The 142928-nt window shown below is 34.5% G+C and overlaps 16 protein-coding genes across 26 annotated transcripts; 9 read left to right on the top strand and 7 right to left on the bottom strand.

Moving 5' to 3' along the window:
- The first annotated feature begins 5550 nt into the window (after positions 1 to 5550).
- On the top strand, positions 5551 to 25444 carry LOC116767521 (calcium-transporting ATPase sarcoplasmic/endoplasmic reticulum type). Of its 4 annotated transcripts, XM_061527355.1 has the most exons (13): positions 5551 to 5711; positions 11485 to 11629; positions 17909 to 17926; positions 18512 to 18594; positions 18669 to 18773; positions 18875 to 20460; positions 20546 to 20735; positions 21055 to 21202; positions 21472 to 21730; positions 21987 to 22131; positions 22305 to 22514; positions 22633 to 22750; positions 24835 to 25444. In XM_061527355.1, the coding sequence occupies exons 2-13, from the start codon at positions 11512 to 11514 to the stop codon at positions 24861 to 24863; spliced, it is 3009 nt and encodes a 1002-aa protein (XP_061383339.1). In that variant the 5' UTR covers positions 5551 to 5711; positions 11485 to 11511; the 3' UTR covers positions 24864 to 25444. The 4 variants fall into 4 exon arrangements, with proteins under 4 accessions (XP_061383339.1, XP_032513760.1, XP_032513759.1 ...); XM_032657869.2 differs by lacking the exon at positions 24835 to 25444 and having other exon boundaries at positions 22633 to 24237; XM_032657868.2 differs by lacking the exons at positions 5551 to 5711; positions 24835 to 25444 and adding an exon at positions 10307 to 10464 and having other exon boundaries at positions 22633 to 24237.
- Positions 25445 to 25602: 158 nt separating this feature from the next.
- LOC116767238 (uncharacterized) lies at positions 25603 to 26581 on the top strand. 2 transcript variants are annotated; one of them, XM_032657482.2, is made up of 3 exons: positions 25603 to 25870; positions 25981 to 26134; positions 26244 to 26333. In XM_032657482.2, the coding sequence occupies exons 1-3, from the start codon at positions 25857 to 25859 to the stop codon at positions 26322 to 26324; spliced, it is 249 nt and encodes an 82-aa protein (XP_032513373.1). In that variant the 5' UTR covers positions 25603 to 25856; the 3' UTR covers positions 26325 to 26333. The 2 variants fall into 2 exon arrangements, with proteins under 2 accessions (XP_032513373.1, XP_032513372.1); XM_032657481.2 differs by having other exon boundaries at positions 25612 to 25870; positions 25981 to 26581.
- Positions 26582 to 27173: 592 nt separating this feature from the next.
- LOC116767236 (neuferricin) lies at positions 27174 to 28388 on the bottom strand. Its single transcript, XM_032657480.2, has 4 exons — positions 27979 to 28388; positions 27764 to 27907; positions 27477 to 27663; positions 27174 to 27357 (listed from the first exon to the last, which is right to left on the bottom strand). The coding sequence occupies exons 1-4, from the start codon at positions 28271 to 28273 to the stop codon at positions 27189 to 27191; spliced, it is 795 nt and encodes a 264-aa protein (XP_032513371.2). The 5' UTR covers positions 28274 to 28388; the 3' UTR covers positions 27174 to 27188.
- Positions 28389 to 28475: 87 nt separating this feature from the next.
- LOC116767235 (3-oxoacyl-[acyl-carrier-protein] synthase, mitochondrial) lies at positions 28476 to 29985 on the top strand. The gene has a single exon (XM_032657479.2). The coding sequence runs from the start codon at positions 28590 to 28592 to the stop codon at positions 29874 to 29876; it is 1287 nt and encodes a 428-aa protein (XP_032513370.2). The 5' UTR covers positions 28476 to 28589; the 3' UTR covers positions 29877 to 29985.
- LOC116767234 (gametogenetin-binding protein 2-like) lies at positions 29950 to 34300 on the bottom strand. The gene is made up of 8 exons (XM_032657478.2): positions 34107 to 34300; positions 33661 to 33851; positions 33430 to 33573; positions 33089 to 33356; positions 32495 to 32719; positions 31976 to 32257; positions 31411 to 31833; positions 29950 to 30822 (listed from the first exon to the last, which is right to left on the bottom strand). Exons 1-8 carry the CDS (start codon positions 34194 to 34196, stop codon positions 30628 to 30630), a joined length of 1818 nt encoding a protein of 605 aa, XP_032513369.1. The 5' UTR covers positions 34197 to 34300; the 3' UTR covers positions 29950 to 30627.
- A 476-nt stretch (positions 34301 to 34776) lies between these two features.
- On the top strand, positions 34777 to 35810 carry LOC116767720 (ribosome maturation protein SBDS). Its single transcript, XM_032658175.2, has 2 exons — positions 34777 to 34997; positions 35089 to 35810. The coding sequence occupies exons 1-2, from the start codon at positions 34867 to 34869 to the stop codon at positions 35711 to 35713; spliced, it is 756 nt and encodes a 251-aa protein (XP_032514066.2). The 5' UTR covers positions 34777 to 34866; the 3' UTR covers positions 35714 to 35810.
- A 798-nt stretch (positions 35811 to 36608) lies between these two features.
- Positions 36609 to 48356, top strand: LOC116767231 (protein tramtrack, beta isoform-like). 3 transcript variants are annotated; one of them, XM_032657475.2, is made up of 8 exons: positions 36610 to 37011; positions 38881 to 39066; positions 39163 to 39667; positions 39746 to 39802; positions 43063 to 43184; positions 43638 to 43960; positions 45006 to 45155; positions 45739 to 48356. In XM_032657475.2, exons 1-8 carry the CDS (start codon positions 36811 to 36813, stop codon positions 45800 to 45802), a joined length of 1608 nt encoding a protein of 535 aa, XP_032513366.2. In that variant the 5' UTR covers positions 36610 to 36810; the 3' UTR covers positions 45803 to 48356. The 3 variants fall into 3 exon arrangements, with proteins under 3 accessions (XP_061383190.1, XP_032513366.2, XP_032513365.2); XM_032657474.2 differs by having other exon boundaries at positions 44988 to 45155; XM_061527206.1 differs by lacking the exons at positions 43063 to 43184; positions 43638 to 43960; positions 45006 to 45155; positions 45739 to 48356 and adding an exon at positions 40422 to 42907 and having other exon boundaries at positions 36609 to 37011.
- A 3567-nt stretch (positions 48357 to 51923) lies between these two features.
- On the top strand, positions 51924 to 53029 carry LOC116767243 (rRNA N6-adenosine-methyltransferase METTL5). The gene is made up of 4 exons (XM_032657490.2): positions 51924 to 52204; positions 52280 to 52494; positions 52568 to 52708; positions 52779 to 53029. Exons 1-4 carry the CDS (start codon positions 52070 to 52072, stop codon positions 52930 to 52932), a joined length of 645 nt encoding a protein of 214 aa, XP_032513381.2. The 5' UTR covers positions 51924 to 52069; the 3' UTR covers positions 52933 to 53029.
- Positions 53027 to 56081, bottom strand: LOC116767241 (putative aldehyde dehydrogenase family 7 member A1 homolog). Its single transcript, XM_032657488.2, has 8 exons — positions 55863 to 56081; positions 55542 to 55758; positions 55191 to 55408; positions 54583 to 54798; positions 54223 to 54402; positions 53902 to 54084; positions 53580 to 53786; positions 53027 to 53326 (listed from the first exon to the last, which is right to left on the bottom strand). Exons 1-8 carry the CDS (start codon positions 56028 to 56030, stop codon positions 53108 to 53110), a joined length of 1608 nt encoding a protein of 535 aa, XP_032513379.2. The 5' UTR covers positions 56031 to 56081; the 3' UTR covers positions 53027 to 53107.
- Positions 56082 to 56473: 392 nt separating this feature from the next.
- On the bottom strand, positions 56474 to 57743 carry LOC116767244 (UPF0545 protein C22orf39 homolog). The gene is made up of 3 exons (XM_032657491.2): positions 57406 to 57743; positions 56950 to 57114; positions 56474 to 56818 (listed from the first exon to the last, which is right to left on the bottom strand). The coding sequence occupies exons 1-3, from the start codon at positions 57493 to 57495 to the stop codon at positions 56600 to 56602; spliced, it is 474 nt and encodes a 157-aa protein (XP_032513382.1). The 5' UTR covers positions 57496 to 57743; the 3' UTR covers positions 56474 to 56599.
- A 309-nt stretch (positions 57744 to 58052) lies between these two features.
- On the top strand, positions 58053 to 60018 carry LOC116767242 (peroxisomal targeting signal 1 receptor). Its single transcript, XM_032657489.2, has one exon. The coding sequence runs from the start codon at positions 58240 to 58242 to the stop codon at positions 59833 to 59835; it is 1596 nt and encodes a 531-aa protein (XP_032513380.2). The 5' UTR covers positions 58053 to 58239; the 3' UTR covers positions 59836 to 60018.
- Positions 60014 to 62247, bottom strand: LOC116767240 (probable tRNA (uracil-O(2)-)-methyltransferase). Of its 2 annotated transcripts, none has more exons than XM_061527255.1 (4): positions 62160 to 62247; positions 61293 to 61480; positions 60979 to 61206; positions 60014 to 60909 (listed from the first exon to the last, which is right to left on the bottom strand). In XM_061527255.1, exons 1-4 carry the CDS (start codon positions 62167 to 62169, stop codon positions 60058 to 60060), a joined length of 1278 nt encoding a protein of 425 aa, XP_061383239.1. In that variant the 5' UTR covers positions 62170 to 62247; the 3' UTR covers positions 60014 to 60057. The 2 variants fall into 2 exon arrangements, with proteins under 2 accessions (XP_061383239.1, XP_032513378.2); XM_032657487.2 differs by lacking the exon at positions 62160 to 62247 and adding an exon at positions 61569 to 62142.
- A 667-nt stretch (positions 62248 to 62914) lies between these two features.
- LOC116767246 (inositol hexakisphosphate and diphosphoinositol-pentakisphosphate kinase) lies at positions 62915 to 81100 on the top strand. 3 transcript variants are annotated; one of them, XM_061527253.1, is made up of 28 exons: positions 62915 to 63054; positions 64626 to 64808; positions 65096 to 65236; positions 65671 to 65761; positions 66426 to 66580; positions 67199 to 67286; positions 67367 to 67571; positions 67763 to 68044; positions 68935 to 69123; positions 69525 to 69622; positions 70028 to 70165; positions 70425 to 70656; positions 71263 to 71471; positions 72120 to 72346; positions 72556 to 72692; positions 73093 to 73240; positions 73417 to 73544; positions 73683 to 73797; positions 74383 to 74463; positions 74670 to 74755; positions 75004 to 75115; positions 75201 to 75285; positions 76367 to 76675; positions 77123 to 77290; positions 77481 to 77598; positions 78044 to 78129; positions 79111 to 79217; positions 80230 to 81100. In XM_061527253.1, the coding sequence occupies exons 1-28, from the start codon at positions 62950 to 62952 to the stop codon at positions 80794 to 80796; spliced, it is 4590 nt and encodes a 1529-aa protein (XP_061383237.1). In that variant the 5' UTR covers positions 62915 to 62949; the 3' UTR covers positions 80797 to 81100. The 3 variants fall into 3 exon arrangements, with proteins under 3 accessions (XP_061383237.1, XP_061383238.1, XP_061383236.1); XM_061527254.1 differs by lacking the exon at positions 62915 to 63054 and adding an exon at positions 63422 to 63620 and having other exon boundaries at positions 64626 to 64796; XM_061527252.1 differs by lacking the exon at positions 62915 to 63054 and adding an exon at positions 63422 to 63620.
- A 398-nt stretch (positions 81101 to 81498) lies between these two features.
- LOC116767719 (ADP-ribosylation factor-like protein 6-interacting protein 1) lies at positions 81499 to 82721 on the bottom strand. Its single transcript, XM_032658174.2, has 3 exons — positions 82562 to 82721; positions 82085 to 82456; positions 81499 to 82007 (listed from the first exon to the last, which is right to left on the bottom strand). The coding sequence occupies exons 1-3, from the start codon at positions 82577 to 82579 to the stop codon at positions 81816 to 81818; spliced, it is 582 nt and encodes a 193-aa protein (XP_032514065.1). The 5' UTR covers positions 82580 to 82721; the 3' UTR covers positions 81499 to 81815.
- Positions 82722 to 83419: 698 nt separating this feature from the next.
- Positions 83420 to 85064, bottom strand: LOC116767423 (fatty acid-binding protein-like). 2 transcript variants are annotated; one of them, XM_061527230.1, is made up of 5 exons: positions 84941 to 85064; positions 84225 to 84367; positions 83956 to 84125; positions 83639 to 83749; positions 83420 to 83547 (listed from the first exon to the last, which is right to left on the bottom strand). In XM_061527230.1, the coding sequence occupies exons 2-5, from the start codon at positions 84292 to 84294 to the stop codon at positions 83485 to 83487; spliced, it is 414 nt and encodes a 137-aa protein (XP_061383214.1). In that variant the 5' UTR covers positions 84295 to 84367; positions 84941 to 85064; the 3' UTR covers positions 83420 to 83484. The 2 variants fall into 2 exon arrangements, with proteins under 2 accessions (XP_061383214.1, XP_032513627.1); XM_032657736.2 differs by having other exon boundaries at positions 84886 to 84955.
- A 293-nt stretch (positions 85065 to 85357) lies between these two features.
- On the top strand, positions 85358 to 142670 carry LOC116767261 (titin-like). The gene is given in 16 exon segments (XM_032657518.2): positions 85358 to 85761; positions 92547 to 92656; positions 94574 to 94791; positions 95334 to 95522; positions 95963 to 96106; positions 96675 to 96768; positions 102245 to 102409; positions 132958 to 133093; positions 134261 to 134463; positions 136338 to 136507; positions 136878 to 137102; positions 137199 to 137366; positions 138320 to 139922; positions 139925 to 141779; positions 141853 to 141964; positions 142049 to 142670. Coding segments are annotated over 16 exon segments (5715 nt in total). The 5' UTR covers positions 85358 to 85591; the 3' UTR covers positions 142202 to 142670.
- The last annotated feature ends 258 nt before the right edge of the window (positions 142671 to 142928 follow it).

Below are 142928 nucleotides of genomic sequence, written 5' to 3'. Positions count from 1 at the left end.
TCGACCGGCTAAGTACCACCCGTTCTCAGAAGATCGGCGTGAAGTAGCCGTTACTGGCTGCGTTACGTCCGATGAGTGAGAGAGCCGGATTACCTTTCCGTTTTCCCACCCTTTCGCGCTTTTTCCCTTTTTCTACCCTTTCTGCATCTGCAATCTGTATCTGCAACATCATTATGTTGCGGTTGTCCGAGAGCGGTAGTGACTATCTTCCATCAGGTAAGCCGTCTGCTCTTTGTCCACCTTTGAAATATAAAAAAATAATAATTCAACTTAATTATTGATTTCGTTCTAATAATGTTTATGTACAGTTTTCCGAACTAATATAATAAAGAATTTTTTTAAGGTCTCAAAACATAACATTTTTTTGTTTAACTTTCGTCATTTTCTTTCAGGAAGGATCATAACAGCCAAAGATTGGAGATGTCAACCAGTTTCCTACTACAGGTACTGAAAGGCACGGCACAAGTTTCAATACATATACATCTGCTTGTCTACATAAATAGCGTTTCTAACAGTTACCAGCAAAATCTACTCAATTTCGGTCGAAAAATATCTTGTTACCTCAGGATGAAACCTGAAAGAAGCTTCGAGGAAACCCCAAAGAGGTTATAATACTATGGCAAAATAGTCACATGTATTTAGACTGCGGCAGGACGATAATAAAACTAATGTATGTAAGTATTAGTACCAACAAAAACTCGATAGAACCAAGACTTATACCACAATCATATTTTTTTCCACACAAATAGCACTGATAATCCAATACCTTGTCTGTGATAACATCGATCTCTAAAATATACACATCTGTGACAGGATTAGGATAATTTTAGAGATTTTCCAACAATACATAGTAAAATATCACATTAAAAAAAACTATTAGTAAACACTTCTATGGCTTAATCAGTAATATTTATCAGTAATATTATGCCTTTCTAAATATGATAAAAGCCAAATGTGAAATTCAAAACAACTAGGTAGTTCTTTATAAAATTAAATAAATTTCGACATGTTATTAGTCGAAGAAGATTTCAATATAATCCTAAAAAAAATGAAAAATTCATATGATAGCAATGCACCTACAACTCAAGCAGCTTAGAATAATAATCTGGAGGGAAAAACAGTTTTTAAATACCTTATACCCCACTTTCTCAATCAAATCCCAAAGGAAGCTATGAAAATATATAATTTATGCCAAAAAATATAATATAAATAACCTTTTTTCTGAAAATTTATATGAATATTTATAAAACTACCCACTTTTCCTTACTTTTTATTCTATAATAATTCATTATTATATATAACATGTACTTTGTTAAGATTGTATATCCACCTACTATTATGAATAAATTTAAAATTCTCACTGAATATTACGTCACCATAAGTGGGCAGACCGTGGGTCACGCAAAAATTCAAAAAAACCTTCTTACATACAATCTCATTGTTACGAGGCGCAGCTAGCTGGCTTTATATAAAAATAGAAATTTTACAGTCGAGAAAACTATGCACTTCGGATTTAGTAACTGATGTTTCATCCATACTCTTTTTTTACAGAAATATACTCTTATTCCTGAAATTCGTTTAATTATAATATTGGAGACTACGTTAGAAGTAAAATAAAAAGGGATATCCATTAATTTAAAAAACTGACGGAATTATATATGACATTTTAAATAATTATACTTTCGGCGGTGTTTGAATTTAGGTTTCAAGATATTATTCCCACATAATAGTTTAATGCGCTATCGTAATATGTATGCTGATGAAGTGAAGGTTTGTTTCATCTTTGTTTATGCACATACGTTTTTATTCCACTCCAAACGATTTGGACACAATGAAAGCTTATTTGAAAGTCGTTCGTCAAGTTATTTGACATGTTTGTAGAATACATATGCAGTCGTCTTAAAACTAAGAAAGTTATTGATATAATTTTCCATTAAAAAATATGTTAGGTTACTTTGTTAACACAAAAATAAAATAACCATAAGAAAATGAAACATTTAAAACTACTCAATTATCGAAACTTCTCGTCATGACGAAGTACTGCTGAAAAAGTGGTCCAATATTACCAGAGCTACATCAACTTCTCGAGAGAGATAAAAACTTTTCAAGTCAACTTCTGCTTTGCGGATATACCTACGGATATACCTCAGTAACCAGCATTTTTGTTTGTTATATGTACATCTTGGCCAGGATATGTGCCGTCCTCAAATTCGGAGGCTACGGGCCTTATCATGAATGATTGGCCTAATTGTATCCACACTTATAGCATTACATCGTTATTCTTCTTTTTGCTAGTTTATTTCCCGACTCATTGCCTTTAAAGTTTCCCTTCAACCGCAGAACGTCAGAGACTAAAATTATTTATCACTTACCTTTCTATCAATGATAACTTTGATCTTTACAGCAGTTTCTGTTTGATCAATTTCAAAGGCAACCCAACAGCAATGTGTTCCTGACTTGATCTTAAAAAATTGTATTAGAATCCGTTATAACAAATTTCTTAAGTCTCTTCCATCGTCGGTTTAGGGTAAAATTCTTTCTCACAATAGTACCCGAATAATCAGATTTGATTTTACTTAGAAAAAGAAAAAACTTTCAGTTTTTTTTTCTATTCATTTATTTGAACAGAAAAAAAAATTAAACTAAATGGATATCAAAATGAATCAACCTATCACTTTAAGAGATAGCTTTCAAGTACCAATCAGTCTGAGAAAGTGAAATTTATACGGTAAAAATAAGAACACCAATTTCTAACAATAATTTTTATTACCTCTTTATAACTAAAACAGTATATAATACATATTCTTATACGCATATATATATATAAGACTTGGAGGTGGGTAGTTGGAGACTGGCTGCGTGGGCTTGGGTGGGAGAGGTAAGGGGTTAACCCTCTCGCGATTAAGCAAGCCCGCCAGGCGGGGGGACGCTCCTTGTCACGTGGAGTGAACCCTCGGGGGGAGGTGGCCATTCGCGGCCTGCCGCCGGATCGTCGCGGATGCATGCCTTGAGCGATTCCCGCGTCGTTCCACCAGGCGGTGAGGAGAGTGACCGCGGGTGTTTTAGTGGGTAGCATGGGCAGTTCTGTCCCGTGAATCCCACATAAGATCCTCCGTCTCCCCTAGACGTAGGGGTAGGTATAAAACCTTCCACCGCGTTAACAAAAAAAAAGGTTAATACATTTTAAGAAGGTAGGTTACTGCAATACATTTTTATATACGATGTTTTTTGTTTTTCCTTCCTTAGCCAGAAAAGTAATTTTTTCCACGGCAATGCGTTGTTTTCCCGCGGTCAAAAGTAACTCATGTTCTTTCTTAAGTTTCAAACTATCTCCTTACCAAATTTCATTTAAATGTGTTCAGTAATTTAGGCGTAAAACAATCTGCCCACCTGAATTTTCCTATGGGAATGCGTCATATTCCCGGGGTAAAAAGTAGCCTATGTCCTTTCTCGAGTATCAAAATATCTCCATACCAAATTTCGTGCAAATTGTTTCAGTAGTTTAGGCATGATTGAGTAACAGACAGACAGACAGATACACAGAGTTACTTTCGCATTTATAATTTGAGTATGGATAAAAGTAAAAGTAGCCTATGTTCTTTCGTTCCTCATTAAGTGTCTAAATACAAAGTTTCACTGTTATATTTCCAAAAATGACGATTTACCATACGAACATTCATCACCTGTTTTTACCACAATTTTCTCCCCCAATTTTCGCTACAAAAAGTAGCCTATGTTCTTTAATTCCTAATAAAGTGTCTAAATACAAAGTTTCACTGTTATATCATCAAAAATGACGAATTTCTATATGAACATTCATCCTCTCTTTTTACCTATTTTCCCCTATTTTTTGCAATAAAAAGTAGCCTATATTGTTCCTCAGGGTCTATTCTATCTCTGTACCAAATTTCATTAAAATCGGTTTACTGGTTTAGGCGTGAAAGCGTAACAGACAGACAGAGTTACTTTCGTATTTATAATATTAGTATGGATAACTTAATAATTATTGCAAGAGATTTCATTCCTTAATTAGGTGGTAGAGCCTAGCTGAAGTCATGTAACTACAGATCGAGCATGGGCTGGCTCGACCGGGGAAGTACCACCCTCTCACAGAAGATCGGCGTGAAATAGCCTTTAATGGCTGCGTTTCGTCCCATGAGAGAGAGAGCCGGTTTCCCTCTTTCTATTCCCTCCTTTTGCTGTCATTTCCCTTTTCCCACCCCTCCCTATTCCTAAAAAATCAAGGTTGGCAAAAGCATCCGCAACATCTCTGTCCATAGATGTCCATAGGCAACGGTGGCCACCACCCTCCTAATAGGCCGTCTGCTCGTTTGCCACCTTTCACATAAAACATTAAAAAAAATAACATTCACAACTAGACCAAAAGAGTTTCTTGTTTGCTCGGATGTAGGATTAATATTGTATCAATGTCGGCAAAAAGTATCTGAAAGTCTTCGTGGAACTTTACCAAAATGATACTGCATGCTTTTTGTAGAGTAGCATTATAATGCTTCTTTACGGATTGAAGCTCGACAACAATACTTCTTTGTCTTTCCTATAATGAAGATTCAAAAGTCATAGGTACACACACAGAGAGACAGTAAGATATACCTTTAAAAAAACGATGAAGTTAGATCTCATTTAGTTTCTAGATGACAAACAGACGTCTTCCGAATCTGTATATTAGCTCGTAGCTGGAGATAATTTTGGATATACCCACAAAATACCTGCTGTTTAATTACCTGCTACATAATATTGAACAATAAATACAAATAACTATCAATATTGGAATTAGGTTATTATGACTAGATTTTTTCTGCACTTTATTTGGTTAGAGAATATAACAATGCCAATACTAAAATAAAAATATTATATCTGATACAAAATTACAAATAAGACAACATTATGCCATAAAAGTGATAACCTCCGTTATTCTGATGCCTAAATGATTTCAAAAAGGTATAAATTAACATCTCTGTTATAAATTTTATTATTATACCCTTAATAGTTTATATTGGTTTTGGAATTTTTGTTCAGTGATGTAGGTATTTAAACCTGCTACGGCGTAGGTGAATTTTCGTAGCATTTTTTGCCGCATAAAACATTGTGTACAAAAAACGTTGTACACAGCGACTTGTCAAATTAAAATTAAGTTAAGATTTTTAATGGATTATAATGTATTAACAAAAATTTGTATTTAAGTTTCCAAATGAAAGTCATTCAGACAATCCGAAACGTCTATTGTTATTATCACAGAAATACAGTAAATCATTTTTATGATTTACCTAATTTAAATATATCATCAGAATAGGCAATACAAAATTAATTATATTAGCCTTCAGAAGCTTCTGGTATTATAAAAACTGAAAGCTGTCAGAGCTTACTTTTCTTCAGTCACCAATTTATAGATTACCTTAAGAGATAGCAGTGTTCGACGTCCATACAATGACAATGTACTTTTTTCAGGGTTGCAATGAGTTGCAATTTGAGTCTTATGACACATATATATAAGATAACAATGATTGTGTAAGAGTTAGTTTAAAGCTGGCAGTTCGCCCGTTACTCGGACGGAGCTTATAAAAGACAGCGGTGTTTAGATCCTACGCTCGGCGCGCCACAAACACGACGCACTCCTCATGGGGCGCGCTAACCTCATCCGATAGTACAACAAATATTATCATAACTATTGGGACCAAGTGATTAGTGATACGGTAAGTTTGAAGACGTGATTGTGTCAAAGGACTGTGATCTGTGTACGTGTGATTTCAGTGACATATTGGATTTAGTCCACACGGATGTTCTTAAAAGTGATATATTCGATCATCTAGAGATGCCTGTGTGAATAATCACCTTGAGTCGGTGTTACGAGAAGTGAAGTGTCCGAATTCGAATTTATTAGATATTTTGTGAAAAATATTAAAGAGATAATTTGGAAGACAAAGGTCGTTAAATGTCGTGAAGATAGTATCGTTTCCTTTGAATTAATGTCAAATATTTATTTGCTATCCGTTTAAATCATATTTTCATATAATAAACGGAATATGCTAGTATTTTTATCATAAAACAAATTGTACGACTTCTCGAAACACTGGCTATAATATTTGATTCGGGATAAAGGAGATTCGGCTTCACCTTACAAGACATATAAAACATAGCGTTACCCTCACACTAGCGAGGATCTTATTCCATTTTTTTAAACGGTTACTTAAGGCCACAAACATATATGAACTATTTAATATATAACCTTCAATATGTCTTAAAATAAATTGCCACTCTCTAAATCTCTAAATGACACGGCCAAGACAACATCCGTCGTCACCTCCTACCGTCACATATCTAGCAGGTTGACGCATTTTTGGCAGGTATTTCGGGAGAATTCTAAAATGCTTCATCAAAACATATAATTTCCTGTATATATATGAAACCTTCATCGTCCTATTTGTGTATATATACTTCAATCAAAATGTTATTCTAATTAACGGAATTATTTTTTTATTTATTTTAACAAACTACCTTCACACCCATGTCGACTTAACCTTTTTCTGTTTCCAAAAAAAAAAATTCTAAAACCAAATAATAACTACCATTTTTCTAGATTCAGTTTACAAATTATATCTAAAAAATTTAATCTGTGATGTATAAAACGATTAAAATATATCCGATTATATGTTCATGGAAAAATAATAAGAATAACAAAAGAGAATAGGGCAGGCAATCTAAAAGATGCTCAAAGACTCAAATTATTACCTAACCTTATCTAGCTTGGATAAAATATTTCAAAGCATATGACTTATCATTGTATAATAAGAAAGTCGATCTAGAAATCTCGTTTTATTTAATATTTTTAACTTATCGTATGTTCAATAAATTTTACTTCTTTTTATAGACACTGTGACTGAAATCGTCATTAAACCAGATTTTAACGTGGCAATTACTAACAATCGATTTTTGTTTAATGATATTCGCACATTTAATACATCTGTAAGTAAGACTTGATTGTTCTGAAAGTTTTCATATATTAAACTAAGTTATTTTTAAAGCATGATTTTATGGTATTGTATAATCAATTTGCTTCACAGTTTATAATTTAAATGAATACAAAGTTATTTTAATAAAGTGACCGCGTTTAAGAAACCGTCGAAATAAAAACGGAAGAGCTTTTAAACATTATTCCAACTGATTGACGTCTGATCCTATAATATTTACAATGCCGTTGAGGATGGACAGACCGTTGTTTATACAGATCTGTTGTGTTAAAAATAACATATATATACCTAATCATCAAATGCATGAATACATAGCCCTTGTTCATAGATAGAGTAATATTTCGAGACGCGTTCAACATGTCTTATAAATCCTTTGGGCCAAAGACAGCTCGGACCTGCCAAAGCAGATGGTTACGACATACTCAAGTGCTATAATTCTATTTCGATTATTACCTTCGCCTGTTTATTTCTAGATGACGAATAGCCTTACGTGTATTTTCATAGATACGATTACTTGAGTATGTGCATGCGTGTGCGTACGTCCCGTTAAATTATCTCGGAATTTTAAAAGCTTGTATTGCAAATAGATTTTTTATAACTCAATACTTATCTGAGCTAGAACAGTATCTCATCGTGTTTTATATTGAAAACATTTATTCTCTGTAGAAAATCAATGACGTACGAAATGAGTTATCGTATCCAATCTCTCTTAAGATTTCTGCTAGCGATATTAAGTGTAAAAAAATCTTTAATAATGCACAATGATTAATGTTTAATTTTCCCTCCTACGTTTTGTGTTATTCGAAATTATAAAAAAAATATATCTATTTTCTTCGGTAATAAATTAAAAAAAAAAATTTACTCTGCTTATTTTTTTATGTAAATAGTTGAATAAAATATTAATAACTATTTCTTTAAACATCATCCCTATTCAAAGCTTTTATATATATATATATATATTTTCAAAGTGAAAGAGCTCACAGAAATACATTACTGTTCCCCAGAGCGTTTGCATTTTATTTAATACTTTATTCCAGACACCGAAATAGATGTTAACATTGGCATTCAGCTGTTTCCCACTGATTCTCTATTTTCACTATCTAAATATAAAGCAGGTTATTTGAACAAGGCTGACATTTTTTTCCGTGATATTTCAAAGAACTATCGCAACATTTAAATTATACAATCCGATTGATGACCTATTTCAAAGTGAAGACGTTCCTTCTTTGAATTCGGTTTGATATATACTTAAGACAATACCGACGTCTTCTAATATTGATTTTATACTTAAATAGGTTCCACCTGAAATATTCGAACACATTTTACGTAACCGTTGACGTCATTGCCTGCGTAAATTGAAGATAGAAAAGTAGTTTTCTTTATTATAAATAATAAATAGATCAATTGAAAACAAACCGGAAAATAAAATCGTAACCGATTTTATAGCTGACGCTTCATAGATGACACCGATTAAAGATTATGATATAACTTACAACGTTGATGATAAGCAATAAATAAGTGTTCAAAGATTTTTAATATTAAAGAAGGTTTTAGTTTAACATGTTCGTTGAACTAAATTTTTCTCTTCAGTGACTCATTTACTTTTTTATACATGATAGAACAGTGTACTATACCAAGTGTATGGTAATAAAGTCAGCACATATTTTATTTTATTTTTCATTTCCTTAACAAATTTTTCTTGTTTTTAGTGATTTAATTGTATTAGAAAACTAAGTAAATGTTTTTATTGTGCCCATTTTACATCGGTTTTAGATTGATATTTCTTCTCCTGTAAGCATTTAAAAAACCAAAAACTTCAGTCAAATAAAATGTAGCTTTTTTTATGTTTCGCCCGGATCCACAATATAGTGCCAATGAAATAAAATATAATATCATTGTTATACATTACAAGTAAACTGTTTAAAAATAAAATATATGGTTATTTAAAAAAAATATTATAATATTATATACTGTTCATATACTCGTACATATGGGTATGTTTCGAGCATGTTTATATGTTTTTATTAAGGGGAAGTCCTCTTTTAAAATCACAACCAGATTTTGGTTTCTATACTTAACAAACGAGAAAACTGAACACAAAATTATAAGATCGTAAAAGATGCAAGGCCACGGACCTCATCATGACTATAATTTAAAAAAAATTAATCAAACACACGATTATAATTCATACATAATAACAAAAAAAATCAAATTGATACCTTAAAAAAACGTAAATAATCTGCCTTAAAATATTACAAAAGTCATGATCCTTTTTCGAATATTGGATTAAGTAAGGTTTTTAATAAATCCAATTTAACGACTGATTACAGGAAAATTTATATAAATAACTTGTAAATACAGATAATTAATTAATTCATAAATCATATGACATCTGTGACTGCTTGTAACTATCAATCGCGGCTTACATGTCATGATGTGAATTATTTAGTGATGGATCATTGTCAAAGATTAGTACAACTTGCCAGCAACATCCAATGTCGGATGGTAGGCGATGTTCCAATTAAATATGTGTGTCGTAGTGCAATCATGTACATAGCAATTAATAAATAAAGAGAGTTATATTAGGAAGGACAGCTGATTGCATAATTATATTTTATTATATAGACTTTCTTTAATGTCTACAATTATCAATAATAATGGTGGTCTGATCAATTTACTACCCTAAGTGCTACGTAATAAAAAAAAAACAAATAAAATTGGTTGATTGTTTGAATTTTAATAAATAAGAATAAGTATACTAATAAAATCTTTTTTCATGTTCAAAATATCCAGTTCACAACACAGAAATCTTGCCGATTATGTATTTATATATATATATATATATATAAATATATATATACTTAGGATAAATTATATACAGAAGATTTGTTTACAAGACATTTTATTTTAAAACTTTCGATTAAAACGTTTAATAATGACGTCCCCAACACTTATGAGTTTAGAGTTTTCTTTAAATAGGAATGTTAGAGGTAGAGGTAGGGGTCACGCTTGCCCTGATCATGACCTGACCTAGTCGATTACAGCGGATGGCAAAATTCCTCTTAAAAAGCAATAAAAAAACGTTTTCTCAAAGGAGCCAGTACGAAAGCTTTATTTTAAAATAATTTGTACGTCTTTGAACTTTGTAGTTTTCAATGTTAAGATAAAAAAACCGCACGTTTGTAATGTACCGGGAGCTCGAGCTGGGCAGCGGCCGCTATAAAAAGATCAACATGGGACGGCCACCGAAGGCAGCCGCGCGACATGCAACCCTGGAAAACGACTCGACCGTGCCACCGGGTACTGTTGCCAAAATAATTAAAGAAATCTACGCCGATGTCCCTCCACCGCGCCCGCACCGCTCTAAAATCGTCGCTCTTTGCCCGGGAGTTGTAACTCGGGGCGCGGCGGGAAAACATCTCCCGCGTCACTTTTATTTCTTCTTTCCTTCCCGACGCTGTCGATTAATAATATTTCAGTAAGTTCCTAATATCTCTATAAAACCAAATTTATAGTGAGTGAATTGGTAAAACTGTGCTTTTTAAGTGTCCATCAAGCTCGTAAGAAGAATGTGAAAAATAATATTGTGATGCAGTGTTACATAATACTTGGAAAATTATGTAGCTATTTCTTAAATTTAAAAATACCGCACTTTCTAGGCGCCTTCGGCTTAAAAATAGGATTCCGTCACGTGGTACATTTTCGACCTATAGAAAAACACCACATTTATTTTTGATAATAATTTATTTTATTCGTTTTTATTCACCAATAACTTCGCAAATTTGATTTTGTCGTACCTGAAATCATTTTAAAATCTTTAAATATTTTTTCAACTTAGTTAAACAGAGAATCAATAAAATGAGATGCTCATTTGATACCATGAATTTCTGCTACGAATCACAGATGGCAGTAGCATCGTCGTCCAATCCCGTCAGTCTGGGAAAAAATGACGTCTATATTGGATACGTGTTGGTGTAGTTTATGATATTTACGAGAAAAAGTATTAGCCGATTAATAAATTAGTTTTATCTCTTAAAAAGTAGGGTTTATTATCTTTAAAATAAGTGAAATATTCAGTAATACTTTATCTGCTCATGTAATACAAAAGTTCTCGGTGAGTGCAGTGGTCATTTTAAAGGCGCTTTATTACAGGAACTAGGAAATAGCTTATTAAGATGCTTCCTTAAATTGTGACCTATTTTTTTCCTTTTTATTTAGGTTAGACGAAAGTAAGACGAGCAATAACTGAATTCGTACATTTTCCGTGTATATTGAAGACAATACTAAAAAATCTATTGCGAGGTACGAATGTAACCTCTAATATTTAAAAGAAATAACAGCAATAGTGTAAATGAAATAATAATTTCAGACGCTTTAATTTATTTTATTTTTCATCGTTTTTATTAAATAAATGACGTATTGGACGCTACCTTTTATTCGTGGTATTGATGATGACTTGTCATTTCCTAACCTATATATATTCTTTCTTGTCTTCTAGAACTGACGGCAACGTAGAAATTCCACCATGGAGGACGCTCACACGAAATCCGTGGACGAAGTCTTAGGATATTTTGGTACAGATCCAGACAAAGGTCTAACTCCAGATCAGATTAAAAGAAACCAGGAGAAATATGGACCAAATGGTAAGTTAAATTATATTCTCATAGTTTTATAACCAGTCAGAGCAGAGCAAACCTTTGCAATTAATGCAAACAAGGATCATTCAGTTAACTTTTCGATATTAGGATTGCTGATAGTCATTATAAGTATCATATATATTTCAATGTTTAAAAAAATTCTATATAATTCACATGAATAATCACTTTTTGTTTTAACTTTAATACATTATTTATTATGTAATTCATATATGTAAAATTATGTTACAGTGCAATGTTAATTATTGTTGTTTATATATGCAAGAGCTCTTCAACTTTAAAAATCTTATCATTATTATCAGTTTTATTAAATGAAAATTATCATGAATCATCTTTAACAAAGTGTATTGATTTCGCAAAACCTTTGTTTTAATTCTAATATGTCAGTATTGTTATATCATTTTCTCTTCAGAAAAATTTTAATTGCCTACAGCGGAAAATTATTATTATATATAGCATATACTATATAAAATCTCAGCTATATAAGAAAAATAACATTATAAAAATCACACAAACATGGCTATAGAGGGTTTCTTCTCGGTGAAATTTGAAAAAAAATTGCAATAGGGTTACTCACAAAAAATCATGTCATTATTTGTTCAACATGATATTATTATCTACCATTACTGGTGATTAAAATTCAGCCATTATTTGTGATAGTTTCAATTTGTCCCTTACAAAGTTGGCGACTGAGTTATAAGCATAAAAAAAGGAAAAGAGCATTCTTTCATGCGGAAAGTGCTTATGTTTTTTGACATCTTCTTGAGCCAAAACGAGCCAGTCAAATTTTAAGTCGCTAGACTTTTTGTCGTCCTTAAATAATAGATGTAATAAATATCTGTGAGTAATAAAAAAAAAAATACTTTCTAATATATTTTATACTAAAAAGTTTTTACTGTATATTATTTATAATTTATTTTGTGTCTGTTAGTTATAAACGATGGTTTATTTTGGTCTTTTAGCTACACATATTTTTTTGATCTTCTGCGAAGTGAAAGTTGCCGAAATCAATTTTTTAAATATTTGTAGGTTACCATTTTTGTTTTACATTTTGCATTTGAAGTAGGTAAATAGGATTTTTGCAAGTCACCGGTCACTATTAAATGAGTAAGGTTTCACATATTATTATTTAACAAATTTCTAATCATATAATTAGCATATAGCTTCTTAAAGACACTAAAACTATTATATTGTTTTCTACCGCCAATAGGAAAAAAAAATCCTATTGTGTTAGTTTTCTATTGTTTTTTTTTTGAAAGCATTATAAACGAACTCATCACCGATCAGCAAATAATATGTCCGAGTGTTCAATATATTGACCTATATACCTACATTTTAAAAGTGTTTAGATTTGATTATTAATATATTTCATGGTAAAATGACATATATTTAAACTATGACATAGTAATTATATGATAGAAATATGAAATAATTTTTTATACTTTATTGTATATAATGCCGGTATTTAATTCATTTCCATCGTTTTGCTAATTGGGCATATTCAACTATGTAAGTAAATAGCATATGAAGTGATTTGAAACTATCGTGGTTTTAAGAGCAAAAATATATATACAATGATATTTTTTTTGTTTATTTCGATATCTAAAAATATATATTGTTTAGGATTTTCGCTTTAGTTTATGTGTAGAATGTATTAAAAATTAACGAGAAACAATTTACTTATATATATATATAATATATATTGATTCAGTCTGTTTATACTCGATTAAGGGGTGATCCACGCGTGTATTTGCTTTCTATTTATGGTAGGATATTGTTAGGCTCAGCCTGCCATTGGTGCGTACACCTGAACATAACTCGGCCATGTCGCAACCCTATAATAAAACTTTATTCAACTAGAAAATTCTTTATACATTTAAATATTTAACAAAAAATAATTATAAGATAAATTCTGAAAATAATTAAGTTATATTAATTATAATTAATCATTGCTTACAGTCTAGACAAAGAAAACGGCTGAAAAATTATCATCTTGTTATCAATGGGATTGATAAACGTAAACAATTTAGCATTGTATATTTACATAGACTAACAAAGGAGGTCGCTCACCTTGTACTTAGTTATTTATTAATTTAAAGTGCCTAATCTAATGAGCTCTTACAATGGAAAATTTAAATATGGCCCGGAACGTAATGAAAACAAAGATATAGTCCATGGTAATTTAATCTGTGCGTTTATTAACGTATTAAAAGAATACTAAAAACCTTACTAATGTTTTTATTAAATTCAAATAACAAGTAAAATCGTTAAACATTACATGTCATAATAATAAAAAAATGTAGGTAACATATAAATTGAGATTTTTTTCTCTCACGATAGTTCAGATTCAGAAGGTCTTAAGTGAAAAATCTTAACAAGTTTATATTTTCTATCATAAAGGTATATAATGTTATTATTTTATAGCGTTGTAGTGAAATAGCATTCCCACATTTTTATCACAGCCGGCATGCTGATGTATGAGTATTGTTTAATATACGATAAGCTCGCCTCCAAGTGGATAATGGCGATAGCACGCTCTGTTTCAATATATTTGCATTAAACTTATAACGTTACGTACTTAACTGTACTTCCTGCTTTATTTCTTTTGCGTATTTTGCACGTTCTGACACGAGCCTTGTCGTTCTTCGATCGCTTAACATAAATAAACATGCGACTGATGTAAGCTCTACTATAATTTTTTTGAATGATTACTAGTTGCTCATAATTCTTGTCATACTTTTTTTATTTAATAGCGTATTTCCTTAACGACTCACGTTTGTATCTCATATAAGTATTATTATTTAACGTAATCATTAATAGGGAGATCTGTTTAAACGACTACTACATGTTCATTACAAACATTTGCTTTATACATACGGTATTATTGCAGGTTTCAATGCGTGATAAAGCTGGTTACAGTAATTTCTTTTAAAATGTCACATTAGTAATATCTGAGTGTTTATATTGATTGCCGTTAACATACAGGCAAAGCACCAAAAAAAAAACAACATAGCCTAAATTAAACATTTCTAATAATAGTACGCCGAAAGGTAGACAGGCGATTGTTTATTTTTCCGACCTCAAAGCATCGAACTATTTTGCCGGAGCAAATTATCACGTCCGAACTCAACGTCACTCTAACCGGTCACAATGAGAAAAACTTCCTTCAGAAATAGATTGTAAGGCAAATAAGACGTGGTAATGTTGACTGGTCAAAATTGTTTGCTAATAAGGCGGTATTATTAGAATTGTGTAGTATATTTTTTTCATTCCGTTAAGAATTTATAGGGGCTATAGTTATAGCAAACTACGAGATACGAGTTTACTGAATTATAATAATCAATAGAAAATAATTATTTTTGCTTCTTTTTTATTTAATGTTTGTTTTTTAACTGTTAGTAGGTAATTGTTCACTTTTTATTTGGTGTACGTACATTATGACGTGATAGTAATTTTACATTTAAAGCCATAGTTTCAGCAATTCACTGTCACACTAACACTCGATTACATTAAAAAAAAAACAGCCGAGAGAATGGAACGATTTGAAATATTGAAAAATCGATTTTCCAAAAATTAAATATGAATATTTTATAAGGCATATATATTCACTCAGTATATTGAAAACATAATCTTCTTTTTGTTGGCATTAAACCATCGGATAGAAATATGCACGGATTTTTGTTTTCAAAACATATTTTTCATCATGAATCGATATTTTACGAATAACGTCACCGTATCGTATAAATCAACTCGTTTTGTATGTCAATGCTTACAATTATATTTTTTTTAACTTCCATAATTAACAATTTTAATAAAAAAAAATATATATTTATATTATTATCTGTTCCTATTTAATTACACAACAAAGTTACGTACTTTGTATATATTCAACGATTGATACATAATATAATATACAATTATATTTTCTGTATAAAATTAATCACAACATCCATTTTTAATCTTTAATATTGTTATTACGGGCCATGTGTTCCCTTACATCTCCCTAAGTGCTTCATAATGATTTTGTTCCGAAAATTCTTTTATATATAAATCTTGTACGTCTTGGCCGTATCATTTTAACAATATATCAAAATTATTTCAAATCATATTTTTTCATATTAAAAAATAGTTTATTATCTTTAAGTTCAGTATTAAAAGCAAATAAATATATACTGATATATGTGATAAAAGTATTCTAGCCTATACTAGTTTTAAATTTAAATATGATTAAATATAAATCAGTTTAAAAAATTATTCATTACATATATTTGTCTCTATAGGTCACAACGTAACTCAGACGTGTTTTTTTCCTTTGATCATTAAAACGTATTGTGACGCACTTCAAACTCGGAGGTTACAGAGGATACGTTAGACGTTCGTACTTGAATATTAATGATTTGTTACGACTTACGAGATGTAAACTTCGTTACCAGCACGCGTTATAACTCAATCGGGAACCGTGCTATGAGATTTGTTTTAATATATCTTTATAGTGCATATAGTCTATAACTGTCGGGATCTGCGCCCGGGTATTCTGGAGCGAGTCGGTGAGCACCGAGTGGCTAGTGACTGTAATATTATTACATACAACCACAGTAGGTTTATTTTGGACAGTGTTACGTTGGTGTCTCGAGCCCGTTGGCGGACGAGCTTCCAAACATATCGCTTCATCGTGTTTGTTCTGTAAATACGGAACCAGAATTTCAACTATATTATGCTATAAATAATGTTGACAACTTGGCAGCGTTAATATAACGGATAGTAACGCATCAAAAAACAAAAATGCTAAATTTAAAATTTTTGTTCATACCTAAATAAATTGCCATTATTAATTATTGTAGGGGAAGAATTTAAACCGATGACAGACAAGTGTTGCGTGGGTAAAAATTATTACATTAATTTAATGTTTTCGTATTTCATTTTGCTTACATTCAAAACCACAATAAAAAAATTAAAATATCACTTTTACTTAGTTAAAGTGCCATTTAACGTCAGCTGAATTGGCAATACTGATATGAAATTATTTGAATAACATCTTGAGCAAATCCGTTTTTATATTCATAAATAAATCGTAGTAATTTTAAAACTAACCACGTATATTTAAAAAAAGAATGTTATTTTTTAAATTTGTTATTTGATAACATTTAATCTGAAACAACTTGTAGACATTAGAATTTCACTTGCGTAACAAACGACAATTAAATTCAAGGATCAAGAAATATCTGACTGTGTTTAAACTTAAGAGAACCATCACTAAACAAAGCACGTTCGTACCCAGCTCAACGTAAGCAGCCTGTACCAGTGACCAGGCATTATAACCTAACCATTCGTTACTTACACTCCCGTCTCACTGACAAGACGTTAAAGAAACATTGACTAATTGCTTACGTTACCCTAGATGAAACCGTACGCAAATAGTACCCAAAACGATTGATTTATCCCACGTTGCCACGATACGAAATCTAACAAAGACAACAACGACGTAGTAAGCAGCTAATCTATTTGCAAACTTTATTACACATTTTTAATCAAATATGCTGTTTCATGTAAAGCATTTAATAGTTACAAGCTATTAATAAATTTATAATTATAAGAATGTTGAATAAACTTATACCCCTAAAGTTAGTTTGAATCACTCATTCGTATAGCAGGGGTCACTGAACAGGTCTAACACGTCACGGTAAGACGTGGCCCAATGTGACGGTACACGGCTAACGGATGAGATTCTTTGACAAAATATTATGCAAATATAAAACCATCATAATGATGGAATTTTATACTCAGTTTTCGTTACTTTTTGCTACTAATGTTCAATGTATTAAGACTCGATAGTCAGATTTGATTAAAGACAACACTTTAATAGCCTAAATCAAGTTCAGTAAACCGTTTACCGTACCATATAACAATAAATTACAACTTAATTCTCATATCAATCGAATCTTGTATAAACCGATCGATAAATATATATTAATATTGATAGTAAAATTATTTTATTCGCAATATGAATGAATGATTACACAAACATTAAAATTTTAATGGACACGATAGGCATATATATGTGATGATGCACAGCGGACGAGAGATGTACGTTTCGAGAACAGCCAGCAGCGCATATTTAGTCAATGTACGTGTGTTTATGTTAGATCGTTAGAGCCATGATAGATCACATGCCCGCTCTGACTGGTTTATAGTGTGTTAAATTTAATCCTTTGATGTTTTATTAAAAGAGAAAGAAAAATTCTGATTACGGTTTTCTCTTGTTTTCAGAATTGCCCGCAGAGGAAGGTAAGCAACGTGCCACCAGCGGTTTTGATATATAAATATTACTCAATCAATTATTTAATTAAAATAGACGAGCTATTAAATTGTAAATCACAGTTATCTCTATTTATGTGTGATTAAGGCACATTAGAACGCGTTAACTTAAGATATGATGACGTAAGTCTTTATACAAATAAGAAGTATGTCAAGGTCATTATAACGTTTCGTTTTTGAATCATATGTATGTTGTTTATAAAAAATAATATATGTTCAACAGTTATCCGTAAGGAGAATTAATTGACATAGAGAAATTTGTAAAGTCAATCGATGGTACATAGAAATGTACTGTCATATATAAGCTATAGATTTGGAATAAAAAAATTCTTATGAAGAAATCTTATACATTGTCTGCCTTTAAAATAATTTGGATTTAGTACTGAGATGTATTTTAGTTAATGTATACTAAACATCTCAATAATGCCGTTCTCGATTTTATTCTGTTTTTGATCAATATCTTGCGCGTTGGTAGCCCACTCAAACGTCTTTTGTTACGTCCAGATTTTGAGTATAGAATGTACGAAACTTAAAAAAAAACCGTTTCATTCACAGGAAAAAGTATATGGCAATTAGTTCTCGAACAGTTTGATGACCTTTTAGTGAAGATTTTGCTGTTAGCCGCTATTATTTCGTTCGTAAGTGTAATTGAATTAAAAAAATCCACTTAAACGCACTTACATTTCAAATACATGTTTCGTTTCGTTTTCAGGTGTTAGCTTTATTTGAAGAACACGAAGACGCATTCTCAGCATTCGTAGAACCTTTTGTTATTTTATTAATTCTTATCGCTAACGCCGTGGTAGGAGTATGGCAGGTGAATATTGTTTATAATACATTAGAGATTAAAATCATCACACCACTGACAATTGAAATAAACTTGACTATGTTCGGTAATTATTATTTTTTTTTTTTTAGGAAAGGAACGCAGAATCCGCCATCGAAGCTTTAAAAGAATACGAACCGGAAATGGGAAAAGTTGTAAGAGGCGACAAATCCGGTGTCCAGAAGATCCGTGCTAAGGAGATCGTCCCCGGTGACATCGTCGAGGTGTCAGTCGGTGACAAAATCCCAGCTGACATCCGTCTGATCAAGATTTACTCTACAACTATCCGTATCGATCAGTCCATCCTCACCGGTGAGTCGGTGTCTGTGATCAAACACACCGACGCCATCCCCGACCCCCGCGCTGTCAATCAGGACAAGAAAAACATTCTCTTCTCCGGTACCAATGTCGCCGCTGGTAAAGCCCGTGGAATCGTCATCGGAACTGGTCTCAACACTGCCATCGGTAAGATTCGTACTGAAATGTCCGAGACTGAGGAGATCAAGACCCCTCTGCAACAAAAACTCGATGAATTCGGTGAGCAGCTCTCGAAGGTTATCTCCGTCATCTGTGTCGCCGTCTGGGCTATCAACATCGGCCACTTCAACGACCCCGCCCACGGCGGAAGCTGGATCAAGGGTGCCGTATACTATTTCAAGATCGCTGTGGCTTTGGCTGTAGCTGCCATCCCTGAAGGTTTGCCTGCTGTCATCACCACCTGTCTGGCCCTCGGTACTAGGAGAATGGCTAAGAAGAACGCTATCGTTAGGTCTCTGCCATCAGTTGAGACCCTCGGTTGTACCTCAGTTATTTGCTCAGACAAGACCGGAACTCTCACCACCAACCAAATGTCCGTCTCTCGCATGTTCATCTTCGAAAAGGTCGAAGGTGGCGACAGCAGCTTCTTGGAATTCGAAATCACTGGCTCTACATACGAACCCATCGGCGACGTGTACTTGAAGGGACAGAAAGTAAAGGCCTCCGAATTCGATGCTCTCCATGAACTGGGTACTATTTGCGTTATGTGCAATGACTCCGCTATCGATTTCAACGAATTCAAACAGGCTTTCGAAAAGGTCGGTGAAGCTACTGAGACAGCTCTTATCGTGCTCGCTGAAAAAATGAATCCTTTCAATGTCCCTAAAACTGGTCTCGATCGCCGCTCATCCGCCATCGTTGTCCGCCAAGAAGTTGAAACCAAATGGAAGAAAGAGTTCACTCTCGAGTTCTCCCGTGACAGAAAATCTATGTCGACTTACTGCACACCTCTCAAACCCTCTCGTCTTGGAAACGGACCTAAACTTTTCGTTAAGGGCGCCCCAGAAGGAGTCTTGGAGCGTTGTACCCACGCTCGTGTTGGAACCGCCAAAGTCCCTCTTAGCTCCACCCTCAAGAACCGCATTCTCGAACTCACCCGTTCATACGGTACCGGCCGTGACACCCTGCGTTGCTTAGCTTTGGCAACCGCCGACAACCCCATGAAACCAGATGAGATGGACCTCGGAGACTCCACCAAATTCTACACCTACGAAGTTAACCTAACCTTTGTCGGAGTCGTGGGCATGTTGGACCCTCCACGTAAAGAAGTATTCGATTCTATCGTCCGCTGCCGCGCCGCCGGAATCCGCGTCATTGTCATCACCGGTGACAACAAGGCCACAGCTGAAGCTATCTGCAGGTATGATCCACATTCCTTACTGGTCTTAGTCCATGTTCGTCGGAAAATAATTTAATTATTGTAATTTTGTATTTTTTTTATTCAGACGTATTGGTGTATTCAAAGAAGATGAGGACACCACTGGCAAGTCTTACTCTGGACGTGAATTCGACGATCTTCCCGTTGCTGAACAACGCCAGGCCTGCGCTAGAGCACGTCTGTTCTCAAGAGTGGAACCCGCTCACAAGTCCAAGATCGTTGAATACCTGCAGAGCATGAACGAAATCTCCGCTATGGTGAGTTCGTTCACATTGATCATTTATATATATCCTGGAACAATATCATCGCAAATACTGTAGGGTAGCTATATTATTTGATGTTTACGAGTGCAGTATTGGCAATGCTTATGTTACGTTATGGAATGTTTACGTTTGGTGTTTATTCAACACATTACATAGGAATATGATGTCCGAATTGAAAGATACCAAAACAACATTTTCAACAAGTATTGTTATGATATAATTTTTTTTTTATATAAAAAAAAAAATAAGCAGGACTTATTGTATTTGAGGAACGCTATGTGTTATAATGTTCATTAATATTCTGTTCCTTCAGACTGGTGATGGTGTCAATGACGCCCCTGCTCTCAAAAAGGCCGAGATCGGTATTGCCATGGGTTCAGGTACCGCCGTAGCCAAGTCTGCCGCTGAGATGGTCCTCGCCGACGACAACTTCTCATCCATCGTCGCTGCCGTTGAAGAAGGTGACATATAAAACCTCATCAATATACGCAAATCATTAAAAAACCAAAATATATATTATCTGTAACCTTAAATTGGTACTACTATTAAAACGAATATTCAATTTATATAAAGCTTATAATAGCTTTCAAAGGAATTTATTTACATATGTGTAAATAAACAAAACCCCGCTTATTCCCTTATATTAGATTTAAGGTGTAGAGCATTCCAAAGTAATACAAGTGCATTTAAACACACATAACATCACTTCACTAACAACGCTTACCACCAGGTCGCGCTATCTACAACAACATGAAACAGTTCATCCGCTACCTGATCTCGTCCAACATCGGTGAAGTGGTGTCTATCTTCCTGACGGCCGCTCTGGGTCTCCCCGAAGCTCTGATCCCCGTCCAACTGTTGTGGGTGAACCTGGTCACTGACGGTCTACCCGCCACCGCCCTCGGCTTCAATCCACCCGATCTTGACATTATGGACAAACCACCGCGCAAGGCTGACGAGGGTCTCATCTCTGGATGGCTGTTCTTCAGGTCAGTTTGAAGAACACATTCTGCTATCTCAAGATTTTTATAAACGGAGCAACTTTTAATATGTGTAGGTGAAAGACAAGACTTACATGATGGATTCTTACAACGGCTATTTTAATATCAAAACGATGTCAATCTAAAACTTAAATTAATCAAATTCATTGACAGGTGCTCCTGTTGGATTCGAATCTACAACTTCCGTATCGCATTCCAGTGACTTTGCCATTTAAACCATCGTGTATATTAATTTCAAATACAGATACATGGCTATCGGTGGCTACGTCGGTATGGCGACCGTCGGAGCTGCTTCCTGGTGGTTCATGTACTCGCCCTTCGGACCTCAGATGACCTACTGGCAACTCACACACCACTTGCAATGCATCAACAGCCCCGAAGACTTCAAGGTGAGTTGTACCATATTTTTTATACAATGTCTTTATATTAGTCTATTAGTACGACTATATATTTATAAATGTATTTAGATCAGCTTTATTTATAGTTTGGGTATAAATTTAGACCTAACTCTATAATGTTCCACTTTTAAGTATTTAATATAAATAGAAAATGTCTTTTCCAGGGTATCGACTGCAAGATCTTCACAGACCCCCACCCCATGACCATGGCTCTCTCAGTATTGGTAACCATAGAAATGTTGAACGCCATGAACTCGTTGTCTGAAAACCAGTCGCTTGTCACCATGCCCCCATGGTCCAACATGTGGCTAGTCGGCTCTATGGCGCTGTCTTTCACACTCCACTTCGTCATTCTGTATGTGGAGGTCCTGTCGGTGAGTCATAACACGGAATTAAGGATATATCACTCTACTATTCGCCAGTCATTTCTATCATTGATACTGTAAGCGAGTGGAACTTGTTCACATATATTTTATTGCCATCTGCGTGTAGGCCGTGTTCCAAGTGACGCCTCTGTCCGTGGACGAGTGGATGACGGTGATGAAGTTCTCAGTGCCGGTGGTGTTGCTGGACGAGGTCCTCAAGTTCGTCGCCCGCAAGATCTCCGACGGTGAGACCCGCTCTGTGCTTGACTGGATGCGAGGCATGCAGTGGATTGTGCTCGCGTGGGCGGTTTTCTTTGCCCTCATCGTGTACGGACCGCTTTAAGGCCGGCCCGCGTCGCCGCCCGGTTTGATTCACCCTAATACCCATCGACCCCTCGGACTGTGGAAACGTATGGACGATGAGCTCGCCTCACCACAGTGCGCTAACCGTCTGGAATGCTAATCTGCCACGCGTGTGAAGTGACCCTCGGACTGAATCGTCTTGAGTCCTGTAGTGTTATGTTCTAGAATATTCGATTTGCATTTCGCATGTGCGAGACAATAATTTCATTTCACAGTCGCCCCGAACCCACAACTATGATTTCCATTTAGTATTCATAGAATTGTTTATAAGGAGTCGAGTGGCTGTGACTACCTTCATCCAAAAATTTCTTTACACAAAATTTTTAATGGTTATTTACAGGAATTTAGTAATTTGTAAGTTAGTATATTTGGATTCTATAGTAATTTTTCTGTATATTTAATAAGTTTTTCTAAGAGATCCGTTTATTGGTAATTATTACATCAGGCTCGCACACAGCTCAGTACCTTGTCCTTGTGGACTGCAGACATGTAATTAAATCTTACATTACCTAGTAATGTGCACTGTTAGCTTAGAGTAATTTATTGTAAGTATATAATTAGGGACTCCATTGTCTTGAGTGACTATTCTTATTAAAAAAGAACATTTTGTCTGTCCTCTCTCGCGGATGCTTAATAATCAACTCCAATGCATTTCCCATCTACAAGAATAATTTTTTCCCAGTTAGCATTATGCTACTGCCCCGTATATATCTAGATATATATACATCTGCTAACAATATTAACAAACTTATGAATGTGTCTTCTTGAGCATAATTAATAACCTCTCATTTTGTTTTTTTTTTTTTGTTTTTGTATTTTTTTTTTTATCAAATGCCACAAATTATATTTATGTCCAGCTCATACAAAATAACTTAAAGTATTTCAGAGTTACAATAAAATATGTTACATAAAATATTGATTTTTGTCTTTGGTCATATAACTTTATAATACAGTTGTAATTTATATCTTCTAATACTATTTTATGCCAACTATATTAATGAGACATAGTAATGCTATAAGTAATATATATCAGAACCTTAGTTTATAATTAATAAAACTCGTAGTCTGGACATTTATAATTGTTATAGTATTGTTAATGAGATCTAGCATGTGTGCAGTTGCATGATTTATTTTTTAATACAGTTTTTGTGTGTTCCGAGTGAACTTTATATAATAGTTATATTGTATCAATAAACGTCAAATATTTAAGGGTGGAGCCAAATGTTACGAACTACATACACACTGCACAGTTGAGGGCATGCTCAAAAATTTGTTGTGAATCCTGAAACTCCTCTTACTCTTATATATAAATACCTATGTACTAAAATGTTGGAGTTATCTAAAATATACACACTTTACATAATTAGAACTGTTGGAATTATTGTTCCTCACTGAACGACCGACTCATCCTCTTCATACCCTGTCTACTGCCCTTACCTATTAATATGAATTCCGAAATGGTAGAACCTTCACTTCAGTTCACCCAACTCCAGGCAGCAAGGACTCTGTTAAACAACTGTGTTGATGCACTAATTTGTTTTTGTTTTCCGACTAACATACTAAAGTTTTGCAAGCTTCAACATCAAATTGCTATTATTGGCTATTTAAAAAAATACGAACAATACAGAAAAGAAGTAAATAAAAAAAAATAACATTCAGTCTCCGAGGCTCAAGAGGTCTTCTATTTTTTTATTGCAAAACTTTCTCCCTATCCTGCAAGGCGGGACGAGCCGCAGTCGCATGCACTAACGCACTGTTGTCTGCCCCCAGCCACCACCCCGATGATGAAGGTGTAAGCGCCAGGAGACGCCGCAGCGCCACGCACGCACATATTCCATGAACACTCATTGTTTGTTGTGATCCCGCAGTGAAACTACATATTTAGTAACCACGACACGCTCCTCCGTAAGTTCGGACGGCGGCACTCCCTCGAACTCATCAAACTAACGCAATCGTTGTTTTACAGTGAACGAGGTGGTCGTTGACAAGTGGTAAACGCCACTAGTCATAGTTCCTCGTCCGCTTCTCTCTGCTACTACTGTTTCTCATCTATCTATTTGCCGTCGCGGAGTGTCGTGTGCCGTGTGCCGCTGTAGGCTATCCAGTATAGTAGGGCTCGGGACGGAGGCGATCCGGCGACGTGGCGACCACGCGACGACGACGGAGCGGGGCCGCCCCCACCACCTGCTCACCTGCGCTTCTCCAGAGAGGACATGTTCATAATGTGTATATACTATACAGTATAATTAGGAGGTTTAATCGATTTGTTTAATTACGTTTTTTTAATTAAAGACTACATGGTGCCCGTCGACAAAAAGCAGTGCGATAAACTGTGTACTTAAGTTGACAGCATGCTATTATTTATTGTTATAATTTTATTCTCTTTATCTAGTTTGCTTATCTAGAACCGAATCTATGTTTCTATTAGTGCTGACGCCTCGACGAGCAATATGGTGTCTATAAGGGAAGGATATATACAATATTATCCAGTTTGGGACCTAATCGTGTCCAATTTTTAAACATACCTGTACATTTTAATGTATTATTGTTTTGTACAATAAATCGTTATAAAACAACTAATGTTTTATTTACAAATATAATATTAACGACAAAAATCCGCAAGTCTCGTACCATATCTTTTTCATTAAAATTATCATGAAAATACATAAATAAAAAAACTAACATTTATTACAACAGGAGTTAGTTTATGAAATTTGTCTTTTTTTTTAAAAACCTTATAGACTTTATAATAATTAAAACTGCAAAAAAATCACTACATGCGCGTCATCTGTCGTAGCCTACATGAATAAATGTGACTAGTATTTTGCCATGTTCCAACATGTTAACAGATAATCTGTCAAAGTCACTCTGAATTCTGAAACTTATGAATGAATATAAACAAGTGTACAACGGTTGAACAGTCCGAAAACTGTATTTTTTTTTTATTACGTACATGAAGAAGAAGCTGAGTATTTTATTAATTTGAGCATGGACACGGCGAGGTCAGTATTATATTGTTATTTGTTAAATTATTATTTCAAAAAGAAACATTTTAAAGAAGAACAAGGTTTTTCTCAGATCACATTACAATTTAAACTTACTCCTATTACAGATCAGATTCTGAGTTACCAAATAAAATGGCACTTTTGGATATAATGGAAGTGGGAGAGAGTAGCGTTGAAAGTGTAGTGTCAAACCCACCTTCTCGTGTTTTAAGAAAACGAAAATGTTTGGCTCCCGAGCCGAGCAAATCTTCTAATCGCAGAGTTAGTATGAAACCACGTAAACATATTAGCATAACTGAAAATGCAAACCCAAAACAAATAGAAGCATTATACCTTAATAAAAAAATTAAAACTTTGACTCAAACTTTAGAGACTATATATGAAGAGCCTAAATCAAATAGTTCTGAATGTGATAACTTCATTGGAGGAAGAAAAGTTAAGAGACTATTGACCTTCCAAATAGGTAGTCAGTATACAAAAGAAAAAATTAAGAAACGCAGGGCCAAGATCAAGAAACTTTTAGGTAACAAATCTTTTGTTAATAGGAAAAAAATTCCAATGAATGTATTTCTGAAAACGATTGAATGTCTGGAACTTGATGAAGCTGTTCACTCTGATAATAAAACCGTAGATAGTGCAACTGTATGATGATTCAGAATTTACCTATGGTATTATTATAGACATGCATTAAATCAATTTATAATCACTTATTTGACTTTTAATAAACAACTCTTAATATGTGCTTTCTTGGAATGATGTTTCATTAACCATTGTTCATTTAAGAAAAGATGTCAAAAGATTATAAGCTCCTAAATAATGGGTGAGGCACAAATAAATTTCAAAGAATGAGTGAAAATCAAATTATTTTATTTTATTGATTTCTTAAATGTCTAATAAAAAATGGTCTAAACATAACCAATACTAAAATACTGGTATGATACTTATAAATAAAAAAAATTCAGATAACATCTTTTAAAAAATTACAAATAATAATTATTAAACAAAATATTGTCACAACACTAGATCCATTTTAAAGTAAATGAAGAATAATAAATAATTTAAGTTTGTAAAATTAACATTATAATAAATTAATATCATCTTTGTCCTTCAACTTTGTGTACTTGCTTAAAATTTAAAAAAAAAAATTGCTCACAACCTCAGTTAACATGTACCATAGGCTGGTTTGTGTCAACAAATCTTATAAAAAATAAATAGACAAATTATAAAATACTACAAATACATTTTGAATAATGATACCAACTATGAGGAATACGAGGAATGTTAAGTAATATCACAAAAATATGAAAGAATCAATTCATTTATCTGGTACAATACATTCCGTGGAAGTTGAGGGGCATCCTTCATACTCTTTGATAAGGCTTGAGTTGATGTTGTCACGAGATACACAGACACATTGTGGCCTTTCAACTCCGGGAGTGTAAAGTTGTCGTGGAACACCAACCCAGTTTCTGACTATGCCGCCACTGGAATAAGTTTTTATCATAATAACAAAGATTTACGATTAAAATATGGTTATTTTTAAAGATTATTAAATTAATAATTACAGTAATAAATAAATATATTAATTATATCGTCTTTATACCTTGACTTGGAGCACCACACCTTAGACCCTTCACCTTCTTTCCATGATATATTACATGGTGGGAATATTCTCTCTTGTTTTTTAGCTTCTTCCTTTTCTTCCCTACACTGTTTCACAACTTTTTTCAACCCTGTCATGTACATTGTTTCTGCCCCATTTTCATCATAATATCGTCCTGATAAATATCCTGTATAAAAATAAATTAAAAAAATAAATAAATTCAAATTTCTCTTACCAATTAAAATCCAAATAACATATTTTTGTCACATTCTTTATCTTTTAACTACCTATGAATTCATATTTCTCTCTGAATGTGCGACGCCAATGTAAGATATTGAATATATCATCACAATTGAGATCTAGAACATAATCCTTGTTACTGCTTTCGTCATTGAAATCTCCAGTTACAAGAGCTCTAGAGCCATCCTTTCCTATTAGAAGTATAACATTAATATGGTGTAGTAGTAAAATAAATTCCAATCTAAACATACACTGTAATTACCAGCAAAATAGTGATATGAAGCTCCTTTTTTATAATGTTTTCTGCCTTTTGTTACATCAAAAACACTACCAATAACTGATAAATATATTCTTTCCTGTTGAATACCATTATATTGTGCTAATTCTTGATCTGTAAAAATGTATACCTTTTTAGGAACTTCAGGAGTATCGTTAATTTTTGGAGATTCATATTCTGATGGGAATTTGTTCAAAATTATAGCTGCAATCACCACTGCTATAGTAATTATTACAATAAGAAACTTAAAATATAATCGTAAGTTTGCTAGAAGAAACATATTGTATAAGCAACGTTTTAACAAAATGTTTTTATTTAGTGAGCACAAACAGTCTTTAATAAAATTTATAAGTGTTTAAATATTTATTTTGACAGCCTATATGCCAGAGCCATACATTTCCAATTGTCAAAAATATTTGTGAAACTCAACTCAGATGTTATGTCAACTGTCATTATCATATGTAGCAGATGACAGTTGTTAAACTTATTAAAGTTTACTATCAAATATCAATGGTCTCATACATTTTGCGTATGAAAACAGTACATGGCAAGAGGTTAAAATCGGCTATCATTTTTATATTTTATATTTATACAAAATGAAATCTATTCGCTTTATTCGTAAATATTCACAAAATCCTTCCAGAAGGGTTGTAGTCACCGGTTTGGGAATAGTTTCGCCTCTTGGAACAAATACCTTAAAGTCATGGCAAAACCTTTTAAAAGGACAAAGTGGAATAGTCTCTCTTAAGGATGAGGAATATTTAAAATTACCTAGTCAAATAGCTGGTAAAATACCAGATGAAGACAATCCTGCTTTATCGAAAATGATGTCAAAATCTAATTTAAAATTAATGGCCCCTGCTACTTGCTTAGCTCTTTTTGCCACTGAAGAAGCTTTAAATGATGCAAAGTGGGTGCCACAACTAGAATCAGATATGGAATCAACAGGAGTCACTTTAGGAATGGGTATGATAGATCTTAAGGATGTTTGTGATACAAATAATGCTCTACAATCAGGCTACAATAAAGTAAGTCCATTTTTCGTACCAAGAATACTACCAAACATGGCAGCAGGACATATAAGTATAAAATATGGATTCAGGGGGCCAAATCATGCTGTTTCAACAGCATGTGCAACTGGAGCACATTCTATTGGTGATGCTTTTAGATTTATCAGAAATGGAGATGCCGATGTCATGGTAAGTGGTGGAGCAGAGGCCTGTATAAGTCCATTAGCCATAGCAGGGTTCTGTCGGTTAAGAGCTTTAAGCACCTCATTCAATGACAAACCTACCATGGCTTCTAGGCCCTTTGATAAAAATAGAGATGGATTTGTTATGGGCGAGGGAGCTGCTGTTTTAGTTTTAGAAGAATACAAGCATGCATTGCAAAGAAATGCTAAGATTTATGCTGAAATTTTAGGATATGGTTTGTCGGGTGATGCGGCCCATATAACTACACCTCGGGTAGATGGCAGTGGTGCCATACTCTCCATGAACAGAGCCCTACAGGATAGTAATATAAATTACAAAGAAATTTCATATATAAATGCACATGCAACATCAACGCCAGTCGGTGATGGTATAGAATCCACTGCTATTAGAACCTTGTTCAAAGAAAAAGCTAAAGACATACTGATCTCTTCAACAAAAGGAGCCCATGGACATTTACTTGGGGCTGCGGGAAATCTTGAGACAGCTTTCACCGTTCTAGCAATCTCCGAGGGAGTTGTGCCTCCTACATTAAACTTAGACAATCCTCTTGATGATCTGAATTATGTAGCCAAAGTCCCACAAAAATGGACTAAAGATAGAAGAATAGCATTAAAAAACTCTTTTGGATTCGGCGGCACGAATGCAACACTCTGTATTTCCAGTGTTTAACAAAATAATTCATATTGCAAAGATCTAAGTGTCACTGTTAAGTAACTATAAGTTAAAAAAGAAACAAAGTCCATTAGTTTTGATAATATATTTAAAACTGAGTTACAAATGTTTTTCGATTTCATAACAATGGCAAATCAGCCAAGGTAACTCCCAACAATATGCTGATAATCACAGCTGTAAAGAGCAGGAATATTACATTCTGGTACCACATATATTAAGTCACATAAAGCAAGAAAAAAAAAATTACTTCATCAAAAATGCTACTATATTTCATTACAAAGCTTTCAACATTTTTATAATATATAATCGTTAAATGCTGGTTTCTCTCCAGTCCTATATAATATCCTATAGTCGCGATCATTCAAACCTGCACTGTTTTTTTTCTACGATTTATAATATGTATGTGACTATTACTATAAAATACTACTGATACAGTCTATAAGCACCTTTTTTCAAATACTTTCCAACATGTCAATATTTTAATTAAGAATTTACCAGGAACTATATCTGGAATAAAAATTCTATTTTTAAGCTGATGTATACAACCAATATGAAATTTCATGAACGGCTTTTCGTATAAAAGCTTCCTTCGTTTTTCAACATGCATCTATGAATAAAATATCGGGAAAATAATATAATATTTTGGATTATATAATAATATAAATAAATATATTTTTTTTGGGATTGTTGGACTCCGGCTACAGTTTGAGGTTTACGAGTGCAGTTTGAATGTTACAGTTCATCGACACTAGACTTGGTTTTTTCTCTGTAAGGCCATGGGATGTGAGTGGGGTGTGTTCACACAAAGCTGTGCAAACTTTTGTCGTAAATTCTGTCTCAGTTCTTGGCGTTTCTCAGTGATGTTCCTTCGTGATTTGAATTCCAGAACTTCTTCTATGGGTATGTAACAAGTATCTTGTTCTTCGTCTGAGGAACACGTATCCTGTAAGTGAAGAAATTTAATAATTATTCTGACTGCGACAACATATATACATGATGTCCACATACAATGTATATTTGTGAAGTCCCATATGGTGCATCCCATCATTCATAATTTTTGGGTTGTAAATCAACAAGGAACTTTTAAGTGTGGCCTGTTTTATTTTAAAATATTTTGACCTTAAGTTTAACTTTAAATCCTTTAAGCAACCAAGTCTTAAGATACATAAGTTAGTCGTAACTAGCTCACCCTTAATGCTGTCTTGATAAACTTTAATTTTAACTGTCTTGATTAAATAAAAGTGATATTATGAAATGAGATTTAAGTTGCCCAGTAAATTGTGGTTAGGTAGTATACTATTTCAATAATTTTTTTTAATGTGGCAAGAAATAATTGTAGGTCATAGTCCACTCAATATTATTTCAACAATTTTCCTTTTTGTATCCGCATATAATAACCTTTTAAAGGAAAAGTAGCAAAAAATCTTCCATGTATTAATAATTAAACAAATAATACATTTCAGTTGTTTAAAACCCTCAGATTTTTTGGAAATAGCTCCATATAATTAATATTTTAAAAAATGTTACCTACCAGCATTTCCTGCAAGGAAAGTGTGAAACCGGAACAAGATATTTTTTCATGTTTTGGTAAATCTAGACAGTCCCCTCTCTCGTGATTGCAGAATCCTTCAGAACAAGCCACTTCAGAGCCTTCCGGTGAACTCATAAGTGACGAAGAACCAGACATTGTTTCACAACAACCAACGTTATTACCCGACGAATATCCACAGTCATGACTAAAGTTTGCCAAAAGATTATTTTTAATAAACTTTGCGTTTGATTTCTTGGGTAAACAATAGTCGTCCTGACATGACTGGCAGCTATCCACATTCGACTGCATCACGTCACAACACTGGTTACAATCCGGCGACATGAGATCCATTGGAGTGTCTCTTTCTTCTAGTAAGCATTCTTCACATTCACACTTTTCTTCCGGTTCCTCAGAATCTCCTTCCTGAAATATAAATCAAATATAATATTTTCCACACTAGATATATAATTATTATATGTAATACAAAATTGTGTATTGTATATCTTCTATAGAATTTTAATATCAGAAAGGTACTATATAATCTGCGATAATAAACTCATCATACCTTGGACTTGCTCTCAACTGCTTGCCGTTCCTTCTTCTTACGCCGTTTAAGTTTTTTCTGTTCCTTTCTCTGTTGCCTTGTTAGTTCTTCTTGTGTTATTTCATCATATAATAATTGAAGTTTGGACACTCCGCTTTTAAGCTCAACAGCCGTCTCAAATTTTCGATAGAGTGCCTCGATACCAACTGCAACGAGAGCCTGGCATGTGCCTTCCTCTTCACGCAACCTTAAAGATATGCGTTGGAGTCGCTCGTATATACATATTCCCAGACAAATTAACACCTGAAATATATACATTTAATATGTTTAATGATATGTGTAATGATTGCATTCTCTAAATTGGACCCATTTCAAATGAAAGATTGTTCCCAAGAATGATTAATTCTGTCGGTCCGTTCCTTATAAAACAATACATATTTTTTTATCCATCATGCAAACATATGCTTTTATTTATAAAAATGAATTTTATATTTGCATATTTTTTCTTCACACAAATATATACATATTAATAATACTAGCCTCTTCCTGTGCTATTTCTAATGTCTTGGCATGCCGTTCACGGTGGTTACCAAGCAGTTCAGGTTCTGCCCTGGCTATAAGGTGTGCTATATAATCTGTCTTTGCTTCCAAATGAAGGTGTTTGTCTAACAAACAACGTTTTATACCCCCATATAAGGCACCAACATATCCCTTTTCCTTTTGAGGTTCTTTTTCTTCAACAAGTAACTGATAAGCTCGCAAAACCTGAAATAGTTTTGATATAAGAAATAAATTTATTGATTATTTTTAAAATTGTTGATCACTTAAAAGTAGATAATGTCAAAATTGTTATCAGTTTGATAAATTACATATAATTTACAGCAGGCTTTTGCCAATTTAGGCTAACTTAGACACCAAACTTAAATATCTTAGATTAAGAAATCAATCCATCAGTTTGATTTATAAAGAAAAAGATTTTTTAAATCTTATACAACTACCATGATATACATATACGCACTGAAGAAAAATTTTTTGGATAAAATTTGTTTTATAAACCAATAAACCTCTCACACAACATTTTCTTTCAATAAAGCTGAAAGTGCTTTACTTGTAGAACATAGAAATAAACAATACCTTAGTCTTACAATCTGCACAAAATCTATGCTTCCTCAAATAATTGTGAAGAGTATCGTGTAGAGTGTTAAAATGGACAAGGGTGACATGTTCCCTGGCGGAAGCTCTCATTGCGTCCCAAGCAGCTCTCCAAGCCGCCCGGCCGCCCCAACCACAACCAACTGTTGCACCCCAACCTCGTGCGCTACCCGCTTCTAAAGAATGAAGCGTACACCTTTGTGATTTCTTCCACCTAGGTTGGCTGAGTAATAAGCATTCTAATCCCGTACTGAAATCCAAAACATACAGTTAGACTAAAAAATATTAAAAAAAAAAATAATGTGTGACAAATCTTGTACTACCTGTGACCATTTAATAAAGTAGCCAATGACTGTGGATGTGTGATTTTATCCTCTTTAATGGACATTATTTCATCAGGTGTAATAATTAATGGGTCTAAGGTTGGATGTCCTGATTTACAAAGCTGATAAAAAAGTCTTTCAACACTGAAAACAATATTTATCAATAAATGTATTATATACTTTGACAAGAAATCTTTTAAACTAAAATTTTTTGAGTGCCCTTTCGTTTACCTTCTCCGACAGCCAACACAAGGAATGCTTTGGTTTAAAACGTTAAATATATCAGAGGCGTCGACCCTAAGCGCTGCTTTTAATTCGTCTGTCGTAAGAATTCTATACTTGCGCATAAATTCTTCATACTCGCGACCTTTAACTTGCGGATTGTCACAAATTAGGCCCATAGTATTTAAATCCATAATCATCTAGAAAATAAAGCGTGCATAGTCAAGTCAACAAAGAAATGATTAAGAAAATAAGGTCAATTTGAAGACGTCACATCCAGTGGAAGATATCAGTTTAATAAAAAATAAAAACATGAAAGTAAATAATACTTAGGTGATGATATTATCATAACAATGTGGAAAATATAAACTACTGCAGCAAGATATTAAAGACTAATTTACATTAATAATCAAACTACGCTTGAGGTAAAGTCAGAGTTAAGAGACGCAACTTACAGTTAAATTTTCGTAAATAACTAAAGGCAATTGTCGCCGCTTTATAAGGGGATCTTTATCGCAATTGTAAATATCGACTAACTTAGCCATTTTTAATAAATCACATAAAAATTGCCGACAAAATATGCAAATATAACAAAATGAGGGCTGATGACGGCCAACTTTTATGAAATACACGTCGAGTTGAGAATAGAATAGATTAAAAACGAATGGTTATGAAAGTGTCAAAGTGTTACAAAAATCTTGGACTCGACGGATTTTTGAAAAACATAACAAAGAAAATAATTGTAATAAATTTATATTTCTTTAGTATGATAAATTCACGTGTTAATACTTGTAAAAACTGGAAAAATCCTCTTGAATTATTGATAATATACACATATAATATAATTAACTATTTCCATGATCTGCTTCAAAATTAATTTTTTTTTACTTATAAGTAGACTTTATTTATAATACTTATTATTAAAAAGATAATATACCACTGAACAAAGGATAAACTAATAATAAGAACAAAGTAAAAATTATGAATTCTATAATTAATTGAGGCAAACTTTTCAAATTGTTTTATATACTATTATTCATATCAAATAATACATAAAAATAGGTGGTAAAACATAACTCTCGCTCTGCTTAGAATGAAACAAAAAATGTCTATGGTTTGAACAAATAATAATAAACTTGACACCATAAATAACTCATCTAATTAGCCATTGTTTTTCCAATCGTTTGTTTTTGTTGAACATTATAAAAAACAACTATGTCAAAAATATTTACACCCACAAATCAAATTAGATTAACGAATGTGGCCATAGTTAGGTTAAAGAAAGGTGGTAAAAGATTCGAAATAGCATGTTACCGGAATAAAGTTGTATCATGGAGGAATAAGCTGTAAGTGAAATTAATATATGGACAAAATGTTTATAATTAGATGCTCTAATAAATATACTGAATAATTAATATATAAAATATGATATTACAGGGAGAAAGATATCGATGAAGTTCTTCAAACACATACTGTATTCGTAAATGTATCGAAAGGACAGGTTGCTAAAAAAGAGGATTTAATTAAAATCTTCGGCAAAGACGATCAAACTGAAATATGCAAAGAAATATTAGAAAAGGGAGAACTTCAAGTTTCAGACAAGGAACGACAATCCCAAATTGATTCTCTGTTCAAAGATATAGCAACGACTGTAGCTGACAAATGCATTAACCCAGAAACAAAAAGACCTTATCCAGTTTCTATAATTGAAAAAGCTATGAAAGATATACATTTTTCAGTAAACGTAAACAAAAATGCCAAGCAACAATCGCTTGATGTGATACAATTAATAAAGAAAGAAATACCGCTTGAGCGAGCACAAATGAGAGTCAGAATTCAATTACAAGGGAAAGATGCTCGTAAAATAAGAGACAAAGTTGTTAAATTGGTTACTAATGTAGAGGATGAGTCTTGGGATTCCGGCACTGCCAACTTAATATGTCTTATAGACCCTGGGAGCTTCAGGAATTTAGATGAAATGATAAGAACAGATACAAAAGGGAACGGGCAGTTCGAGTTATTGAATCTAAAAGAAATGATTGAAGGAGAGCAAGCTTTGTAATAGAACTCATATTTAAAATTTACACATAAATAACATTGTATCATCTATTTATTAAGTTTTGTAATTGCTGTTAAAATATAAATTAATGCACTTATAATTTGCGTCTTTATTATAAATTTACTAACATAAAGGGTAAAAAAAATTACAATGAATTGCATCTAAGGCCATATCCCAATAGAATTACTAATTGTGTAAACATATGCAACAGCAACCATTTCAAAATTGTTCTATAAATAAAATAAAAATTCATAAATCAGTTTGCTTAATTTTAAAAGAGTTATTATTAACTATACAGTTTACATTAATAATTTAAGACTTATTAAATTATTTTGTAAATGTTTTTACGGCTCTGGATACGAGTCCTTTTGAGTATTATTAAATTATATTCCTTTGGGTTGCCATTACATTGACATTAATTTAACCTATAAAATCAATGTTATATGCATGAGTTGTTTTCTCTAGAAATACGAATTTATGTATTTAGAAAATAGTCTGTTCAAATTTTTTTAAGAATTTTCCATAATATAATCCTTTCTAAACATCTAAATGGATTAGTGTAATACTATGTCTATTATCTATCTATTGCATAATAAAAATTGATGGTATATTTTCATAAATTATGAAAAAACGGACAGTAAAGCCACCTTTTAAGACATATTTTTTGTGTTGAAGAATAAATAAATTAATAATATATTTATTCATTAATATTTACAGTATTTAGATGTGAACGGGTATTAAAATAAAATATTAACCTAACTCCATTGCTCCTTTTTAAAAAACTTAATATTATTTTATTTGTTATTTTACATTTAATTATTCCTTTTAAACAAAAAATAATGTTAGAATATTAAAACCGCAGTAAAAATATAACGTAAACAGGAACGTTAAAGTGAATGTACCCATCAGCAAATGAATGACAAATTAAAAAGTTTTATTTTTCTTATATTGGTAGGAGATTTTATTGATTGTTTTCTTTCAAGATTTTCGGCCAGACGGCGACTGAAATTGCAAGTTACTGTGATATATTTATTTTCAATAATTAACTATTCTTGTCAAGCAATTAAATGAGCAGGGATATCGAGTTATGTATATAAGTAATGGAAGGTACAGAACTGGGTGGCGACCAGCAATTCTGTTTGAGATGGAACAATTTTCAAGCAAATATAACTTCTCAATTCGAGGCACTGCGCGATGATGAGGACTTCGTTGATGTCACCCTGGCATGCGAGGGACACAGGCTCGAAGCCCACAAAGTGGTTCTATCGGCCTGTAGTCCTTATTTCAAGGAATTATTTAAAGTAAGTCTATCTTTCGCTCCCCACACTTTGATGTGTCACCATTACAATGACTCTAGTGAAAGTTGTTATGTATAAAACACTTGATCTACTTATAAATGCCATGTCTCGCGATCCAGTTAAATATTCGTGATTTCATTATTTGTGCCTACTTTAGAATTCTATTTCACAATTTCTAATTAATTCAACACTATTCAATATATCATTGAATTTAAGGAATTATCATTGAACAATCATATTAACATGTATAAATAATATACCTTCATGAGGTTGAAATAAAATTTTGCCTTTCCTTTGGTGATAGTGACCTATTTTAATTAATAATGTAACATTAATATATATTGAACAAGAAGCTTGAAAGTAAATTATGAATCTTTACTAATATTTGTCATAAAGTTGCATTAATAAAGAGCTGGTAGTAATTTATACAAAAAATAATGGTATCTTTAAAAGGAATTACTAGTTCGTGCCTTCTGTTATTCAAATTGTTTTAATTATGTTATATTTAGAATAAAAATCTTTTAACACAGTACTACATGTGTATACAATATTTTATCATCTTATCATTTTAATAAAATAAAGTGTGTTCAAACATTCATAATTCATACTATAGTGGTTTTATATAGGTCAATTAACCACCAGTTGGTGTGATGCAGCGAATGCTAAGGTCTTTGCCCTTAACTGCCAGTTTACGGTGAACCTGGCTTGTTAAGACAAAATATGTTGTGGGTGTTATTAATTTAGTATACACATTATAATGATTCAACATGATGTACAGGCTGTGCTCAATATTGTTTGCTTTGTGACATAAAATCTCATAGTAATTAATAACATTGTGGTATTAGACAATTTTAATAATATTTTTATAATTTTTTTATTTATAAAATAAAAATTTTAGAATTCAAAATCATTATACAAAATCTTTTAGTTATATATTACGACATTGAGTTAAAATCATAGAAATATATAAAACGGTACTGAGTAAATAAAAATTCAAACAATTACAACTTATGATAACATTTCCACTTTAGATGAGATTAAGGTAACGTTTGTAAAAAAAAAAAAATGGTGATGTGTCAATGACCTATAGCGGAATAGATAAGTTTGTTAATATAGACCCATAGGGAGAAAAAATATATAATTATAAGATTTAGGATAACATCTCGTTAAAATAATCTGTGGACTAGAATATGAGATAAAATAAATTTACTTCAATTATAGAACTAGAATCAAAAAGGATTAGGTTTGAAAAAGTTTTTTTTTTCATGTCTATAACTAAAGAGTTTATTATAAAGAAAAAAAAAAATTGTATGAAGTGATTCAAATTATGACAGCATATTATTTTCCAATTTAGCTTCAGTTAAACCACAAGCTTATGTAGGTATTCATTATAGATTATGGTATTATAGCAATTTGTGTTGGTTATATAAAATATTCTTGGATATTATGATTCAAACATACATTTTTAATGCAACCATGTATTTATTTTGAGTTTGAGATCTCTTGGCTCTTCATAATGATTACATTTTTGGTCTGTAACTGCATGCCTGTGAAATATTTACAGTATTTAAATACGAACCAATGGAAACGGAATGTAAATCGAACAAAATAAATATGGTATCTTATTTGTACAATGCAATTATGCTATGTCATCAAAAAATTAAGCACAGTCAATAATGTAGCGAGAGATCTATAGAAGACATCGAGAACTCATTAACAGAAGGCTATTAACCTAATTATAGAAGCGGCCATTGAGTATTTATTTTATAATTGAACACTCTCAATATAAAGAATTGTGAAATCGTATAAAAATTTTTTATTACTATATATTTTTTAATGATCACATTTTAAGCGATGCGTGCAATTTTCCAGAACAATCCATGCCCTCATCCGATAATATTCATGCGTGACTGTGAGGTGTCGCACGTGCGGGCGCTCTTACAGTTTATGTACGTGGGCCAGGTGAACATCGCGCAGGCACAGCTCAGCGCCTTCCTCAGAACAGCTGACGCGCTGCAGATCCGCGGCCTCACTGACTGCTCGCAACACAATGACAAAGTAATGGAACACCATTCCTAACTGCCATGCCATTTCTTTGCCATGTTATTGGATGTGTTTTCCTAATGTCGTGTTTTGTTTTTTTTTTTTTGGCAGAAAGTTAATAGAAAGTCGCCACCCTCGCAACTACGTAATTTGCTCAGCGCCAAGCCGTCACATTCTACCTCCTCCTCCAAAGCCGCAAGCCAAAACGTGGAATCGACGTGTGCCGATGACCTCGAGAAGGGTGCGAATCGCCGCTCCGAGATAAATTCTCCCGATGCTGCCAGAAATAATCTCAACGAAGAAGCTTCCTTTCAAACTTCTAGTCAAACGAGGCCTAATAATGACGATTTAAACCAAACTTCAAATTACCCCACATTGAGGGTGAAAACTGATCTCGAAGCAACTGAAATTAATAATGAAGAAAACGATATTCCAATGGACCCCGGGGACTCTGAAGAAGCGGACAAGTGTCAAGATTTCACAGCCACGGACCTTCTCGAACCTAAGATGGAAGTCATGGAGCAAGAGGTCAGCGACGAGGAGCGTTCCAACTTCCAATCATACTTCAATGAAAACAATGCTCTAGCCAATCCGAACCCTTTCGCCACATTACAAGGTAAACGACAGCTCTTAAAAAGACTATCGCGTCGGAACCTTCGTGGGTCACAAGTAAATCTATGTTGTTCTGTGTCAGGTAATATCGATCTCATGGCCGGAATGAATTCGGAGCTCCGGGACGAAAACGCGGAAGGTAAATATGCTTCGTGTTCTCACCCTCACCTCATTGACACGCACAAGTCGAGTCGGACAGCCGCGCCCCCGGCGAACCTCTGTCGAGCATTAGTTATACGTGACTTGATATGAATCGGCTAGCAGAGAGCGCGCGGTCTCGGGAGTCAGGAGTTAGAGTCAGGCGCGCGGGTGTCGGCCGACCGTCCCCGCCCCTCGCCCCGCCCCCCGCACCAGGACCCCCCGGAGCCCTCAACATCGCGCCCGCCGCCACACTCACCCCATGGGACTGTCCTCTCGCTTCATCTGCCATGTTAACTTGACCATCTTCCTCTAGGTGTACTCGGTACTCTTATTGACATGTTTTTTATTATGCAAAAATCTATCGTTTTGCACTTATGAATTAAAGTACTCAGAGATACTACTGTTCTTGAGCATTCTCCAGCTGACTAGTATGATTTTTTTTTTCAAACTTGGCTCCGTCATGGTATACTGGCACTAAGTGGAGAAGGGCAATCCTATGGGTGAGGGATGATGTCAGAAGATATCAGTAGCGGTGTGGGAGGTGGTCGGGTGGTTCTGGCGTGTGGGGGTGGGGGGTGGTGGTGGCGGGCGCAGTGCGAACGTGGTGTTGTTGGCAGTGGGCGGGGGCGCGGGCGGGGCGGGCGCAAGCGGCGGCCCGGGCGTGCGGTGCTCCCAGTGCGGCCGCCGCTACTCCAACGCGTCCAACCTGCGGCAGCACGTGCGCCTGATCCACGAGGCCCAGCCGGTGGTGTGCTCCACTTGCGGCCGCTGCTTCAAGACGCCGCTGTACCTCCGGCGACACACGCTGGCGCAGCACCCCGCGCACCCCGCGCGACTCAAGCCGCCGCCGCCGCCGCTGCCCGCGTTGCGGCCCGCGCACCACTAGCGCACGCGCTCTCTTCTAGTCCATTCCTCACTCCGCTGTATCTCTCTCTATCTCTGTCTCTCTCCCACATCGAGGGCCACTCGCATCGCATACCTCATGTACATTATTATTTCCCCCTCCCCCATTTGGCGCATTAAAAGAGTCACGCTCACATTGGAATGTAAAAATGTTTAATTGATTGAAAAGCTTGAGTTTTCATTAATTCGGATTTAAGATGCGGATGTGACATGAGAGTGCACGGAGGTAGAGTACATTTGTTGGTGGCCGGTCTTTCGAGACGAGCCATCGGCCGAGCGAGACTCAGTCTCGGACTCGTGGAGTATTATCTTAGTTGGTAACATTGAGGAGATGTGTTTTGAAGTTACAAACAAGACTGTCAGTAGATATATCTAGTCTGTGATCGGAGTGTCGCCGGGGGCCTATCTGCCGTCACACCTCTCCGCTTATTGGGTGCCTTTCAATATTATACCGAGCGTCGGGACGATCCTTCGTCACTGGAATGACGAATTAATGTAATATATAAAGAAAAACAGACAAATATAACAATATGACAGTAAACGTCGAGGGATCGCTCCGACGTACCTCACTGACAATAGACTGATCGTTGTTGAAGCATTTGTTGCAAACCGGTGCTGATTTACCATAGGTTATTTACAGATTACAAACTATACATACCTACATTATACACGTTACCCCTACCTCCGATACTCACCGTCGACACATTCACCTATTAGTATATATATATATCGATAAATATTTTCTTATTAGAGTGTGATTTTTTCGTAACGCGTCATCGACGGTACGTATCGGACGTGAGCGTCATTTTTTATTGTCGAATGAATACAATAGCCATAGTAATATTTAATATTTTTTATACACAATAGTTTTTTATCTTTACACAGATGATACAGATTGTTGAGTGATCGGACGGCTCCCGGTCACATGACATGTTCAATTTTACTCGTGAACATAGCAGTTGTTGATGGTTTTATTATTTTATTGAATCGATATCTGGATTCGCGATACACGTGTAGGGTTTAAGATTTGTGTTTTTTTTTTTTAATATATTATTTTTCTATTTGATTAGATTTTAAGCTATTGGTTCTACCGGCTGATTTTTTTTTTTATTAGTTTTTATTTTCTGTTCGCCATTACTCATCTAGTCATAATTTATAACAGGCGGTTATGGAATTTTGGTGGTCGATAGTTAGGGTTGTGAAATACAATATTAGTGTAACCTCCTGGTATCCGAGTGGTAACTGATCGGTTCACAGGATAGAAAACGATCTCTTAATTTGATCTGCATTTATTTTTTTATATATTTTCGAAAGGAATATGTAAATGACGAAAAATTTTATAAAAAATTAAAAAAAAACAACTATATATATATATATGCCTATCGTAATCAATATTCTAATATTATTCGGCGAGCACTACGAAATTTAAAATTATCACATGATATATTAGGACCGGCTTTCGCGTTTGTATTATACTGACTATAAATATATTAAGGAATCCCGTACGTTCTGAAAAAAATATTAATGGTTTAGAAATCGGTCATAGCGATGTTTGAAGAAATATATATACTATGCTGGACATAATTAAAAAACATGAATATTGCTTTACTTAATGTAATACAATAAACGAGCCTTAAGGTCATTGCGAACCACGAGTTTTCATGATCACGCTACATTCGAACAGTTAAAGTTTTTAACCAGAAACTGCTCGTATTTAGTTTACCGATACTGAAAACTGTATGTGTTCCGTTTGACGAAACAAATTCGTGTTAAGCATACTGTTACACAATGTTTTCCACAGTTAAATAGTTGCTATGGATAAGGAATGTTATGTGCATTATTATTTTTTCCGTTGCCTGCAGACTGTTCAATAGTTTCTAAGTATAATAGTACCGATGTGTTAAATATTTTAAACAATATCTCCCTGACAATACATATAATTTTATTGTACATAAGAATTCTAATATCTGTTTACACTATATTTTCATAATCAATAAAGTCGAGTCAATTCTTGCTAATCGCAGCTCCTCATTCACTTATGGTCCATACGTGCTAGTCCTAGAACATTTTATTATAATCATGTTCGTCTGTGCAAAAAGCTTCGACATACTATGAATACATTATGTATGTACATAAATTAATGTAATTTTTTTACTAAATACGAAAAAAAAAATAATGAAATAAAGTATAACGAATAGTGTGCGATTTTTTTGTTATCCGTTGGTCATAACTCGTTTCCATCCTAGTCTGTCTGAGAACATGTAAGTAATCAAATTGGTCTCTGTTTGATCGTCTTCGCTGGTTATGTTGTATTTCTTGCGATTGATTTGTGATGTAAGTGTGATGTATGTGCAGGGGGTAGGTGGGACGCTCGTCGCAGCCGACCTGTGCCAGACGCCGTGTGGCTCGAACAACATCGTCGAGCTCTGCCATTCGTGCTCAAACGGGAGAACGAGAGAGCTTCCGCACCAAGATTTGTGAGTAAAGAAGCTCATACGTCTATAGATATAAAAGCTACAGCCGCTAGACGTTTGGCGGGATTGTTAAGTTCATAAAGTTTGGTACCAAGTCGTCCTTTTAGACAGGGCTTGTAACACAAGCACGTGTTTTATACTCGTTGGTGGACATCCGTTAATTACGTGAGCTGTTTGACTTCAAAATTGCTTTCCTCGAATAGAATGGAAGTCTTGAATTATATATTCCAAAACAAATAAACTTTTTTTTAATTAAATGTGTGTACAGTAATTTATGTTTTCCAAAGCTTTTTACTCTTTCCATTATGACGTCTTCTCTCCCCAAATATAAATAAGATATTATTGGACCTCTGCCCCATTAATTTGGGCTCACTTAATTCATCGATATCTCCTTATGGTACAGTTCAAAACATGACATTGTGAGCATGTCGCATAAAGGCCGGTTCACATCGACAGATAAAGCTCGGCGAGGGTGTCGAGATCCGCGAGGAGTTGCTGCGCGGCGTCAAGTGGGGCGACTACAGGAAGGTGACCCGTGGGCTGGCGGCGGCTTTGTTCTCGCCGATGGAGTTGGCCACGTGCTCGGTGACGGGCCAGCGCTGGTCGAGGGCCGGCCAGGAGTCTCGACCCACCAAGCCGCCGCTTGAGAGACGCCGCGTCCACGCCCTCATCTCATACGTTAGCAGGCACTTTCCCGACGTAGAGGTTAGCCGCATCAAGCAGGTGCTCGCTTACAAGTGCAAGGAGAACTGCGCGGCGCTGCGCATGAGGACGGCCAGGTGAAACATTCACACGCACCAAGACAAGTTAACAAACACTAAACACACTACAAACATGTATACTCACTCACGCACACACACATACACAACAGAACAGAAAATATACATACAAACGCACACACACATACAGAACAGAACATATATACACACGCAAAGAATACACCACAGACAAAATATATTCATATACTCTACCGTCGGTTGTTAACATTTTTAAATTTTTATATTCTGCCTAATGTTTTTATTGATGATAAAAATGTTTTAAACATGAATTAAACGTTAAATATCTAGTGGGGTCGTCGGTATTATAAAACGTGTACATACTCACGATTCCATTATCTCTACGATTATATAATTTACTTCATTTTGTGACTCATAATCTAGGAGATATATAACATGTTATAAATGTGCTCTGTGAGATATCACAATCTGACGTGATCCTATGATAATAAGTGGACGTCATCTTTATATCCACGAAATCTTTATTTCTTACTACATTTCGTATTTCCGTAATCAGACTGGAGCGCTTAATTCATTCTCATACATTATTAATAAACACTACACGTGTTTCAAATGGCCAGCTTACGTTGGACAATGTGCACAGCGACAGCTTGTATGGGAATACATGAATGTTGCGTAATACGTTCATTAAATATTTACGCACTTTGAGCCACCAAAAAAATGTTGAACGATAATGATTTTGCTGTTACGTAAACTATTGTTAGTTGTAAATTGTGTTATATTTTTAATCACACTTCAACCAAGAGGTTATCGTTTTAAACTATGGGCTATTTTCACGATCATGGTCGGACTGATTTTGTTGCGAGATAACTTAATGTTTGTTATGGCTTTGGTTTATTCGGAAATAACATGGCCAATACTTTTCTGTGTAATATATAAATTCCTTTCAGATTATAACCGAGGTCATTTATAATTTTAATTTATTTAAATTAAAATTTATTATATTACAAGTGACATTTGCGTGCGTCTCGCACAAGCGCGCTTGAGGCAGTAATACAATTTGAAGTAGGCTGTCGAACTGTTTCAGCGAGTCCAGTAATTATCTGTTGAGCGCGGTGCGGCCGTGCGACGACCCCACGCCGGCCCCACACACCCCGCAGCCCGCGCACACACCACACCCGGCGCACACCCCGCACCCGGCGCAGCCGGCGCCCTCGCGGTCTTCATACGCGCACTAGTGAGTTAAACATTATTATATTACTAACATACCTTCATCACAATGGCTTCTTTTTTCAACAGGTGGAAAAATTTACAAAAACTATCCCGTAGTTATTATAAACATGAACATAAACTAGCTTCTGCGGTAACATCAATTGATCTAACTTTGAAATTAGCTTGAGGGAGATAAATAGAACAATATATAATACCGCTGGACACCAGAAGGAAGTAGTTGATCCAGTGATAATAGATGTAAATTAATTATCATTAATTTATGGCTTGTTGATAGAAGACTTTAAAAAATTTTGGTGGTCGGTATATTGAATGCCATTCCAAATGTTTTTTTATATTCTAAAACTCACACTGAGGCATGCTAATTTTATATAATATATGAGATACAACTAATACCATCTACATTCTACAAGCCCGTCGTTCGAAATCCGAATTGGAGTCATTCGAAATTCAAATGTTTGGAACATTATTAGAATTTATTAGTGGTCGAAGAAGTTTCTAGATTACGTATTGCGTTATGCTGTTGCTTGTTAGTTCGAATGTTTTGTCATATTAATAATATATTAACGTGTCGGTGTGTAATGTTTCAGTGAGTCGCCGAAAGGTGGCGGGGGCGGCGGCGGAGAGGCGGACGGGGCCGACGGACCGCAGTGATGTGCGTCAATCGTAAACATCGATGTTATTTTTTACCAAAAAAAAAAAGTGTAATGACTCCGCGACTTACGCGGGGTGCAGATTGGTATTTATTTAGGTGATATTTTTCTATTGGCTACTGATAAGATGTATGCAGACGCTCGCCGACGCCGCGGCGCTGTTCGAGTCGCTCTCGAGGCACTAGCAATAATTTATCAGGTTCCTAAGACATGTTCTGTAGTTAGGTTCTATTTGCACGAATTTTTCGCAAACACTGCCGCTTATTTTTTAAAAAATAATATTTTCAGTCCGTTTTAGTCGTTCGATCGCTTACTTCGTTTTTTTTTTATGAATATAGTCATTTTCGTTATAATTATAAAGTTTTATATACGAGGCATTTAAGTGCTGTACGAGGGACCGTTGCAATCGCAAAGTGAATATATCAAAATGGCATAATGTTAGAGGTAAAGTATAGATAATATTAGTAATTTCGTTTTATAGATAATAATGTAAAGATGAATTTATTTTGGTGTGCGTCGGAACGGATATTGAAAAGTCTTCGGAGAGCTGTGATCGTGATGGTTAAAATGGAGTCATATTTTTAAATACTTGTAAGAGTTGTAACGTAATGTGTAGAGGTATGCGTACGGCGGCGGCGCGGACCCGCGCCGCGCCCCGACATTAATCATATCAACTAAGCAATAACTATTATTTGATAAATGAAGAATTTTTTAATTTTTAAATACTATTTTAACCACGTTGTTATAAATGTAGTTAGTAAATAACTGAATTCTCTAAAGTCCATGATCATTTATACAGTTCTTTTGAACGATGATCTAATCCTCATAATAATAACACGTCACATATTAAATTCATATCGATTTTGATTTACTCGATTTATTTTATTGATCGCTATATTGAGCTCGGGCAGGTATTGAATGTTCTGAACGTTTGTATCACACGCGAGCGGCCGCCTGTCCCGTGACCGGCGGACTGAAACATATCAGGTGTGAAGATTTTTAATTGTTGAATTTACTAATTATACATGCTCAAAGTATATCAAGCGGACGAACAAATACTCACAATATCTGCTTGTCTCGTGTTAGGCCGCGTGCACACTGGCCGACGTCGGAGTGTGTCGCACCCCAACAAGTTACAGTTACCACAGTTAGAATGGTTTATGACAGACTTATATAACGCTAACTGATCGTCTTTAATGCTCAATTTTGCCAAATTTTACTTGCCGAACGTCTTGTCTGAATGTTTTATAATTTTTTTGTTTAACGTATTATATATTCTTTTTATTTGATCGCCATTCCGCCCCCTTCTCCCCTGACGGTGTCCAGAGAACGGAGATGGCTCGACAGATTTGCTCAATGATAAGCATATTATAATGAATTCTGTTCGTACTTTCACTTAGACGTTAACGGATCGGCCCAAATAAAATTATTATCATTAGAAATTTTTTAAATGAAATTTAATTGTAATTTTAGAGAATTATAATTATATCGAAGATTATGTAAAATACTTATGTGACGAATGCTCGAGATGCAATATGTTAATTTAGTGCCAAATGATAAGTTAACTTGTAGCAATATGTCTTATCCTAATGCTCTTGTAATTTCTCGCGTAGTGTTAATGACCTATGAGGTTATATGGTTTCGTTTACAAGACTATAATAATATATTTATACAGGGAAAGAGTTAGCTATGTACGGTTCGGATATAAGAGTGTTGTTGCGCTAAAATACTCATAGTGGCAGGGTGTAAAAATAACAGAGGACGCGGTGGTCGATCGATCGGCGGACCGGTCGGTCGACTGGTTGCCCGACTGGTCGGTCGACTCGTCGGTGGTATGGTTCGTATGGGATGCTGTAATCACCTCACCTCACCTACAGGGTAGATGCTACTTTGTTCTCTTCGCTTCTAAATAATTATTTTTACACTCTGTTCAGATAAAGCACTGAATGAGCATCGGAACAGAGAATTTATTTACTCAAATAAGTTTTTTTTTTAAATTATTTATAATAATTTTTTTTTAAACTAAAATATTTTGCATTTTATGATTGTAATGGCAGCTGTCCATGTACGCGGTGAGTGATAAAATCAGTCACTGTTTTAATAAGGTTTCATATATTAATTGTAAACGATACATCGAACATGACACGTTGGGCACAAATATTAGTAAAAATTCTACCGCTTATTTCGCTTGCTATACGTAACGACGTCTCTATGTCGACTTGATCGGAGTCCTAGTCGACTTGTCTGTCGGAAGCCCCTGTTATGATGTCTATATTTTTTAAGTATATTTCACTGAGCAATACATATACATATATTGTATATAAGAACAACATCGATGCCACTGTCCGCGTGATAGTGTTGTGCCAAAATTAAGTGCTAGTCTTAAAAGAGAAATGTTGTTATCATTTTCAGATTTTTATTTAGTCCAGAATGTGTTTGTTCCTGTGCTGTGAAAGTCATATTTTTCAGACAAATCAACACGGAAATGTGATAGAATGTCAGATGATATAGTCCCTTTCTATTATTTAATGAAAAAAGATAGTTTGATTTGAAAAGTTTGATTTGATATATATATATATATATATATATATATATATATATATATATATGTATATGTGTATTAGCGTTTAACGTATTTCATAAACATCAGAGAGTCGGCTGTATGAAAGCGGCTATATCGTCTGATGCGGTAAGGTAGGTATAGGTCGACAACAACAGGGTCAGTTGATACTATGTTGTTAAAATATTGATAAGAATAGAAAAAAAAAAGATAAATGTTACAACGAACGGACGTTTTGATAATCTGCAGTTGTTGTTAATCTGTGGTCCATTTTATATAGTCTGTTGTCGTCCTATAGCGGGAATGTGATTTAAGTCATAAATATTATTGGTGTGTTGTGTTGATTTGTTGCTATATTTATAGTATTTATATTAATAATGATGCACATAATGATTTAGCTTTGAGCTCGTGCAATATTATTCCAAATTGTTTATAGTGAAAAATGTTATGATAATTTCTAAATTGTTATATAAATATTTTTGTAATTATAAAAGACAAAGGCGACTTGAATTCTATTTTTGTTGTGCATTTATTCTCAAATTTTATCATATTATTATAATACCACAAACTCATTGTGGACTGTAATGTCTGTGTCTGTGAAAGAAAATTTATATTATTAAGCTAAAAGTTTTTTTTTTAATATATATATATATATATATATATAATGCTGATATTGTGAGTCAATTCTAGTAATGTTAATTCTCCTTAACTTAGAATAATTTACGAAGATAAACAATATTATTGCTCAACCATGATGCAACGTTAACAGCAACAAATACCGACATAATTTTATAATGTCCTTTTATATCGTTATTTATCAGGTAATTCAGGTTTTTTTTTTATTTGTGAGTTGTGGCAGCGCATGTTATAGTCTTATGTTTATTCTTAATAGAGGCCAAATGTTGACTTGCTTATGTGAGACTGTTTTGCCAAGAATCAGAAAGTATATTACCTACCTTGTTTTAAAATAAATGCTTTTATATACTACTGCTATTTCATTTATAATTCCTCCTTTTGTAAGGTATGTTTGTCGTGTTTTAAATATGTATATTTTATAATTAAATTACTTCTTTGACTGATAATAAACATGAAAATAAAATTATCATAATTTCTCAGCTGTCATGACAAATCGAGATCAAATTCTTTAATCAAACACTTGAATATTTAAAACAATATGGAATGTCAGTGGAGTGAGTCGGTTAGTTAGCGCCAGTTTAAAACGCTGTTTTTTTAAAACCAGCCAACAAGGAATTTACCAGTTTCTGTTTATCAGTTCCTTGAAATGCTATTTGCAATGTAAAAATCTAAACAGTGTCACACTTATTCGGCATCAGAATTAAAGAAATTTTTTGTTAATTCCAAACATAAATTCTTGAGCTGTGTTTATAAGTATTTAATAATATGGTTTTTAAATTTCATTTCACTTCTAAACTTTTCTATTGGTTTAACTTAATATTTGGTTTTTGGTATGTTCTAAATTTTTCTTTTGGCTTATCTTTTATTTCATATTATGCCTTTACACTCTTAAATAACTTATTTGACTTTTTGAAGACGAAAAGTAGGAGTTTACAGTTTATAGTTATTTCTAGTATTAATCGCCTGTTTGTCACTGATTTTCAGATAATTCTTATTATTAATGCGAGTAAACAAATTATTACAGTAAGAATACCAAAATCTATATCAAGAAATCTATGGCTTTGAGTCCACACATTGCCCTCGTCTCTTTGTTTTGAGAGTATGAAATATATTTAATTTAAGCGGGAATTCTCCACAACACGCTACATTGTGACATACACACAAAGCTAAAATAAACAAGTAGAGCTGTAACCAAATTCGTTAATTGTTTACTTTCCTGACTGCAAACGTGGCGAAGACGAGTCTAGTTGCGTTATGAAATGAGGTTTCCACTACAGTTTGTTATCCAAAGTTGGACCTAAAGAAACTATTGCGTCAATTACTTCCAACATTTCATTACTTAAAAGGAGATAATAAATTGAGCTCTTTACTTTTCTCAAACTATATTCTATGTATTTAGTTTTCTCAGCATTCAAAACTAAGTTATTCATTTCCAATTAATAAATTATAATGCATTGTTTAAATGTCAGAATTTTTAAAGAACTTCAAAGAAGAATAAGAGTGCTGAGTCTTTTTGTTTGTGAATCACGCATATTCCCGTAAGGATGCTGATGGTTGTGGATAAATTACTTTCAAAACTTCTTTGAAATCTCGTACCACAGTTTGGTTTCTTTAAGATTTCATCTAATTGCAAGATTTTAGAAAGGCTAAAACATTCATTTTCTTGTAAAAAACACAACGTCTTTGTTTCACAATTTCTTTGAATATTATAAATATGTAGGTACCACAAACAAGTTTATAGGAAATAATGTGTAGACCAAGCAAAATTATGTGTAGGTCTTTTATTGTTTTGAAATCGAGGTGCTTTTAAAAAAACATGACATATTTAAACTATAGTGTTTTTTATTTTAATTGATGACTTGTAACTATGAAAATCTTTTATAAGTAAATCGTAGCACCCTCCATTGGTTCAGTATTTCATGAAAAATATGTATCTGGGTTTTCTCTTCGGCGTTAAGTACCCACTTCGCCTGCTATGCCAAGGTATACTAAAAGTCTGCGCATACCACACTTTTCATTTTAAATGAACACGTTCACTGGCAATGTATCCACTGCATCAGCATTTGAACCATAATAAATACATTTATGACAACTTAATTTAACTGATCCTTACAAATTATCACGACTGAGTCTAAGCGTACATTGGACTGTACCCAACTTAAAGTGATCCTTGTTAAGAAATCTTTGTAAGAAGTGTATAAGGAAGTTCATTATTATAAAAGGAATTATAAAGGCTTTAAATATATCTATTTATAAGGCTTTTTCTGAATCTTTTATTTAATTTTAGAGAAGTGAAACATAAAAAATCTGCAGAACTATAAAAAGATAATATAAATTATATTTATTGCTTCTTTGTTTTTATTTCTGAGGCACAAAACGCATTCGAACAAATCCTTATATTTTGACAGTTATGAAGTATTGTGGCATCGTTCATGTCAAAAATAATTGTCAATATCATGCAAAGTTGTGAGTTGTGGTAATTAGGTGCCTGAAATAGGATGAAACATAGCTAAAGCGGTTTTTCGTTACAATTCAATACAAAAATACATTGAATCTTTACCTAAAACTTTTAGATGGCGTTTCCCCAGCCAAATGCACAAAGAGGTAAAATATATATTTTGAGGGAGTCATTTTATTTAAGTTCATTATAAAATTATACAATGTTTTCATTTCAGAATTAACGAATAGAAAGATACTGGAAGAATTACAGCTTAAGAAACAGATGTTAATGAAACAAGGTGCCGTAGCTCCCTTGACTGCGACCACGATATCCCTTGCACAGCCTAGCCCTGTCAGTCAATTGCCCATGTGCTCTATTCCACCGCTTTCTGCAACTGCTGTTAGTACTATCATTGATATTTCGATGACTTATACTTATTCAAAGATGATGTATATCACATATTATTTTATTTTAGGGTTTCCCACAGCTACCAGAGGCTAATATTGTCAACACAAGTCACAGAGCGGCACTACAACACGCAAACGCAACATCTTGGGGATTTTTTGTCTCTCAAGATTCGTCATTTGGTAATCAAATCCTTCCTGTATTACCAAGATTTGAAAGCAAATAGAATGTCATCAATCATGAAACTGAAGACTCTTGAGGGTCACCTCGGCAGCATCTCTAGTTTTTCTAAGCCTAAAATACAGCTGGAACAGTATGAGACACCAGCTCATATTGCAGCTGTAGCTCTTTATACTATACAGGTCAGTGTCTAGTATATTATTACTTATTTATTAGTTGGAGATAGAAGTTTTTGTTGATTATTTGCATTTTCATAGACTCAATATTCTTCAATAGAAGACAAATTGGTATTGGATGCAGGTTGTGGACCTGGAATGCTCACTGTTGGTGCTGCACTCCTCGGAGCGGGGACTGTAGTAGGCGTTGATATTGACGACAGTGCTATGGAAGTGTTGAAAGATAACATTGAAGATATGGAACTCGCAAATATTGATGCTGTTCTATGTGACTTTTTGAGTCCTAATTTATTAAAGTAATTTTTAATAATATTAAGCTAATCCATACTCATATTTCATTTTATAAATGTATGTGTTTTTCATTTTAAGGTGGAATAATTACTTTGATACCATTCTCATGAATCCACCATTTGGAACCAAAAATAATGTTGGCATTGATATGAAATTTCTCAAAATGGGACTTGACCTTACAAGTGATAGCGTTTTCTCACTACACAAAAGCTCGACAAGGTATATCCTATAAATTATGTTTATGATGAACCAATTTTCTGTGCAATATTCAATATCCGAAATGTTAAAGGTTACACATACAAAAGAAAGTCAAGGAATGGGATGCAAAGGGTACTGTGATAGCTGAACTAAAATATAACCTTCCGGCCACATACAAGTTTCACAAACAGCAAACAAGGGATATTGCTGTTGATTTATGGAGAATACAACATTTGGTTACTTAGGTCAATAATGCACTATCATCAAATGTAAATATTTCCAAATCAATTATAATCTAACATGTACACTGTAAGGAACTTCACAAATAAAGTATTTAATTTCTTTAACGTTTTTTAATCAGTCTTAAATTATCTTATTGAACAAGTTGCTACTTGTGAAAAATGGATATACATATATATATTAGTCGTCGCCGAATTTGATGTTCTGTGCGAGTTTGATGGTTCCGGAGTAGTTGATAGTGACTGTTGAGCGACGCATATAGTTCTTCCAGGAGTCAGAGCCACACTCGCGGCCGCCGCCCGTGGCCTTTTCACCTCCGAAGGCTCCACCTACCTCCGCGCCGTTGGTTGGTATATTTACATTCACGATGCCGCAATCCGATCCGTGAGGACCAATCCACTATAAATTTGTTAAATATATGTAGTTCATGTAAAGATTTAAGTTAACTATAGAGTAAATTTTGTTTTACTACAGACGTTTTATTCTCTAAAACTGAAATATCTATTAAATTTCTACTTGACAGTGACTGTCAAGAAAAACGCGGGAAATTGATAAAGTTCTACCAAAGTCAATAACTATAAACTAAAACTCTAAATACGGCAACACTATTATAAATGATAAAAATGTTTAGAGAGGACTGGAAGACGCTTACCTTGAAAACATTTCCCATATTTTCAGTAAAAAGACTTGATGACAGACCCTGCTCCACTTCATTGTTGTATTGAATACCAGTTTCTAGATCAGGAATCTCTATACAATAAACGATGGGAGCGAAACATTCAGTCTTAACCAGAGGAGAATCATGCGGTAGCCCTGTTATTATAGTCGGCTCCACAAAGTAGCCCTCACGTTCGATAACCTATAATTAAAATCATCACACTTTACTTTAAACGTAATTCAATATTTTTTAGTTTATTATTAACTGTTTATTCATAGAAAACGGTAGGCCTTATTTATCAAACTAGATGAATTACCTTTCCACCGAATTCAATAGTTCCTCCTTGTTTAACAGCAGCCGCGACGGTGTCTTTATAGGCTTGTAAGGCAGCTGGTGTGTGGAGCGGTCCAATTAGCGATTCGGACTCCAGGGGATCCCCGATGCGACTCAAAACACTAGCATAGGCCTTCTTTAGCTTAGACACTACCTCGGAGTACACCTGGAATAGATTAGGGCAACCGCTAAAAACTTTGCTAGAATAAACCAACAGAAATACAATTCTGAAAAATTAATAGAAGACCAAATAAATAAATTTATTATTATGTAATAGCGCACAGTTAATAAGTCGTTAACTCACTTTTTTATGTATAAGAAGTCTTCTTGTGGTAGTGCAGCGTTGGCCCGCGGTCCCAGCGCAAGCGAACAGCGCCGCATTCAGCAGTAGTTGAAGGTTGGCGTCCTCGTTGACGATGATAGCGTTGTTTCCTCCTAGTTCCAACAAGTGACGCCCGAAGCGCTTTTGTACTTCCACACCCACCTGGTAATTTCATAATATATAATTTTCACATTTTCACAAACTCTAAACCTATGTTACATTCTATGCACAACTAACAACTGTTACTATATAAAACTGATATTTTCAGATTTACTACGCGTTTTTTTTTATTACTTTAACTGCGTACTATCTACGTTTCGATTACTTTGCAGCATCTGTTACCTCTTGTCCGACAGCTGTGCTGCCTGTGAAGGAGACAAGCTTCATCCTGTGATCTTTCACTAATGTTTGCCCTATATCCTTCCCGCCAACACACAACGCAGCTACAGCCCCCGGAATGTTGTTTTTAACGAGCACACTTTCTACAATCTTGGTCACTGCCACTGATATGAGTGGTGTGGTTTCTGATGGCTTCCACACGCTGACGTCGCCGCATACCTATACACATTTCAATAGAATAACATGTTTAAACTATTTTTCTACTGTCAAACTGTTTTTGGGAAGAATTAGGATCACGTTTGAAAAAATGCGAAAAAAATCAACTACTAATAACACTAAACATATATTTAATGTGTCATACTCTTGAACAAATACATATGTATATGAAAATAAAATGTTATTAGACCGGTGCTGATCTACATATTCCATTAAAAAGTCTTTAACAATCTATCAAACGAAGCTATGATTTCAATATAGGTATTGGGAGGCACGTTACTTTATCGCGATTATAAAAATAACAATATTAATTCTTGCCGATTAGATAATCTTTCATAATTATTATATTACTTACACAGTTATTTTTTTGTTATTATCACTAACCAAAAACTTACCATTGCGATAGCGCTGTTCCATCCAAAAACAGCAACAGGAAAATTGAAAGCAGTAATGATACCGATGGCACCGAGAGGATTCCATTTTTCAATAAGGACGTGACCGGGCCGCTCCGATGGGAAAATCGTCCCAGGGAGTGAACGTGATAGACCAAGTGCTAAGTCACATACGTGGATATATTCAACGACTTCACCTATTGCTTCGGGAAGAATTTTACCTGTAACATACACATTTTACACTTAGACATAAATAATCTTAAACACAATGAGAAGTTCTAAAATGTCTTCGTAGTTCAGATTTTTCTTGTCTTTTTTTGTTTTACAATTTACAGAAATACAGATTAAACATACCCATTTCTAAAGAAACTAATTGCCCTAAAGGCTGCAACTTTTCTCTAAGGGCGTCTCCTATTTGTCTGACGATTTCCCCCCGGGCTGGTGCTGGCATTTCCGCCCATTCATGCCACGCATCCTGAGCTGCCTTCGCACAGGATTCATAATCTGCGACACTGGCCGCCTGCACCTCCGCTATTACTTTACCATTGGCTGGACTAAAAGTTTGAATCATCTGGAATTTTTGATAAAATGTAATATTAATCAAGAAAAAGAGTTTTGATACGCTTAGATCCAAATATTAAGTTGTGTAGAAAAATAAGATAGTCCTATACATACCGGGCCGTTAGCTTCCCATTTTCCGTTAAAAACTCCCACATTCTTTTTATCCAACCCCAAATCTTTTAAAAAGGAATATTTTGGATCCTCGATGAGGTAACTGGATGCGTTTCTAGCCATCACGTATTTAAAACGCAAACCTACAACACGTTGGAGTAAGCGGCTCATTAGTGCTATAATTACAACGAATGTCGTGCCTTCACTAAGTAAACATATGATAAAACATTCTTATTTGTGAACGATACATGTCATACAAATCGCGTTATCATTTCGTTAACGATAACTCAGTTGCTGGGTCAGGGCTTTCGTTACTGCTGATCGTATATTATATATTTAATTACGATAAACAATACACATACGCTATAATTTTAAAATTCTTCATTTCTTACTGTGGATAAAAAAAAATGCCGTCGAGATTATAAGACATTAGAAGAAAAATTTTAATTTATGATAGTCGTTTATCTACACACTCGGGAAAGTGTTAGATCTCATTACGATAGTGTTTAATAATTTCTTTATCATGATGTTGACAAAATTTTTTATATAGTATTTGCATCAATCATTGTTATTGTTTAATAATTTTAATTGGGAAAGAAAATAAAAAAAATAAGTATAAACCACTATTTATCTGTAATATAAATATTGCATACACTTATACACACAGCAGTAGTCTAATATTATTTAATAAACACTATTATCACATGAGTTGGTTATTCATTTGTATTTGTACTTTGACGTTACATGATACAACAAGAACTTGTCGCTTCTTCTTTGCCCTCCTTCATTTCTTTGGCTTTCAATGCAAGATATGAATTTTCGTCTCTTTTCTGCAACCATTCAGGTAAAGGTTTGTCCCAGTCAGCCGGAGGGGATTCTCTTTTTTTCCAAACATTGTTCTGGTAGTGAGGTCTTAACCTTTCCAATCGTCTAGCTGTCTCGCTTTGGATTACAGCTTTCTAAAAAACAAATTAACAAAAAAATTATATTAAAAAAAACTTAATTTAATTTTTAAACATAATTGTATCCATGACAATAAATATTTTGGTTTAATTTAGCTAAAGGTAATTTAAATTTTAGAAATACTTACCCCTGCTTTTACATCGTTGTTATCAACCCATTTACGGCAGTTTGTGTAGTCCTTCTTCCATTGGTTACAATCCAACGATTCACCATAAATAAAATACTGATGGAATCTGCCTTTAAAACTAGTGCATTCGTCATATTCATCTTTGTACACATCACAGTCTCTAATCTGAAAGAAAAAAGAGGTTGTTATCCAGTTTACTAAAATAGAATGTATATTATATTTCAGATGAGTTAGTGCATGGAAGAAAGTTTTTGACTTTATATGTTCTTAAGAAAATATATATTATTTAGTACATGAGAAAAGCAGAATGGGAATTTTTTTGTTTGTTTCATGTTATTTTTGTGCCATAGCACTATACATACCAACTTAACATAACCACTAACTCTTATATGTCTATTGTATGTTATGAAATTCTATTGGCAAGTAGTAATTATTAACAAAATATAATTTACTAACCAGCCATTTTTCAGATGGATCTATTGATGAACAGTCTTCATCAGAAACCTTCGTTTTCTGATCTGAGCTTTTGTCGTTGTTTTCTGACATTGTTTCTAATGATGAGCCGCCAATAAGTAATAGATTATAAACATCAAATATAGAACTTTGTTGAGGAAATATTAGTTTAGTTTATAACCTATTTCATAATTTATATAATAAATGCTTGAGATTTCTGACTTAAAGAAGCATCCATTATATATTAACAAAAAATTGGGGGAGAATTAAACCAAAATATCTTTAATATTTTAAAGATATCACCTACAAAAATATACTAAATGGAATAATTATCAAATAGAATACTGGGTTTAGGTTAGGCAAGAAAAAAGGTATGTGCGTTCAAGAATAGAGTAATGTCAATAACAGCTGTTCGATTTTTCAGCTTATAAAATATAAGAATTTAGATTAAATCAAAAAGTGGACAAAACCTAAGAAAACAAACTATTTAGTAAGTGTCAAATTTTGTCAAGAGTAAAAGCATAAATTTTTGTATTTATTATAATTTTATATTTACACTGACAGATGAACCAGCTGATTCGTTCAGTTTATTATGTATCTGTATGTATTGAAGATTATACCTACCTACCTACCTACCTATCTATATTTTATATGAAATACGTCAGACGTGGATGAATATGTAAATATATTACTTTGAAGGAAAAATAAACTCGAACATGTTTTTGTTTGAACTGTGACCTTTGCTCGCTTAACTTTTATCAAAGTTTTAGTACAGAGATTAGTAGTCTCAACCGAATCACAATTGCAAACAGTTGTGTGACTTAAATTATAATTAAAATGTCATTAAACAAACTTGTCGGAGGTGATTGTGGCGGTAACAATTCACTTGTTAAACTAACAAATATTGTAGGTAGAGATGGTTCCATAACACAAAACTTATCACAATCTGACAGATTTGTCAATGAATTTCTGGCACAAAATTCTCAAGTTCCTCAAACTTTTAATATGAACGCCCTTCTTAATAATATGCCAGAAGTGGAGAAAATGTCAAACATTACTGCTCAACCATCTACAAGTCAAATTTCTAATGTTCGTCCACATATGCCATCTCCTTGGATGCATGCTCCTTCAGCATCTTTCATGCCCTCGGCAATGAGACCTTTTCAAACACCATTCCAAATAATGAGACAACCACAGACATCAAATGTTCAGATACAATATGTTAATGAATCCGAGTTGCAAAAATCTGATAGTGATGTGAAAACTAAAGCTCAAGAATATGTAAACAGTGTTAAAGAAGATGACGAACTTGCTTATAATCAATTCATGTCATTTATGAAAAGAATAAGTTCAGGTGAATTAAATCTCGGAGAAAGTCTGGAGGGGGAACAAAAAAGTATGAGCAAAGATAAAATAGTCGAAGAGATGGCTGAAAAATACAAAGATGAATGGGCTAAGTTGAGTGATGTCAATGAATACTGGGATTCTGAAGCAGCAAATGGAATAGCAAAAGAATATACATTCGCAGAAGGGAATATGATGTTGGAAAATAAAAGTGCTCTAGAACTTGGTAAGGAGAAGTTGAAGATGGGTGATATTCCAGGTGCCGTTCTCTGTTTTGAGGCGGCAGCTCAGCAGCAACCTGATTCAGCTGAAGCTTGGTTCTTACTTGGCACAACACAAGCTGAAAATGAACAAGATCCTCTAGCAATAACAGCACTAAAAAAATCCCTAGCAATTGATCCAAGGCAACTGGAAGCATATATAACCTTAGCAGCTGCATACACCAATGAGAACATGGCTAAACATGCATATTTGACATTGCTGGATTGGTTGAAGGCCAGTAGTAAATATAGTGATTTGGTTCCCCAAGACATTGATCCTAACAAAATGAGTATTAAAGAATTGGAGGCCTATTCAACATCACTATATCTGAAAGCGGCACAATTAAACCCTGTTCAAGTGGATCCTGATGTGCAAAACGCATTGGGTGTAATTTGTAACATTAATCAGCAATATGATAAAGCGGTGGATTGTTTTAAAGCAGCTCTGGCTGTGGCTTCTGATAATGCTAAACTGTGGAACAGGCTAGGAGCCACTCTTGCCAATAGTGACAGATCTGAGGAAGCCCTGGATGCTTATCATGCGGCTCTCAACCTAGAACCAGGTTTCATAAGAGCTAGATATAATGTTGGTATCACATGCATGAATTTAGGAGCTCATAAACAAGCAGCAGAGCATTTCTTAGTTGTATTGAATCAGCAATATAAAGCTCAAAGTTCGAACCCCAATGCTTCATCAGATATAAGCTCTTCAACCATTTGGACAACATTAAGAATGGTTTGTTCCTTTATGGGCGAACATGACGCTGCAAAATTAGTCGATGATAGAAATCTTAGTGAGCTGAACAAATTTTTCGAAGTTGAGCCATAAAATATATTAAGTGACATGATATGTATATAAGTTGAATTATGTCAGCTCGCTTGACTACCATTATCTTATTGTGATATAACAGTAGTGGGATATTCTGATGACAAGATAAGGCTATTTTTATGAGTTTTATACATGATACACATTTTTAATGTTTGTTAAATAAGTTTTTTAATAAAAATTTAAACATCATATAATTTTTATTTATAAAAATATGAATTCTTATTACATATGTTCATGAAGGAAGCTGCAAACTGTACTGTCTAACGGACATCCCTGTGGATGATTGTTAAAAAACCAACACTTTTTCACCTTAATCCTAATTCTGTTATTATTTTTACTCTTAAAATTCTTCTCTAACTCATCAACTGTTCTTGGATGCCTTAATTGCACAAATCCTCTTTCCACCTTGAATATGTGATGATTATTTTTCAAAAGGGTCTGTAAACCTCCACATTCTGACTTTAAAACTTTTAATTTGTCATTTGGAATTAACTGAATAAGGTCCTTAAGTTCAGTTTTCCTTCCTATTGACCATGTTAATTGTTTAGAGCAATCTTCTAATAAATATTTTGCTACGCACATAACTATCTCCTCTGATATGTCTTTATCAATTTGTGTGCAGTTTCTCACTCTTTCAACAGGATCTCTTGTCTTCACATTATCATTGTCAAGATGACAGTTAGAAACGCCAATTTCTTTTTCAAGTAAATTATTTACTAATGAACAATATTCGCCATGTTCGTGTTCTTTATATTTTCTCATTTTTCCAATGAGACAGATCCTCTTTGTACTTGGTATTTTCAATCTATCAATATGTGTTTCAAATCCACAATAGTCACATAAGTTCTTGATATATTCTAAGTATTCCGTATATTGGCTCTTGGATGAATCCTGTCTTCTATATTTGCTGCCATCAAAGTTGTAGGCACAACATGGAAGTAGAAAAAATTTAGAGTTATATGAACTAATTGCTGATATAACTGGTATCCAGGGTGTGAGTTCATCAGAATGATTTCCTATTATCCAATCTACATCAGAAAATTCATGGATATTTGATGGAGTCACAGTACTTTCCTAAAATCGATATTATGAATGAGAATCTGCAATATTTTTTTTGTATTTATACTTAAGAATATTACTCACTCTCAACTTTATATTTTTAGGATACATGTCCCATATTTTTCTTTTTCTTACATCAACACCAAGTCCAAAATGTCCTTCCATAGTTAAGATATACACTAACAAGCCATTACCACAACCAACATCCACAAATGTTTGTGGACCATATTCCTCCCACAAGAGGAGCAAATATGTGGCTATGGCAATGTCCTCATACACAAATTTTCCAGGATCTGTGCATTCAGGCCATATCTGAAAATCGAACAAAGTTCATTTATGTGCTTTATTAAATTTAAAGACTTAAGGTGCAGAAGTAAATTAGTTTTGATAATAAATACCTTAACCAAATTCTTCCCATACTTCAATTTCAAGTCATTGTATTTTAAATAATATTTATCATTGGATACCAATGCTAGAGACTCATTACAGAAGTTTCTTGCATTGTCATTTATAAGTTCATTACTCCACTTAATGACTTGTGGTAAAACAGTTTCTTTTAGCCACATATAAGATTTACTGTCTGTGTCTGAAGGAGGAAAAATTATCATGTAAATACAACTCGCACGTTATTATGAGTAAATAAATAAATATACAGTAAAAACTATACAGCCAACCTGAAGATCGTAAAATAATGTCATTTTCATTACAGAATGTGTAAGGAAAGGTTGGACATAATATTTGCTTCAATTCTGTAGGAGTGATGTCGATAAAAGTAGCTGAATTCTTATTTTTATTTAGGCAAATCATTTGATATGCATGGTTCTCGTCATAACTTTTAGGAAAAAGCTCTACAATAATGATTTCTATGACGGCATCAACCTCATCTAAATTCAAAAGTTTCAAATTTTCGGTCAAATTTGTCAACAATTGTGAATGATTTGGTAAACTTTGTATCTTAATCTTTTTTAAATCACTGTCCCAAGTTGAAGTCGAAGTGGTGTAGATAAATTTGTGTAGAACTGTGCAACCCCATAATCGTTTGTTTACTATATGAGGTTTTGTTATTAAAATATTAATAGCTTGCCAAAAACTATGTAAAGAAGATTCAGGGTCATTATGATGTGTTTTCAAATCCATATTATAGACAGTTAAAATTCCTTCAGCTACAATTGCTTATGTATCATTAGTAAATTAAAAATTAAAATAGAAAAAAAATGCGTGGCACGTTTTTATACTTTATAAAAACTTAAAAAGTAAAAACCTACAGGCTACCATATGATTTTGACTTTGACGTTTGTTGATTTTTTATTTCTTTCAGAAACGAAGCTATGATGGTAACCCTTTTTTTTGTATAATGTAAAATAAATATGTTATATCTTTATTTTTAACTAACTTGTAATTAAATAGTAGGAAAAAGTAAATTTCATTGACTTCAATTTATTCTCCTTTTTTATTAAAATTTTTATTCAATATATCTATAAATAAATAGGTATTTAAGTATATAGTCATAATATCTATGATTCCATTTCGATATTTTTATAGAAAAGTCTCTTCAAACGAGAGTACAAGAAACCTTTGTTAAGATCTTTTACATGATGACTAACTCTACAAATTACATGCATAATATTACATATATAGATCTACTATAGAAGGTCGCTTGAAAATAATTTACTTATGGACCAATAGATTAGTATCCACTTATGGCATTTTATGTATACAAAATATTTTTTTTATGAATTTTAATATTCAATCGGTTAATGCCTTCCATTTTAACATTATTTTTATATAGACATGTTTAGTATTCAACATCCGTGGCTGGATGATGATGATGATTTGTTAATTAATAATTATTTCATTAGCAGTTTCATGTTATGACAACACACGATGTCATTGAATGCTAATGACATTTCTAGCATAACGCATTTATCATAAACGCTATTGACACTTGTCAAGATTTCATTTTAGTAATAATTTTGAAAAATATTTTTATCTACTTTACTTTTTATATTATTTTTGTACCCATTAGCTAAATAAATTAAGGATTCTATGTAGGTGATGTCCTACACTGAGCTTGAACATGGCTATCAAGGGTTGCGACAAGCTACTCAGCCTCAGTTTTATGTCGGCGAAGACGGAAACCTTGTACCAATAAGATCCTCTGTAAGTAAGAACTGGACATCTGCTCAATTAGAATCCTGATAATTAATAAACGTATACATTTAGAACAATTATTAATACATTAGTACCTTTATTCGCCCTTAATAACGTTTATTTAGTCAATATGTTTAGTTTTAAACACAATACGTTTTAATTACACAGATGTATGTAAATTTAAATATTACCGACACTCCAAACGGTACAAAATAAACAAAACGATAAGAATACCAGCAAAGAAACACATTATAAAGAGCACGGGCCTAGCAATTATCATAAACATAGTAGAGTGAAAATTTATTTATAGCAAATGTAGTGACAATGACAAGTGAGGTAACGGCATGTTAATTTATTTGTCAAAGAGTTTGTTATCTTGTGTCTAGTAGCAGCCAATCGTTGAGCTCACTTCTAGGTCTTATCAAATAAATGTTTGTAATTAGATAGTATTGTGTTTGTGTGTGATGGAGTGGCAGTGGCTTAAGGACTGGTGGCGTTTAAAAAGATGGAGGAACAAAAAAAAGAAAGACCAAAGTGATGATGAGTTTTGCTACTGTGATGATTGTCTGCCTGACGTGAGATGATTTAGATTTTATAATTAATGCACATTAATTATAGAAATATAATTTTAATTGCATAAATTATGAAGATTAATTTTATTTAATTGTTAAAATGTTCTAATTAATAAATTTTTTCTTAGATGATTATAAATTATGTTATTTATATATATAAAAAAGCATTTATTTTCAAATATTTTAAATGTATCTTATAAGGGTCATTCATATTGTGGCAATCAATTTGTTAACATTTATTATAATAGAATAAAATCTGAATGAGGTCAAGGCACCATAAACAGTTACGAACACAAAAACATACTATGAAGTCCTTGTACAATTTTCTATAGCATAATGTTTAACAATTTGCCCATTTTTTCTCATTCTACGATTTCAAGTATACCCACAAAAGTATTAAATAATAATAATTACTAAAGCAAGAATTAATATATATATATTGATACATTTGTCATTATAATATAGAATATAGAATATTTAAAAAAAAGCACTGGCAACCTCTTAAAAATAGATACTTCTTCGAACCAATTATTATTATTTACACAAAACTTAACATCATGGTAGTAATTGTTAAGAATAATATTTTTAAAAGATATTTTGAATACAAGAAATATATGTACATATGCATATAAAAAATATGTGGTATCTTAATAAAAAAAAAAACTGAAATTTAAAACATCAGTTCTGAAAATGGATGGTGATGGTTATCTTTTAAATTTAATTCCAAACAGAAAATGTCGAATCTAACAATCGTAGACACCACCGGGTTCGAACCTGTGACCCTCAGGTTGTCGCGCTCGGTGTAGACGAAGTTTTCATTATAAATGTCCATTTGAATTTAATTCAAGGACCTATGTCATTGTTTTAATGCTGACATATTGTATTTTTGTCTTCTATATGGATCCCTTTATGGATTGTCATGTATAAAGTTGTTTTATTGATATACGTCAAAACACGTTGTATCCAGGTAAGAAATAAATAATATATATATATCTTCTTTATATTTAGGGCGAGTTGGAGCTGTGTGATTCCCTGGACCCGCACTGCGATGGCGGGGGCAAGAGAGTGGTGGTGGGGGTTTGTGCCATGGCTAAGAAGTCACAGTCGAAGCCGATGAAGGAGATCCTCACCCGCCTCGACGAATTCGAGTTCATTAAGATGCTCGTCTTTCCAGAGGAGGTTATCCTTAAGGTTCTCGATATCTAACAAAATAGCTCACAACGCTTCGCTTTATGTTACCAAAGAAAACCCCACCTTCATTGCGATGGACATTATTTTGTTTAACAAATAATTATTTGTGTCATAATAAATTTTCTGTTGCTGTATAATGTATGGCTGTATATATAACGTCTGTATATGTTACTGCGTATTAAAAAAAATAATGTTTCCATTGAACATCCGTTTGCTTTGTGTGATATGAATGATGTTTACTTCACGTTATGTTCCCGTGTCGTCAGTGATGGTGTATTGTTTTGCAGAAGCCGGTCGAGGAATGGCCGATCTGTGACTGTTTAATCTCGTTCCACTCCAAGGGCTTCCCCCTGGACAAGGCCATACAGTACGAAAAATTAAGGAAGCCCTACGTAATTAATAATCTCCACATGCAATACGATATCCAGGTAATTAGAACTGTTTGAGACGCTCCATTCTGTTTGCGATTACAAAATATCTTCTTTTAATGTTGGTTTTACGATAAAGTAATGTTTATATTATACCGGGTTCTGTAAATACACTTACGGATTCATAATGTACCTTAGACATTACAAGACGTACATTCGATTAAGATTCTAAGAAGTAGGTATATGAAAGAAAACATGTGACAGCGTATTTAGTTTAGCTGAAACTTATAGTAATGATGTTTTTATATTATTTAAAAAAATATATATAAATGAAAAATTACCCTAATAGGTATACATACAACGCTTATCTGAGATAGATTAGATAAGATTCTGTATGCATGTAGATATATTCGAATGAAGTTTCTGTTATCTGAAGTACTCTTTAGAGTTAGAATAAAGTTCGCAGATAAATGTTTTTCATAATTCTTTTACAGGATCGTCGGAGAGTTTATGCCATTTTAGAGAACGAAGGTATAGAGATACCTCGGTACGCTGTCCTTGATCGGGACTCGCCGGATCCTAAACGTAAGATATAAGACTAATATAAAATATAATCTGAGCAAAAAATTTATAGAAATATAATATTACTTAAATTTTTATTCAATATGTATATATTGAATAAATATTTTAGATCCACAAGTAAAGGTATATTGCAGAAAAAAAAATGAATTATAGCAAAATTATCTCCATCTCACATATTCTGAATTTGCACCGTCACACTACATACGTAGCGTTTCCCGTTACGCGATCAAAAAAACAATAGCACTATGATGTCTAAAGATGTCCGGGTGAAAAACTGTTAACGCTCCGTATGTAGTTGGAGGCTGCGAACTAAGACTAAGTATGAAGATGTTAAATGTGAATCTACCTTCAATGTATTAAATATACGACACGCTTGATATCACTAACACATTCGAATGATAACACAGATCGCAATTCATAAAGCAGATTGGTTTATTAAGACGAGTTTGTAGAGTCAAACGAAATACTGTCAGTTTGTAGTGTAAAACTGAATACTGCCTGTATTTTCTTTAACAACGCCATCTTTTGGTAAGAATATAAAAGTCTTGAGTTCAATTTCCGTACTAACATCGTCCATCCTAACTGTCAAGTATCGTAATGATGTTAGTAAATTGTTGTTATAGAAAAATTGATTTGATTGCTTTAAGAAAAAAAACACTGTTTGCAGATCATGAACTTGTTGAATCAGAAGACCACGTGGAGGTGAACGGCGTTGTATTCAATAAGCCGTTCGTGGAGAAGCCGGTGTCGGCTGAAGATCATAATATTTACATATACTATCCCACCTCGGCCGGCGGCGGCAGTCAGAGGCTGTTCAGGAAGGTACTAACATAATGTCTTGAAGGTTATATGTATATAATACCATTACTACTTATATATATAACTACGTATTTACCTAGGAAGTGGTGTATGTTGGTATGGAGTAAAGAATACTGAAGTGTAAATATTCTTGGTTACAAATCAAACTGATTCTACAGCAGGGGTTCCCAAACTTATTTTGTCTACTGCTCACTTTGAAAATAAATTATATTTCAGAGCCCCCATTTATTTACATACTGAAAAATCACTATAACTTTTCCTAGCTCAATATCAAATTACCCTCCAGGCTTCTTCACAACCCAACTTTTTTTTCTGCGTCTCTTTCCGTCCCGTTTAGGCCTGCAGCACTCATAAAAGGGCGTCATCGCCCACTTTCGGAAGCACTGTTCTAGAGTGTCAAAACAAAAATTCTCAAAAGTATTAATACAATTTTTCATTGTTAATCTCCTTAACCCAGCTGTTTATTCACTATTGTGCTGGAAGTTTTTAAGTGGTATTGGAAGCTTTATCTTGCTTTACTACTAGACTTGAAATACTAACCATTTGATTGATCGATCAATCAAATATTAATGATTGATGATTGACAGATCGATGAAATATAAATGAACCAAATGATTTCAGATCGGTAGCAGGAGCAGTATATATTCACCTGAATCCAGAGTGAGGAAGACGGGTTCTTTCATATATGAAGACTTCATGCCAACAGATGGTGAGGATCTCTGATATGCCCATCATATTAAATACAGATTTTTTTTCAATTATTGATCGTATCATTATGTTCATACCCAGGTACTGATGTTAAAGTGTATACTGTCGGCCCCGACTATGCCCACGCTGAGGCCAGAAAGAGTCCAGCGCTAGACGGGAAGGTCGAGCGAGACTCGGAGGGGAAGGAAATAAGATATCCTGTTATATTATCCAATCAAGAGAAACTTATATCAAGAAAAGTCTGCTTAGCCTTCAAGCAGACTGTGTGTGGATTTGATCTGTTGAGGTGTGTTGTTCATGAGATCAACAAAATTATTTTCATTTTAGATTTATTATCATAAAATTTCAATGGATTAAAATTTTCGTTGGCGATATAGTCCATATGTCCTTTCTAGGGACGTTAAATTCTAAATATGTCTGTATTTTAATCGATGGTCCAGTTGTATTTTGGTAATGATGAAATGTCAATAATTCCAGAGCGAACGGCAAATCGTTCGTGTGCGACGTGAACGGCTTCTCTTTCGTAAAGAACTCGAACAAGTACTACGACGACTGCGCCAAGATCCTCGGCAACATGATACTGCGCGAGCTGGCGCCCACGCTGCACATACCGTGGTCGGTGCCCTTCCAGCTGGACGACCCGCCCATTGTGCCCACGACCTTCGGCAAGATGATGGAGCTGAGGTGCGTGGTGGGCGTCATCAGGCACGGCGACCGCACGCCCAAGCAGAAGATGAAGGTGGAGGTGCGCCATCCGAGGTCAGTCGCTGATACTGAGATCTACATATATTATATACTTGAGGCAAATCATATATGAAATAGTCAACAAGATTTTAACGTTCCACCCCACGGCTGTGTCCTTTGACACATTGTGTTGTGCTTTTCAGGATAGTTATTCTATGTTGATTGCTTTTTTAATTATATCGTAAACTCCCAGTTCATACATTTATATAATTTCACTGGAAAAATCTATATAAAAATATCTTTATATGTTCCTTATTAATTATGCCATCCATTGGATTATTAGAAATCAATAATTTATAGTAAAATAAAATAGATATGGCAACCAACTAGCAACGCCATCTCTGTGTTTTTATGGAGTAGAACTACTTGGAATTTTTGGATAAATTATAACATCTACGAGTACGTTATTTTTATAGAAACACGCACTTTCGGTAACGATTACATTGTTTGCCATACACCGACGTCACAACTAGTAGATCACAGATGGCGACACTAGTAACAATCTTCACACTTATTTTGTTAATTAATTATAATAATCCTGATGTCTAATCTACTTCCTAAGACATCACAAGTCATTCCTTAGTAATTGCTTCCAGCAGCATCGTCCATCCTCAACACCTGTCGCGTTACTGATATCTGCGAATTTCGCGAGTATTCATTTACATAGAACACTAATACTTGCGCATGTATTCTCTCGTTCTTTATTGCAACTCGCTGCAAAGTAACCGAAACGTCGGGACTGTGTAGCTTAAGATAATAAAAAACTGGCAGCGCAGCCGGAAATACTAATAATATTTAAACTTTGGTATATAAATTAATATAACTACACACACGAGTTCCGCGTGTGAAGGTGATTTACCGTAATGTATTTTTCCTAGTGTATCCAATTGAGTGTAACATTTCAGATTCTTCGAGATCTTCGAGAAGTACGAGGGCTTCAAGCGAGGTCACGTGAAACTGAAGAAGCCCAAACAACTACAGGAGATTCTGGATATAGCGCGCTCGCTACTAGCAGACATACACACACGGCACGCCGACCCGGAGATAGAGGAGAAACAGGGCAAGCTGGAACAACTCAAGAGCGTACTGGAGATGTGAGTGGAGGGCTTCACTTTATCGATTTGTCCATACATTTGTTGTTAATTTGCTTATATTATAGGGATATTCCCGTGACGAAAGGAATATTAGAACGATACTATCAGTCAATTTATAACACTGCAAAAAAAAACTACTATGTTTATAGAAGACACAAAAAACTTAAGAATATATGTTTAATGAGTTACACAATGTTTGAAAAGGTTGTTACAATATGAGTATAATTGTTTATGGAGTGAGACGTATTCTTTTCCTTTTTATCTTCATTAAATATGAAAAAAAAATTTAAATGGCAAAAAAACTCACACTTACATCATTACTAAAGATGCAGAAATATTTATATGTGACAGATGTTATTAAGTAAGTGTTATAAGTACCTTATATCGGTGTAATGTTGCAGGTACGGTCATTTTTCGGGCATCAATCGTAAGGTCCAGATGAAGTACCAGCCGCGCGGTCGACCGCGGGGCTCCAGCTCCGACGACGGTAACGCCCCCGGTCCGCACCTCATTACACGCATATATTACTTATATCATAATTCTTTTTCCACTCCGTACATAAACTATTATTATGTTGGAGCACCCTGTATAATAACTTATTAGTTTCAAGCACTCCACGTACCAATTATAATTATTTAAGCACCTCCACATTATGCCTCCATATAGTTGAAGGTATATAGATAGTTTCAAAAGCCATGTCACTAGTTCCGGCGAATAGCTCACCCTTTGTGCATATCAATTTTTCTATACTTATATATTTTTAGATGACGTATTTAATTTTCAGAGCACTGAAAAGTCTAATGCTTGTATAATTTTATTTATTCCTCTCGTGTAAACAGAAATCTTCGCTATTATTTTATTCTGTCAATGAGTATTTATCACACAAGGTATTTTTGTTTCGTAGGTAGTGACGGTGAGCCTTCTCTGGTGTTGATTCTGAAGTGGGGCGGCGAGCTGACTCCGGCCGGGCGGATCCAGGCCGAGGAGCTGGGGCGGATGTTCAGATGCATGTACCCTGGAGGTCAAGGCAGACATATTCCAGGTTAACAACAATATATCCCGGATATGAATATTATTAAACATATACAATTTTTGTAATTACAATATATTTTACAGATAGCAATATTTTAACCTCGCTCTCATTGTTCTCGCAAAAAATCGGTTATTTGGTATGGGTATCGGTTATTTGGGACGTTTGGTTTACCTGTTTTTGTCCGGGTTTATAGTATCCGACTTTGATCTGATGTCACATACCACAAGATATCTCGTGCAAGATAAAGATGTATAAAATAATTTTACAGGTGAAGGAGGCACTCAGGGGCTGGGCCTGTTGAGATTACATTCGACGTTCAGACACGATCTGAAGATATACGCCTCGGACGAAGGTCGCGTGCAGATGACGGCGGCCGCGTTCGCTAAGGGCTTGCTGGCGCTGGAGGGGGAACTCACGCCCATTTTGGTGCAAATGGTTAAATCCGCTAACACCAACGGCCTGCTAGACAACGACTGCGATTCATCCAAAGTACAGAATATGTAAGTTTCTATTCACTATTTTAACTTTTTACGATAAACGGAAGGACAGAACTCAAACTGGATAGACGGTAGAGAATCTATTGGACGTAGAGACTGACCGAATAATCAAAAGATATATATATATAAATATAAAAGAAATTAATGAAGCTTAAAGGAATCTTTGTGTTGTTATCATTGTTGACTTGGTAATATATTTTGATAAATATTTAATCCAAAAGAATTGCACCCAGAGCCAGAGTTTTATTAAATTTTCCAGCGTACAGGTACTGGGACTTACAAGACAATACTATTATTGCACTCACCTTCATATTAAGCAATTAAATTATTTGTACAAAATTGCTTATATTGTCAGCTAGCAACTTAAACATTTGTCAGTTCCGTTGACTTCATCCCGTATAAAATATATTATTACAGTTTTCAATTGTCCAATATTTTTATCCGATTATTAGTTTAACTAATTTGCGGGTAGGCCGAATAATTGCAATCACTTGTAACACTATTCCCAGTCTCTATTAAATCTCTTATTTCAACACTGTCAAATCAGCTACTGTATGAATGACATTCACAAGATATTTATACAAAATATATGATACGGTGTATTATCAGGGCGAAGGCCCGTCTGCACGAGGCGCTCCAGGCCGACCGTTCGTTCAGCGCGTGCGACCGCGCTCGCGTCAACCCTTGCGGCTCGCTGAGCATAGCGGCCGCGTTAGAGTTCGTCGACAACCCTGCCCGGACCTGCGCTCACGTGCACAGCCTCATCAACAGTTTGGTGAGGATCGTGCTGGCCAAGAAGGACGATCCCAAGACTAAAGGTGATGCAATCTGTACATGGTACACGGCAGCGGTTCCCAAACTCACCCTTAAACTTTGAGAACATATTATTTTTTAGCACCCGCAAATCTTCGCATACTGTACAACCGCTATAACTTATCTTAGCTAAATTAAATTACAAAGCAACCCCGACCTCTACACAACGTCCCACGTTTTCTGGGTCTCCCACCGCCCCCTTTAGGCCTACAATGCTCACAAGAGGGCGTAACCGGCGACTTTGAGAAAAGCTGATTTACAGTAACAACTAACAGTTCATAAAACATCAGTGAAGTTTAAGTTGTAAAAGTTAATTCTGTTGCGTGTGATACATTGAGACATTTCTTTTCGTTTCCATCGAATGCCGGTAAAATGTTTAATTAGCTAAAATGACCAACTTTGTGTTTTTTTGTTATTTTTATTCAGAGTATAGATCGATGATGTCGAACTATAATTATGCACGTTAATAAAAACTGAAATAATCTCTTTTTTGCACATAATTAATTGGCTCAATGATATGAACAACATTAAAAATTCTGAAGTGGATCATAAACTTACATAATTTCGTCTGTTCTCGTACGCGTAGAAGATATCTAATGCAATCACAAAAAAATGATTTCAATACAATTAACGGTACGGAATAAATTATGCAGATACAATTCTATACCACGGCGAGACCTGGGAGTTGATGGGGCGGCGCTGGGGGAAGATAGAGAAGGATTTCTGCACGAAGAATAAAACCTACGACATATCCAAGATACCGGACATCTACGACTGCATCAAGTACGATCTGCAGCACAACCAGCACACGCTGCAGTTCGACCTGGCCGAGGAGCTGTACATATACGCCAAGTACTTGGCCGATATTGTTATACCACAAGTAAGGCCGCACATTCCTCTTTTTGTTAGCAAGGTCCGTACAGAAATGGCTGTGTTAAGTCTGTATGGAATGTTAAATATGTATATATTTTCGACAAAAATAATAGGAAAGTTAATTTTGTGGGTACATTTAAAGTACTATAGTGAACAGAAAAAAATTTTTTTTTAAAATCGAGTGTATACATTAATGGTTCGTTTAAACTCGTTCAGGAATATGGTCTAACAGTCCATGAGAAATTGACGATCGGACAAGGGATATGTACACCGCTGCTGAAGAAGATTAGAGCGGACTTGCAGAGAAATATAGAGGAGTCCGGAGAGGAGAACGTCAATAGGCTCAATCCAAGGTACTTTGTTTATTTACAACCAAAAAAATTTTATTTTGCATTTTTTTTTTAATTTTTATATTAAATATTACTAACTCTAAGAGTCATTTAACAGTCTAGAATTATTCCAGGTGAAGGTAAGGTTGGTTTCCTAATTGCATGCCAGTCCAGATATATGAGCATAGTTTATATTAGTCGTGGGTCATGTTAGAGTAAGATGTCGCTTACATGAAAGAAAGCTAGTCCTCTATCTGGCCTCCCACGGGAGATACCATGTTCCCGCCACAAACCTCAACGTCCTTTACCAGGACATAAAGTATCATTCACAAAACCATCCATCAATCAGTATTGTAGTGTATAAAATAATGTATTATTGAATATAGTCCGGGGTCATTAACCGGGTAACGTTTGGTGTACACAGAGGTGGATCGGTGAGAGGGTATGTTTGTGGCAGGTACAGCCACGGTGTGTCGAGTCCGGGAAGGCACGTGAGAACCAGACTGTACTTCACTAGCGAGAGTCACGTGCACTCCCTGCTCACCGTGCTGCGCTTCGGCGGCCTGCTCGACGTACGTGGGACACTCACACTCACACAAGCACACGCACACGCACACTCACACATACACTACATACACGCCACACGCTCAAATAAACAATAAGAACACCGATACAACCATTCCTCATCTATACTATTCTATTAGAATACAAATTTTTATTTTTATTTTCATGAAACTTATAATTTTAGGTAATGAAAGACGAACAATGGCGGCGGGCTATGGAATACGTGTCCATGGTGTCCGAGTTGAATTACATGTCACAGATCGTGGTGATGCTGTATGAAGATCCCACCAAGGATCCGTACTCGGAGGAGAGGTATGAGAGACGTTCCTCACCAGACGTCACTATCAGCTTGTGATATTAAACCCTCGCCGTGGGTCGGCATGACATGACATTGCGGTACATCAAGGTATAAGTTTGTCAAGTTTTCAACATGTGTTATATTATTTCCAGGTTCCACGTGGAGCTGCATTTCAGTCCAGGTGTGAACTGCTGCGTCCAGAAGAACCTGCCGCCCGGCCCGGGGTTCAGACCGCACTCGCGGAACCATTCAACAGCCAACAACGATGTATTATACGTTTATATATTTGTAATTGTATTTAGACGCCACTGACGGACGGTGAAGGAAAACATCGTGAGACATCTGGTATAATAATCTCAAATTATAAGATTGAAATCGCCAACCCGTCTTGAGCAAGCGTGGTGATTAATACTCTAACCTTCTCCATGTGAGAAAAGGCCTATGCTCAGCCGTGGCTGATGATGCTGATATTTGTAATATTTCAGTCTTATATAGGAAAGTGAATGTTATATTCTATTAATGACGGCATTTTCTTAAGATACTTTATTTTAAGATCTAGCCTATCTTAATATTTATTTCGCCGAGTGTTTCTGAAACACAAAAGAATTGATGCGGTCGCCTCTCAAAGAAGTTATATATAACAATTTAATAGTTCCAAAACATTGGTAATACGCAGTTGAACTTTATACTTAACAAAGTTACTCTTTGTTATCGTAATTTATCTTTATCGGATGGACGATTTATTTTATATTATTTGAATTGCAGAGACGACAGGAAAAAGATTTTTTTTTATTTAACATAGAAACGTTTAAAATATAAAATGAATATATTGAACACTGATACACCTTACAGCAGAGCCCGTCGGACGAGGTGAAGTGTATAGAGGAGGAGACGGAAGACGACCAAATGGCCAGCCAGGAAACATTACAGCCGGTAACTCGCCAGGCTTATAAGTGACAATGGATGTATGTGAGGAACTCATACAAAAACTACTGAATCGATTTTTACGAAGCTTTACCGTTATATTAACATACAAGCTATACTTTACCTCAATATTCTGTGTTCCCTGTACACAGCATGTACACGATAGATGTCGCTCTTTGAGCAATCTTCAATCAATTTACGTCACTTTTTTTCAGGACGCCTCCGACGAGTTTGATAACACATTCTCTCCCAGTAAAACGTCCAAGTCAAAGTTGAGGCCTTCGGATCCCATACCTATTTGGTAAATTTAGTTTCCATAAAAATTTGGTTATTTCTGCTTAAAAATAGTACTTGTTATATTTAAAAGTAGCCGGCTTTATGTAGAAAAAACTAAATGCTGTAAAATTTTTCTTATAAATGTTTTGTGATTTGATTAGCTCTGTTTCTCGTTGATTTTAATTTAATAACTAAATTAATATTCATGCTTGTTAATCTATTGCAGTATATATTTGTTTTCTTTATTATAATACGAGCTGACCCCTACTCCAGCAACCTGCACTACACGGTGAGCGGTCACGAGGCGTCCTCCCTCGCGGCGCGACTCAGCGAGGAGCTCCGCGCGCGGCACCCGAAAGACGACGGTCACGCGCTGCAGCACGCGGTCAGCCGGACACCTGCTGTCATTGCCATAGTTGTATCGAATTATCCTGTATGAGAATTTATCCATTCTGTAATATCGTTTCCAGAGCGAGGAGAGCGAGTCCAAAGCGTCAATCGAGCCACAGCCGCGGGCCCGCAGCTACGACCAGAACAAACAGACCAACGACAATGGTAAGCACACACACGCGCACACACACATGTAGAAGAACAACATATTATAATACGTCTGACTAATAGCTCGTGAGTGAAATAAAACACGTGAGAACTAACATGATTTTAAAATTAACTGTTTTTTATTTGTTTTTACGATAACATTCCTTTTCATTCAATTCAATACTACATCAACACTTAACACAGATGAGTATTCTATCTTTAAAAGTCGACGTAGTATTGTAATCGGTCTTTGATACGTATATACAATTTCATTATTTACTTGAGATGTCCGGAAACTGAAGGTATGACAGTCAGCTACTTTCAACACACGTATTAAGGATCTTTGACGTGTGACAAATACTCCTTCTGCATGAGCCCCATACATTTTCTATATAAACCCTTGTAATGTTTCTAGCCCGTGTAGTTACTCCGCTGTGTCAGGATGTGTTTGAGTCCTATTAACTTCATATCGACCTGTAGCCGATCTTTCACTCGTTTACCTCCGATCTGTTTCTTTTGTTTGTATATTTTTTGTGTATTATTTAATCTGTGTATTTTGGAGTGTGTAGAGACATAGCCACAGCGGCGCTTCGTTGTCGTACTGAGCTCATTCTGGCCGGCGATATTGTGTGTGTTTGCGTTGAGATCTCGCTCCTCGAATGTGTTCACGTTTGGCTGCCGCTTGTGTTTTGCATGTTTTAACAATTCAATAGTAACGTTGATGACGCTCCTGTTATGAACATTATGACGAACCGAGCGAGATAAAACCATGCAGCGGCCCGGGCGTGCGTCTAGCTCGTGACGTTTCTGCCTCGGTGACGTCACAGTGGCCGAGGGAGTAGCGCGTCGAGTGCAGGACGTGCGTTCGGTCGGGCGGTCGTCAGCCGTAACACAAGGACCCGCCCACACGGGCTCCAAACGCTATCTCTCACCGGCACGCTTCTTATCACATACCTCTATATACGTTATTTTATTTATATATTTTCTATTCTATTCTTCTTGAACGATGTACTAATCGGTTTTCTTTCTATCACTACCCCCGTACTAACCGTTCTCCCCGTCTGGTCACGTGACGTTCTCTCCCCTTCCCCCGCCTCAGCTCCCCCCACGCCCTCTCCTCCCGCGGTGGACGTGTCCGGTGTGGAGTCGTCCACTAACGAGCTGCCCCTGTCCGCGCTGACGTTCAGTCGCAAAAGCGCGGGCGGGGCGGACGGCTGTATCGTGCGGGGCGCAGGGCGGCGCCAGCGGCACAGCATCGCCGGCCAGATGAGCTACCTCAAGATGTTGGGTCTGGGGGCGAGGGTGAAGCTGCCGGGCGCCGCGGGACTGTTCAGCACCGCCGTCATCTCGGGGTCCAGCTCGGCGCCCAACCTGCGAGTCATGATACCCGCGTCCTCCGCATCCAACGGTACATAACAGCATTTAAGGAACATTTTATTTGGAACACCCAAACCGATTCCTAGTATGGGCCAGCCCTCCATATAAACTACGTTCAGGAGTCAGTTTAAATCGCAGATTAAAAATTTATTTGTGACTAATTATGATTTATTATAGTGACTAATTTCTTTATATGTAGGGACGTGTTTGTAATGTCCTAGTTTTGTTTTACACTAGTACATACGAGTCCGTAATGTGAGAAATACACCTTACAAAGATCTAATTAACTATGTTACGAAATAAGTTACGTTTCCTAGCAACCAACATCAGACCAGCATTAGCTTGGAACTGTTTTTAAAATTTAAGCCTGATGCAAGCTATGCAACAACTTTTTATGACAATCAAAGTAACAAAGCTGTCTACAACACAGTCATATCTCACCGTTTCCTGTTCCTCATCATATCATATGATTGTGCAGCGGCGTTGGAGGGTTTCGGCGGCGTGCCGGCCATCCGGCCGCTGGAGACGCTGCACAACGCGTTGTCTTTGAGGCAGTTGGACGCCTTCCTGGAGAGAGTGACGGACACCGCGGCCAAGGCAGGGCCGCCGGCAGCCGCGCCCGCCAAACAACCGTCGCCCACTAATAGTAACCAATTATATATCTTTTAACTACAAAAAATAACCGAAATATAAGGATCGAAAATTTTATTCTAATTATATGGACGATCATAATATATGAAATCTAATAAAAAACGGTTTTTGTCATTACTTGTTATACAAAATTAAACATACGAAGAGATGTGAGAGTTTTTATCTATTGATAAATGTTTCTCCAGGCGTCGGTTGGAGCGGTCCGTCGTCTTTGATGTCTTCGTCGGGAGAGTTACCGAGCGGCCTTTCCTCCGCCGAGCCCTCCTCCCCCAACAACAACTACGCAGACAACAAGACGGAGAGGTACACACACACACACTCACACAGCATGGACACGTGTGACGTCACTTTAGTTGCTACCTCCGACTTAATATTGTCTTCCGATGACTCATTTTGCATAACGCAAAAATTTACTAAATCATATTTGTATACCGTAAATTATATAAGGATGAGATGCAATCCGCTAACATTCTGTCGAATCGTTGCGGATACTCTTTTAAGGTTTCCGGCACATCGCTGTACAATACTAATGGGAGGCTGACGTCGAGCTTCTTTTGTTTTTGTTTTGTTTTGTCGTTTTCACTTCCAAATATCATATTCGACCGATAAACTCTTGTCATCTTTGCAAAACTCAACCCTTGTCAGGGACGGGACTCGATAGATGTGAACTGTACAGACTTGTGTATATATTTACCTAATAAGTGGAGTCGTTTACAAAAGGATCGCGTGATAACATTGTGGATTCCAGTAGCAATTGGAGTAAGACTGCAGCTGGGAAGTTACCCGACTGGGGCACGGACGCCGCGCTACGAGCGCTCGTCGTGGCTGCACCAGGTACACACACGTGTACACACACACTCACACATACAGCACTTTCCTCACTCACGCACACACTGAAAGAATATACCGCGTTCAAAAACTACACTTGTATGTTATAAAAATGTAATGAAATACGAAATATCTAAATACAATATATATATATATATATTGTATTCAATTATTATAAAATAATTTATATTCAGTTTAAAAAAAATGTTATTGATTACTGTTATTATTATGCTACTTGAAGAAAAGCGAATCAGAAAAGACAAACCAAACATCAGAAAAGACAAGACAAACCTATGGAAAATTACTACTACTAATGAATCCCTTGTCAAAGTAACAGTTAAATATTATTCAAACAAAATGGAAACTTTAATAATCAACAAGTTATTTGGAATACAAGTTGCCAACTTAAACCTCGGCCTTAATTGTAATTAAAAATACGTAAGAAAATTTCATACGTCATTTTATAATTTATCATTGACTATACTTACAGTCAAAATTAATTGATTACATTTTTACAACGTAGTTTTGAAGCAGTGTTCATTTTTCATATAAATCACATACAGACACGCTCGAGATGATATCGTTCATTCATTCACTATAGAGTACATTCAAAATGTCAACTGTCAATATATTCTGACGTTTAATACTGGCAGGATGACGTCACGACGTGATATTTCGAAATGACAATGCATGTATCATTGCACGATTTGAAAGATTATTTTTACTGTTTATGATTTAATTATTGCCATGCATGTGGAACTGTTAAAAAATTGTAATTTTTTAAATGTTAAACCAACTGCTTCATGTAAATGTAAAAATGTATGTATTAATTAGTACATATTCTTGATAGAATTTATGTTATAATTTTCTCGTTAATTGCCATGTTCTAAATATAAATTACACGCTGAATGTCAAGTAATGAATACTATTATTGTATTTAATTCAGTGTTCCTTTATTACGCCGAATATTTATGGCAATAAATGCAGCAGGTTCGTCTATTAGCGGCGACGTGACGCCGGTGTCAGTGGCGTCCGAGCTGGAGTTCAACAGTAACGAGGCCACCGCCGGCTCCATGACGGATCACGACCTGATGGTAGGAAACACTCCATCGTATACGGAACATTAGTATAGATTTTAGATTTAGAGGATTTGTACCAAAGAAATGTATTATTATTTATTTATATACAAAAAGTAGAAATATTACACTATTATAAAAGATATGTGATGCACAAAGGATAACTTACTTCTTAGAAGAGATCTCAACCAGAAACCTTTTTGATAGAAACTACATATAGTATAAATAATTACCATTACATATCAGAAGGTACATGTGACAGATTATGGGTCTTTAGTCGATGATGCATTGTGTGTTCAGGATGAAGACTGCAAGATGACGATTAATCAAGCAATATTTATTTGATATGTAATAGTATTCTAATACAGTCAAATAAATTCTATCATTCATACAAACATATCTTACATACAAATGCTGTATTACATTAACTGGTATAAGGCATAAGTTGTTTTTTTTTAAATGGGTGATAACATTTTTTCAAGTTGCAGAATCGCAGAATTTATTTTGTAATTACACATAGTTACAGATTATTAAAATGTATTAATTTATAAATTTTTTGATGTTTTTGTATGTATTAGTTTACTGAAATTGTTAATTGTGAGGTAAAGAGTTGTTCTGAGCATAGATTTGCCCTAAATGTAGGTAACTGGTAAGTGGAATTCTTGCCCGTAACTCGCATGAAGTTTTTTTTTATTTTCTTAAATTTTATATATTTTTTTAGGTATCAACTAATTACGAATCGATATTATTAAAAAAAAAGACATGGTAATTTGTTAATGTTGTAAAAAACTATATTATTACCAGATTTTATTTATACAATATAAACTAATTACTTGTAAAATTAAGTATAAATTTATAAGACGGATTGTACATACCAACGATTGAAATAATGACTAAAAATCTAATGAAAATAACCAATTTCATGTCTCCTGAACTTATCAATATTCAATCAGTTAAGTATTCTAACATAAGAACATATATAGCATATACATATATTTTAGTAGTCGTATGTGTATTATTTTCGTTTCAGAGTGCTGAAGGCGAAGACGATGAAGAAACCTTGTCAGCAGACGCGTGCGGATCGTCTGTCAAATATGTTAGAAATGATCTGTCAGATGCTAATATGTCAAAAAATAGTACATTAGAGAACAGCGAACCTTCCTCTAGCGCCGCTTATGTAGGATCGTACGATGTCAATTATCAACATATTAAGGATACGTACAGTGATGTGGCATCAAGTAGTAAAATTTATAACGTAGGTGATGACGTAAGCAACACCTCGACTAATGATACGTTGCTATACAGTTCCGAAGTTTCAAATTTACAAAGCGAGGAATTTAAAAGTAAGACAAACAATGGCCTTAAAAATGTACGTAAAATGTATAATGATAGTAGTGGTAGCAAAAATAACAATCAGTCCGGATCAGGGAGGTTCATTACGACATTGGTTTCCGAAGAGTTATTGGAAGGGAATACATCGAGTGAACCCAAATATAGTACAATAGAGCCAGCGGAGCTGACGCGTCTCGTCGGACCGTTGGTCGTTAAGGCTAAAGTCGGTAACGTTACACCGGGTTTTACAATTGACGAAGATTAAAGTACTCTAAGTACGGTTTTTGCTGTTTTAATATAGTTTTTGACTCCCGTTGCTTCATAGTTAGTTCCATATTTATTTAAACTTTAGACGGGATTTTAATGAAGTGATATTTATTGCCTCAAACGTTTGTAGACAAATGTTCACGTGGTAGAGCACGTATTTATTCATGTTCATGACATTCAATGGTTTAGATTTATCCTTTTTTGACCTGTTTTAAGCTTCGCATCTGTCCATTATAATATATTATATAATGTTATTTGTAGTGAATATAAGTATTTTTAAAAAATATACAAATGCTTATAATTTTAATGTCTTTTATTTTTTATTATACTTAAATTTCAACCCGTCTAATCCAACTAGTGTTACAAGCGGCGTCATCCGTGTCGTACTAATTGTAATTTACTTTAATGTTTAGAATTATATTTATGACATAATGATTAATTATAATACTAAACCCGAATTTTTTAATGGCAACATTTAAGTATCAACTTTTATTTGAAAACTATAACCACTGGCTTCAGCCATTTTGTAGGACATTATTGCTAGTAACGCTGAACATTAAAAGAGAAATCTGAAACTACCTCAAACACTGGCGCCAAGCTGAATATCAAAAATACAAAGTGTATAATTTGTTATTATGTAATGAATAGTCTGATGTTGAATTTCATTAGCGCCACAAAAAAGATGAAATAAAATCACATGTTATAGTAAACTTTTATTTAAACCCAAATAAAATAATTTTAAGCTCACATTGAATAAGCCGACCTAAACTTAACAACCAGACCGTACATCTCTCACTAAATTCAGACTGTAACACATATACTTGACACATTTCATTACAATACAAACTAAAAACCAGAGGAACAATACCAGTTCCATACAGAGTACATTACTTATGACAATCTAAATTAAAGTCTATGGATATAAATATCACAAAAAGGTATCGGGAGATCATACTAAATAAGGCAATACCTTAAGCATCTCTAAAATATAAAAGCTACATAAGTATCCATTAAATCTTAATCAGATTTCAAAGACGCCATTTTTGGAGCCTTATTAACAAAACTTAGGACCGTGTTTAAAATGCCACGGTGCTGAATGCCCGGCCATAGAAGTACTATGGCTGAGAATATGTAGAGGAGAAACACATTGTTTATGGAGGCAGCCATCCAAGTTGAAACACTCAACATAGAAATGGAAATCAGATAATACTGCAACAAAATGAAATAAACATGAAGAATTAGTAAAGAAATATATTTGTGTTATGTGTTTTAAATGTTATACTCACCATTGGAGGACTAGTCTCTCTTAGAGCATAAAAAGATTTTATGTTACTTATAATTTTGTTATAAGTAATAACAATACTTCTGCAAATGTCTTCATACATTTTTTCATTTTGCCCCGTCCATGAGCCAGGATTACAAATAGTATTGCACATAATAGGGACGATGAAATCAATAAAATTCAATATCAAGCCAACAACAGATATAGTGGCCAGGATACTCAGGTCCATTAGCGAAATTGTGAGAAACAAAATTGAAAGGAACGCTAGAATAGCACAGGGATGCCACTGCTGTTCCCATATTAACACGGATTTTAAAGGGAGAAGGGCCATACGCCAACTTTCTAAAAAGCGTTTTACCCTTTTGACTTGCTGTTCCTGTAATAACGCATAAGAATAATTAATTTAGCATACATCAATAGAAATTGCATATTTCAGCAGATTGATATAAACTACGACATCAAACTAAAAAATATACACAACCTGAATAATATCTGCCATTTTAATTATGTTAATTTAGTTGTAAAATGAATCCTTGATAATTAAACGGATTACAATCAGACAATGAAATATGTAACCGCCCGACCATCAAAATATCTTTTGAAAACTCTGTCTGTGGTCAATGCGGAACTTAAACGAACAAACTTTTTTTAATGTTGCAACACTTTAGGTAAAATATTAATCAGTAGTCTTGTTCTGCAGTTTGGTAATTTTTGCAGATTTCGATCCCGTATTAATTTAAAATATATTTTTTTATATTTGCGTAGAGTGTCTAAAAATATTGGTATAAAACTACCTTCTTAAATTCTTTCATTTCTGCCAGCTATTTTAGTAATTAAGAGTAATACATATTAAATTTTATCATTTTTAAAATTACATATATAGTAAGTATTACATACATACAGTAATAAAATCCTATAAGTATATAACATATATAGGAATATTTATGTATTCACTTTTTTTGTGACATTTATTTAATTTGTCTATAAAAAATATGTTGCACTGTTCGTTAAATGTTGTATAGCACTAAAAATAATGTGAAGAGAGGAGTTTTCTTTTTCAGTAAAATAAATGGGAAGTTGGGAATTTGGAAATATTTTAAGATAGTGGTGAATGAAATTATAATTGAACAAAAAACACACGATCTTTTATTAAATTTCTACCATTGTACTAAATAATAGACTGCATATGACTAAAGTTGTAGTTAATATGAAACACATGCGTATTTTTATATAACTTTAGGCTTTAATGGATGAAATTATGTATGTTATGAAATTAACAACATTTTTATAGAAGTGTATTTTAAAAGATTCATAAATGTAAAAAAGTAAAACAAAGTAATTATGATATAGATTTATTTAAAAGGTTTAAAATTAATAGATATTTCATTATTACACCCATCTTCTTTAAGAGTTCACCCTTCGGAAATATCTCTTGCCTGGTTTCTTAGCCTTATCATGAGTAAGTGTCTGAAATAGAAATTGAATGATTTTGTTGGATAACAGATATGTTGTTTTCAAATAAATTTAAAAGTAAGTTATTTAAAGTAACAAAACTAACGATAACGCATCCTTCATCACTGAATAAGTAGTGTCGGCCACATTTATCTCCAGTTTCAGGTATTACAGACTCGGTAATAAGCTCGTTGTCGTTTATAAGTTTTGAGGTACTCTGTAAAAGTTAAAGTTTTAATAAATAACTTCATTGAAATATATTATATTGATAGTGGATAGGTACATTTTAACTTTCCAATGTATTAAAAAGTTGGTGACATGGAATTTCGTTCTAGATGTTTCTATAGCAATTTTTTTTTACCCATTTTTTCTGTTACAAAGACATAGTATATTAATATAATAAAAGCTATATAATAATCTCACTTTGATAACAGTGCTTGGCATTTGCTCGTCATACTCTTCACCTATTTTAAATTTGGTTTCATTTGTTCTCATCACAGATGAAGTTTTAATAGTAATATAATCTCCATCCACAGATATTTCCATTAATGGTGAAGACATTGACATCATTTTTCGTCCTATATATGGAACTCCTGAAAATAAAGAGTATATTATTTATACTGTATTACACAAACTCACACATGTGCATAGGATATTTTTATAAATATGTAATATATTATATTCATACTGACCAACAGCTGTAAAATATTCTTCAATGTCCTCGTTTTTGTAATGTTGATATTTTCCGGCGATTGATGGCATTGTAAAGTTTTTTTTTAAATTTATTTACGCACAAGTGTTCTCGGTGATTATGCTCTTAAAAATCGGTTTCAGACTGCAATTATTATACATATTACTTATCTTTCAGCCCGCACTCACGTATATAGATTACAATAAGTTAATTGTGAGCGAGCTTATCTTCCGTGGTTCAGTACTTTTGAGATATATGCAAACAGTAATTTTGCTGCTTAAAGTTGGGTACTTTAATATATTTAAAAAATATAAACTTAATAGAAACATCAAAATAATTGTCATATATCATCTTAAATAGGTCTTTGATATCTTCTATTAGATTTAGATGTGGAACTCTAAAAACATGTTAAGCGCGTCGTTGATAAATTATGTTTATTTTATCAAGATCCCTAATTAATAATCGGCTAATCTAGTAGTTGTTCTCATCCACACAATTGTTAACATAATGGCCTTTAATGCCCGCAAATGTTAATTTTTTAGTACTATTACTTTTATATATATATGCCTTTGTCTTTGTAATTATTACTTTTTTCGATACGTGACTAAGATAATGTTTATATCCTCCAAATTAAATCCTTAATCATGAATAACTTTTATTACCTAGCTAACGATAAGTCATGAGGGTGACGAATGTGTCTCTAACTTGATTACTTACTCGTCATTGTACAGCTTGATCATCGATGTAGTGTTGTTATATGAAAAAATATCAGCGATATACTCTGTGTTTCTTAAGAAAGGTGCACTTATTTTATAATACTACTTTAAAAACACTCAAAAGATAAGTATTTGAATTTATATTAAATTTAACTAAATTGCATATAAAACATTTATGTATTTTATTGCGTTGTTTTAATCTGTTCTGGGAGTTATATTAAAATATTTTGATTTTAAAAAGCTTAGATTATGACTATTATTAATTTATATTTTATTTAAAATATTAAAATATATATTCATATAAATAAATAACATCAGGTAGTGTCTATGGTTATCTTTGAAAGTACTGGGCGCGACTTCTCCAATCTGTAGTCGATGCCGGTCTATTTGTTACTATTGTATAGAGTGTGACGTATGTTCGTTGTAGAGATATGAATTTGTTTTGACTCATTTAAAATTTTACTTTTTAGTATACAACGATACGATTTTTTTAAGTATAAGTGATGTTAAAGACCAACTAGGCTTAAATATTCATTTTGTTAAGAAATTAGTGAACACAGTGAACCAATAGCACGCATAATATTTTTGTTATTCTCTATATCAATAAGTTTAATTTTTCTTATTTTTTATACAAAATAAAAATTTATATAAAATGGGTGATAAGGATGATTATTTGACTGCGTATCGAGTTTTTTTTGAAAAATTCGCTGCTACCGTAGATCCTAAGGACCAATTACCTGTTAATATTGCTGGGTACACAATTACACAGTCAGAGTTGCCGGGAGAAGTTTTATACTGGACTGCCGAATACTTGTCGGAAATGTGAGTAGAAAATAATGATCAACTTTTATTATAAATAGTGTTAAATAATAAAAACATTTTAATAGCCATAATTGCATTGCTTTATGAAAAATGAGGATAGAAGAAGTGTCCTAGTTTTAAAAGTATTGTTCTAAACTATTAAACAGTTTCTAGACTGTGTCATTTAATACCTTTATTCTAATCTTATAAATATTTTACTAACTCTATCTTTTACATTTTAGCAATTGATTGTTTGACAAACCGGCCATTCCCAAAAACTTAGTTTCAAGTTAAAAGCTATTATAGATGATATAACTTATATCTTAAGTTTTTCTGTAAAATATAAAAATATCTTAAGATGTCGAGCAAATAATCTTAATAGATTCTTATTGAATAATTATTATTTGAATATTAAATACTTTATGTTAAATGTACATGTAGATAGGAAATGAGCTCCAAAATTAGAATTTGTATGGTATGCCATTATTCTGTCCATTTTATTTCTATCTACCCTTATATGTTTATGGGTATAAGAATTAAAAAAAAAACATGTAACAATAATATTTTAAATCTGGTAACATAAAAATATATTTTAAATTAATATTATATGCACTGATGATTGGAATACTTAAAGATATAAAAGAAAAATTTAAATATATGTGAGTTAAAAATGATAATTATACACTATTATATTATTTTACAAAAGAATAACTTATTAAATAAAAAATATGTATATTTTTTTATTAAAGTCAAAGATTTTTTTTTATGGAGAATAAAATCGTAATATTTTTATTGTATTGCATTGGATATTTTTGAGAGCTCCAAACTTGTTTGTCAACTTATCGACTTTCACCTTTCATGTTATTTCTTTTTAAATCCCCAACTTATTAAAAAATAAAATCCTTGTCTATATTAGTCCTGTTTTTCCGAATGTTATACAAGTATTTTAATTTAATAAATATAATAATATGTTGAATCTAGGCTGGTATAGTTGCTAATTGACTCGATTTGGTGCTTCATATTGTTATCCTTATTTCTTGGTTGTGGTAACAAATTTTTTTGGTGAGAAAAATGTAGTCTTGGAGGACATATGGAGGACTTACGACCATATTTGCAGTAAATGACATATTATGAAGAAAACGCTTCCTATACTTTTAAAGCTGTAGCATTACACTAATAACAGACATTGTAACATATAAATATATATATAATTTGTTATATTGTACTATCTTTAAGATTTTTATTTTATTGTTGAGGGTAGTTGTATGTTTGAATAACTTACGATTCCATTATTTATATACGGAAATGCATGTGTAGAGATTAGACTTTAAATTTATTTTACTAATAAGTCTGTTTGGAATATTAGAAAAGTATTGGCTGTTCGTAGCTATAAAAGGATAACTTTGTTTACAAATTGCTCTCTTGTACAATACTAGATGTAAATAATACTACGATTTTCGGATATACAACGCGTAATTTATCATTTTATTCAACATTGTAGATGTTTTAAATGAAAGTTGTGTATAACACACACACATCACACATACACAATCGCACATATATGAACACAATCTGAGTTTGTTCAGTGACTGCTTCGCCGTGAAAAAATTTTTACGTAAAACGCTTAAAATCATAATAGATATTATTTAATCAGTTACACGCTAAGTAGAGTGAAAAGATTTTGCGATTGTTTATGTTGTAATTCAATGAAATTTCTAAAAACCGTTACCGTACTTTACATAGTACGTATTACGAAATGGTTACAATTTGATTCGATTATTTGAAAGCGGATACTTTTATTCTACGTTTCTATATAATTTCTTATATCATATATATAAAAAAAATATATTGTTGTTTCGCTTTTACGATGAGTTGAATAGTAAGAATGCGATGATTCACCGGACAACCTCTTGTATAACAATAAGTATATAAAAAAATACAATTTTATATAAAAAGTTTTGTTATGGCTTGTTCTATTTTATATTTGTGTGTATTGTAATGCCTAGCCTATATGAGTCAGTCAGTGTTTATCTTATCACCTCATTGTAGACTCTCACTGAAATTACGAACGCGAACAATGAAACATACACTTAAATATCAGCGTAATATTATATCTAAACCACCGACATGTACTGTGAGAAAAACTGTCTGTGTGTCGGCTTACATAGTATTTTCAGAGAAATAAATCCGAGATCATATGTAGTTAATAAACAGAAACTTTTTAAACATGTTTTGGTACTGATGCACGGTCCTAAATTCCGTAAAATTTAGACAAAATAGGTAGTTGGTTTTGTTAAAATATTCACTCATATATCTTAATGGTAATTTCTGAATTTTATTCCTTAGTAAATAATAACGTTTCTTAACCATTGATACATGAGTCGACATAATTTATACGGAATTTATATTGGCAGTTGCAATGCGTTTTTTTTGTGTAACAAATTTATATTTAGACGTGAAGAAATTGGCAATCAAATTAGAGCTGAACGAAATATTGCAGATTGCACTCGGCGAATACAGAATATGTCATATCAAATTCGCGAGAAATTATTTAAAAAACTTGAAGGTTTAATATAAATAATATTTTCCAACCGCCAATTCTCTTCTCAATTGTTTGTTATGATATTTGCTGTATATCCTCATTATTTTTATTTATTTTAAAGTGGATGAGTAATAAAAAAAGATTATCAAATAACAGGCTCCCGAATGTTGACCTTCCCACTGAAATGAAATGCATTTTATCAAATTAGGATAATATATTCGTATGCGCGTACAGGTCCGAAAGAGGTCAAGTTGATTAATAAGTTGTATTACGGAGTATGTATTTCAAAATGTCTTGATCATCAACTTTGAGTGGGACAGGGATGTGAGTTATGGCGCTATGAAGAAGGAAAGATGGAATAGATTATTGTCCAAATTACGTAGAAAGACCAATTGGTTTGTCTGAAGTGTAATAAAAGTTACTCAGTAGAATTTTCTAAATTAAATCTAATATTATTCTCAGTTATGAATCGTAATTGTATATAGAATATTGATGTGTATGTGTGTGTACACATTTACTTAATAATATTTAAAAAAAAACATACTCGATAACAATAGAACAGCTGAAAAATAGTAAACAAAATCATATGCACTGTTGGTATAACGTTCGACACGGTCCATGTTAGGGACGGAATACACAGATCACTGACCTTTTTATGTATCGTACAGACAGACGTATGCGTCCGCATTTTATTTTGTTACAATTCCGTTCAACGAATATAAGGAACTGACATGTGCTTTTGATGTTAATGTACCTTAAAATTTGTACAAGATTAAATAGGAAGCTACTACGAATGTATATCGGTATAAATGTATAATACAATAGAATTATATGAATTAGGATATAACAACAAAACCGGCGACGTTTATCCTCCATCGCGGAAAATTAATGGGCCGGAAGATGACGGTAAATAACGTCGAAGCCTAGACACGGCTGTATAAAACAATATTATCTGTGAAACATAATAATGTCTGGAAAAAATGAGAATACATTTACATATTATTATTGTAGTTATTGTTAGCTTTTATTGCATAGTGAGTGATATCAATTATCAAGGGACTGAGACTAGAGATTTTGTTGTTTTTGGTCAATTGATCAATTTGATAATCTCGAAGTGAAAAAAATTATAGTCTTTTTGGCTTTAATGCATAATGATTATACTAATTATTTTATACAATATAAGTTTTCTGATGTCCAAAGTACTGAACGGATTGCTTTTTTTTTTACCAAGATAACATGGATCTTAACTAAATTCCTAATAATAAAATTAAAGAAGTAAAACCTTGTTTATTACAATATTTTAAAAAGATTACGATTAACACGAATTTGTAAGTTAGTTCTTTTGTGTTTGAGCTTGAATATCAATTTGTAAGCTCAAAAAAAAACAAAGATCGCAAGCAACCAATCAAGTTATACTATTTTTTTTATTCCAAGTTCAATCCTGAAAAAAGCCAACTCAAAGCACTGACTCTTGACTGTTATATGTGATATTTATTAAAATTTTAATTTAAGTAAAAAATAATTTATAAACAATTTTATTTTGAGGACCTACGAAGACAAAACGACAGGAGCAAATTTTGTTTTGTTTATTTTAGGAGCAATTTAATATACGCAGCTTTTGTGTTGGTTTTAGGTTTCTTAAATCCTATAAACCGGTTCCTTGTTTACTCCTTTTTGGTTATTTTTCATTCACGCTTTTAAAGCGGGTAATTTGTAGGAAGGTAGTTTGCAATTTTACCTTTTATACTTTTGTTAACATGTTTTATTATGTACAAAATATTTTAAATCTGGAGACGAAGGAAGCTGTAAAGAAACTGTGAATATATAACTTAAAGAACGAATTTAAATATTCCATTATTAGTGCAACTCCAAAAAATTTGGTACGTTGTTTTGTGAATAAACCAGACCATGTTTAATATAGTATGTAGTATTAAAACTACAAAGTAATCCTAAGCCTTTACACAGTTCAGTACTATTAAATGTAATGGCTGACGTGAGTCTACCCTGCGATCCTATTATAATAGTAACTATGGAGCAAATCAAGCTTTATTATGGGATAGACCAAAATAGATTTTTACTAACATATCAAACATACCGTTCTTTGTAAATCTGAGAAAAAAATATCAAATTGTTGTTTATTTTTAATCACAAACGCAAAAAGAGGGATATTATAAATTTGTGTGAGTGTGTATATGTCTGTGTGTGGCATCATAGTTCCCAAACGGATTGACAAATTTTTTGACGGTTTTTTTCATTTGATAGCCAGTTTTCTTGGGGTGGATTTTTAATATCAGTCCAGCAGTGTGAGTTTAACTTTTTGCGAAATAATGGAAGGTGTTTTTGCGTATCGTAACTCGATAAAATGCCACAAACGTGCGAGCATTGTCGTTAAATGATTATCAATACGTAGTAGTTCTTTAAAATTTAATAAAATAGATTTTTATGAATCACATTCTTGATAATTTTAACGTACTTTAGTTGTTGTAAAGTTACGAATATTTTTATACAACCTAGCCTTCACTTTTTCACAGACATTTGTTTTACCTTTAATAAAATCATAACAAATATTTATTAAAAATTTCTTCGTTTGTTTATATATTGTACTTCTGCTACGGAAAAAATTGCGAGTTAGTTATATTTTTCACGAATACAACACTTAGGCGAGTGAAATGCCATCGATATTCGATCTCTTGTTCACCTCATTAACATAATTAATTAAAGGCTTTGTATTTTTTATATGTAAATTATTTTCTTGCATTGCTTTGTTTTTACTACTAAGACTTTAAAGTATAATTAATAATTTAAGAGTTATAATCGAATCGGAATCATGAGGAGGACATAATTACGTTCGTTGAACTGTTTTCATTGTTTTTTACTCTGATAGTTTTTTAGTCTTTCTAATCAAATTAAGAAAATATTTTTATAAAACATTGTCATAATGGAAACAGGTTAGTAAGACTGCTTTGTACGGATATATCTTGCAGCGATGGAAAAGTTTTGAATATTGTGAAAACAACTCACTATGCAAGTATTATAAAGGAAAAAAGAGAATACGAGTCTCTGGATATGTTGTTGCCAAAGTCTTGAAACTAGCAACGACCTATAGATTCTTCTTTGCTGTCCTTTGTCCTTCTTTCTTTGGTTGAATCATTTTCTATATTTACAATATTTTTACAAATATCAAACTATTTCCTTCAATAAAATCGTAATAACATTCGTCCTAAAAATATGAATTATATCCATTTCTTCTTTCAAACCGGTTACAATGATCATCTCTTAGAGTGTGTAGATTATAAAAGGTCTAAGGTTTTCGGAACCATATCCCACCTTGTGGTTACTTCCTTTTTCGTGATTAAAATTGCCTAGAAAGCCGAAGCTGTAATTCCTATCAGATAATTTATTGTTTTTGCTTTCAGAGTACCAAAATATTCAAATAAAACAATGGTTCTCAGATTGTACCTTGCCGGTTCACTATTTTACAATTGTAATTTTTGCCGACCTTTCGACTACTATGCGACTCCAGTGATCACGGGCGGACGAGATAAAGTGTGCTCTGTGATGAGGAAATGAGTGTATCGCAATAGCTTAGTATAATCCGAAAATCAGCTTTATTTTAATGTGTACTTAAAGTCTTTAATATCTAAAATAACCCTAGTCTTTTGAATTATTAATTGTTAAATAAAAGTAATATTTTCTTATTACTACGCCCTTCTTATTATTTTGGACTACATACTCCCGATCTTTTATTTAAATAAATACTTGCAAAGTCTTACAAAGAAAAATATTAATTGTTATTTTAGGAAGTATGTTTAGTGTTTTCACATTATTTACAAACATCTTTGAACCACAGGACCTGGAGTAGTTTATCATTTTGTGACGTCATTACATACATTAGCCGTTTTCCCGCTTTATTATAGTGACAACTGCAGGAAATTATTAAAATCTGAAATTTTATTTCTTAATGTTTCCCACTTCGATCTTATAATAAAAAAAACAATGGTAAATTGAGTAATGAATGTCATTATTTTGGGTTGTAAGATTTAAGCTATGAAACGTGATCCAATAGGTCGATGTCCGATACAAACAGCATCTCGTCGATGAAATAATACAAGTTGGACATCACACAGCATCACGGCAACCTTGAACCCGAGGTCAAACGCATTGATACACGGCCAATACAAAACAATCAACTTCAATACATTGCGTGTTCGTACGCATGTCGCTAATGAATGAATATATCTATTCTTGATTTTTTTGCTTCCAGAAATTGCCCTCCCACATTGATGACGACGCTCCGGAGGATAGTATTGGACGAGGTGTTAATAGCGGCGAAGAAAAATCCAGATGAATACGGTTATGACGCAGACAAGTGCGGTAAGTAATCGTGTCATAGGTTTAAGGTTTTAGTCGATTATCATACATTCCAGGGGTCTGACACCTTTAACAAGAATTTAGATTCAACATGAGGGTTTTGTATTGTGATAGCTTGACATGAGCTACACATAACTCCAGTTTCCAAAGAGATTTTTAAGATAACTAGTTTTATTGCTATTGACGACCGCTTTACCTGACTTTATTTTCGATATCATACAAATTTTTAAAGCAACAAAATATTAGAAAATAAAGATGAAAAACATGCGACGTCTTAAAAAAATATGTCCCACCCAATTATCATATCGGTCTTATAATTTATGGCGAACACATCCTGAGCCTAAATTTACTTTAAGATATAAAAGGTTATAGAATATTTTGCTCGTATTAATTAATTAATTAACCTAAGTTTTAATAAAAAATACAAAACACAACGTGCAGTGCTTCTTGTAACTTCTAAGGTCGTAAAAACTGTAATGAGTATGCGCTAATTTTACTCTGAAAGCGTAATATCGTCCGGGTTTACATAAGTACGTTGTTTCATCTTAGCACCATGACTTTTATGTAAAACTCATTAAAACATGCAATAATTATGTGCGTATTATATGTTTTTATAAAAGTCATAAATACTCTTTAAAACTTTCTAAAATAAATCATGTCCGTATGCTTAGTACAAGATTGCATCGTGAGATTAATTACGAAGCGTTTAACGTTTGTCATTCAATTACGTACGTTAATAATGAGAATAACTGCTAACTCTCCGTATGTAGTGTGACTATTTTAACTCTGGTTAAGCATAATGATCGCAGAGTTGCATATTATGTTCATAGTTCACACATTGGATTAATTCGGATGACGTCACAATGTTACCATTCTATCGTAAGAAGAACATTTGCATTGTGTTAAAGGATGATAACTTTATTGGCAAAATTGAATTTCTATTCCGATGGCAAGACTAAAAGAAGAGGAAACATTTATCTTGCGTTCGCAGCTGATAGTTACCGTGATTGTTATAAGGAGATCTTTTTCATTGAGCACGTTTGCAGCGGAAATTTACCTTCACGGTTATCGTGAAAATTTAATCAATTTCAATGTCATCTAAATGTAGCCCATGCTACATTGATATGAGTTATTTTAACGTTTCATCATCATTAAATCCTTATTGAAGTTTTTTGTGGAAGACTTCACACCATACATCCACGCACCCACACCCAATATCTATAAATTTTAAAGGTTACAATATTATGATGATAAATTCAAAACTCAATGCAATTGATATACTCGTATAGCAAAAAAGATTGCAGTGCGAATAGTTGGTTAATATTCGACGGAAAGTATTTTGTTCTTCGTCTTTATTTACAATAAATACTCTCAACATATAAGAAATACAATAAGAGTGTTATATTTAATAAGTTCCTATATCTAAAACAAAGGCTCCGCGCTGTCTATGTCAATATATCGGATAGCTCGAGTGCCATTCTATCCTGTTTCCTGTTGGCAACGATTCTGCATATTAATATAGTCCACGTGAACAGGTTGGTTTACCGGTTTCCATGCTGCCATATGACCTCCGATGGAACAGGACCGGTTACATTTATAGCTAACATTTAGTTACACAATCATATTATGCTAAAATATTTACGGTTTAAACTTTTCTGTCTGACTTGTTCCGTAAGATATGTTGGCTAGGAAGAAATGCTCTGTCTGAATCTTCCTAGCTTGTTGGATTCATTATACATATACATACCTATATAGATTTTATAGGGTTTTTTATCGCCGATTCGTTTAATGAAAATGCTGTTGCCAAATCAATAAACGATTATAGATTCGTGGTGTGAACGCTAAGCCTGTATACGGCCGTGTTATCTGCGTCTGCAATTCCATTGTATTCTAATAGGTTTATCGCTTATCGTGTTCCAGAATACGAAGCCCTGCGCCTGATGCAGGCCGTTACGTCCAAGGTCAACGATGTCTGTCTGAGGTATTTGGACAACTCCAGGTTGGATACGTTACCGCCACCTCCTCCGCTGTCACAGCGCGGTCACCGCAGCGCCTCATCAGCTGTCAAGAACTTGAGGAGAGTCATGGAAGATAGGCACGTTGAGATCAGCAACCTGGAGGCCTTGTTCGGAATAGAGGTTGTTGAATATTTACCCAACTATAAAGAAAGAAGTAGCTAGTTTGTTCCCATTAATAATTATTTTTCAGAGAGTATATCGTGATTTGAATGATTATATATGAATTGATGTAAATATGTCTCTTTTATTAACTAACTTTTGTAACATGGTAAAGAAATGTTAAAAAGAAATTAACCATTACAGAATAGATTTCAAGTCTTTTTTAATGAGCCATGTCCTATTCATTACCTAAACATATTATATATATATATTTGTGTTACCATAAAAAAATTAATAAATATTTATTTGAACAGAATATTTTTTCTAATTATTTGAAAGAATCTTTTTAATAGTGATGTTCAATATCGCCGGTTTTTTTTTAAATAGAAATAAATATTAGAACAAATTAATAAAACACTACATTTTTAATTCTTAATACGGAGATCTAAAAAGATCTTAAAGGCAGAGTCGCTCGCTCCCTCTTAAAGTCTATAGTTTCTTAATAACCAAATAAAAGTCTCTTGGGCTGTTGTTTTTAAATTTATTTTATCCATCTTCATCAGACCACAGAGCCGACTGGTTTCTACGCGGTGTACGACGGCCACGCGGGTTCCGCCGCGGCCACGTACTGCGCCGCACACCTTCACCAGTACCTGGTGGAGAGCCCGTACTTCAGGAGGGATCTACAGAAAGCATTATACGACGCCTTCGTCAGAACCGACGCTGAGTTTGTGAGGAAAAGCCATCAAAAGGTGACGATCGAATCAAAATATTTTATTAAATCTAAATATTTCAATTACCGAAGAATAAAATATACTATAAGATTCCAATATTATGGCAACATCGTAGTTGATAAGTAAATTTATTTTTTCTATTTCCTATTATTAAAACTGTTATTAATTATAGCCTATTTTTTTTTTCATTATAACTCAAAACGAAACATCTACGTCTGTGTCTGTAAGAATTTATATGTCTACATGTCTTATTTATACAAATAAGATATTTAAATTATCATAAAAAAAAATGTGGACATTATATACAAAGATACTTTTATACCTGTGTTTGGCCCTTATTTTATATGAATATAAATTTATACCTAGTCGAGTATGGGCACTAATGTATGAGTTCTCTACGTACATTTATATACATGTATGTGTGTAACTAACTGTATGGCGCGTGTGTGTGCGTGCAGCGTGCGGCCGGCGGCAGTACGGCGGTGGTGGTGTGCGTGCGCGGCGGCCGGCTGGCGGCTGCCTGGGCGGGGGACTCGCTGGCGCTGCTCGTCAAGAGGATGGGACTCATGCAGCTCGTCAACCCTCACAAGCCGGACAGACCTGTTAGTATAGAAAAATTAAAAAAAAAAACAGTATTCTATTTGCATTTTGTGTAATATGATGATGATTATTTTGGTATTTAAAAAGCTTTTAACTGAAAACTCTTAGAATGTTTATTGATATAGGACATGAAAATAGCGGCTTATGACTCTTCTTGGTTATTGAGGAATATAAATGATTATGGGAAGCCCGTAAAAGAGAAATATCAGGCTATAAATTTAGATTTTAAGAAATAAATAATTAATGAAATCATTCAGAAGCCCTTTATATGTTGGAAGCTGAACTAAATGACATTTAAATCACTGATGCAGGACCATCTGCTGTCATATAAGTAACGGCAGCTCTCTCCAGAGCCAGTCAATTTACACCTGTAATGCGACATGCGATAGATGAACGACAAAAATTTATTCAATAAAAAATTTACTCGATTAAGAATAAAATACGATTAGGCATGATAACCAATAAACTTTGTTTGGAAATGTGTCAATTTAATTCAATTTAAATAATTATAATATAAATGTTATTTTAGTACATATGACTGTATATGTGATATGTGTGTCTTTATGTCAGGATGAAAGGGTGCGGATCCAGTCGTCTGGTGGTGTTGTGATGCACATGGGCACTTGGAGGGTCAACGGACAGCTCGCTGTCTCCAGGGCTATAGGTGAGTACACCATCAGATACCAATATGGCTATATAGGAAATATATAGAGAACATACAATTTAAGAACAGCTAGTTTTGTTTTTTTTCAATTCAATTTTGTTGTACAAACAGTATAGTGTTGGCTATCCATCCCAATAATTGATAGTAGTATGTGAGAAGTAGTGACACAACAACACGGTGACACCGTAAGCGCGTTCTGCTGGCATCCAGAGCGGTGCGACAGAAAATTAAGAGATCGTTGGCGGTAGATGATAAATAACAGGACCGACTGACAGAGACACACCTCGGCTGCCCGTGATCACGGTTGCTGAAAAGTAACCGAAAGGTCGGGAGTACTACATACTCCATACATACATTAACAGAAATAGATCACGCGTAGTATGTCCGAAAAATATTAGTTTTATTTAAATACCTACAGAGTATTTTGAAAATAGAATTTTAATTTTGCATTGAAATTACTTATTCACAAACTTTTTTTACCCCAACACATTCTTTACGAGCCTTACCTTAGCAGAAAGATAATGAAGTCAAAAAGCAGCGAGATTATTTTAACAAACGAAAAAAAGGACAACAAATAAAAAAATAGCAATTAATATTAATGTTGATATATTTACTTGTCTAAAATTGCGTTATAGATCACTAAATTTGTGTAGAACTTCGTTATATATATATATATATATATATATATATATATATATATAGACTTTCATTTGTGCATTAAAAACTAATGAGTTAAAATAACCGTAAAAAGGGACCGGTTACGGATAAAGATCCCAGCAACCGGATATCCGGCACTTCATTAGTTAGAAGCATCCAGCAAAATGGATCTCTAAGAACAGGTTTCGCTTGATTTAATCTCGTATAATAAAAGGTTCATTACTCAGTGTCATTCATTACGTCAAATTTAAGTGTGACAAATTTTTCGCAAAAACAAACACTCTGATAACTCAGCTGCGGTTGAATGTACTATTGAAATATTTTTCCTCCTTTATGTATAACTAATAATATATTAATTAATATTGTAACGTATTTTTCATATTTTTTTTAATCTGACATATAAATAATATAATGAAAGCGACATTACTCCACAGGAACGAGTGTGGTTTTTGGCTGGGTCAATTGTACGAATTGTTTACAGTCACGTAACACATTCTATAGAGCGGTTGTTGAGTTTTTCCGGCGTTTTAATAAAATATCCTTGATGTATAAGGACGCCTCAATGACCACAGATGATACATATGACCACAGATGACATATAAGTAACTATTCTAACAGTCTCTGTTTTGACTATTATTAGGAACATTTTTGAATACTTAAACTTAATATTAATAAAAGAGCATATTAATGGTACTTATTTCAAATCATATGTACATTTGTATGTGAATACAAAAATATATGTATTTGTAGCGAGGATCCCTGTTTGAAAGACATATTAACTCAGTTTCTTTAATATAACGCAAGTAATTCCTTGTATTTATAACATTTATATTACTATAGAATTATTTATTTGAAATGTTCTTAAATTCTTTAAAACAACATTATTTAGTAAAGATTTTGTAATGATTAATCAGCAAAGTGAATTATGTGTGTGTAGAAGAAAAAATTAAAAGTTGATTTTGTTTTTTTAATAATATCATTGGCGAATTAAAGAATTAAATAACTTTTTGTGTGTAATTGTGTCATTTTTTAAGTGTAAATAGTTTTGTAATAGTTTAAAGTATACTGTTGTCATTGGTTACTGAATATTTCAGAGTATCGCTGCAGGTTTTTTGATAAAATACGCCTAGTTGGAATATTCGAGGTCAACATTATAGGTGCAGCTATATATGCATGTGGTGGAAATGCGTGCTGATGGAAGAAAGTACCTAAGAAATGTAGCTTTTTTTTGGTGTACGGATTCAAAAAATTAAAGACATGTTTATAGTGAAATACCAGTTGGAAAATTATTATTAATGTAACAAAAATACAAATGTCACGGCTACATTTACAATAAAAGCATGGTACATGTATTACGTCTCTTCCGCGAGGGACCTGCAAAGTTAGTGGCTAGAAATTGTATGGTGATGTGTGATCATACACAAAAAATATAAAGAATTACAAACATTACGACTGTGGCATATAACGTACAGTGACTGTCTCTTGATGCCTAGCATCAATTTTCGTTTGCTCCATCTCCGACGGATTTTCACAGGCAAGGTTATTTGAGGCGTATTTGGTTTCTGGTCTACCCGGTGATGTACTAAATCCTCTGCTATTTTCTATAATTTATATTGTAAGTTGCCATGTTTGTTTGAATGTTACAAGCTTCGTTGTTTTAGGAGAGACTCTATTCGAACTCCTCTTCATCCAAATGGCTTTTTATCTGACTCGTTTATTGTAACAGCTATAGGACTTTGGGACGATTAACCAGAGTATAAACGTGAAGTTCCGTAAAGACATGCTTTCAGATATCAAGCGTAGCAGCATCTTTGAAAGAAACATGAATCTTACTCTCTATCATCTTTCTATTTTTTGGTCATTTGATCGAGTGTAATAGTTATTTATTTTTATTTACATTATCCTATATACGTGCCCTTTAAAAATTTTCTTATGTTACATATGAATTAATTTATTTTTGCCCAGTTCATGTCAGTCATTCGTTTTTTGTTCTATATACATAAGGTTAATGATACAGAACGCAACATAGCATAAAGTTCACCTTTTGTACTACTTTTATATATGTGTCCAAAAAAGTTAAAGAAATAAATGAATTAAGACGAAACAGACAAGTAAATTATAAGTTTTCGATTAATATTACAAGTGATGATTATTATGGAAAGATTATTGAAAATCAAGGAATGTGAACGCTTTGTTAGGAAAATTTTCATCTCAAGCTAAGACCTCTAGCTGGAGTACTCTGAATCTATTGTTTTTTTTGGGTTGTAACTTATTTGTACTAAGTTGCTATAGCTGACGTGGTATCTATGCTGGAAATTCCTAAAAAGGGCAGCCCTAACTGAGGTCAGTGTAAAGTAGTTAACACAGTAGCATTTCGTACTATGGGCGAGAGCGGAAGCCCTAACCTGCTTTCCATTTTAGTCCATTCCCATGATTTACATTCTAGAACTTACTATTTGCACGTTTGTCAAAGAGACTGTCCGCTCGATAGAATAAAATAGATAATAAATTCTGATACACCTAAATGAATGTCAATATCCGTGAATTCAACTGGTCCTAAACACGTGTATCAGAATCGTGTCTTATGAAAACTGTCTGTTAATTATATTAAAATAATAAAATAAACATAATTCGGGTTCATTATAGTAAAAAACAATACCGGGAGCAAATTTATGATCAATATGTTTCTCCCTTACAAGTATGTGAGTACAAGCGAGTTGTTAAATGGCGTCCGCGTCGGTTTAATCAGCTGTTTTATTGTTATCGGGTTAGCGCCAGGGCGGGCCGCTTGATGGTAATGACTTGATTTATGATCCTTCGTCATATAACAAAGATATTGTAAGTCATATAAGATAAAGTTAATTTTATAGTGTTTTTCATTTAAGATAATATTTCCTTATCGATATACGATGATAAAATACAAGTATTGTGTGTACACGAGCAAAATTAATGGTGTATTGTATTTTAGGTTAAAATTTGTTGCATATATTTTTTTTAAATATAAAGTATTAACTCTATCTCACGTCTATGGTATTATTATTTAAGTTGCAACATATTATCTTTTAATTAAAGCTCCCAACTAAACGCCTATTATATTTTATTTATAATGCAATCAATTTATAATGAGCGAGCCCTCTCGCTACTGGTCGTGTGTCCGCCATTAAGTTGTTATGAGGAGGGATGATGACAAATCGCCATATCGCAGGATATTTAAGAGTTGAACATACCAAGTGCTAACACTATTATTACATTGTCATTTAAATTTTACAAGCTTCCTAACTCTTGTAATGAAATCATTCGCTGTTTTAATTACTCTCTTCACGTTGTTGCGTTTCAGAATTTTGATATTGAATGTAATAAATATATTTTCTTTATTAATATGTTATATATATGGGGACGAAAAATTCGAAATTTAGTTCCAATTTGATATGAACAGAAAATTTTATGGCTTTGATAACATCGTGGTTTAAAATTAACTCAAATTTATGCGAATGTAATTGTAAATAAACGAATGTATTATTATGAAATATTATATATCAGAGTTGATGAAGATGTTCAAATTGTCAGTACGTGGTAGGTACGGCTTATGGTGTAAGTTGCAATTCGTGGATGCGCGCGTCGGGTGCCGTTGAGACGGGCCCCGCCTGCAACTATCGATCAATGCACTTTGTACTCCTAGTCATGGGATAGAAGTGTCGGTGGTTTATGAACGTATAAATTACTATCATTATAGTCTGCAATACTACAATGTATAATTGATTTTTAATCAGGGATATTAAGGATAATGTTCAATACGATATAATAAAAAGTCAATCATTTTTTTTCTCTAGTCCATGTATGTTATGATTTCATCGCGCCCAACACTGTACTATATTTTAGTTTAATGAAATCAAGAGTTACGTTCGTTTTGTTCTAGAATTTTTGAATACGTTTTGTACGTACGTAAATGTCGCATTAGAAAATGGTGTACTAACGTTACAGAAACTATATGCAACGGACGGCATTAAAATATATTTCATCATTACAGCATGCACGTATACAGAAAAACATTATTCTTTTCATAGAAATACGAAATGTTTTGAACAATGAAACTATTGCCCAAGTAATTGCAGAGACAGACATATTAGTCACGATTCCAATTAAATGGAAATTTTTCCTTGTGTCCTAAATAAGAACAATCAGAACAGTCGATAAACAACGTAAAATTTTGCTTCAACCTACGTCAAATATTGTCGATAAAAAAATATGTTTATTAATAGTAACAAGTAAGTTTTTTATCGACAATTACCCATCTCTAAGTATGAGCGGTGTAACAATAGTGGAGTGTTGACATTATCTTCCCAGACTGCGGGCTGCCCCCTGTATAAGTCCCATTGATTCCGAGCGTTCCACGGGAGATTTGATCCCACAGCGATCCTACTATCCCCCCATTCCTGGTCATAGTAATCCGTCAGAATTTAACGCTACATTGCTTGATTGAAATTACTTTCCGTTTATTAATGACCTGATGTTGTTGCAAATTTTTTAATGAAATGCCTCATTCGTTTGATTGAAGTTTTAATTTTAAACGTATTTTTAATATGTACGAGACATATAAATTATATATATAAATATAGGTGCTCTAGTTAACACCATGAATAAACATGAACATTTTATAAAATCGACATAAGCAATAAAAGAAATAAAAATGCAAATATATTTGACTGTAAATTTATTCAACAATTAAGCCAAAAAGTTTGCAATTAATTTAAGGGTTTGATTTTTATGCCACCAAGGACTGTGATGAAAAAAAATTAATATTTTTGTCAATCCAATATAGGCAACGCTCAATACAAGCCGTATGTGACGGCGCAGCCTGAGATCGTGGTGGTGGAGTTAGATGGTGACGAGGACTTCGTGGTTGTGGCCTGTGATGGTTTGTGGGATGTTGTGAGCGAAGATGCCGTGGCCATCTCCGTTTACGACCAACTCATGAGGAACCCTGGTGAGTTATATTCTATAGTGTCTCTTTGCAGAGCATTACGTTATACCTTTCTAACCTATTATTAAGATTTTATAAGGAGGAGTGAAATGTATTACAATGAATAATTATCGCGTAAAACAATAAAACGTCTTTGTTCAGTTTTATTTAATATTATATATATACAAATGCCAACCATCATTATTTGCTAAGTTTACGTAATGGTGAAATAAAGTTACATTTCTTTAAGTGCTTTAATTTATCATATTTTGTTTCTAAGTGGATCGTGGTCAAATAGTGCGACTCAACTGCCTATTCGGTTGTGTCATTTCTATAAATAGCAATACTTCCAGATAAGAAAGCCATATCGGCTTGCATTATATAAAGTCACGTTTGTTGGACATGAACTTGTCACTTGCTCGCACTTTTACTCTACTGTAAATATGTTATTACAATGAAATACAAAAAGAATCTATATTGACATATAAAATATAATAATATATTTTTTTTAACGTCAGTTTTGTAACTTTTTTCTAGCCAATAATCATGTTACTGATATAAATTCGTTCAAGGTTAAATGTTATTTTGTTCTTGTATTTTTTTTGTCATATGGTTTGTGCGAGTCATTGATTGGAACGTAAAAACTTTATTATATCGGGTCACACGCTTCTGACGTACGACGAGTGTTTGTTCTGAAACATGAGTATTTACAATCAACCAGAAGCACTTGATCCCTAGTGTACAGGCACATTCTCTGACAGAGTCCGAAACTGAGGTTCCCGTTACTGTGGTTGTCGTAACTTATGCTCTTCAAGTCTTTGTAAAGTGTCTTTAATGGATCGCAACGCTCAAGGCGAAAAGCTTTTATGTTGCTCAACAGATTTTTGTTGTCGCATAAATGTAAGGGTTTTTCATTGTGACACTTGTTTAGAGGGGAGGGCGTCGTACGCCACTTTCACTATTGTTTTGCAATGATTGTGGTGCCAAGGAGAAAATTAAGGACAACTTGAATATAAAAACCTTCATTCAGCATAAGCTTTCACACTTGGCTTGAACAATGGGTATTAGGACATCTGCTTTGAAATGGTTTTAATATTGTTACTCTGTTAAATTAATCAAATTAATGAACATTACTATAATTTATAATTCGGTTCCAAGTGATTTGTTTATCAAATAGTACATTTAAAACAAATAATTTATATATTGAAGGTATCCTTGAAGTTTGAATACTTCACATATTATCACCAGCCAAGATTTATAATTTTTCTGTCTCGTGTTACATTGCGCTGTCTCCTAAGAGAAACTATCATTTTGTTTGCCTTAATTATATAAAAGAAAGTATCTTATTACTCATATCATCCCATCTAGAAACATACTGCAAGCGGTGTTTACAATTGTTTACTTTCATATCGAAGCGACGAATCGATCACGATTAATGTGGAAGTTAAAGGCTCTCTCTCTCTCTCTCTCTCACTCTCGCAGTATTACAAATCTTTAAAAATCCGATATAGATTACATAGTCATTAATATTGATAACACAAATCGCCTTCCTCATTATTTCACTGTATAAAAACCAGATACTTCCGCGTCGTCAATGTTCTGGAATGATTTAACTAGGTCTTGCAAAAACCGAGGTTGGCTGCGAAACCGATTATAAAGTAACGAGCCATCGGATTCGGTGGCTAGGTTTCAGCTGCGGTCAGCCGGCCGCTGCTGCACAACATTGTTTTGTAATTGTATCGGAAGTGGAATCCGATAGTTTATTTTCACTTCTCCCTCAGAACCTATCCCCGCACGGTCTCGAAGCCTTTCTAATTGCCCCCCAGCCACGTGAACACGCTTTTGTTTCAACGGCTGCTTGTTTGTAGATGATAAATAAGATGTCTGCTTTGTGTTTTTGTGTTTCATGTTTTTGGAGCCCAATTTTCATTGTTAGCTCATTTTTCTCTCATTGTTCTTTCCAGACGTCGACGTAATAAATATTTTTCTATTGTCACAGAAGACGGATGTGTTTTCGACATTTTTAAGTATTATCAAGTCAAATATTTTGTCACCTGCTGAATGACACGCTTCGTTTATAAGTTTATTGTTCTCTAGTATGAAAAATTATTAATACAAGATCAAAATATAAAAATAACTTGTTAGATATGATTTTACACATAAAGTGTGTATAGGGTTTTATATTGAATGTGTATTTTTGTTATAATAGCATTGATGAAATAAAATTTCCACTCAAGTGGACACATGACGGCCTTATTGGATTACGAGTTTTAGGAGTTTAAACAGTCGGAGTTAATATACAAAGTGGGGCGGACGGCGTCGCTAATACCCCGGGGCCAGTAGGAATTATTACCCTTTATAACTGAATTAGATCTATTCTCACCTTTATTTGTTAATGCGTAGGATTCATTTTCACATACTGCTCGCCATCATTTGCAGTATTAAGTTACTGTAGTCGGAAATGTTTCCTATCATATGACGCTTTTTAACAGCTATATTATTTTAGATGTTTCCGGCTGATTAAATATTCATAACATTTTGTTATATAAAATTTTTATTGTATATATTTTTTTCTGGGCAGTTTCTTTTATAAATCCATAGTTTCTGTGAGGTACGAGTTGTAACAGTCTCATGTCAAAGCCCCACTGACCGTTCGTTGGTGATTAGGTACTTGATAACATTGTGTCAACAGTCCGCTGATTGCACGATAACCGATAAGGCCTGTCACTTTAAACGCGATTAATGCCATGTATTGTTGTAGTTCATAACAGCTTGTTATATTTTGACTGAAAATAACAAATTTCTGATGCATAATTGGAAACATTATCGAATTATCACTTTATATTTGGAGTACAATAGTCATATAATTCCAAATGTCAGCAGTGACGGAATTAACGTACGCTACAGAGTTACATTCTAACTAAGCAAGTGCGAAGGTTATGAATGGGGTGATGAAACGACAGATCCATTAAACTACAATGAGCCGACTGTTCCGTAAACCGACATCATGCACTGTAAATCATACAATGTCATAGATGTGATAAACGCATGCCATTTGTCACTCTGGATGATCCATCACGCCACCAGTTTATTTGAGTGTAACATTGATTCGCATTACTTCCCTATAACAAATGTGCATGATCACTATACGTATAGCTGATGATTTTTTTAAGAATACTTTATGTAAACTTAATTTTTTGTTAGTAGTATTAACGTCTTTATACTTTTGTTATAAATTAACATGTTACAACTGGAGTAACAACCGAAAAGGAGCGAGTTAACTGATCTTAATGAAGTCATTAACTCTCACAATCTTAGAAACCAGCCATACATGGCTGACGAAATTTGAAATGAATGCCATATTTAACAATTTAATTGTGATTCCGTTACGTTTACTACGGAAACCTTAATAATAAGCGTATTATGTCAACATGAATTAAGTAGTTACAAATACTATTCTCATTTAGAATGACCGCTGAATACGTTCAGGAATCTACCGCTGAGAATATTAAAAAAAACATCAAAAACGTTCCCGACAGCGTTTTAATTAGCGCCGAATGAATTAAACAGATTCAAAACTTTTCATACCGAACCATTCAACCGTGAAAACCTTTGTGGCGAGCTTTACAAACACAAACAGTACGTAAAATATATCTCACGTACATAATGTAATGATATAAAACCGTTGATAATTTCACCAACAGAATAAAAAGCTATGCGTCACCTCAACATCCGAGTTGTCACTACTTGGCAGTGTTAGTCGTGACGTGGGATATAACCTTGACACTTGGTTGTGAGCCACTCGCTATTTGCCAAATTGGAATTCTCATTCATATCTCATCCGACCACTTTGTTTTTATAAACAAAACATATAAACAAAGTAAACGATATAGGAACGGTAATGTGAAATTAAATGCATATTATTACATATTAAGTGCAATTTTATCGTTAATAAAAATTTATTACTGTTGAAGTGTAGACTAATAGCTCCAATAAGGTTCGTGCATTATGTTTTCAACTCGGCGCTGACTCATACCAGCTATACAATCACCCAACCTAAACGTAACCCATCCATTAACTGGATAATAGATTTAAACAAAAAAAACTATCAAAATATATAAGTTTAATGCAATGGCATACATTTAAACAAATACTGAAGTATCGTATGATGGCTTAAATCACAAATAAAATGAATATATTTTAACTTGGGAACGGATCACCGAATGTTTTTATAAGGTTCGTTTCGAAAGCGTTTTGTTGCTTGACCTCCAACTTACATGCAATGAACAATGGAAAGGGGAAAGCCAAGATGTAGCTTTTTCAAAAGCATAACAAGAAAGTACTAAATGGGAGCTGTGTTTTAAATAATGAGGTTTTCAAATGTGTTACGTTACTATGGAGCTATTAAAACTCACCTTAGTCGACTCCTTTTTACAATTACAGTATTTATCTTGCTTATAATATGAGATTTTATGTTAATATCACCAATTACACGATTAGCTAATTACCGGCCTTATTCGAAACTCACATTTGTGATGTGAAAAACAAAGTCGTCAGTGTTCCAGATACAAAGACATTAAAATAATAGCGTACAGAGCAATCTTATGGTAGACAGTAATTAGGAGGAAAATAAAGTGAAAAACACGTGAAGATTAAAAAAGAAGCAGATATTAAAAGAGAATGTATTGATATAAAAGTAGATCTACTTGTTCAACAAGGCATAGACTACGGCAGGCTCATTAGCATCTCTGGGCCGGAGATTGTAGGGCCCTTTCCTCTTTATTTTTAACATAATACGTTTTCTCCTCATGGCTTCATATAATCCAAAATGATACACGTATTATCTGACACAAATATCAGTTCCACTTGAAAAATAATTACGAAAGTGAGACTTGTAATAAAATTTGAAACATTGTTACAGCTCCTTCAAAAAATTGCTGTTTGAGAAACACAAAAATCTTTTGATGTATGTCGATTGATACGCGCTTTGTTAATGATCACATTGTATAACTGGTTTGCATGTTGGTAGCTAGGATTTTGTAACTTTAATTTGCGTTATGTCCATAACACTATTGCAGTCGCTTGAAAGTAAGCGGCTTCCATTATTTGTTTTCTATGAAAGTATGGAGTCATGCTCCACATGACATGTCGGGCGCGGTCCGCAGACGGCGATGGTGGAGCTGGTAGATGTTATTAGCATACCTCGAGGCAGTAGACCGCCTTATATGAACCACCTGTCTTGTACCTATCATCCTATATGTAAATCGTTTCGACTTTTTAGTCGCATGACAATAACGCGTGATGTCATGAATATTTAGCAATTTTGGTTGGGCATCGATCGCTCGCTGACCTTCATATATTCTAATAATAGGGTGGAATTTGTCTGGATAATGGAGGGTGAGGTGGACGCGGTCCCCGATGAATTGATCCTTTCATATTGATTGGAAATGTTCAAAAGTTAATAAAGGCAACGGTGAAACAATAGTTTTATTAAAAAAAAAATATATATATGCTTAAGTATTCCGCAATTAATTATGAAACAAAAACAATACGCGGTAGTGATTATATCCAGTGGAGTAGTCGGAAACGCGTGGCAGGAGGGTGTGTCGCAATAAAAATGTATAGGGCTGTGTTCGGTACGGGAGAACAGCCCTCGCTTTGACGACATTACATTATTGTCCCTCCCCTGTCTTCTCGCCGCAAAGTCGGGAATGTCTCGTCGTAAGTCCTTGTACCCGTCCTAAAATCCTGAATTTATAAATTGTTTCCTTTATTGTGTTCGATTTGAATATAGTTCTTTCAACCTTACAATTTCTAAGTCATATTAGACGAACATGATTAACATATCCACATATATAGTTAAAATGTATCGGTTTGCTGTTTATACGTATATACGTGAAATAGGTTTATGAGAAAAAATATTATTGAGACCCTTACCAACGCATGTATCACGCTAAATAATGAGTGTTAGAATTTTCGTGCGCTTCTGAGGGTAAGCTTAGAAACGGCTTATTTGATTAAGGTGTGGTTTTCATTACATATTGTGGCAAGCTTCACTTAACATAACTAAAATACCTATGCTTATTAAAGAATCATGTCGATTGATTACTTATTTATTGCACTATCCACATATTTTTCTATTCAGTAGTATCGTCGAAAACTTTATTCCATATAAAATTATAATTTATGATCATAAATTATAAATTATTATAATGAAAAGAGGAGGTTCAAAATGTCGCGGGTGCCGCTAGTCCATAATAAATCCACAAGTGTCGTTAAACTTTGCTGTAAGGACGAAACTTGCTGACTTTTTAATTTTCGTTTGTAAGCTAAAGTCATGAGGCTGTGTCAAAGAGTTCCCTCAATCAAGGCACCGCTTATTCGGATCACATGATATTGAATTAATCACTTTTATACCTTCACCACGAGACTCGTTAAGAACTTTGACATAATAATTACGTTAACTTAAATGCAATTGCCCTCAACTGTATTAGGTAGAATATATAAAGCGATTAATATAATTAATATTCTGTGTTTTTGGGGGTTGTGTGCTTGTGCATGTGTAAATGCGTGCGTCATGTGCATGTGTGCGTGTGCGTGTTCGCGTGCGTGTATTTTTGTTATTTAATTAGGTTAATTTTTAGTATAAATGTGTTATAAGTTAACTGTAAAGTTGGTATAAAGCCTTTGCCAATATTCTTAAATATTTTAAAATTTGTGCACCTCTAGTGCACAATAGTACTCTCATTATTTGCAAGCGGATCTTCAAATAAAGTTTAAATCCTTTTTTGTTAATATGCAATTTACGTATAAAATTATTAACAAAATCTTGCTTGGCTATACATTGTAGTCTTTGGCTTGAATGATTTTGGGTGAAAGTTTCAAATTTTAATTTTATTTTGCTGCATGTCGTAGTTGGAACTCATCCAAGAGCAAGTTGTTTCATCATTATTACACCAGTCTTACCTATGCGAGCAAGTGGCATTCTTGTTTAATAATACTCCATGATGACTAACAAACCTAGATTCCTCTCATTGTTCACGTTATATCGCTTGATATATTGAAAATCTCTTTCGCTCATACCTAAAATCACTTAAAAATTTCAACTCCCAATGTTTTTTCTTTATTTATATAGTATAAAGAGTATTACATGCAATTATTCTTTAAAGTTTAAACGATTGTATGAAGAATGTTTCCATATAGGAGATCATGTATTTTTTATCAAAACGAAGCCTTACATAGCAATGAAGCGTTTCACTGAGAGTTGGTCCTTAATATTTATGCGGTGGCTTTGTTCGATGTTGGAACTTTATACTCTCCAGATTTATTTTCCTTTCACATAATACATATGTCGTAAACGTACTAACAACTATAGAAGAGCTTTCAATAGATCCGACGTTAGATTAAGTGAATTATTATTTATAGAATTTTACCAACGACATTTTGTTATGTTGACTTTTGGATTTATTTCTGAGATTAAACGTATGTGAACATTTATATCATATAAATATCAGTGCTGTTTCGTCACGTTACTGATATAAGTAAGGGACAGATATCTAATTATTAATTATACACGAAGTGTGCGGTGCTAATTGCAGGCATGTCGCCTCGTTATCATTACATCTCGCAACATTATCTAATTGGATGCCAACATAAACACTATCAGGTATTTAGTAGTGGCAAATTATTCACGTGTTTGGAGTTACATGCTTTAAATTTATTAACATACATGTTTAATTATTATTTATATATAAATTTTTTCTTTTCTATTTATAGGAAGTAAATAAATCGGTCATATATTTAATTAGTTATTAGTTTGCATGAAATTTTAATTTAGTTCCATAAATAAAACGTTTTGCTATGTTCTTAATTAAGAAATATATATCTATGAGAATTGTGTTACTGGTTCCTGCTGATTATTCTACAGGATTATTGATTTTACCTGAAGAATAAAACGGTGGATTATTTAACAATTAATAATTTATCTTCCTCATAGAAATTGTATGGAGCTCAGTCAATGCAATTTAAATCAGCATTTTCATGATCATCATTTATCTCATACTTTATAATCGATTAAAATCTCAGATATCAATAAAATTGTAATTCAGTTAAGAATAAAATTCACTCTTAATCTCGTAATTCCACTGGTCGTAAATTGTTCTCATTCGAAGGTTTTTATTATATTTTTGTTTAGGAATATTTGCAGGGCGCGTGTAGCGTGTGATGGGGGACTACATTGTTTGTACTGTCCGTGTTTGAGTTCTTCCTTTGTGAAGATACTGGACGGGCTCGTTATATTCTGACAATCGCTCCTCGAATGATGATTTTTTTTTGTAACAAGTTGAACCTATAGCTAGTGGACTATACGTTTCATTTTTATGTCAATATAATATGTGAATCTTAATAATTCTGTTCGGTGACGTCCGCTGTTTATTTATAGACATGTTTCAGTTCTTGTAGAGCTCTCGCAGATTCGATGGTATGTCTTCTTCTTAAACGCTCCCACCGTTGACATTTTTTTTGGTCCTGAGTTCGACGACCGCTTAATCTCTGTATATTCTGTTAGGGAAACTTTAAAAATTCATTACATATCAACCAGTTGTTACGTGTAGTTTTATGAAAACTTTCTGCGGACACGTTTTAAGCTCACTCTTACAAATATACAAAAACCAGCACCAGAAACAGTCACCTGACCAGCTTTCACTCCTTTTATGTTGTGCATTATTAGGAACATGTGGTGATTTATATTGTGGATAATGTGACTTAGAATTGGAAGTAATGCTTAAGTTGTAATTTACTTCACACGCAGGAATATAAATAAATAGAATACTTATTAGTTTTATTTTCTAATCGCTACCGTACATATCAAGTCTCCTTATGATATTTATTTCTTTATTAAAATCACTCGTATGAGTAATGATCCGTAATTGGTGGCAGAGGCTATCTACGTTTACTAAAAACTTCGTGACATCCGTCAAGTAACTGTATATGAAAGTAATTTAGTGTCCATATATTATATATACCTATAGGTTATTTTGCACCGCCAACATTTCAGTACAAAACTTCAATTCTCTCCCACGCTGTTGACTCCAGTCTGTAGTGTAGGCGCTAGTTAAGAAAAACTTGAATTGTTGCAATTAATGTTACAACATGTGCGTACACAAATTGATATTCGATTTTTGCAATGACTCATACCGTTATAACGATGGCGAGGCTTATGAGTTACGGAGGTACGGAGGGCCAATGCTCATTGAGATTCAGCACGACTTGCTCAAAACGTTGCCTTATCCGGGCACATGTAATGTTTCTATTGTATTGCAGTTATGGTTAATTTGTTAATATAATATTATATTTTCACACTGCAACACTGTATTGTATACTGAAGCGATTGGAAGGAATTAATAAAACGATAAAATAAAATCTATCCTTTAAAATACCGAGTCGAGTCAGTTAAATAAATTGGATTCCTATTATGACTATTGTTGTCTGGATTTGTTTTTAAGTTTTTTTTTTTGTCCGATATAAAATCTCAACAGACGGCATTTGCGTCAGATTTACGGTAATTTCACGGATGGTGCGTTTTGACAGTTCCTTGTGGTGGAAAAGTGAAGTGCGAAGTTTCGGCGAGGTTGTGGTAGGCGGTAGAGCGTGGCGGGGCGGGGTCGACGCCACCACGACGGTGTTGCGGCTCTGCCATCAGCAGTCGTGTCTGTTATCATAACTTGCTCGCTGCAAAAACTTTCAGAGCATTAGCAGTAGGCTCATCATGACCAGCAGGTTCAGCTGCTGTTGATAGATAAACGTTGAATTTGATCTGTTAATAATATATGAAGATATTCCATCCACTCGATAAATTTTATTAGTGTCGCCATAAAAAAAGAAAGTTTTAATATAACTAGTTCTGAGATTTTATTTATATTTAGTCATTGTCTGCTTACTACTCACATGAACAAAAATTACACATGGTATCCCATTAAATATTTATAAAACTCTTTGTCATCGCCTTAATAAATCTCTACCCGAGTTTAAATACGGTCTCCAACGATTCAATATCAAATTGAATTCTCCTGATTTATGTTGACAAATTACAAAGGCCTGTAAATGAGTATGTATTAAGTGAGTGTCAGTAAATGGATTCTGGAGGTTTCCGCGAGAGCCGGCAACATCTGGAGGGCGCTGCGCGAGCGTCGGAGAGGGGTGTGCGGGCGGGCTCGGGCTCCGGGCTGAGCGCCACCGCGTCAGTCCTCCAGACACCGGCCGCGCGATCGGCCACCGCGAACAGCCCGTATATGCTACTAGTGTCTCCATCACCCCCTGGTTCCATACTCCGATAGTTCAGTAATCATTCGCCGAACGCCTGAAACAGCATCACTGCAAACTCGCCCCGTTCGCTAGCATGTGAGTGTACCAACTCGTAGCGCCGGTTTGCCCACACCTCCAATCTCGCCGGCCGGCTTTTCGCATAACCTAATGTGGTGTATTTCTGAAAACAAAGAAGTGATTGGTGCTACTGCTGAATGGATTTTTAATATTTTTTTTACCACACGGTTCGTACTGACTAACTCAAAAATGCACCACGAAAATTATATAAAAAAAGGGAAGAATCGATTTGCAGGTACACGTTTGACCACGAGTAAAACTGTTTGTGACTTTTTTCGTCTGTAACGTCTAATTTGATACATAAAATTGTAGTTCATAAGAGAAACATAGAGTAAGCGTTCCGACGAATACTTGAATTAATTATAATTTGATCTGATGGAATTACACGGTCGGTTTGATTCATGTATGTAGTTATGGTGACGGTATGTAGATGAACAGTAAGTCGTTATTGTGGTAATTTTCATTGGGATCAATTAATATATTGGATGATGTCGCATATCACGCGAGAGAGCGGCTCGCTCGGACCGTCGGGGTCTACGAACCTGAACCGTGGAAATGGGATTACTATACGATGGCTTTAAATGCCATTTTGCACTCGTTCTAGACCATTACAAATTGCGTCGCGGATTCCTTTTACTCGTTTCTAAATACAAAGTGAGAAAATCTTGTAATGAAAAATAATCCAGCGATTCACTATGGTTTTATATCGATATAATTGTTGAACCCCACAAAAGAACTGAGCTATAATACCAAATAGTCTTGTGGATATTTCCAATACATTGCTACCTTTGTCGTATATACTAGTAGTAAAATATTTCCAAACATTTTGTTTCACATTCGGCATGCATCATTACTATGCAAAATCGAAGACATGTCACAGGTTCTCTTACTGGTTCTCAATTGAATTGCATTGTATATAGTGTGACTGGACAGACGTATGTTACGTTACTGCTAGGACATAACATTTTTTACAAACAGCAACCTTCATCATTTTTAATATAATTATTATTAATAAAATTAATAATATGAATGAGGTGGGTTCAAAAAAATTTGTGTTTTTATAGTACCTTGAACTGTACAATTAATCTAAACATTTTCATCTTTAAAAATGTACTATTGTTTTAAGAATTCTAAGAGAAAAAAGAATATCAAATAAAAAAAATGTATGAAAGGTGTTATAGTTGTAATTTTCACACTATTATATGTTTTTAAGATGCCTGTTAATCATCATTAAAGTGTTTTTATCCCGTTTTAAGTGTATAGGTACTGTTATATGTGGCCTCTTATTTTAACTTATGATCGTACTGAGACGAGGATGACTGTTTCACAGTGAGTAGGTTTTTAGCGTTCAGCATATATCTTAGTCATCGGTGAATCAAATCTCTCTCGTTTTAGTATCTTTTATTCGCAACGTTGCTGTACTCTTTATATATAAATCCTACCGCTTGGAAATCTCTAGACATTTAATGACTGTTAGAGCTATATTATGTGCAATAAGTACTATTCTGTAGTTAGAGTCATTGTTTAGGCTATCTCGGCGTTCTGATCTGCAGTATTTTTAACATGGCGTCAGTGTGCCAGATTTCTCATTGTTATCGCTATGCCATCATTACATCCAGCCGTGGAATTTTCTGAATGATGCAAAGATGACTTAGAGAATATATTTTAGTGTGTGATGTGTCGAGACGGTCACCGTCGGCGGTGTTACCATGAGAAATCATCGCGGTCCCGCTACTCGCCGCTACGGTACTTAGACAGTGTTCTCTTTAGCATTTTGTTATACCGAATCGGATAATTAATCATACCACCTGATTTATTTAGAATAAAACTATATTATTAGTTTCGACTCCTTGCTTTGAACTCTTGAAAATGTTTATTAATATATGATGACTAGCCACGACGTACTTTTTAGTCTCATTAATAGAACCGTAGTTGAGTATGAACATTGGTTATTAATCTGATGATATAAAGATATGAAAATATACTTATATCTGCTGGACCAATGGACGTAGTTGTTAGTTTTCAAATATTTATCTATTCCACGATGTAATGTTGTTACTAAATTCTTTGTTGAATATATGATTTGATCTAAACTTGTATGATTTAGGGAAGGTTTTGTTGTTGTGCGAGCGTGATGACGTCATGGCCAGCTGTAGGGCGGGTGACGTCAGTTCGTTAGGGGCGTCGACCCCTGTAGCCCTAAGCGACCGGCGGTCGTATAGCCTTCATTATCATGAATAACTAACGTTATGAACCACTGTGGCTTCCCGACCTGGGACAACCTGCCTTTCATAACTATAACTAGAACTTTACTGAACAATGTTGCTGAAATATCTTTACAAATGAATAAAAATATATGGAATGGTAGTTTTGGATAATCATGGATATGCACATTGTAGAAACACGCATTCTGACACCTCCCCTCTATTATGCAACCCTAATGAATGTTTTATTACTCAAGGGAGATTTATCTACATTGGCCCAAAAATCATTATTGGCTGTATTATAACGCACTCGATAAAAGTTATTCGAGTCATTCACTGTGGTATTGTTTGGATTTACATTACCTACAAATGAAATATTGACTTGGATTACAAAGTAAGTCGCTTAATACTATTATCCGCTACATATTTTTAATAGAGCTGCTATTATCTCGTCCATCTGAATTTCTCCGATGGCTGCATTGAACACCCGCGACAATGCTGGTGTTCATCTCGCTACATATAAATAATATATAGTAATGTGAACCGTATTCTTTTGTTGCGATGGTCGACAGTGTCTTGCTGTTATAAATATGATGTCCAATGTACGTTCTCCGCTTTGCTTTCCACCGTCACGCGAGCTCGTAAGCGCCCCACAACTTTCCATGCTAAATATAATACATTAAACCATATAGTCTTATAAAAGTCGCTTTCGTTTTAAAATTGTTTATGCTACACCAATATAAATTACTTAGTAACAGCCTGTATGATATATGCTATAATGTATAGTAAGTATATAATCCAATTAAATTTCAGACATCGTTTCCATATGACCGTGTTATAAATTTATTTATATAAAGGGATTTAAGGTATATGTAAATTACTTTATAAATACGATTAGTTAGTATGCAGTAAACTTCAATAAATATATCGATTGTAGTCTCTTCAGCTTTTTTTTTTTTAATTTTCATCAACAATGTCTTGCAAATATTTTAAAACATGATCTCATTTAGATTGACACATGAAGAGTATTTTGCACATTATATTGTGATTTTTTTTTAATTCCCAGAGCTTGCTTAAACTCGTTAGCGAGATGTGCATTTAATTGGAATATGTTTGTGAGATTTTTCTGTTTTCATCTTCCACTCCGACGAGGGGATGAGAAATATAAAGATATTGAACTTGTACGACCCTCGCTGGGATTTTTTTTCATAGTTTATTAGTTTTATGTAATGTTTTTGCGTTCTACTCAAACATTATAGTTGTAATAATTAAAAATTTACTTCCTTGTATAATAATCGAAGTCGAAATAAGTATGTGTATTAAACATTTTAAATAACGTCACAGATTTTCTTATTGAAAATGAGACTTTAAAGCTACATTTAAATTAAGGATTTCAAAAAGTTTAAAAAGCAGGAAATAATTTTTAAAAAGCAACTTCAGCTGTAATATAAATTTTATTTTATCGCTTCAGAAACCTTCGTTCTTCAGCGTTCGTATAATTGCAAAGACGGTTTATCAGTCTCATTACCGTCCTATTCCATAGAGTCAGTTCTAACAATGGGTCCTTGTATAAACCCAACCCCTTCACTGTCATAAAGTCTTCCTAATTATCGTAAATTCCAGTTTTAAAAGGAATTGTAAATGTTTGTATGTACATTGCAAAATGAATGTATTTTTTTTTATCCGTCACAACATTTCAAAATATCGATTACTTTTTAAGAACTATATCTCCTAAAAGCCTTGACTTTGAACCATCGTCGAAGTTAAGCCGTTATGACATTTTTATTTCTCTTTCTATTCTATAATTTAATTGAATTCAAGCCAAACTAAAAAGAGACACATAAATCATGGCATTCATTTTTGCCGGTTAAGTATCACTGTATAAAAAACAACTAGCTTATCTGACAAACAGTACTGCGAGCTTTTTTTTACAGTTATAGTAACAGTGAGTATGGTTTTTAATTAATTGGTTTCTGCTTTGCTTAACGGGAGTCGCGGAACTGAGGGGGTTTAAGCGTTTCATTAGCAGGCTGAAGTGGACTACAGATATTTTAATTGCCGTCCAAATCAATGAAAATATTGGATAGCTTAACATATTGATTCAAATAATTTTATAGGGATTAAGGGAATTTTTATGATGACACATATTCATGTCATAAAAATAAATTTGTCTATCCATGAACAATCTTTAAAATAAATAAGTTCACAGACAGAGCTGGGTGAAGTTGTTATAGTATAGTTAATATAGTTTTTCTTTAAGCTGTTGTTTCATATAATCCTTGTCTTTCTTTATATATTTTTTTTTATTCGCTTAAACCGAGAAATGAGTGGTTAAGTGTGACTAATGGTCTGCGGTCGAGTCAAATCGTGAGAGCTATGATTCTGGAGTGCAGATTATAATGTTTATTGCTTATTACTTGTTTATCTGAGCTAAAATTCTTACACTTACTACTTATATTTAAGAGCTTTTTACACCTTAATGTCTAGTAGTGTGGTGGTGTAGTGAGATCTAGTGAGACGGTGTTCATAATTACGGTAAAATCTGAAGCCAGAGCGAGTTCACTGCTCCATCCGTTGATTTGCCTAATTTCCTCGCTCGTGCTTTACTTTTATAACTTTGTTTATTTGCTTCAAAGAAAGCGGAACTCGCCCGTCGTATATTTTTAACATTAAAAGTAACTGCTAAACAACTGTTTCGGTAAATTCGTCTGATTAAAAATAGTTGCACGTGCCCATACTAGTGTTGATGGCCCTTAACAACACACGATACCTTTCGTCTTGTTGCATGCTCTTGCGGTGTTCTCGACACTGTAACATCATCTTGTTACGAGAAGGCAGACGCTCACTTTCCAATCTCGTTAAATAAATAGGAGATTAATGTCTGGTTATTACAAGCGCATATCATTATAACTTACGTAAAATAAAACAAGTCAAGTAAGGAATATAGTTATTAATCGCAGAATTATCTTCCTTCTCTTAATTAACTACTTACTCGATGGCATTAAGATAGTATTTTAATTAAAATGCCCTGAATTATTAAAGATTTTTAACATGATGCAAATGTGGAAGAGAGTGTGAATATTAATATTCATGCTTCCAAGTTATTAACATTGCTGGAGGTGTCATTGCATGTCGTCCGCGCTCGCTCATACTCACAATTATTTGCTTTCCGTGCGCGGGAGCGGCTTGATTTACAGTGCCAGTCCCATTTTGGACGGGGGGGTTTTAAATTAGTGTTATGTCGCTTGTCACGTGATATTTTATTTTCCTCATTCCGCCTGCCCCCGGGCGAGCTTCTCTTGAAATCTTCATGCCATCGTTATGCCGTCACAAGTTATTTATAATAACGCCTTATTTAGAATGTCTACCAACCGGCTTTATATCATTTATCTCTCCGTACTCAAAAAGTCCCGCCACCCTTCTAATTTTGTTTGGTTAATGTATTTTAAGTGTGTGGATCCCTGTTCCCATCCCAGACGGGAATCTAAATCGCTCCTGACACTTCCACCTTTGAAAATGACACGCGTCATTATGTTGAAAGCAATACCAGTTGACAAGATTAATGACGCGGACTGATTGGTCATTGGCTGTTTGAGGAACATCGGGCTATCGAACCAATGCCTGCTTGACAAGAAGCAGATTTCATGTCGTTTAACATTTTATTTACTTCATCCATTATACCGTTTGTTCTTCTTAAACTAACTTTTTTTCCTACTTTGTTCTGCACTTCCTTATGGATGATATATTCAGAAGCATTCATTTTATATTTCATTTCCTATAGCAAGTTAAAACAATAAAGCTTTAATGCTTCGCACGTCCAAAATAACAGAGCCCTTAAATAAAATTTCTTCTCTAATTTCATCTCCCGTCTATTTCTGGTGACTCGTATAATAAAATTTGTGTATCAGAATATAGAAAATATTGCAAAATTTTCAACGCAAAATCAGGATATGGAATTTTCCGAACTTGTTAGTTTACACCTTTATGAATCAGTCAGTTATTTGGAAAATGGTTTTTTAATCATGTGTGAGTTGAAAAAATAGCAGAGTTATGGAATTCAGAACAATACTGCGTACCGTTTTTTTTTAATATGTCCATGTTATATAAAAATACAGATCGTCTGTTTTCAAGGATCACTTCAAAAGCCGTTCACAATTACTGAACGTGTATCATATCCTTTCTATAATTAAAATGTATTTGAAAAAAAAAATGAAATGTCGCTCTCAATTTATAGTTGAATATTTTGCTATCATCTTCCCAGTATGACGAAGCGTAATATAAATTTTCTTGTACCAAAAAACCTTACAAATATTCAAAGAGATTCCTGAACAGAAGCGTCGAGTATCTTAAAATTTTTGGATTAATTACTTAGCGCGATATGACTAATACGTTTGATAACAATAGGAATGAGGTGGCACGTAGTCAGATGATGTAAGCGGCGATTTCCTGCTAGTCCCGGCTAGGCTGGACCCGATCGCATGTGGCGTTCTGTTTGCCTTTTAATTACCCCGGTGACGTCACCGCCGGCCGGCCACCGTGACTCCGGCAGCCATTACTGGAAGCCCTCGCGCGGAAAACACAACGACCGCCGCTTTCTTTTGCAATGATAAAACGAATCGGATTCTTGAGATCCGTTAGTTGGGACTCAAGGTCACTCATAGCATTCGTGATTCGACGAACAGACCAAGCAACTAAGACGACTGCCGTAATAATAACAAAAGTTCTGACTGCGTACTATCAATAAAAAGCATACTTATAACAAACATTAAATTTATACTCTTATACATATTTTAAACCGCTTGCTTACTTTGAATTTTATTAAAAAAAAATCACACTACTTGATTTTTTTTAAATACGTAAACTAATGAGGTTAGTCGTGAAAAAAAAGAAATGGGTCAAAACACTAACTTTAGAATATTTGAGAAATATGAAACGGCTTTAATATTTAGATTTAGTCATTTGCTACTGGAGAGATTTCTTTTGTTTTGTGTTACAAGGCTGGGGTTATGTAAGTTTCAAAAGCTATTGTTATCTTAATTAATCATAAAAAAAATTCGAGTCTTATAAGTAAACACGAACCATTCATAAATATTCACACCGGCACGAATGGTGCCTGCATAATTTATTCGTTAAAATGAAATATACAATTCGTCGCCGCTACAAGTTCGCACAGCGGAGTGGGGCGATGGGAAGCTTAGTACATTTGGGAGATGTTTTAATGTCTGCTAAATATCACACGACTGTTCAGCTTCCACGCGTACAGTGAAAGGATCTTCCGAGTCGTGCACTAAATGCCATCTAGATAGATAGATGGCATTTTAGATTTAAGCACTAGTATTTACAAGTTTTATGTATTACTGGACACCAAACGACGTATTCAGTTGGTATTAATGGATTTGAAACAAACAAATTATCACTATTTTAAATATTGTGTCAATTTTCTTTTATAATCCGTACTTATTTTATAGTTTTAATAAAATCAAGATAAATGTTAACTTTCCTTTCGTGTATGCTATTAAAAATCTAATCTATTTCTGATAAGCGTGCTCGGAAAGAATGTCATTTAACTGTCAAGCGTTAAGCGGCGGAAGGAATGTTAAAATTGAAGCAGTAAATTGAATTGTCTGCTGAGAATAGTTGTATGAAAAAAATCTTAAACGTCTCATATAAACGTTAGAAGAATATGAAACAATAAAATAGATTTCAATAACAATCAATCTGACTTTGATATTATATAATGTTCATATTTATCTAATAATAATGAAACGTACATAAGTATTGTATACGTTAGGATGATACAAAACATTAATGATACATGTGGGCGAAGTCCCTACGGTTAATAATCTCTCGTCTTGAACAGTCCCATTCCATCCGAACGCAATCATTGACCGCTCCGAGTGATTGTTCTTTCGACAGTGTAATTAACGTTGTTCTATAACAACTAACAATGGTGTACTAAACATTGCAGTGCGTTCATCGTAACGGAACGGAATCTCGTAACGCTGCAATTTGTTGTTCAAATAATCTTTATTTTTGATCGTCTATTGGCCGCAGACGTGAGGCGAATTCTGATATGCAACTTTGATTCCTATAATTTGTTGGATGAAACTATAGTTTTGATCCTCTTCACAAATAGCTGCACGGATACCTTGGTAGGTTTTTGTTGGTGTAACGTCTACTTGGATAATTCAAGTTCTCCCACTTAAAGTTCTCTAGGTTTACATCTAGCCTGGCTATTGGCCGAACCGCAGGCCGTCTTATTGCATTCCACAACGAGCTGGCTTGTAAATAGCTGGAACTACTTTATATAAAACATTAGCTATGTTGTTTGTAACGCGAAACATCTAGTTTAGTTTGTCGACAAGGTTTTCGATATTTCCAGACACTTCGTTAGTTTTTTGTTTGATGTCCAATCTTAAAATACTAACATATATATATATTTTTTTATGAATTAGGAATTTTTATTAGTTTACAACCATTTCATTTTAGTTTCAGACTTATATCTTCTTGTTTTATTTCATAAAAAAAAAATTCATTACTAACTAATAAAACCTGTTGCAAGGTAGGCTAAAAATATAAATTATTATAAGTTAGCTTTATTTACGAGCAAACTACATACAGCGGATGCAAGGCCTGCTGTGGTGATACATAAAATTATAAATTTATAATGTATTTATTTGTTCATTACGTTACATATAGGATGTTGTGAGTGACCAATAAAATATGTTTCATTCAAGACACTATATTTATTATTCTAATAATGGACTATTATATGTGGGCCGAATGCAGAAAGGCTCGGTTATAAATAGAAATGCACAAGTTGCCTGATCCAAACAGGTTCCTTTGCAAGTCTGCCTACGCGTTCTCCATCCTGACCAGCTATTATCCTCGCTGACTCACCTGAACCAGCTGCCATCCGCACCTTCCAATATTCAATTACATTATATTACTTTAAAATGTTTTTTTTTTTAACGATTTATGAAACTGATTTATATGCGTCGTAGAAGTTAATTCAATCGTTTCTTTATTAATGGCTCTTGTTGCAGACGGGATATCCGCTGAATATTCATAGACAATTTAACGTTTCGCCATAACTATATTTTTTATAATACCACTGTTAGTATAATCAATATTAATTTCTTATATATAAAAAAAGGAAATTTTGAGGAAATGTCAGATAACAGGATATTACTTGGTACATTAATTAGTAGGATCGTTGTCACTGTAATTGGAAACTAGATTGTTTAACGAGTTCTCACGTTCGCCACTTGACAGACGCCAGACATGTCTCCCGTAACAGAGATCTAGACAGGCTGGCTTGTTAATACGTTTTAAATGTTACTTGCTGATACTATATCGGCGGAAAATTATATTGAATAGGAATTATAAAACGCTACATTGATGTTTCAATGCATTTTATTGTTCATGCAGTTTGAGAGGCCTCGTGTTCAGTCTTCCGCTGTGTAAGTAATGTGATCTTTTTGCTTTTCAATTTATACGTGAAGTAAGAAATGAGGCACGCTTCGCTAGCGCCAACCACCCCGTGCGGCGGTTTTTATTCACTTGACGCATACGAGGGCAAGACTGCCGGGAGCTTAATGTACTGGCTTTATATTCATTTGTTTCCATGAAGTGAATACTCGAGTTGAGGTCGTGGTGGTGCCGTTTATGGTAACGTATTAACAGATTTAGTATTACCAGTTGGACGAGTTTCGGTTGAGGTTTTGTGCAAGTATTGCATATGTATTGGGTAATGTGGAGGAGGGGCGGGGAAGGGGGGGGCGTTGAATAATTGCAGTTACGTGAAGAATATTGTAATGGAACCATATGCTGTATCTGGATACATATTCTAGAATAGAAGTATGTTTAATAATTATAAAAATATTACCATGTTTTCCAAAAATTAGTTTTAATTTCAAAAGCAAATTTCAGCCAGATTTATGTAGAACCTTGTAAAGTTTGAGTTTCGCTTTGAAAGTTACCTTATATTATCAAGCTTTTAATTTTTTTTTAATCTTTTGTCTTAATAAAACGGAACTCTCCTTATTCCGACAAAATGTGCTTGAAACTTCGCTAAGCCGAAAAGTCTGGCTGGGAACTGTATAGAAAATAATTCTTTTAAAATTATTTTCTTTTTCGTAGACTGATGATATTATTTTATATTTTTATTTCAATGTACAACAAGTTTTTTATATTTGGATTGTTTTAAATATAAAAATATGGTTATTGATATCGCAGTTATTTGGTATGAGGAAGATTCTCGCTAAATAATTATATATAGCTCTCCCCACCACAGCGTGCCTGACGACACGGCGTTGCTTCAGCATTACGCTGCAGCCGTAGTTATCTCGATTCCCTCCCCGTTCCGAAGAACCTCTTCAGTGAGCGCTATAACCGCGTTATTTCCGTCCTCATATATTTTGTCGAGAGAGATTTTCCTTTGAAACTAGATCGTTACGACCAGTGTCGGTTTACAATCGCGTTTCTGTTTCAATATAATTCCTAATAGCACTTTCTATGGTGTTGCCAGTCATGCCGTTTATTAAATCGGTTTACGATTTACGGTAAATATATAATATAGTTTTAAATGGAGATAAAATGAAAAGTTTCTAATGAAATGTACCTGCGAGTCTTTATCGTTAGATTTATTCATTACCATTGTCTGAAACCACACATTTTAATGTGTACTAACTCTGTGTGGGTCGATGATTTATTGTGAGGCCGTCGCTTCTACTACCGATATGAAATGAATTTTTTTGTATAAATTGCATTATTTTTAACAGAAAAATGTGATTACATATGATACAATTACCGAATATAGATGTGGGTTTATAAAAATCTTTAATAGTAATAATATATTTAGTTAAAATTACCTAAGAAATAATGACAACAGTGTAATATTTTTTCGCCTAAATCTATTAGTTTTGTCACCTTCGTGTAGTTTTAAAAATTAACTTAGTGTTATCGCAAATTATGACGTTGTTAAATGATATCGCATGAACGGTTGAGAGGTCAATGAACGAACAATTATAAAAAAAAAATCGTATAAAACTCACTGTATGAAAAATTTAAGTAACGGATTATAAAACACTATTATGTTAATGTTTTTAATTATCAAGTAGAAAAGATCAAGATAGATTAAAATAATGAAATAAAACAATACACGAAAACCAACAAGATGATTTTATATTAACAAAACCAAAAGATTTGTAACTGAAATATAAATAAAAATAATATTATTTACGTTTCAATCGACCTCTCGTTTTGTTTACGATCGATTTCTCTCAACCTCGTTAAGACCAAGCAGCAATTAATTTACTATGTGATTGAGTTATTTGCCAAATAATCGCGCGATGATGTTAGATTCCTTTGTAACAATGTAATAACACATCTAACTGACTTATAATTCATTCTTTTAGATTATTTTAGTTTTTTTTTTAACACAAGTTCGTTTCTTGGCTTTGCATGATTCATTAAATGCATTAAGAATGATTTATCTTAAACTTGATCAGAATCTTGGTATTGTTGTAACTATTATAATGAAATAAATTAATATCTCTGTTTAAATATATATAAATATATTCTGTGATAATTTCCGCGACTTTCCATTTAGTACTCGTGTAGTATTCAATTAACAGACCAACGGACTTCATAACGGATTTTCCACTAACTTTAATATAATTGAGTTCGGATCTTTTTATATATTATTGCTCACAATTCTCATACCTCGGTGAGATTGTTTTGAAAACACAGACCATACTCTCACACAATTGTCTTTATTTTCTTAAAGCTGATATTAAATATTTCAGTGTTTTTTTTATGATTTATATATTATATTTATCTGTGGAATATTCATGAATTTTCTTGTTATCCGTAATTCTGAATATGGCTCGCTAATTATATATGTTAAACAGGGGATATATGTTAAACAGGGGAGGTTATCTTTGGTGAGGTGATGCTGAGATTAAATTCCTTACTAAGCATTCGTTAACTTGGCACTGCTAATATTTATCGTGGCAGATTATAACAGTTCTATAAATAGACATTATAATTATAAGAATATATTAAATACGTGCCAATAAAGAAATTATAGATGATTTTATATAATATAATGATAAATTAACGACAAAGTTTCAATATATATAAATATATATGTGTGGCATTGGTATAAATACATTATGTATAACCATTTTCCTCTTACCGTCTATTTGACATCGTTCATTTTAACGTACATTTTGAATTTTAAAACCGACGGTTGATAGTTTGCTATAATTAATATAAAAGTTTTAATATCTATGTTATGAAAGTCGTTGAAAATGCTGAAGTAATTGAGATAAAACGTGCTGTTTTTATTATAAACGTCCGTTAGGGATCACAAATAAATACGTTGTATATAAGTGACATATAAAAGTGGTTAAATTTATCCGTACTCGTATCTTATTCGCACATACTGTTTATAACAAGAGATGTTAACGATCTAACCAAATGGTTCTGCCAACGTGACCGCTCTGCACTCTGAATTACAATTACACCGACTTTGTAAGTCCTGAGTCATCTTTGAGTGTTTCAATCGAAGGATTTAATTATATTCTATAAATTTCTCAAAGCCGTCGTTTCAAAGCTGTTACTCAATTCGTACCTCACACTGATATGTTATGCATACAAATTGTATAATATAACAACCTGCCTTTAATGTTTCTCTGCTCTATTGAACCGTGATAAGTGTGCCCGCCTTTATAACTAAGACATTGATTCCTAATGGACCTTTTCAGTTTGAATTTCATAGTCCTATTGTCTTATGTTCAATATATCAAGTACATATTTTATTTGTGTAATGACTCAATTTTTATGGTACATATAACTGTGAGTATAGTCCAGTCTGATGGACATAGAATATAGTCTTAGAATCGTTCAAAGTCTGATTAAATTCGCGTTTTAACCTTTTTGAAATCACGATTATCAGAGACGCGTTTCCGTAAAATCTTGTTTGATTTAAAATATAAAAGAAATATAATAGTTGAATCATTTCATAGATGCCGACATATTAGACAGGTCATTCTTTTTTTTCATTACGTCTAGTGAAGTTTTCTTATAACAGTTGTACATACAACGACATCACCAATTGATAAACGGTCATTAATTAAGAAAATTGCTTCGATCTGATTGATGCGTTATGTTAAATCCATGCTACGTTTAGGTATCCGGTTTTGGTGAGTGTCATTAATCGTTTCAATTGTAAACAAGCCCGTATGGCGGCGCCGGAGTCGGTGAGTCATATAATCGCAATGTGGGCCGGCTCAGGGCATTGTGCCGCGGCACAGTCGAGAGTCAGTTGCGAGTAGGTTGCTATGATTGTATGTTAAGGAGGCGCAGGCGTCGCAGCAGGCGCCCCGACGCCGACGCGAGAAAGTCAACCGACCGATCCACCCGACCGACATCCAGAATATTGAATCTCTATATGAACGTCGAGTATAGTTTTCTATTTACAGTTCGCAATCTTCGGCTTGAATTTTAATCGGCCCGGCATTTTTGCATTGAGATTCAAGGTCGATATGAACGTTAGACCGGCTCCGGTCAAGGATATCATACAGACATCAAACAAAGACTATACCTACTATTATTTTTGAGGCCTATATTTAACTATGATTAAAAGTCTACGAACTATATTATGTTTTTGTCTGATTTCAATCTTTTATGACGGCAATTTAGTATTGAGAAGAACATAATTCACAATTTTTGTATTAAATACATTCATTACTGTCATTAGTAAACAGTATAAAAATATATGTTCGTCTATATCTCAATTCGGTTCCATGTTAATGGTTAAGGAAGTGCAGCAGATGTTCCACATCAGAGACGGGCTTGTTCTGTGAACTTTATCTGGTCTTTTGACTCTCACGATTTACGTCGTGATGACTCGTACCACAGATCCACGACATGATAGCATTTAATCTATTTCCAGTCTCCTATTACTCGATATCCACCTGAGATGTCTATTATAATACGGTATTGAATTTACCGAAAGATTGTAGGGATTTTACAGCGAAATAAATTTCCATTTTAACATTTTATTTATTTTATTACAAAATCAACTTTAGTATTTCATGTTTGACCACAATGTCTTGAACTTTAACGCTCCGCAGACATCTTTGAATGTGATATTACCAATTCTGTCTAGATCAATCGAACTAACTCCTTGGTTACATCTCAGTTCGTCATTGCTAAGTTTTAGGGATTGTTAAAATGTTCAATATAGGAATAACCCTGAGCCTTGACCCGACGTAGGCGGGAGACAATGTATTTTTATCTGGTGGGTCAACGACCGCGTTAAAGTGTCTTATAAAATTGCAACACATTCGTATTGTGGTTCGTTAGAAAGAAACGGCGCATCATTGCACATGAGTGAATTAACGTTTGTTTTCGACGTTAGTTTTAATTTCAACGTCTATATAAAACACGTCGAGCGACCAATTACAAATAGTTAATTGGATGTTAGTGCGGAAATAACGTTTTTGATTGACCGTCTGGGGTGTTATGATGAAACACCGCACTGCAGCCTGCAGCAGGAGATGAGAACAGACCTGCGCACTAGTACAGTCCTATTGCAATGCTGGAGTGAAAGCGGAACATACTAAAAGCGATTAAGATATTAAATTGGCATCACAAGACTGTTGCATTTTTATGCAAATCATAATTTGCATGTAATCGCGTAAACGGCTGTATATCAGTTTCTTTTCTGCCAGCTGTTGCCACTTTAATGTAAATTTCTTTTTATTATTATTTTCGAGTGTTTTATAAATTGTCGTGACTCATTTCAAAATTGTCTTGAGTCATTTTTTTTACGTCCCTTTTTTTATCTTATCGGTTTTATTTACCGTATATTTTTTTAATTAGGCAACAGTACAGTTATTAACTTATTATGCAATAAAAAAATCCTGTTTACTTCTCACAAATGTATGAAAAAATAACAAAAATATTAGCGTTTTTTATCCGCGTACAAAAATAAATGCTCGAGTATTTCGCCGTATTGTTATAGAACCTTTTTTTTAAATTTTTTATCTCACAACTGACCCCGTCACTTCAATATATTAAAATGAACTCCAGTACACGGGATTTGCATTAGGACTTGGGAGAGATTTGCATAAGTAAATAGATTTTTATCTGTAAAACGCATACATTAAGTTTATTCCATGTGTAATTTAAGGCAAAAATATAGGATACTTCATAAAAAACTTTTCTGTGTCATTATTTATTATTAATTGTGACTTTAGAGGTGATGTAATATTTTTTAAAAATAATTTAATTCAAAGGTTTTATTTAAAAACTTTGTCTTTATATGGTCTTGAATGTATGACGCGAAGTAAACTATTCGATATATTATGTATTGAAGTATCGCATAGCTATGATTTCTATTCGTCTAGCGAGCGAGGTCGCCGTCCGGGACACGTGATTATAGCTTCCTATTACAAACGAGATTAAAGGAAATCGTGATATAAAACCAGACGGAACATTAATTTAATGTACTATTACTTATAATATTAACGTAACATGCAATAATTGATATATTTTTTTTACGGCTTTGTGCAGTCGCATAGATAAAAGCTGATAATTGTGAGCCCAATATAATGCGGTACGAATAATAATAGCGTTATCGTTACCAGGAATATTTTGTATTAGAGTGAAAATCGATATTGCGAATTTATTAAAAAGATACACAGACCACACAGATAACGAGTGTAGTGTTAGAATTAATTAAATCGTTGTCTGTTATGGAAGAATATCAATTGTTTTCCTATAAATGGAAATGGTAATGTTTGCCAAACTACGAATGATGCATCACGTTGTTTTTTTTTGTATGATTTCGTATTCACTTAAGGAAATATATGAACGTTGCCAGTTCTGATCTCATTCTCGCAAAAGAAACTGTTTATTTTGGCAGACGCTGTGCTGTCTCTATATTTTGCGTCCAAAAACACGTTAACACGTTTTAAAGCAATGATAAATTAAATAAATGTTGTGAATTTATGGACTTTTTGATATAATAATGTAAACAATTTGCTGAATTATGGTCACTGTAGTTGGAAAGATATGGAAATCTCTCTCCCCGTGATCACGGTTGCTGAAAAGTAACCGAAACGTCGGGAGTATATAGTTTTTTAAACCAATAAAATACGCGTAGTGATACGAAAAATATTAGTTTCATTTAAATGAATACTCGCGAAAGTCTTAGATGTCATTAGAAATGGAAATGTCTGAACGTCACACACGATGAACACTTTATTACAAGCATGAGTAATCTTGCACTGATCGATGGCCGGAGAATCCAACGCATAAGGAAGACCAGACCAGACGATTGTAATGGTCGATGTTATTGAATAGAATATTCTGCGTCTGTATATCTTTAAGAAATAATTTTGTATCGGAGCCGATGGAATATTTTCAATATTGTATTACCAGCGGAAAGTCTGAAATTGAAATAAATGAATTGATGTGTATACAGGAAAGGTTGTATATAATATGCACGAATTGTTTCCCGTGTCCCACGTTCGTTCGACCCGATTCTCATCTTTCACACGGACTGTTAAATTCTGTTGTAATTTTAGTAGTTTTGAATGTTTGCCGTCCATTGTCGCATTGTTTAACTGTGAGATCAGCAGTTAGCGCAACATCCACATTCTCTTTTAAGTGGTCTGCTTGACGCGTGCCATAAGTTTTAATGAGTAAACGTATTGTCACGTCTCTGTATAATATTTTCTTTTTATTATTATTATGGTTTGTTTAAGAAATTATTAAGTCAATTACGCTCATTTAGATAAACACAATGTACAAATTAAAGTGAGATCGTATGTTATATCCAACTGCGGTGACATGTTTATATATAAAATATTTTTAGAAAAGTTTTCCATTTTTTCATAAGCATGCCTCATATATGTTAGCTTTTTTTCCTATTTCATTTTTCAAAAAGCTGCGGACACATGGGGCGGGCAACCTTTCAATTTGTAGGCAGCCGAAGTGCGGCGCCGCGACTGGCGCTTGAGCGTTCGTTAATTAGAGGACGTCAGGTCGCAGAGTTTATACCATTTATATTTTCTATAACTCTTCCTAGTTCCGCACCCTCTGGCAAACTAACGGTCAACTGATGAAAGAGTACACACATAACGTGTACACAGCCAACATAGTGTAACAGACTCATACTTACTTACGTACGAGCTTAATTTTTTTGTGTACAATTTGTCATTACTATGGAGGGATTTGGATTTGGATGACATGTACTAACACCAGTTTCGATTAATTAATTTCTATTTTAAAATTGTTCTTATTCTAGCAGAGAAAGCAATTATTTTAAATGTATGTTAAGATACTTGTTTCATTTAAAATCAAAACAGTCCTTTGAAGTAAATCAATATCGTAAGAGTATACACTAAGGGATCAGCTATAAGATATATCCTTGAAAGCTCTCTTATGAGATGCCCTCTATTTGTCCCGTGTCTAGAGTCTCGACGTGAAGGCCTCACTACGTAGACATGCCGACGTCCGTTAAGTGGCTATTTTGTTTTCCTAAGATAATGTGTCTGTAAACATCAGCCCCTCACAGCGATCTCTGAGCCCATTGGCTTGCGTTAGATTAACACTTCAAACTACGAGTGGTTCTGATCCAATTAAAAACACTCTATATACTGATTTATTTAATTTTGTAACCAGTCGACTGATAATTTTAAATCAATGTATGTGATGCAACGAGTCTGTCGATGTATTATGTATATTTAGTCCAGAGTCTAATTCGAGACCCCGTTACACACACGTGAGCAGTTTCTAACTTGCCTCAAATTCAATTGCTTGTTTATAATATTCTGATTCGATACCGTTTGATGGATTTATTACGTCCTTTACGTTTAAATACGTCAATGTTATGATGTATCTATATCTTTAGATGATAATGGAATGCTATGAATGGTACCATCAATTCATAAAATCTATTTGAGATGAAATTACATTTCTTCCTATTTATTTTCTGTAAGTGCTGGTTACTTAATGTAGTTAGTTGGTTGTTGAGAATAGGTGGTTGTATTGATGTGTTTATATATAGAACCTACTGTGCAAGTAGCTGAATAGTTGGCTGAAGTTTGGAGTGGAAGCTGCCGGCGGGGGCAGCCTCCCTTACTTTTCAGGCACAGAAATTGAACTCGACCCCTCAAAGCAATCTTTTCCTATTTACTTTAATATGAATGCACCTGAATTTCACAGAACCTTTTTGACATTTTTATTTTAAATATATTTTTTATGAGACGCGGTTATTTTTATTGATTAACTAAAATCATATGAATGTCAATATGATATATTATAAAAAACTAAAATTCACAAATGATAATGCAAATACCTACTGTCGTAATAAATATATTACTTATTTACTTGTCCGTATACATTAAGTCGACCTAAGTACTACTTATAATGGAGACATTACCGACAGTTTTGTTGTTAGTCGTAAGTTGCAGCTAAACGGAGGAATCTACCGTAAAATTGCACTCAATTCACCTCCCAGCCTCCCCTTATTTGACAATCCCATTACGGATCCAACGTTTCCCATGTAGAATACAGTCTAGAGAGTATTATATTTGTACATATACTGAACCCCTTCTGCCCTAACTTTTTATATTGTATTTCTCGTTTTAATGCTACTCTGTTAATTCCCTCATTACTTATTACGGTACAGGTGCGTTGGTAAGTATTGGTAATCCGTTTTTGTCTTTGCTGTTGTAACAATAGCCGGCGGCGGCACATTCCATCCGTGTCACCGTTACTTTGACCATAGTAATCGATGCAATCATCGTCTTTTACTATGCCTATTGCCTTTTAAAAATATATCTATATTTACTGTATAGAACGTACCGTATAAACTTATTTAATACCTTTACCCTTTACAATGTAGAAGTGGTTTTTTTTTATAATTGCATTTAAACTTTGGAATAAATTTAAAAATATAGAAATAAATTTTCGTTTGAGTTTCATGATTCATAGTCCGTGTTTCTAGACGGATTATTCACACATAACACCTGTGAACTAAACGTAATGATTATTACTTATAAGAAGTAAATTGGTAAGGAATCTCTTCACGTGGTATCTATATACACCTTACGATTATATACTGACATTTAAAACTATCACTCTATAGGTGACAAATATAAAAAACTACGTATCAATTATATTAATAGTCATACATGTCAGTATCTGATAGGACGATGCTAGACGTGGTTGGCAACGATCCAGATAAAACAGATAAAAAGGCAAAGGGCGGTGGCGATGACCGCGCCCCGAAATAGCGGGCAAAGTCAAGGCGTGTAGCTACACCTCGAGGCCCTAGTCGAACAGATCGCGCTGGAACATCACATTAATACCTCTAAAGGATAATATTTCAAAACAATTAAGCCACTCCTTCAAACGGGAGTGTTTCATTATACAGCAAAAAACCTAATTACATTTTATTTACATGACTTATTATTTCTAGAACAATGACGCAATTCGACCTTAAAAACAAAAGCTACTTTCACGCAACACACAATGTAAAATAATCGTTCCACGATGGTCCTGGAGTTTGAAAACGGAACCGGGTCGATAGTACTCAGCGAAAAGCTCGCTCCGTTTTTTCTTGACGCTCGTATTCATCCCGACACGTGACAGAGGTTAATTTGAAATTCAATTTAGATCATTTAGTATCCGACACATACTATAGCATAGGTTAGAATGGGGACAATAGAAAATGTGAGTCATGCGACTCGAGACTGAACAAGGACATCCTCGATGTCTAAGTTGTGGCAAATGGAAACATAAACATCGTTGCTCCACATCCGACCGTTGTAAGCAGCATTGTGCCGCAACGGATTGCAGACATAATAGAGTTCGCAACAAACTTAGTCCTAGATGACACGACGACTTTTAAGTTATTGTAACATTGGCAAGCCGTTCTCTTAAATTATATAATTTTTGTTATAGATGACGTGAAGGCGGTGACGAACACGCTAGTGAGACAGGCCAAGGAGCATAAATCCCAAGACAATATCACAGTGATCGTGGTGTTCCTGAAGGACCCGCGTGACATTGCCGCCGACTGCCCGCCCATGGACCTTGGGTATGTGACATTAAACGTACATATTTAAATAAAACTATGACTCACGGATTCACTATGCAATTTTTATAATGTTCCTTTATTCCCGTGATCATGCGCACACAAAATAAAAGTGTCTGTCAGTTGCTATCGTTTTTTGTCATCTACCTGCAACGAACTCCTAATTTGACAGAATACTGCTCCAGAGTAGATATATTTAAATGCATCCAGATGTACGTAGAATGCATTAGCAGTATCTTGAGGTCTGGTAGTGCGAGAGGATTCCAGGTGTTTGACACTGGCCATCTTTATTAAAGTTAACAAGTTTTTTAATTTAATAGGTTCAAGGCAAAATTATATAGTTATAGATAAAGCAAGTTTAAAAATATATTAAACCGGAATTATAATACAATTATAAATAAATTCGAAATTAACAACACTTTTATTTCGTCTTCCCACGAACACGACTGTTGTGGAAGGAATTGAGTTATTTACTGCTTAATAAAATCTCACCTGCCTTCATTCCTGTCTCAAAGTTTTGTAAAACATATTATCCTACTTTCTCAGTACAATATATTTAAATAGTATGGGAATTCTGAAAAGTATGATTACAGCTTTAATGATAACATAAATTCCACTTCCACATTTCGACCCTCGAACTAAGCCCTTAATATGTAATACATACAACATACGGATAATTTTTTTTGTGGTCTTATTTTCTATACAAAGCATCACCCCTTTTTTATATGGCTTCAGCGCTTCGTCGTCTAACAAAATTTTATATTGTATGTGTAAAAATGTGGAATTTCCAAGCCGTGCAGTGAATTTCTGTTATAAAATACTTTGATCCATTAATTAGTACATAAAGCGCTGCCAAATAATGTATTTGTATACAGCGGTTTGCTTAATGGCTTGAAACTTTTTTATAATACTTGGTTTAAATACATATATTTATTAATTGCTCAATATTCCCAAGTTAGAAAGTGATATGTATTAGGGAAAACGGCTCGTGTGACTGGTTCTAGTCATAGTTTCAAACTTATTTGTATCATTTTTATTTTACAATTTAAAATTAGTACACTATAAAATATGTTTATATAAAACATGTACATTATTTGAAATATTATCTTTATTTATGTCAGATAATAAATTTAATATGTTAAGAAATTAGATCAATTTAATTTTATACAGGCTGGAGAACGCGGTGGTAAATCCACCACCGTTTGTCGTGGAGAATGAGGCTTGTAAGGTTTTAGAGGGTGGTGGTTGTATACCAGACAACGGGGTCTCGGACAGTGACAGCGACGACCTCGGCCCGGAGACGGCCGTGGATCAGGACCTGGATATGGACGAGAACCAGGAGCAAGCTCCGCCCGCAGAAACACGTCACCCGGGTTAGTATTATGTCATGGCAGGTTTTCAGGGTATACTCGAAAAGTAGTCAGCCTATAGGATAAACTTTGAAGGTTGAAGATCAGAATTTCGCTGCAGACATTCCTCGCAACCTGACGTAGCGTTACGCATATTCCTTCCTCATACGAACAGCAAAAGGTTTGGTACACCTTGCCAGCTTCTGTTTTACCTTTCAATTATAATCTTGTTGTTCTCAAGGCTAGAGTGAAAATACTATTATTGTGATAGTGCCTCAACCACTTCCAGCTCTATTTTAACCAACCAGGTGATATTCAAGCACTATCGTGCCAGAATTAGAAAAATGTATATCACTCTGACTAGACAGGAAAAAGGACTTCATTTGGCAATAGATAATAGACTCGGAAGTAATATTATAGACTTGGAACGATATGTGGTTAGTAGCAACTAGAATGTATTATTCCGTAGGTTCCAAATTCGAATTCCGTTCGTGTCTATGAATTCAACATGTCGTATGTCTGTATTAAAAAAAAGAAAATAACAAAATTCCTCACATTATATCCTTTATTGATTTTTGATGTTAACTACAAGAATTTTATCAAATTAACGATAGGTATTTTTCATTTTGAATATTTTTTTTAGTAAATAATATTTATTTATGACTATTTAGCCCAATTCGATTTTAGTGATATATTTTTTTAGCATTGTGTGTAAGAATTCTTATCAATGCGACTGTAACTGCCCGACAAATAGTTTAAATAGCTGACCTTGGTACAGAAGTGACTTGGGGGCATTTGGATATGTCGAGGTCATCACAGCCTTTTTATATACGTATGAAGAAATTTTTAAAACAAATGTCATATTTTATTACAAAGTTAATATGAACTCGGCTTATCTTAAATAAAGCTTTTATATAGTTTTTCCCTATATTGAATAATTTACATGCACATAATTTATCGTGACAAAACCACACATAGTTGGGAAAAAATATTTAAACGGTTTAGAAGTGAAATTGTTGACATAATAATATATTACACATAAATATATATATAATATAGTCTGTCAGTAGTTGCAGAGAGGATTATATGCAAAAGTTATAAATAATTTTAATACCCATAATAACGAGCCGGCATCCCTGAATAGTGCGCGCCCCTCTCACCGGCCGGCCCGTGCCGCGTTCGTCCCTCTTCACCCTTCACCTCTCTCCCCGCGCCCGCCCGCGGCCGCCAACCGGCCATCAGTCGTACATCGAACGTTCTTGGGTATTGTATATCCCTTTACCGACTTGTCAGTTACAGTGAATCGGCTATTGTCTGCTGTTTAGCGTCTTAAACACGCTATTTTCATACGATAATAAGTGCAGTGCTGTTTACCGTTTACGGTACGTGATTTTTTGATGAATATTTTTAAATATTTACCCTCAAAATAGTCAGTGTATGGTTATTTCTGTGTTGATTCATGCTGAGCAGTGTTCTGGAAATAGATCGGTCTCACTGAGGCGCATCCCTCCTTGGTCTGCTAAAGGATCTTCGCAGTCCGTGGGTTATGTGGCATATTTTTGACTACTTAAATATCCATTCCTGAGGAGCCGGGCGTGGTGACTACGAGTCTTACTTGAAATGGCGTCCGGAAAGTTTTTGCTAGTTTAAAATCGCGACCGGTGTATATCGGCTCTGGCATGTGGCTTCGTCGACCTATTAAAAATATTACTGAAAGTATTATTCTCGTGGGACTAATACGTCCATGTCTAGATAATAATTTAATTATGATATGTGATCAAATAAGGGTGTGTCTAACACCTGTTGATTTGAAACACTGAGAGGGTAGCATCGCGTGATCACCTTGTGCTTACAGATAGTATATAACATACAAGTAACGGGCTAATTCATTTCAACAGTGGATTCGAGCCACGTTGATGGCAACTTGGTGGATAATGTAGCTGAGAGTGGCGAGGAGTCCGAAGACGAGTGGAATTACTATAAAGGAGAAGGTGAACACGAACGTGAACAAATCACCAGCGAAGAGGACCGAGAAATACCTCGTTCAGAAACACCTTGTCAGGATAATGTGAGTTTGTAGAACGTAAACACTGCCTAACTTCAGTAAAAATATGTATAATTCCTTTTATTATACTAAATATCATTCTATAATGTATATAGGTTTTTGAAGAAGAATTCGTCGTTGTCACTAAATATATACGATGTTTTGAATCAACGCATTCTATGAAATGCCATGTTTTAATATACTATTGGTACATAAATTTATACTGGTGTGAATGTTTGTTTGTGTAACAGGAAATAAAGTGTGCAATTTGAGTTGTTTCTATGTTGCTCATATACAAAGTAATTTAAATCATATTACTAAGACTTCCTGGTAACATTTGGTGGTCCCAGCTTTAATCTTTTCTAAGACATGTTATTTATTTGAAATCATTCAGTCTACGTGGGAGAGCAGTTCAGCAGACATGAACAGTTCTCCTCTGAACCCTGACGCGCCAGTGTTCGTCCCCGGCGGTGTGGCCGGATCGGATGTTCTGCTGGCAGAGTCACCTCGCAAACCTCTACCCATAGATGATATAGAACTGGTTGACGAACAACAGTTTCAGACAGAAGCTGTTATCAGACCGGCTGAACTACAAGACTGTGAGCTTAATGGACATCATGTGAGTTCTGTTATAGAAAAAAAAAAAATATTTTAATTATTACATTACTATTTTATTTATTTGCAGAGCATTATTGACAGTGTACGTTTTTTACAGAATATTTCTATGGAGGGTGTTATAGAACATGCAAACGGCGACAAAAATGAAATGGATAGCATGGGTTTTGGCTTTAATGTGGGGATAGATCAGAAGCAAAATGATACAAGTTTCACCCAAGAGTTTGAGAGGATACAGAAGGATACTACGGATTTCTGCAATATCCAGGTCAGTGAATTTTTTTTATTATATGAAGAATATATACTTAACTCATAAGTAATATAGGAGAGAATAAAATTTAATTTTCCTTTAAAAACATTTAACATAACAATTGTCACATTTCTAATACTTACAGGTATTATATATTGGCTTTCAGTGGATAGTTTCAATTCAATAAAATGGTATATTAAATACACTTTTACCAATATGTATGCAGTTAACATAAAGTATAGTTTAACTGAATATCACACATTTTATTTACTAGCAATAGCATTTGTTTAACAAAAGCTTTGTGTGTCAATCTTTTTCCTCAACATCTTTGTAAATATAATTTGCATTCACTGAAAAATAAAAACTGTAACTATTAAACTTTACAGTACATAAATGTGTAATAAAAAAAGTAAAAGATCTATTAATAGTTCGGAAATGTTGTTATCAGATTCATTTAAAAAGGGAAGATTACATACATACATACCTATTCTAACGACGTCACTAAGAAATACTAAGTTTAAAGAATATTTTCACGTCTGAGAAAGTTGTAGAAAGAATGTCTTCCATCTATTATGATTAAAAAATGTTACGTAAAAAACATTCCATTCTCTCGGAAAATTTTGTTAAGCGCCATTACAGTTGATAGATTAAAGATTAAATATGATAATATTTTCAGAAACTCGCATTATAATCCTGAAAAATAACTGCAATCAAAAAGATAAAAAAAAAATATATTGAAAGTTAAAACATTATTGTTACATTACTATGTCACAAGGCTGTATAAGAATTTCAAAAAGTTCTGTAAAAACTAGTTCTAAAATACAATATACATATTTCAAATATAATAAATAATTTGTTAATATTTTTAAATACATTAGAAGTTTTAATCATCAGTTCAAGTAATTGAATCTACAGGTTACCTTTTTAGTTAAATAGATTTGTAATTAAGCAGAATTACAATATAATTCCAGGTATTCCAAGCCCACACGGAATCAAATCCATTTAGTGACCATGGAGATGATGAACTGTTTGAAAGACTGAAGAATAAAGAAAGGGATCCAATGAGCATGAGCTTCTATCAGGAGAAAGATGATGACACCTGTGAAAGATTCGGGAAAATTGAATCTAATGTGGATCTGAATGCTGTCCAGCCTCTCCCTGAAAGTGACGAGGAAGATATTCAGCAAAATGGAATATGCCTTGTTAAAAATGAGAAAGACAAAGAAAATTTGTGCCCTGACGAAAAATCTGATCTGTTTAGTCTTAATGAAAATTTGGATGAACCAAATAACGATATTTTAAGATTTGATGACAGATCAGACATTGTAGCGAATAATGTTCAAAATTTAGGTAATTTTGTTGATTTTACTATCAATAATACCAATAATATGCAAGGTTACAACACAGAATATGACTGCATTAATCAACAAGAAACAGTTGCTCAAACAGACACGCCAGAATCTCATAAACTTCTCTTTGAGCAAATTCCCGAGATACCAGATGGTAAAAGTTCAGAACTAGGTTTCAATAACGAAGATCTGTTAGATCCTTCTGAAAGTGAAAGTAACATAAGAGCAATTACACCACAAGAAGAAGACGAGTCCCAGGACGTAGAGCTGGATCTTAAACTAGACGAAAATAACACGGGTCAAGAGAAGGATTGTTCAGCTGAAATTCCAGAAATAAAACTGGAATCAGGTGATAACTTTGAAGTGGTGGATGATTTGAAATCACAGTCTCTACACGCGTCGCCTTCTCCTGTGCCTAGTGAATCGCCTTTGCCTAATGAATCGAGTACATTCCAAGCAGAGTTCTCATCACACCAAGAAACATCAATACCCCAAGAGCTATCGTCACCACGACAATCCCCGATGCCGCAAGAGCGCTCTCTGTTTGGAGAATCTCCTTTGCCGCAATCATCTCCGATTCCGCAGGAGACTTCTTTGTTTGGAGAATCTCCTTTGCCACAAAAATCTCCGATTCCGCAAGAGTCTTCTCTGTTACGAGAGTCTCCTTTGCCACGGGAGTCGCCTTTGCCACGAGAGTCTTCTGTTCCCAGCGAGTCACCTGTAATGCAAGAATCCCTCTTGCAGCGACAGTCTCCAATGCCTTGCGAGTCTCCTGTACAACAAGAATCTTTGCCTCGTGAATCTCCACTAATTGCAGAACCTTCGCCGATTTGTTCCCCATTGCCTCAAGACATTTTACAGCGCGAATCTCCTGCGCCACGAGAATCTGTGCTGTGTGACTCCCCAGTGCCGCAAGAAACTCAACAGCGTGAGTCTCCTATGCCGCAGGAATCTTCACTGCCAGCTTCCCCATTACCGACGGAAAAATTACCGCTCGATTCCCCAGTGCTTCAAGAATCTCTACTAAACGAGTCACCTGTGCCACAGGAATCTTCACTGCCAGTTTCCCCATTACCGACAGAAAAATTACCGCTCGATTCCTCAGTGCTACAAGAATCTCTACTAAACGAGTCACCCGTGCCACAAGAACCGTTACCGCAAGAGTCTATATCACCAGAAGGTTCTTTACAGCGCCAATCTCCTCTTCCGCAAGAGTCCTTACTGTGTGAGTCCCAATACAACAAGAATCGACATTGAAGTGTGAACCACCACTATCAACTGAAATTCTTGTACCAACAGATGTCAAACCAGTAACATCGCCGTTGCCTATAGAATCTAATGAACCTTCCGAAGAAATGGAAACTCCTATAACGTCCTTGAAAGAAAAAGAAAACCTAGTACCAGTGGAGTCTCCCGAACCAGCAAAGTCGCCGATGCCTACGCAATCCCCTGTCGAAGCGCTATCACCAGTTCCACAGGATGAAAGACAACCTGAACCTGCAGAGATTCCATTACCAAGAGAATCTCCTTTGCTGTCTGAGTCTCCAGTTCCGGAGGAGCCCATTAAAGATTCGTTATTTAGTGTAGATACACAAAACGCTACATCTGAGAAGATTACTGACATCCAAGAGAACCCCGAAATGGTTGAAGTAAAGGAAGAATTAGCCATTGATAACGTTACAGAAAATATTTCACCTATCCCAGACGAAAAGGAAGAATTGGACAAACAAGATGACATATTAAGTAAATCACCTCAACCTGAACAAAAAGTAGAAGAATCCATTCTCTCTTCCTTCGAATGTAAAGAAACACATAAAGAAGAACAAGAAGCGGTTCTCTCACCTGAACCAGTGTCTGATGTACATGACAACGATGCTTTGAAGGCAGAGGAACCGGCGCTCTGTGACCAAGAAAACGTACAGAGTGAATTAACTCTCGAAGCTTCCAGCTTTTCTCAAAACGAGTCCATTGTACCTTCTCAAACTGTGGAATCAATAGAAGAAAAATCGGTGACCTCTCCGGTCCCAGCTGTCGAAGTGCCCGTGCCTGAAACAGACTACTCTAGACTTACGCCCGAAGTGGCGCAGGAAGCATTCGATCTTGAACCGAGTGAGCATGCGCCGGTACAGCTTCCCATAACCGAAACGAGTGCGCCCGCCCCCGACCTGCTACCGGACGAGCGACCACGAGCTGAACTCGTCACGGATATCGATATCGGCATACCGGAGTCCCACGCGCAGGAGATATGTGTGCCCGTGACCAACGAGATCCAGGCCGAGGAGGCGATCCGGCCCGCCACCACGCCGCCACCGACGCCAGCCGTCGAACCTCCCCAGGCGGAGCTCGGAGATGCTCCCATCGCTGCAGCAACGGCGGCCGTCGCAGCCGCTACCGCCGCCGCCGCCGTCGCTGCAACCAAGACCTCGCCGACTAAAAAATCACCCACGACTCCTACACCGAAGACCGATTCGCGCACTCCCAAGACCGCTTCCAAAACAACGGCCGCTCGAACCTCCGTCTCTGCGACTAAGAAGCTCGCCCCGACTCCGTCTACGACGACACCCCGTTCCCCTGCTCCACGTACTTCCGTCGCCGCCGCCAAGGCGTCTCCCGCCCCACGAGCTTCTCCCCGGCCAGCATCCGCATCCAAACCCTCACCGAAGCCAGCAGCACCGCCAGCCGCCCGACCCGCCGCGTCCTCGGCTGCCCGTACCGCCGCCCCCGCTCCATCCAAGACGGCCGCCCCGGTTCGTGCGGCTGTCCCTCCACGCCCCGCCGCCAAGGCACCTGCTACAAAACCCGCAGCTCCCAAGCCCGCACCTCCGAAACCCGCCGCCGCCGCGAAAACGCTCGCCCCTCGTCCGGCGTCGACGACTGCACCCGCAGCCAAACCGAAAGAAACAAAACCTAAAGTTCCGGCCGCGAAGCCATTGACGAATGGAGACGTGAAGCCCGCTGCCCGCGCGACTACAGCCCGGCCCGCAGCGGCGCCGGCGGCCCGTCCGGCCGCTGCTGCACGCCCCGCGCCCCGCCCCGCCCCTCGCCCCGCAGCGCCTGCGCCGACCGCCGCCGCTCTTCCGAAGTATGTGTTATAGAATTGTATAGTCAATATCCGCTGTTGTTTTTATTAACTGACCGTTCTCGTCCTTCCCTAGGTCGGCAGCGCCCAAGCCGGCGGCCCGCGCTCCCCTGGACAAGCAGAGTAAGGATCTCGCCAATAAACGTATAACTGCTAAAGCGGCCCCGCCGAGGACTGCCACCGCTAAGGTAACTGTTGACTTTGACAACACACGTTTCATACTCGTAGCCTGTTAATACGTCAGTGTCATCGTATAACGTCTTGGTGTGTAGGCTCCTAGTGGTGTGAAGAGCGTTCCCCGAGCCGTCAAGAAGTCCGTGGACAACAAGAAGGCTTCCCCCGAGCCGCCCGTGAACGGCGTGTCCCTGAAGGCGCCCCCCAGCCCGCCGCCGGCCGACACGCAGCTGCCCGACGTCATCGCGTAGACGCTCACCGATTCCTATTATTTTCCGCTTGAATTTTGTGATTTTCTATAAGTGTATGATAGTTTTAACGACGCCTAGGTGCGGGAGACATCTCCCAATGTTTTTTTATATTATAGAGTCGCTTTTATAGATGCGCGAGTCGCGGCGGCGCGCGGCGCGTTCGCTATTATGAGTCTGTTTAGAATTTTTTATATTACCGACGAATGATCGATTTTAAATCCGGCTTTTAATTTATTTTCTTTGTATAACCGTATTATTTAAATAAAATTGTGAAGAAGGACTGAGACATCGTTTTATTTATAGTTTTATTGGAATTATGATTTATGCGTATTATAGGAATACAAAAAAGTAAAAAATTACTTAATTATTATAACATTTACTTAATGTCAATGTATACTTAAATATCATGGTGTTACAAAGAAATAATGAAATATAGCATTATATTCAAATAAATGGTTATATCACCGTCTTTTGTTTTTGTTTAATTTTGATTCACCCAGTACAGTTACCGCCAAGCTACGTGCCACGGACAGGCTGGCAACCGCTCACCCACATTTAAAGAGTGTGTGTGTGCATTGTATGTTTCGTTCGTGTCTCGTCAATAAAAGAGAATTAACTTATTAAACCATTGTGAGAAGAGATAGTTTTAATCTTTTTCTAAATTCAGCTGCTATTTCCAGTGAAAGTGGAAGAACTTGGTAGGTTTTGTGCGTTTTCGGCGAACTAA

Source organism: Danaus plexippus, assembly GCF_018135715.1.
Source record: "Danaus plexippus chromosome 9 unlocalized genomic scaffold, MEX_DaPlex mxdp_24, whole genome shotgun sequence".
Taxonomy (NCBI): Eukaryota; Metazoa; Arthropoda; class Insecta; order Lepidoptera; family Nymphalidae; genus Danaus; species Danaus plexippus.
The sequence above is the reverse complement of the archived record's forward strand: the minus strand, read 5'-3'. Positions and strand labels throughout refer to the sequence as shown.

Bases quoted from the DNA above. Each gene is read 5' to 3' on its own strand.
- LOC116767241 (XM_032657488.2), bottom strand. From the start codon at position 56,030: ATGAGCCGCTTACTCCAACGTGTTGTAGGTTTGCGTTTTAAATACGTG. The intron at 55,409-55,541 runs GTATGTTTAATC...TGTATGTTACAG, and splicing joins ATTAGTTTCTTTAGAAATGG to GTAAAATTCTTCCCGAAGCA. The intron at 54,085-54,222 runs GTGAGTTAACGA...AATCTATTCCAG, and splicing joins GACTTCTTATACATAAAAAA to GTGTACTCCGAGGTAGTGTC.
- LOC116767243 (XM_032657490.2), top strand. From the start codon at position 52,070: ATGTCATCAATCATGAAACTGAAGACTCTTGAGGGTCACCTCGGCAGC. The intron at 52,495-52,567 runs GTAATTTTTAAT...TTTCATTTTAAG, and splicing joins TTGAGTCCTAATTTATTAAA to GTGGAATAATTACTTTGATA. The intron at 52,709-52,778 runs GTATATCCTATA...GAAATGTTAAAG, and splicing joins CTACACAAAAGCTCGACAAG to GTTACACATACAAAAGAAAG.
- LOC116767234 (XM_032657478.2), bottom strand. From the start codon at position 34,196: ATGGCTAAGTTAGTCGATATTTACAATTGCGATAAAGATCCCCTTATA. The intron at 32,258-32,494 runs GCTAGTATTATT...TATATATTTCAG, and splicing joins TAGAAATAGCACAGGAAGAG to GTGTTAATTTGTCTGGGAAT. The intron at 30,823-31,410 runs GTAGGTAACATT...CTTCACTTACAG, and splicing joins TTTCCTTGCAGGAAATGCTG to GATACGTGTTCCTCAGACGA.
- LOC116767236 (XM_032657480.2), bottom strand. From the start codon at position 28,273: ATGTTTCTTCTAGCAAACTTACGATTATATTTTAAGTTTCTTATTGTA. The intron at 27,908-27,978 runs GTAATTACAGTG...TACTTCTAATAG, and splicing joins TTCATATCACTATTTTGCTG to GAAAGGATGGCTCTAGAGCT. The intron at 27,664-27,763 runs GTAGTTAAAAGA...ATTTTTATACAG, and splicing joins AGAGAAATATGAATTCATAG to GATATTTATCAGGACGATAT.
- LOC116767231 (XM_032657474.2), top strand. From the start codon at position 36,811: ATGGAAGGTACAGAACTGGGTGGCGACCAGCAATTCTGTTTGAGATGG. The intron at 37,012-38,880 runs GTAAGTCTATCT...GCAATTTTCCAG, and splicing joins ATTTCAAGGAATTATTTAAA to AACAATCCATGCCCTCATCC. The intron at 45,156-45,738 runs GTGAGTTAAACA...GTAATGTTTCAG, and splicing joins CGGTCTTCATACGCGCACTA to TGAGTCGCCGAAAGGTGGCG.
- LOC116767235 (XM_032657479.2), top strand. From the start codon at position 28,590: ATGAAATCTATTCGCTTTATTCGTAAATATTCACAAAATCCTTCCAGA.
- LOC116767244 (XM_032657491.2), bottom strand. From the start codon at position 57,495: ATGTCAGAAAACAACGACAAAAGCTCAGATCAGAAAACGAAGGTTTCT. The intron at 57,115-57,405 runs GTTAGTAAATTA...TTTTTCTTTCAG, and splicing joins ATCCATCTGAAAAATGGCTG to ATTAGAGACTGTGATGTGTA. The intron at 56,819-56,949 runs GTAAGTATTTCT...TTTGTTTTTTAG, and splicing joins ACAACGATGTAAAAGCAGGG to AAAGCTGTAATCCAAAGCGA.
- LOC116767521 (XM_032657869.2), top strand. From the start codon at position 11,512: ATGGAGGACGCTCACACGAAATCCGTGGACGAAGTCTTAGGATATTTT. The intron at 18,595-18,668 runs GTAAGTGTAATT...TTTCGTTTTCAG, and splicing joins TAGCCGCTATTATTTCGTTC to GTGTTAGCTTTATTTGAAGA. The intron at 20,461-20,545 runs GTATGATCCACA...TTTTTTATTCAG, and splicing joins ACAGCTGAAGCTATCTGCAG to ACGTATTGGTGTATTCAAAG.
- LOC116767719 (XM_032658174.2), bottom strand. The intron at 82,008-82,084 runs GTGAGTATAACA...ATTTTGTTGCAG, and splicing joins GAGAGACTAGTCCTCCAATG to TATTATCTGATTTCCATTTC.
- LOC116767423 (XM_061527230.1), bottom strand. From the start codon at position 84,294: ATGCCATCAATCGCCGGAAAATATCAACATTACAAAAACGAGGACATT. The intron at 84,126-84,224 runs GTCAGTATGAAT...CTTTATTTTCAG, and splicing joins AGAATATTTTACAGCTGTTG to GAGTTCCATATATAGGACGA. The intron at 83,548-83,638 runs GTTAGTTTTGTT...TTTCTATTTCAG, and splicing joins GTGATGAAGGATGCGTTATC to ACACTTACTCATGATAAGGC.
- LOC116767242 (XM_032657489.2), top strand. From the start codon at position 58,240: ATGTCATTAAACAAACTTGTCGGAGGTGATTGTGGCGGTAACAATTCA.
- LOC116767246 (XM_061527252.1), top strand. From the start codon at position 63,510: ATGGAGTGGCAGTGGCTTAAGGACTGGTGGCGTTTAAAAAGATGGAGG. The intron at 64,809-65,095 runs GTTCTCGATATC...ATTGTTTTGCAG, and splicing joins CAGAGGAGGTTATCCTTAAG to AAGCCGGTCGAGGAATGGCC. The intron at 73,798-74,382 runs GTATTATACGTT...TACACCTTACAG, and splicing joins ATTCAACAGCCAACAACGAT to CAGAGCCCGTCGGACGAGGT.
- LOC116767720 (XM_032658175.2), top strand. From the start codon at position 34,867: ATGTCAAAAATATTTACACCCACAAATCAAATTAGATTAACGAATGTG. The intron at 34,998-35,088 runs GTAAGTGAAATT...ATGATATTACAG, and splicing joins GTATCATGGAGGAATAAGCT to GGAGAAAGATATCGATGAAG.
- LOC116767240 (XM_032657487.2), bottom strand. From the start codon at position 62,031: ATGGATTTGAAAACACATCATAATGACCCTGAATCTTCTTTACATAGT. The intron at 61,481-61,568 runs GTTGGCTGTATA...TTCCTCCTTCAG, and splicing joins CATTATTTTACGATCTTCAG to ACACAGACAGTAAATCTTAT. The intron at 61,207-61,292 runs GTATTTATTATC...TTCGATTTTCAG, and splicing joins ATGGGAAGAATTTGGTTAAG to ATATGGCCTGAATGCACAGA.